Source organism: Citrus sinensis, chromosome 1 (genome assembly GCF_022201045.2).
Source record: "Citrus sinensis cultivar Valencia sweet orange chromosome 1, DVS_A1.0, whole genome shotgun sequence".
Lineage (NCBI taxonomy): Eukaryota > Viridiplantae > Streptophyta > Magnoliopsida > Sapindales > Rutaceae > Citrus > Citrus sinensis.
Window position 1 is genome coordinate 18,270,496 of NC_068556.1, and position 142,916 is coordinate 18,413,411.

The 142,916-nt window shown below is 33.3% G+C and overlaps 14 protein-coding genes, 1 long non-coding RNA gene and 1 pseudogene across 24 annotated transcripts; 8 read left to right on the forward strand and 8 right to left on the reverse strand.

Annotated features, from left to right (window-relative positions):
* Positions 1–8,361: 8,361 nt before the first annotated feature.
* On the forward strand, positions 8,362–12,254 carry LOC102617334 (protein unc-13 homolog). Its single transcript, XM_006489694.4, has 5 exons — positions 8,362–9,148; positions 9,469–10,353; positions 10,457–10,915; positions 11,008–11,194; positions 11,278–12,254. Exons 1-5 carry the CDS (start codon positions 8,489–8,491, stop codon positions 12,252–12,254), a joined length of 3,168 nt encoding a protein of 1,055 aa, XP_006489757.2. The 5' UTR covers positions 8,362–8,488.
* Positions 12,255–12,857: 603 nt separating this feature from the next.
* LOC102617912 (protein NRT1/ PTR FAMILY 5.2-like) lies at positions 12,858–28,301 on the reverse strand. 5 transcript variants are annotated; one of them, XM_052440459.1, is made up of 5 exons: positions 27,959–28,301; positions 27,043–27,260; positions 25,936–26,501; positions 25,491–25,790; positions 12,858–13,757 (listed from the first exon to the last, which is right to left on the reverse strand). In XM_052440459.1, the coding sequence occupies exons 1-5, from the start codon at positions 28,074–28,076 to the stop codon at positions 13,172–13,174; spliced, it is 1,788 nt and encodes a 595-aa protein (XP_052296419.1). In that variant the 5' UTR covers positions 28,077–28,301; the 3' UTR covers positions 12,858–13,171. The 5 variants fall into 5 exon arrangements, with proteins under 5 accessions (XP_052296419.1, XP_052296420.1, XP_052296424.1 ...); XM_052440460.1 differs by lacking the exons at positions 25,491–25,790; positions 25,936–26,501; positions 27,043–27,260; positions 27,959–28,301 and adding exons at positions 14,159–14,724; positions 16,872–17,089; positions 17,614–17,914 and having other exon boundaries at positions 12,858–14,057; XM_052440455.1 differs by lacking the exon at positions 12,858–13,757 and having other exon boundaries at positions 24,610–25,790; positions 27,959–28,276.
* Positions 28,302–33,643: 5,342 nt separating this feature from the next.
* LOC102614999 (uncharacterized) lies at positions 33,644–37,997 on the forward strand. The gene is made up of 11 exons (XM_052440515.1): positions 33,644–34,031; positions 34,125–34,197; positions 34,462–34,543; positions 35,604–35,951; positions 36,055–36,268; positions 36,355–36,447; positions 36,525–36,632; positions 36,714–36,986; positions 37,075–37,128; positions 37,261–37,571; positions 37,665–37,997. Exons 6-10 carry the CDS (start codon positions 36,379–36,381, stop codon positions 37,564–37,566), a joined length of 810 nt encoding a protein of 269 aa, XP_052296475.1. The 5' UTR covers positions 33,644–34,031; positions 34,125–34,197; positions 34,462–34,543; positions 35,604–35,951; positions 36,055–36,268; positions 36,355–36,378; the 3' UTR covers positions 37,567–37,571; positions 37,665–37,997.
* A 4,244-nt stretch (positions 37,998–42,241) lies between these two features.
* On the reverse strand, positions 42,242–43,632 carry LOC112495611 (uncharacterized). Its single transcript, XR_003061965.2, has 2 exons — positions 43,128–43,632; positions 42,242–42,553 (listed from the first exon to the last, which is right to left on the reverse strand). It is a non-coding gene; the product is annotated as an uncharacterized LOC112495611 (long non-coding RNA).
* Positions 43,633–53,124: 9,492 nt separating this feature from the next.
* On the forward strand, positions 53,125–55,383 carry LOC102625874 (cyanate hydratase). 2 transcript variants are annotated; one of them, XM_006470785.4, is made up of 4 exons: positions 53,127–53,471; positions 53,567–53,638; positions 54,160–54,268; positions 54,929–55,383. In XM_006470785.4, exons 1-4 carry the CDS (start codon positions 53,194–53,196, stop codon positions 54,965–54,967), a joined length of 498 nt encoding a protein of 165 aa, XP_006470848.2. In that variant the 5' UTR covers positions 53,127–53,193; the 3' UTR covers positions 54,968–55,383. The 2 variants fall into 2 exon arrangements, with proteins under 2 accessions (XP_024952851.2, XP_006470848.2); XM_025097083.2 differs by lacking the exon at positions 54,160–54,268 and having other exon boundaries at positions 53,125–53,471.
* Positions 55,384–63,564: 8,181 nt separating this feature from the next.
* Positions 63,565–65,827, forward strand: LOC102614394 (multiple organellar RNA editing factor 2, chloroplastic). The gene is made up of 4 exons (XM_006489607.4): positions 63,565–64,099; positions 64,243–64,340; positions 64,436–64,501; positions 65,489–65,827. Exons 1-4 carry the CDS (start codon positions 63,669–63,671, stop codon positions 65,629–65,631), a joined length of 738 nt encoding a protein of 245 aa, XP_006489670.2. The 5' UTR covers positions 63,565–63,668; the 3' UTR covers positions 65,632–65,827.
* A 1,925-nt stretch (positions 65,828–67,752) lies between these two features.
* LOC102614681 (splicing factor U2af large subunit B) lies at positions 67,753–77,600 on the forward strand. 2 transcript variants are annotated; one of them, XM_006489609.4, is made up of 10 exons: positions 67,753–68,004; positions 68,908–70,578; positions 70,684–70,815; positions 74,143–74,214; positions 74,757–74,798; positions 74,999–75,088; positions 75,764–75,871; positions 75,995–76,087; positions 76,234–76,313; positions 76,394–77,600. In XM_006489609.4, exons 2-10 carry the CDS (start codon positions 69,061–69,063, stop codon positions 77,154–77,156), a joined length of 2,898 nt encoding a protein of 965 aa, XP_006489672.2. In that variant the 5' UTR covers positions 67,753–68,004; positions 68,908–69,060; the 3' UTR covers positions 77,157–77,600. The 2 variants fall into 2 exon arrangements, with proteins under 2 accessions (XP_006489672.2, XP_006489671.2); XM_006489608.4 differs by having other exon boundaries at positions 67,755–68,004; positions 70,678–70,815.
* A 1,976-nt stretch (positions 77,601–79,576) lies between these two features.
* Positions 79,577–81,353, forward strand: LOC102615186 (50S ribosomal protein L28, chloroplastic). The gene is made up of 2 exons (XM_006489610.4): positions 79,577–79,896; positions 80,813–81,353. The coding sequence occupies exons 1-2, from the start codon at positions 79,665–79,667 to the stop codon at positions 81,043–81,045; spliced, it is 465 nt and encodes a 154-aa protein (XP_006489673.2). The 5' UTR covers positions 79,577–79,664; the 3' UTR covers positions 81,046–81,353.
* A 255-nt stretch (positions 81,354–81,608) lies between these two features.
* On the reverse strand, positions 81,609–86,057 carry LOC102615460 (uncharacterized; annotated as a pseudogene).
* Positions 86,058–87,171: 1,114 nt separating this feature from the next.
* Positions 87,172–92,312, reverse strand: LOC102615763 (protein NPGR2-like). Of its 3 annotated transcripts, none has more exons than XM_006489613.4 (6): positions 92,068–92,312; positions 91,351–91,628; positions 90,580–90,832; positions 88,871–90,087; positions 87,960–88,113; positions 87,172–87,767 (listed from the first exon to the last, which is right to left on the reverse strand). In XM_006489613.4, the coding sequence occupies exons 2-6, from the start codon at positions 91,600–91,602 to the stop codon at positions 87,451–87,453; spliced, it is 2,193 nt and encodes a 730-aa protein (XP_006489676.2). In that variant the 5' UTR covers positions 91,603–91,628; positions 92,068–92,312; the 3' UTR covers positions 87,172–87,450. The 3 variants fall into 3 exon arrangements, with proteins under 3 accessions (XP_006489676.2, XP_006489675.2, XP_024947979.2); XM_006489612.4 differs by lacking the exon at positions 92,068–92,312 and adding an exon at positions 91,778–92,020; XM_025092211.2 differs by lacking the exon at positions 92,068–92,312 and adding an exon at positions 91,129–91,238 and having other exon boundaries at positions 91,351–91,499.
* Positions 92,313–93,549: 1,237 nt separating this feature from the next.
* LOC102616248 (glycine-rich cell wall structural protein) lies at positions 93,550–94,846 on the reverse strand. Its single transcript, XM_006489614.3, has one exon. It carries the CDS (start codon positions 94,783–94,785, stop codon positions 93,754–93,756), a length of 1,032 nt encoding a protein of 343 aa, XP_006489677.2. The 5' UTR covers positions 94,786–94,846; the 3' UTR covers positions 93,550–93,753.
* Positions 94,847–104,677: 9,831 nt separating this feature from the next.
* LOC102616537 (uncharacterized) lies at positions 104,678–105,145 on the forward strand. The gene has a single exon (XM_025092308.2). The coding sequence runs from the start codon at positions 104,678–104,680 to the stop codon at positions 105,143–105,145; it is 468 nt and encodes a 155-aa protein (XP_024948076.2).
* A 6,342-nt stretch (positions 105,146–111,487) lies between these two features.
* On the reverse strand, positions 111,488–115,321 carry LOC102616835 (peroxisomal membrane protein PMP22). The gene is made up of 7 exons (XM_006489616.4): positions 115,013–115,321; positions 114,844–114,942; positions 114,508–114,609; positions 114,340–114,415; positions 112,456–112,526; positions 112,266–112,351; positions 111,488–111,696 (listed from the first exon to the last, which is right to left on the reverse strand). The coding sequence occupies exons 1-7, from the start codon at positions 115,082–115,084 to the stop codon at positions 111,645–111,647; spliced, it is 558 nt and encodes a 185-aa protein (XP_006489679.2). The 5' UTR covers positions 115,085–115,321; the 3' UTR covers positions 111,488–111,644.
* A 346-nt stretch (positions 115,322–115,667) lies between these two features.
* Positions 115,668–117,637, reverse strand: LOC102617138 (peroxisomal membrane protein PMP22-like). The gene is made up of 7 exons (XM_006489617.4): positions 117,294–117,637; positions 117,112–117,210; positions 116,926–117,024; positions 116,730–116,805; positions 116,342–116,412; positions 116,151–116,236; positions 115,668–116,006 (listed from the first exon to the last, which is right to left on the reverse strand). Exons 1-7 carry the CDS (start codon positions 117,363–117,365, stop codon positions 115,955–115,957), a joined length of 555 nt encoding a protein of 184 aa, XP_006489680.2. The 5' UTR covers positions 117,366–117,637; the 3' UTR covers positions 115,668–115,954.
* Positions 117,638–121,542: 3,905 nt separating this feature from the next.
* LOC112495631 (cell number regulator 7-like) lies at positions 121,543–123,090 on the reverse strand. Its single transcript, XM_052442706.1, has 4 exons — positions 122,869–123,090; positions 122,309–122,380; positions 121,963–122,172; positions 121,543–121,826 (listed from the first exon to the last, which is right to left on the reverse strand). Exons 1-4 carry the CDS (start codon positions 122,939–122,941, stop codon positions 121,762–121,764), a joined length of 420 nt encoding a protein of 139 aa, XP_052298666.1. The 5' UTR covers positions 122,942–123,090; the 3' UTR covers positions 121,543–121,761.
* Positions 123,091–131,301: 8,211 nt separating this feature from the next.
* On the forward strand, positions 131,302–133,665 carry LOC102617433 (protein SRG1-like). 2 transcript variants are annotated; one of them, XM_052440461.1, is made up of 5 exons: positions 131,302–131,670; positions 131,916–132,163; positions 132,371–132,695; positions 132,856–133,130; positions 133,170–133,665. In XM_052440461.1, the coding sequence occupies exons 1-4, from the start codon at positions 131,419–131,421 to the stop codon at positions 133,120–133,122; spliced, it is 1,092 nt and encodes a 363-aa protein (XP_052296421.1). In that variant the 5' UTR covers positions 131,302–131,418; the 3' UTR covers positions 133,123–133,130; positions 133,170–133,665. The 2 variants fall into 2 exon arrangements, with proteins under 2 accessions (XP_052296421.1, XP_006489681.2); XM_006489618.4 differs by having other exon boundaries at positions 132,856–133,665.
* Positions 133,666–142,916: the final 9,251 nt, after the last annotated feature.

Sequence of the window (142,916 nt, forward strand, 5' to 3'; positions counted from 1 at the left end):
GTTTTTAGCGTTTTCCCGCATCATAGGCCAATAAAATCCTTGGCAAAGAGCCTTCTGTGCTAATGATTGTGCTCAATAATGATTGCCACAAACTCCATCATGACTCTCCCTCATGAAATATTCAGCCTGCTCACTTTCCAAGTATTTTAAGTAAGGAATGGTGAACCTTCTTATGTATAGGGTATCTTCGATGAGGCAGTACCGTGCAACTCTATACCTCAGCCTTCTCGCTTCATATTTGTCCTAGGGCATATCCCCGTTCTTGAGGTACCTTACGATTAGTTCTATCCAGGGTACCTCAGCAGTCATTGACCCAACTTTTTTTTAGCTCAGACAGATTAATACTAGGAGTGGGTATATACTCAGTAGTGATGGGGCCAGCTGATTAAGTTGCGCTAAAGGAAGCCATTTTGGTAAGATTATCAACTTCATAATTTTTTATTTGTGGTACCTTTTCTACTTTAACCTCGGTAAATTGGGACATCAGTTCTCTATTTCTCCCGAGGTACCCTTTCATATTTTCTTTTTTAGCTTGATACTCCGAGGTGTTCTAACTAACCACCATTTGAGAGTTACTTTTAATATGGACCTTTTTTGCCCCCAAGACTTTCGACATCCTCAGTCCTGCTATTATAGCTTCATATTCGACCTTGAATCCAAATTGCAAGGCATAACATAACTTCATTTTACCTGGATCAAAGATTATTATTCTCGCACCACTTCCATGAGAGTTAGAGGAACTATTCACGTAAATCTCCCTAACATGCTCCTCTTCAGCAGTCGGTGTTTTTTTGCTCGGACATCCCGGGATCCTGTCACCCCCAGAGTCATTGGCGAATTCTGCAATGAAGTCAGCAATGGCTTGGTCTTTAACAGCTGAGCGCGGCTTAGAGATTATATCAAACTCCCTCAATTCGAGAGACCAGCGAAGAAGTCTTTCGGACATGTCCAATTTATAGAGGATTTGTCGAAGTGGAAGATTTATAACAATGACAATGGTATGGGCCTGAAAATATGGCCGAAGCTTCCTTGCAGAGATAATTAAGGACAAAACCAACTTTTCTATGGCAGAGTACCTCTTTTCCGCATCGACCATTACCCTACTAGTGTAATATATAGGTCGTTGTACCCCGTCATCATCCTTTCTTAGTAAAACAGAGCTAGTGGTGTGCTCGGAGACGGCGAGGTACAATAAAAGTATTTTGCCAGGCTTGGGTTTGGTGAGTAAGGGTGAATTGACGAGGTACTCTTTTAACTTTTTAAAAGCCTTTTCGTATTCAACGGTCCATTGAAGTTTCTTCTCCGCTTTCAGAGAATTAAAAAAGGGCTTACAACGATCGGTGGCCTTAGAATAAAGCGACTCAATGTGGCTACCCGGCCGGCCAAACTCTAGACTTCTTTAACGGTACTAGGTGACTTCATATAAAAAACCGCACAGATTTTATCGAGGTTAGCCTCAATTCCGCGTTGTTGCACCATGAAACCAACGAATTTACCCGAAGTTACCCCAAATGCGCATTTTTCAAGATTTAGGTGCATATAATGTTTTCTCAGAACATCGAAGGTGTCGCTGAGGTGCCTTGCGTGATCACCAGCATACACCGATTTTGTAATCATGTCATCAATGTACACTTCCATAGTGAGATCGATCTGCTCCTTAAAGATCTTATTCACCAAACATTGATAGGTGGTGCCAGCGTTCTTCAAATCAAATGGCATAACCTTATAGTAATACCACCCACGGTTGGTGATTAAGGCCGTTTTATATTGGTCGGGCTTATACATTGCAATTTAGTTGTACCCGGAAAAGGTGTCTATGAAATTAAGCATTTCATGTCCCGCTGTGGCGTCAACTAGCTGATCTGCCCCGACGAAGCAGGAAGCTATCCTTCGAACAAGACTTGTTCAAGTCTGTGAAATTCACACACATGCGCCATTTCCCATTCGACTTCGTCACTAGGACAACATTGGACACCCAGTCAGGGTACACCACTTTCCTAATGAATTTGGCTGCTAGTAAGCAGTCCACTTCTTGTTCAATGGTATCATAACGTTCCTCATTAAAAGTTTGACGTTTTGCTTGATGGTTTTATGATGTGGATTGACATTTAGCTTGTGACAGGAAGTAAAAGGTGGGATACCTGACATATCCACGTGAGACCAGGTGAACACATCAAGGTTCTCCTTTAAAAGGTCAATAAGTTGCTTCTGATATTGGTCAAGGAGGTAGGAGCCAATTTTGACCATCTTGGTTGGGTCATTATTGCAGATCGACACGGACACAAGATCCTCAGTTGGTGTTCCTCAGTTTTCTTCCTTCAGCACCCGGGAATCAAGAGGTACTTCCACATCTTCGATTGAGCCTGAAGTAGGGCTATGTGATACCTCAGGTACACCAGGAGCTACTACATCCACCTCCACTGGCTCGACTTTTTGTTGCTGTTGAGAATTGATAGATCGTTAAGTTATCTTGCGTGCAGCCCTTTGTCTTCTAGCAAATGTTCACTTGGAGAGACTAATTGGTGGCTTTATACCAATGGGGTACCCCTTCAAGGGCACATTAGTGGCAATTTGATAACTCAATAGCATCCCCCAGCTAACCGTTGATCCCCTTTAATGGTGATAACTTCCCCAACGGATGGAATCTTCATGGCAAGGTAATGCATGGAGATTGCTTTTTTGGTTGTGTCTAAAAACAGTCTCCCCAAGATGATATTACAGGCACCTCGATGAGATACCAGACCAAGGGTAACAGGCAAAGTGATGATACCCTTAGAGATAACCATGTCGCCCGCAAAACCGATGAATGGCATGTCTTACGGAGTAATCATTGGTGATTCAATCAGCAGATCAAGAGCGCTTTTGAAGATGATGCCCACAGAGCTGCCGGTGTCCACTAGGGTCCTCGCTACTTTGCTGGTTGCAACTTTTAACGTTATGACCAAGGCATCATCATGAGGGTACGAGATACCTTCCGTATCTTTCTCTGTAAAAAGAATAGGGATGAGATGGTTCGGTATCTGAGGTACCCCATAGTGATTTAACTAACAAAGTTAACTTTCTTACCGGGCCGATCCATGATCAGTGACTTATTATAATGCTTGAAGGCCCATTTGGATTCTCCTACAAGGGTAGGACCTCTTCCTATCATTCGAACCTAAACTCATTTCTTGGACCCCCAAGGTACCTTTACATCAGTATTAGGGTCAGCAATTTATTTACCCTTATCTTCCTCCAAAAACTTCCTAGCCTCGCACATATCGACCACAAACTCCTTGAGGTACTCGCTTAAGATTGAGGACTCGATTTTCTCTCGCAAATGAAAACACTTGGCGATGCTATGACCGAATCCTCATGGAACTCGCAATATTTCAAATTACGCTTCAGATTATGGTATTTTCGAATTAGCTTGGGCGGATTAAGTATGCCCGTCTCTCTGATCTGGTAAAAAATCTGCTCTAGAGATTGATTCAAAAGATGAAAAGAATCATATCAGGGTTTCTGTGGTGCTTCCAGTTGTTATGGAAGTGGGGATTTAACATTCTAGGGTACTCGAGGTACACCATAGATATTAAATCCTCTTCCTTGTGAGGTTGGATGGGGTGGGCTATGCACCCGGGGTGTTCGTGAGGGTACCTGCACTGCATCAGACTTCTTTGGTTTCTCCTTGCTTTTTGCAGCTTTTTTTTTTTTTTGCCTTCTTTCTGTTTCAAGTGACACTTGTCATCCATCTCTATGTGTTATAAAGCTCGAGAGCGAGCTGCCCCATAAGAAATGGGGCAATGCTTTTGAAATGATCGTCACAACTTCCCCAAACGTAAATTCTTTTCAAAATGAGTGAGAATGTGTTGGTGGCCAAATGTACCGGTGCGCAACACCTCTTGGTGGAAACGAGTTACGTACTCGGCTAAGGACTCTGATTCTCCTTGCTTGATAAAAGTAAGCTTGGAAGATGTTATATCTTGAGAGGAGGCATAACCAAACTCATGAACAAAATCTTTTAACAATTGGTCCTAGAATGATATACTACCTACCTTGAGTGATCAGAACCACGATTTGGCTAGTCCAGTGAGGGTATGCGAGAACATCCGACATATAGCGGTGTTGCCCACACATTTAATCAGCATCTGATCATGATACAACTCAGCATGTTCTACGAGATCCGAGGTACCCCGAGTATTGCGGTATCTGAGGCACGACGAACGCTTCTGCTAGAACCGTTGTTCAAATTTCCATGGTGAATGACAAGTTATACATTGCTGGTGCCGGAGCACTAATGGGGTTTTGTTTTTCAGAAAAGAGCTTCACTTGAGCTTCAAGGTACTCTATTTTTTCCATAAACTCGCGGGATACCCCATATGCTCTTAAGGATGCTGCAGTCGTTTAGGAAGCTCTTTTGGCGTTCAACTTTTGCTAGAGATCTTCTTAGGCCATTTTTTTACGTTAGGTACCTTGGCTACTACAGGAATAACAAGAGGCGATGGATCGTTCTTTCCAAGAACCGCAGGTTTGAAATTTTGAACGGGTACCTGATGGTCCGTGCTCTGGTCTACTACTCTCACGTATTTCAGATCTAGGTATGATCTGTTTATCACTACGTGGAGGAGGAACATCTTGAATCACCGGAGAAGCGGCTAGCTCAGGTACCCGGGATCATACTACTCTGAGAATCGCGTGGGCTAAATCCTCAAAGTGTTTATGAGTAACAGGCTCTTCGTCGGGGTGAATACCAGTTGATTGCTTAACAAATTTTCCTTTGTCAAGGCGGAGTGCCCTCCTTATCAAGTCGTCCCTCTCATTACTGATGTGGTCCTCCAATCAATCATGACCTAGCAATGTGTTATCAGTGGATACATCAGGTGCCATGGTTGCGCAAGCACACGTACAAACAAGCTTAGCATCGTGTGGAGGCTTTTTGTGCGATCCCAACAGACAGGGCCAATTATTTTTAGTAGATTTTGAACGCGTGTATGACTGCCACAAAACCAAGATAAGAACAATAAATTTATTTTTATCGGGGAGTGGGGTGCCTCGCTTGTCTGGGGTGTATGGGCTATTTCGCCTTTTTGTGGAGTGAATGAGGATTAAGATGGTGGTGGATATGGTGGGAGGTTTAGCTTCAGGTGTGGAGAGCTACCAATAGTCACCTTAAACCTACAAAACAACGAGAAAATGTTCAGAGGTGGAGCCAGGGGTGGCAGGCGACCACACTCCGACGTTCAAGTCAGAGTTGAGTTTTCTCAGGTTAAAGAGCTTGCAAGCTCTCAGTAATGGAGGCTTGAGGTGGAAGAAACCTCAAGTCTTGTGATGTGTTGTTCGATTCTTTGATAAAAATTAAACATAAGTATTTATAAGGTCTACCTAGGCTGTTGTACCACCTGGCATTATTTTATTGGCGTTTCTTGCTGTCATGTCAGGAATATTCTTGTTTTTCATACGTGTGGCAACTTGGACGCTTCAAAAACATGCATAGAGAGCAAGCTTGAAGAGTATATACATGTAAGGCGTAGTGGGGTGGTCCCGTGTACTTCTGTTAAAAATTTTCAGGCATGGCAAAGGAAAGTTGGTGGTCCCAACTGTCATAGCATTGACCCTTTTTGGTTTATTTGCTGGCGTGACAAGCGGTTGTCCCTTCTTTTGTAGTACGGAATTTTGTGTTGATTCTTTATTTTTTGACAAAAATTAACTGATCTTTTTGAGATTTGAGCTTACCTATCTCTTGATATTTTTACGAATATTTTTCTGACCTTTTATACCTCAACAAAGCGTTCCTGAAGTACCCTCTGGAGCACTTAGGGTACCCGGCATAAACCAATTTCTTAATATCGACACGTAGCGTTTTTTCATTGGGCCTTATATTTCCTTCCCAAACACCTTTTAATATAAAATCTTATATACTTCAAACTATAACTGAAAACAATGACAATCAGGAACATGCAAAAATTTTATCAAGAAAAATTTCGCTGTGAATTGTTAGCTCACACTATCATTCCTCAACCTCTCTTCAAATCTGTCTTCGTAGATCTTCCTTGTACTCTTCAACCATTCCGGAAGATCTCACGACAGTCCATTTTATACAACCCCGGTTTCAAGTTTTTTTATTCGTCCCGGCACACACGTCAGATGAGTCTGGAATCATGACTCACTAGAACAACTCCACCAGCAAACTCATCTAGTGTAACAGCCACAGCAACAATACTCTGCGTGTCCAAATGATCTGTGGGCTCATCGGATATTAATATGTGAGGCTTTGACACATGGAGACTAAAGTAAACATGACCCTGACTTTCTGCCCTCCAGATAAATTCGCAATTGGAGTAAGATGATTATGGCCAGGGAGTCCAAATTTCCTAAGTTTCGCATGAACAGCCTCCTTGATGAGCCCGAATGTAGAAAAGATTGACAGTTAGGAGAAATTAAGCTTCTGAATAATGAAAATATTATTGAAAATCTTAATAAACAAAACTAGGTTTCAGTGCCGTTTTATATTTACCGTAAATATTGTAAATTTATTAAATTCAAAATTTTATTTTATAATAAGATTATTCTAATCTAAATATGGAAAACAAAACAAGCTGCTTTCAAATTTGATATTTGAAAATAGATAAAAATCCAGAAAACTATGGCAAAAATAGAAAAATAACTTAAAAGAAAGAAGCAGATTTTTCAGCGCAACCATGAGACAGAATGGTATTAGTGTTCTGGATTTTGTTTGTCTCAATAAAAGCTTCTAAGTTATTACCTCCATAGTTAACAAGTCCTCAAGGTGTCGTGAATGTCTCCCAATCCTCAGTTTCTGTCTCCTTCGCACTTCACCCCCGGTTGGAGCCATGCATCACCGGCTAGAAGATTCGGCAGAGGAGATTTTCCAGTATCGTTGGGTCCAACAATAGCAACACAAGTCCCCATATCGATGCCCATGTCAACATTAGACAATCTGATATCCTGAAGATTAGGATAACTGAAGCTGATGACTTCTATTCGCTGCAGCATTGGTGATGTCAACTCAGTAGGTTCATGAAAATACTTAATGCTACAAAAAAGAAACCATAGTTAAATTTTTGATTAATCGACTTGGTTGAGAACTTGAGATCAAATTTTTATCACAAGTTTCATGCGAAATCATATCTTATTTATTGAGTGAATAACTCTTCGTAAAATTCAAGTGAATTAATTAGATTATCTTCTGAACCAAATTGATGAATGCCACATTATTTATAATAATTTCTTGAGATAAAAAATTTGAGATATATAGCACCCTTTTTATCCTAATTCTATACACAAACAAATATAACGGAAATAGTATTGGTTGAATTAAAACACAAAATAATGAAAGTAAAATCATATGCTGTTATTTGGTAATTTATAGCCTGCCAATATGATTTTGTCACATAGATGAGTAATTTTTACCTTATCGCTCTAACATTTCTTTTATTGCAATCATCCAATAAGACTTGGAAGATACATTAGTTTGTAAAGTTTGGAAAAAAAAAAAAAGTATGTGTCCCTGACTTTAATCTTATAAGATGAAGTGATTATAATTTATTTATAGGAAAATGTTTCTTGTGCCTTTTCTTTGTTTCTTCTTTCATAAAAACACATACAGGTGATTTTCTAGAAACATTCGAAAAATTTTCTAATTGGTTCTACAAATTACATCATTTCAAAAAAATATTCTATTTAACTAGATATAAAAGACAAAATAAAAATATCATTTAAGCTATTTGAGAAGTACAGCCTTCGCGATATGATGTTGAAACAATCAAGCACATCTAACAGCATTTTTAGTTAATTAATTAATTGAGTAGTTCCGTAACACATCTAACAACATTTTGGGTTTTTTTTAAAACAATTTATTTTTTAAAATAGCTTCTCTTTAACAACCAAAAAAGGAAAAATCTCTCTATTCAACAATCAACAATATTTCCAAGTAATCATTACAGGTCAGCAAACAATTAAATTAATACAACATAATTTCTGCTTCTTGACAACAAATTTATACAAATTTTAATCCCGTGAAACACGTACACTATTTGAGGAGTTGCTGCCGAAAAAAAAAAGAAAAAAAAAAGAAAGAAAGAAAGAAAAAGAAATCGCTAAAGAATAATTAAATTCAGTAGCAATAAATTAAGGGAAAAAAAGAGAGAAATACCCGGAATAGAAATTGGCAACATTTGCTGTTAATGTCTTATTAATTAATTTGCCACCTTATCTTCCTCGTTTTCTTCGGTAAGCTACAACAGCGTTGCCGTTGTAATAGCCATCAATCCAATCCAATTCCTTAACTCATTAATGCTGTCATTAACCAACAAAATCCACCACATAATTAACATTAATTCACAAATTAAACTCTCTCAAACCTCTCTCTCTTGTTAGAATAATGCACATCTTCTCTCCTCCGCTGTCTATCCCGCCAGGTATCTAACGAAGAAAGATATTTAACCCCAGCTAGCTAGCTAGCAGCTGCCCTCCCCACTTTCTTCATTTAATGACCCACCAAGCCCGCCGGGATTCTTTTCCCGGCCAGCTCGCCGGCCCTGCCACTGCGGACTCCGACCTCGCCTGGCCCTTTGGCAAGCTTGAAGGGATTGATTCTGATGACATCCGTGAGACCGCTTACGAGGTCTTTTTCACTTCATGCAGGTCTTCTCCAGGGTTTGGTGGACGTAATGCTATAAGCTTTTATTCCTCACATGACAATAATAATAATAACGGCGGTGGTGACGGGGGAGTCGGAGGAGGCGGTGGTACCGGGTCCGGGTCACCGACTGCTAGGGTTAACGGTGGCGGGGTGGTTCAGATGACGCCAACCAGCCGGGTCAAACGGGCCTTGGGACTCAAAATGTTGAAGAGATCGCCATGCAGGAGAATGTCCAGTGTTGGTGCCTCATCCAATAACCCAACTTCGCCAGGCTCCCATGCACCTAATAATCATGTGCACAATAATAGTAACAATAACTTTGGTCACGGGCATGGACACGGTGGGACTAGCCCCGCCGGGAACGCGAATAATTACTCCACCGTGCCACCTCTGTCTAGACCGAGACGGCCGTTGACGTCCGCGGAGATCATGAGGCAACAAATGAAGGTGACAGAGCAGAGTGACAACAGGCTGAGGAAGACTCTCATGAGAACCCTTGTTGGCCAAGTACGTAAACATTTATAATTTGCATATATGCATGTGCATGCATGAGGAGTCAGTCATTTATGTTTCCTTATCTTATTATCTTGCATGCCAGAATTAAATTAATTCTTCTATACCACTATTGTACATACAACCAATCAAGAGAGTTAAGCACAAGAATATCCCGCTGAATTGGAGAATCTCTATATTCTAATAAATCTATTAAATTTCTCCCTATAATTTATAATTTCTGTTCTTGTAAGTCAAAGGTCTTTGTCATCTGTCGCTTTAAATGAAATTTCTAGCTCCCTCCGAACCATTGTCATCTTTTCATGTTTAAACAGATGGGACGGAGAGCGGAGACTATAATTCTTCCACTAGAGCTGCTCCGGCATCTAAAACCATCAGAATTCAATGATGGACACGAGTACCATCTATGGCAGAGGCGCCAACTCAAAATCCTCGAAGCCGGTCTCCTCCAACACCCATCAGTCCCAATAGACAAATCCAACAACTTCGCTATACGTCTTCGAGAAATCGTCCGCGCAAGCGAGACAAAACCTATAGACACCGGCAAGAATTCGGACACAATGCGAGCATTATGCAACAGTGTCGTTTCTTTATCTTGGAGAAGCGCCAATGGCACTCCCACCGATGTTTGCCACTGGGCTGATGGCTTTCCCCTCAATGTCCACCTCTACATAGCTCTGCTTCAATCCATATTCGATTTCAGAGACGAGACATTAGTCCTTGATGAGGTTGATGAGCTTTTGGAGCTGATGAAGAAGACATGGTCGACCCTGGGGATCAATAGGCCAATACACAATGTCTGTTTCACATGGGTTTTGTTTCAACAATACGTTGTGACTTCTCTATCAGAGCCTGATCTTTTATGCGCGGCGCATACTATGTTAGCGGAGTTGGCCAATGATGCTAAGAAGCCAGATAGAGAGGCGATTTATGTGAGAATGTTGTCGTCCGTTCTGGCCTCGATGCAAGGGTGGGCGGAGAAAAGGTTGCTTAGGTATCATGATTATTTTCATAGAGGCACCGTTGGACAAATTGAGAACCTTCTTCCTTTAGCTTTATTGGCATCAAAGATTTTGGGTGAAGATGTAAGCATTACTGAAGGTGGGCTTGAGAGAGGAGATACAAAAGTGGTGATGGATTCAACCGGTGATCGTGTTGATCATTATATTCGTTCCTCAGTGAAAAATGCCTTCACTAATGTAACCTAATGCCAATGAGTTCAAGGGGTTATTATTTTTTCTTTTGATTCTTGTTAGAATATGTTCTTTATGTTTGCATTGTTTGTATGTTTGATTGCAGCAGATTATTGAGAATGGGAACCTGAGGACTGAAGATAGCGATGGGAACGATTTAGGGGAAACAGGAGCTTTACTTCAACTAGCTAAAGAAGCAGAGGATTTGGCATTGAGAGAGAGGGAATGTTTCAGTCCAATACTTAAGAGATGGCACTCGATTGCAGCTGGGGTTGCGGCTGTCACATTGCACCAATGCTATGGGGCAGTGTTGAAGCAGTATCTGGCTGAGACGGGGACACTTAAAAATGATACCGTTGATGTGCTGCAAAGAGCTGGAAAGCTTGAAAAAGTTTTAGTCCAAATGGTGGTTGAAGACTCTGCTGAGTGCGATGATGGAGGGAAAGGCATTGTCAGAGAGATGATTCCATATGAAGTTGATTCGATCATATTAAGACAATTGAGATTGTGGATTCAAGAGAGAATAAATAGAGGGAAAGAATGTTATCTCAGAGCTAAAGAATCAGAAGTATGTGCTTAATTTTACGCATGAAGAAAGATTCAGAATGAAATTTTGTTTGTTTGTGACGATAGTTAGTTCATTACAATTTGTATTTGCAGACATGGAATCCCAAGTCCAAATCTGAGCCGTACGCGCAGTCAGCTGTGGAGCTAATGAGACATGCCAAGGATACTGTGGATGATTTCTTTGAAATTCCAATAGGAATTACGGATGATTTGGTTCATGATCTTGCTGATGGGTTACAACAACTCTTCAGAGAATATACAACCTTTGTTGCGTCCTGTGGTAAGAAGCAATCTCTAAAATCTCAAAGGGGGTTACTTCAGTTCAAACCGTAAGATTTCTTATGTCTTCATGTTATTTTCCAGGAGCAAGACAGAGCTATCTTCCAACACTTCCTCCTCTTACAAGATGCAACCGCGATTCAAAGTTCAGCAAACTCTGGAAAAAGGCCAGCCCTTGTACTGTTGCTGTAGAAGATGTGCAGCAGATTAATGGATCGAACGAAGGTCACCATCCTCGTCCGTCAACAAGCCGTGGAACACAACGCCTCTATATCCGCCTCAACACCTTGCATTATCTTGTCTCCCACATCCATTCCCTTGACAAAACTCTGTCCCTCTCACCAAAGATTGTTCCTTCATCACGCAGCCGTTTTGCCAACCACAGGCGTCATACTAATTCCAATTCCTATTTTGAGCATGCAACAAATGCCATTCAATCTGCCTGCCAACATGTATCAGAAGTTGCTGCCTACCGTCTAATCTTCCTTGATTCAAACTCCGTGTTCTACGAAAGCCTTTATGTCGGTGATGTTGCAAATGCAAGAGTCAGGCCTGCATTGCGAACTCTTAAACAGAACCTCACTCTTTTGAGTGCAATTCTTACAGATAAAGCTCAGGCTTTAGCTATAAAAGAAGTTATGAAGGCATCTTTCGAAGCATTCCTCATGGTTTTGCTTGCTGGGGGAAGTTCCCGGGTCTTTTATCGTTCCGATCATGAGATGATTGAGGAGGATTTTGACAGCTTGAAGAGGGTCTTCTGCACATGTGGTGAAGGATTGATAGTTGAAGATGTGGTGGATCGCGAGGCTGAGACCGTCGACGGGGTGATAGGGTTGATGGGGCAACAAACTGAACAACTAATAGAAGATTTCACAATTCTTTCCTGTGAAACAAGTGGCATAGGAGTTGTAGGCACAGGTCAAAAGCTACCAATGCCACCAACAACAGGAAGGTGGAACAGAGCGGACCCTAACACCATACTTAGGGTATTGTGTCACAGGAACGACCGAGCTGCAAACCAGTTTCTGAAGAAATCTTTCCAGCTAGCAAAGAGGAGATGATGATAAACCTTGTCTTGTACATTTGAAGCAGAGAGAGTAAATTTGTGATTAATAAGAGTATTGATCACTTCTAGCCATGTAACTGAAAATGGAACTTGCAGATACCACAAGGGGTTCTTGTATCTAAATTCTGTTCACTCAAATTGTATATGAAGATGTTGCTGAGGGTTGACAGAGCTTTGTAGTCTTTTTGGACTTCAATTTTTTTCTTTTTTTCCCTAGCACTAGGCATTGTTTGATCTTAGTGTGAATCTTCTTGGAGTATTTTATCATAGAGAGTGTGCATAATATATCTTCACTAATAATTTTTTTCTTTTTATTTTCAATCGTTGTTTATCCTGTCTACAGGATGAATATTATTAGAATCCAAAACTCACATTGAATATTTCAGAATCCAAAACTCACATTGAATATATATAGAATCAAAGACTTGCATTAAATATTTTCTGAAACAAAAACTGACATTGTTGTCTATTGAGCTATTACTTTGTGATTAGAAGAGAACTCACAGTGAAATCCATTTATATTAGTCAATCATTTTTAATGTGCCATTCATAGTTTTGTTCAAAGTAGTGCTGGTTTAATGGTTTTTATTTTTATAGATTTTCAAGATTTTCCCTCAAATTTCAACTCTCCAATAAAGTCACTATTGAAACAAATACTTGAAATCCTTCATACGACTCTATACCAAATCCCATTTCTTTCGAAATTTCATCTGTGTGAACATTACATTTTCTTTACATACTTTTTCTTCTTTTTTGAGCTACAATATTAATGTGACTGGTGTGAAGGAAATTTAACACATAGTGCTGTGTCAAACAATCAACACCAAAGTAAAATTATCAGTTAAATCTCTATATTAGCCTTACCAGAAACCGAGCTTCAGTTCTGATTCTGTGTGAATCAATTCTATCTAATCAGCCAGGCACAGTTGCTTCCTGTGCAGATGCCCTTGATCTCATCACTTTCAACTCTTCAGTGAGCACCTCCATTGAATCCGAAACTTCAGCCTTGTACACATAGAACTTTGCCACAACCAAGAAGAAAACAAAGTTCAAGACATTCAATATAGCGAAAAAGGCATAGTAATAGTCCAAATGAGAAACATTAAGGTTGTTTAGAATCCATCCTTTGTGCCCATGCCTTTTGGTTATGTTAGAAACCGTTGAAAGCAGAAAGGTACTAAAGAAATTTCCAACTCCTAAAGTAGTCATTGAATAAGAAGTTCCAAGACTCTTCATGTTCTCTGGTGCCTGATCATAAAAGAACTCAATCTTCGCTACCTCCAAGAATGCATCAGCTGTTCCCATAAGCACAAATTGAGGAAGCAAAACGAATATCGTTAAAGGAACCTGCTGTCCTTTTTCAACTATACTATGGTCCTTGGCCACACTTAGTCTATATCTCTCTGTAAAAGAAGCAATAACCATAATTATAATATGAATGACTAGGCCAATTCCCATTCTTTGAAGAAGAGTGATCCCTCTAGGATTCTTAGTCCACCTTCGCATAATCTTGACAAAGTATCGATCATATAAGACGACACAAATAAGCATTGATAAGGTTACAAATCCTATTAAACTTGCAGGGGGGATCTTGAAGCTGCTACCAATAGCTCTATCAAGGGTAGTGCCTTGCTTTACAAAAAGGGTGTTGATTTGAGCAAGCATTGTACTGGGAACAAACGTGGCAACCAAGATTGGGATCATTGCTAACATTTGCTTGGTTTCCTCTACTTGAGTCACTGAGCATAACATCCATGGATTTGTTGAACTTGTTTTGACTGCAGCTTTGTTAAAGAACCTGCACGCAAGAATAGACATGAAGATACAATTAAACATGCCTTGAGTCTGCCACATATTCAATGGGCCCAATATATATATATAAGCAACTATGACACTAACCTCAAATTTTGGGTGGAGTCAATCATGTACTTCCATTTTTGTGCATAATCTTCCAAGTCAAGTTCATAAAGTTCTTTAGGGTTAGTAGGGAGAGGCACATTCCATTTTCTTATGGCAGCAACAATGACCTTTGCCATCCTTGTGAATGGGCTTCCTGTGGGCTTCTTGTGCCTGTAGAAGGGTGTGCCAGCGAAGAAAATCGCAATGGATATAGAAAGACCGAGTGTCGGAAGCCCATAACCCAAGGTCCAGCCCATATTGTCTTGTATGTAGACAAGCACTGTATTGGCAAAGAGTGCCCCAAAGAAGATGCTGAACATCCACCAGTTGAAGAAGGAGAGCTTATGGGCCTTCTCCTTGGGCTCAAATTCATCGAATTGGTCCGCGCCAATTGTCGAGATGTTGGGCTTGGTTCCTCCGGTTCCCACAGCCAGCGTGTAGAGTGCAGCAAAGAAGATGCCTAATTGTAATGTCGAAGCCTTCTTACAGTCTTGACTGTTAATATCTTTGCATGCAGGAGGTTTCAACCCAGGTAATGATACTGATAATGTCAGCACAATCATCCCCTGTACTAGAAAAAAGAAAATATAGAATTAAAAAATCATTAAAAAGAATACAAAAAAAATTATATGTCTTTAATATACAATACGCCCACTTGGCTTGATGGTCTGGTTTTTCGATCTTTAACTAGTCAACAAAGAGCTAGCGAAAAGCTGCGAGGAGTAAGAAAGTGCAACAGAGGGGGTTACAGTACATAAGGATGTGGATGTAGGAGTGAGAAATGGGGGGGGGGGGGGGAACACAAAAGTGAGGGAAGAATTAATACAAAAAGAAAAATCAGAAATGGCAATATGCCTTGGTTTAAAAAAAGCGAGAAATTTTGAGCGGGAAAGAATGAAATCAAAGGGGCTTTGGAAGATAGAGAGGACCAACAGAAAACAAGCATGGGCCTAGCCCAAATGGAATCGGAAGTTTAAGACGCAGAAAATGAGCTGAGAATGGATAAACAAAAGCGCAAAAGAAAGAATTGGAAATTCCAAGCCCGAAATATGAAAGGAATCGAAGACAAAATGAAGGGGCCTACAAACTTAGAAATGCCCATTAGCTTAATGAATTGGGAAAGCCCAAGGGCAAAAAAGAGTAAAATAAGTAGCCCATAGAAGTTTGAATTTTCACAACAGGTACAAAGATATAGTGCAACAACTACAAAGCTAATCTTTGATAATGAGAATGGTGAGCTAAGGGAGGAGATTCAGAATGCAGTAAATGAAACATCAGCGGTAGGGGTGGGCGTTCGGTTTGGGTTAACTGGTGAAACCAGAACGGATTAAAGGTTTCAACCCGTTCGGATTAAAATTCTCCACTCATTCGGGTTGAAGCTTTTTTTTTTTTTTAAGATTCAGCAGCTTTCAGCTTTTAAAATTTAAAAATATATATACATTAAACAAAAAAAATCCCTAAACAGCTAATTGTTCCTTAAGGATGTTTGGAATATTTAGAATTGAGAGTTTTAAATTGTTGAAATGTTATTAAGGATGATTTGTAGTTTATATTTGTTATTAAGGATGTTTGGAATTGAGATTTTTGGATTTTAAGTGGTTGTTATAATTTTTGGATTAAATTGTTCCTTAAGGATGTTTGGAATATTTGGAATTGAGAGTTTTAAATTATTGAAATGTTATTAAGGATGATTTGTAGGATGTTTGGAATTGAGATTTTTGGATTTTAAGTGGTTGTTATAATTTTTGGATTAAATTATTCCTTAAGGATGTTTGAAATGTTTGGAACTAAGATTTTTAAATTGTTGAAATGTTATTAAGGATGATTTGTAGTTGATATTTGTTGTTAAGGATGTTTGGAATTGAGATTTTTAGATTTTAAGTGATTGTTGTTAGAATTTTTAGATTAAATTATTCCAACCCATTTTAACCCAAACTAACCCGAATTATTCTAACCCAAACTAACCCGAATTAACCTGAACCGAAATTTTAACCCGAATTATCAACCCAACCCGATCCGAATTGCCAAACCAAACCGAATTGAACCGAATTAAATTCGTTTCGGTTAGGTTCGGGTTGGCGTTTTCAACCTGATTGGGTTCAATTCTCCAATCCGAACGGGTTGAAACCCAAACCGAAACCCGAATAACCCAAACCAAAACCTGATTTGCCCACCATAGCCAAAAAAGCATTAGATGTTGAAAATCATTGTATTTGGCTGGAAAATTTTCCAATTTAAATTATGATGTTGCTGTCAAAGTTTGTTTAATGGAAAGCTTTACTTCCTCATTAAAATTTAAAAAAAAAAACTACTAGTCAACAAAGACCAAGTAAACCATGTGCTCCGATCTTGAAAATTAGGATGATATTTTGTCATGTATCCTGGTTTTATCATTAATTTATATCAGACACCGACAATCCGACATCGTATTGCCTTCTGAAAACAGATTTTAGGTACCTAGTCAAAGTGGTCATTCATGCAGGCACTCGTTTGACCTTACAAAATTATTTAATCTTATCTTTCAATATCAGATATTTTCAATATTTGAAATTTTGATATATGATGTTAAACTTGCAAATCATGTGATTGCATTTGCTTACGGATTAAATATCATGAGATGATCGCATGTTAGAAAAAAAAAAAAAAAAAAAAACCTAAATTATCTTATAAATTAATTAAAAAATCGTTGACCATAATAAATAAACATACATACCATGAGGTAAATACAAGAAGCGATGGCGAAGGTCCAGTAGCGGCCGAGATGGGCATCGGCGACGTAAGCGCCCACAATGGGGGTGACCCAAATGGTGCCAACCCAGTTGGTGACGTTGTTAGCCGACTTCACAGTGCCCTGATGCAGCTTGTTTGTCAAATACAGCACCAAATTTGACGATATCCCATGATAGGCCATACGTTCAAACACCTCGTATGCTGCAAGTAATAACAGCAAGCCAAAAAGTAGCCAACAAAAGATTTAGAAAACAGTCGGGAATTGAACAGTTTTGTTAAATATCTCCTAAAAAGTAACGTGACTACAAGTCGTGATTTGATTTGGAGAGATGGACGGGAAAGGACCGCTTTTTGGTAACCACCCATGGGGTCTTTGACAACTCCAAGTTTTGGAGCTATGTAATGATTAAAGGTTACTTTTACTGTTTAAAGATTCACTAAAATCTCTGGAAGTGGTACAAGAAATCTGAAGTTCGAAGCTTGCTTATGCACACGAGGAGATCATACGAGGATGAGGAAAAAGGAAAAGGGTTCCAAGGAAATATGGAAGAGGGAACAAAGGCATGCATATGCGATTGCAAGGTGAGACAAAAGTGTCATAAGAGAAATGAGCTAGCAAAACGGCTGGCCGAATCCTGAACAAAGGCATGCATATATGGAAGGAAATATAATAACAACTCTTACACTTATATAGGATTAAACTGAGAGAAGTTCAAATATTGTACCAACAACAAAGGAGCAAGCTCTCCATCCCCCACGCTTGGATCTGCGAACAGGGTTGCCTTTGAGGTCCACAGTGCCATCTTGTGTATAATCGTCTATATTTCCTTCCATATTTTTATTTAATTATTTGCTGCTCGTTCTCTTTTCTTCTTGTTCGTCAGTTTAAGTTTAGAGTGTCCATAGATGTATAATATCGTCAAATTTATAGACACTCAATTTCTCTTCGCCGGGAAAGATAATTAGTAGTAAATTTACCCATATGCCATCACCAATCTTCCTCCGATATTTTTTTTGGGTGGGGTGGGTGGGGGGGGGGGGGGTGGGGAGGATAAGAATTCTTCCTTGACTAAAAAATACAACGAACAGTACTTGGATCGGAATTATCTGAAATTCTGAATGGGTGACTGATAGAGTGATGGTTAGTAAATTTCATTCAGCCCCCTTATACTCTATATTATTTATAATTTATTCATAACTACTATAAAACTTTCTACATTGTAAACTTTCATTTAGCCTCTTACACTATGTTTTATTTCATTAAAACCCTTATAGTACCAATTCGTCCCCTGTGATTTTAAATTTCTAAAATACCCTCATTTAATTAAAAAATATAATTATTATTAAATGAATTATAATTATAATAATTATTTTATTATAACTATAAATATAATTATAATGTTTAAATAATATATTATTATTAACAAGAATAAAAAGTATTATAATCAATTAATCTATTAACAATAATTAATAATATTTTTTTGTTAAATTGTTATTAATAATAATTATTATTAATAAATAATTTTTGAATATTAATAATAACAATAATTAAATTACAAAATAATAATTATGATAAAAATTAATTAAGAATTTTATAGTAATTTATTACAATTTAACTCATTCTAATTTTGATTCATGTTTAGTGAACGCACTATAAAATTGTAAATCACTTTATATTCAATTAGACCACTCTATATTATTTATAATTTATTCATAAATATTATGAATTTTATAGTGCATTCACTAATCGGAATAGTTATAATCAAGATGAGGAATTGGAATCAGAATAATTTATTTACTTGAACAGCAAGAATCATAATTAGAATGAGCTCTATTACCATTTATGTGTTTACTTTGTCTTAGAATCATAATCATAATGAGTTAAATCGTAACAAATTATTATAAAATCCTTAATTAATTTTTATCATAAATATTAATTTATATTTTTATTATTATTATTATTCAAAAATTAATTATTAATAGTAATTATCATTAATTATTATTATTAACAATTTAACAAAAAAATTATTATTAATTATTGTTAATAGATTAATTAATTATAATATTTTTTATTCTTGTTAATAATAATAATAATCTAGTTAAAAATTATAATTATATTTATAGTTATAATAAAATAATAATAATAATTTATTTAATAATTATTATATTTTTTAATTAAATGGATGGTATTTTGGAAATTTAAAATTATAAGGGACGAATTGATAGTCTAAGGGTTTCAATGAAATAAAACAGAGTGCAAGAAGCTTAACAAAATTTTACAATACAAAAAATTTTATAATATTTATAGATAAATTATAAATAATATAGAGTATAGGGGGCGGAATGAAATTTTATAAGACAGCAGTGGTTGAATTTTAAATATACTTCAGCATAAATTAGAGGTGAGGAACTGTATATCCAAGACATCATCATTGGTTCATCAATTACTGATATCTCTCATTTGACGCGTGCAGAAACAATTTCCGTAGAGACTTAGAAACCTAGAGTCAAAAAGCATGGGTCAAACTTAATTTAATAATTTTTTTCTGGAGTAGGAACGTATGAGGAGCGTGGCCCAAAAATTCTTTGTGGAATAAATTTTGCAAATTAAATCAACCGAAGACCCCACAACTGGTGAGTATAATTAAGACAAATTAAGACAGCTTCCTCTTGCCAATGTCATCATAAGTCAATGCGTGTTTGACAAACGCTCAACTATCTTATGGATTTCTTAGCTTCCAGTCATTGAACTGTTTTAAATATTCGTCGACTATTCAAAATTATGAGACCAGTTGGTTGGTTTCGATTAGATTATTTCTACACCAATCACCATAAGTACAAAAAATTTGTATAATAGGGTGTGTTTGGAATTGAGGTGCTGTAGATTAAAAGCTACAGTTGTTGTGGAAAAAAAACTGTAACTATGAAATAAAAAATAATAATTTTAATAAAATTATTAAAGATATAATAGATTTTACATTATACAAATAAAAAATTATATCAACGTAATTTTCAAGTTACAACAACTAACATTTATCAAACGTTTTAATGTTGTAACTTTTAATGTACAGTTGTCCAACCTCAATTTCAAACGCACTCGTTATCTATAACTAAAATCACATTTATTTTAATCATCTTATTTGTTATTTAATCTCTACATTGAACCATATGAATGAGGATTATTTTATGTCTTTTTTTTTCTAAATAAACTAATATTAACGCCAAGTATTATGAATGAGGATTAAGTCACGAATTATATTATCTCACTTCGCACATATGATAAAAGAAAAATCCGTGATTATTGGCTGTGAAAATTGGGGGACCACTCCAAGACATTACAAGAATCAAATTGCATTTACACATTTGACCACGCATTTGCACGGTTGCAACTTGTTTTCAACCGACCATCCCTATCATGCCCTTTGCCTTTATTCCATACTGGGATCAGAATTGCCGACTCTTGAATGGTCGTGTGCATTGACTAGTAAAGTCGTCAGAAACAGCAACGGCTTCTAGACTTCTAGTTAAACGAGAATGGTGAAAATGGACCAACGAAGATGCAATTGAAATTGAGATTTTCCATTAAAAATAGAAAAAAAAAAAAAAAGGAAAAAGCGAATACATACATAATTTGCAAAAGTATTCCGAACTCTCGCATCAACTATTTTAAATTGTTGTGAATGGTCGTTAGTTCAAACGATAAAATCTTTTAAATACAAATATAAGAGGTTCGAAGTTTGAATCAATTATTTATAATTTTTACATTTAATTTATGATACCATCATAATCTTATATTACCTTGATGTTAAAAGTGATGTTAATTTAGATTTACTTTTTCAATTATTTTGAGATTTATGGTGATCATATTCTATTTGATTTTACCAACTGGCTTCATTACTTAGTTCTTGAAATTTTTGATTTATAATCTTTCAAGTTGTGGTGACCCATGGTGAAAGCGATTTTAGTTTTTTATGAATACTTTTTCTAGATTTTAGAATAAAAAGAGTACTAATAAAGAAACTTATCTACGATCGCATTGAACATAAAGCATTTTTGTATATCAAAAAATAAAATCAGCCTACATTTTTTTATCTCTAAAAATAGAATCAACTTATATTTATCATGGATTATGAGATGTGGCATTTGTGACGTAAATGATGGTGTAATGTAATTAATCACGTTTAAAAATTTATAAAAATTGATCACATTCACTATTTGAATATTTTATTTTCATATCAAATGTAGATTACATCACATAATAAGCATTTTCATTTTATTTTAAAGGGAAAAAAATAATACTAAACATCCCAAAACTTCCACTAGAATATTCATTTCAAAATAAGGTGTGATACTCGTCAAGCGATGACTAATCTTTCATAGTTTTTAAAGTAATTTATTTTAATATTTAATGATTTACATGATCCGTGCTACGTACCTCTTATATATAGTACGATCGATTTTTTTCTAGATAAGCACTAGTGTTTATTTCAACTTTTGGACCAATTAAATGAATTAAAATCGGACTGATGCCCCTCATTGATTGGGATCGAGTTCAAGTTTCAAAATTCTTCCGAATCAACTACGTTTCTAGAAATATGTTGAAAATCAATCCAACGACTTATTTTTTTAGTCGATAGATCATGAGTGCCAACCAATGATACTTTATTCTACCAAATTGATTACGCTTTTAGAAATACGTTGAAAGATCAAACCAACCATTTTACTTCGAATAAAAGCTTGAGTACCAACATTCGAGTCCAATATTAAATGTCACTTATTTAATTATGAATACAAGATTAGTTATTACTCTATTATATCATTAACAAATAAATGTCACATTAATTCTGATTTAAATCAAGACTTAAATATTAATATTCTTGACATTATTGGTTTATTTATTTAAAGAGAAAAAAAGAATAAGCAATACAAATAATGATACATTTGTAAATAGACACACATATATAAGGATGGATCAGCAACCCCCTAAAAATAGTCTCAATTTTACATTAATTAATATTTATTAGATTTGAATTGAATCAATGGATGAGATTTATTGAAATTAGACATTTAAAATTTTTAATATCTTTTCTCTCTATGTAAACCCCACCTCAAATATTTCTTCTTCTTTCATTTTTTTTCTCTTAATTCATGTGATGTGCTTTCTCTCTCTCTCCCCTCCTCTCTTCTCTTCGCTTGTTCTTTTTAATCTATGACTTTTCATTTGCTTCTTTTTTTTCTCAACCATAAAAATTCTTAACTCCTTCAAACAAAAATTATTTACTCTCTTCAATTGTTAACCTCACAACTCTTTGTGAAGATGCTTGAAGATATAGAAGATTTGGTAGACAAGCAAACACAAAATTTTGTACTAATGTTGTTGTCAATAGACAAGCATAATCACAAGGATTTTTTTTGTTAAACTTGTGTTTGATGAATGTTTGGGTGGGGGACCAGTTCTGGTGGTTAAAATTAATAATTTTGTACTTTCTAATAGTATGTGGAGAGAGAAAATGAATGAAATAAAGAATTGTGAAATTAACAGTTGGAGAGAGTAAAGAATTTGAAAAATGCTAGGTAAAGAGAAAGTTGAGAGAAATAATGAAGAAAATGGTAGAGAGAAAGTGGATGGATAGAGAAAGAGGATTAATTTCTCTCAATTTTCTCTCACCTTTCTCTCTGCTTAGCACCACACCACTTTCAGAATTTTTGTTGGAGAGAGTTAGAATTTTTATGGTTGAGGAAAAAAAAAAAGCAAACGAAAAGTCATAAATTAAAAAGAACAAGAAAAGAGAAGAGAGGAGGAAAGAGAGAGAGAAAGCACATCACGTGAAGGAAAAGTAAAAATAAAAGGAGGAAAAAGATTTGAGGTGGGTATTACATAGAGAGAAAAGACATTAAAAAATCTTGAATATTTAATTTTAATAAATCCCACCCATTGATTCAATTCAAATCTAAAGCATATTAGTTAGTGTAAAATTAAAAGTATTTTTAAGGGATTGTTGATCGATCCCTTATATATAAATAATTCTCTAGTCAAGGCATTCTTACTCTTAGCTAACTAGCTAGCAGTTGCTCTTTATCTCCCCACTTTCTTCATTTAGGTCTTTTTTGGGATTGAAGTATTGTAACTTTTAAATTAAAACTATTGTAGAAAAAAGTTGTAAATATAAATTTTAAATAATAATTATAAATTTTCTATCATACAAGTAAAAAATCAATCAGATCAATATAGCTTCTAAGTTATAATAGTTAGTATCTACCAAACACTTTAGTGTTGTAATTTAAAACTATAGCAATTCAACGTCAATCCCAAACGCACCCTTAATTACCCACCAAGCCTGTCGGAATTCTTTTCTCGGCCAGCTCGCCGGCCCTGTCACTGCCGACTCCGACGTCGCCTGGCCCTTTGGCAAGCTTGAAGGGATTGATTCTGATGACATCCGTGAGACTGCTTACGAGGTCTTTTTCACTTCATGCAGGTCTTCTCCAGGCTTGGTGGACCCAATGCTACAAGCTTTTATTCCTCAAATGACAATAATAATAATAACAGTGGTGGTGACGAGGGAGTAGGAGGAGGCGGTGGTTCCGGATCCGGGTCACCGACCGCTAGGTTTAACGTCTTCATACTAATTCCAATTCTTATTTTGAGCATGCAACAAATGCCATTTAATCTGCCTGCCAACATGTATCAGAAGTTGCTGCCTACCGTCTAATCTTCCTTGATTCAAACTCCGTGTTCTACGAAAGCCTTTATGTCGGTGATGTTGCAAATGCAAGAGTTAGCCCTGCATTGCGAACTCTTAAGCAAAACGTCACTTCTTTGAGTGCCATTCTTACGGATAAAGCTCAAGCTTTAGCCATAAAAGTAAGTTATGAAGACATCTTTCGAAGCATTCCTTATGATTTTGCTTGTTGGGGGAAGCTCTCGGGTCTTCTATCATTCCGATCATCAGATGATTGAGGAGGATTTTGACAGCTTGAAGAGGGTATTCTGCACATGTGGTGAAGGACTGATAGTTGAAGATGTGGTGGATCGCGAGGCTGAGACCGTTGAAGGGGTGATAGGTTTGATAGGGCAACAAATTGAACAACTATTAGAAGATTTCATAATTCTTTTCTGTGAAACAAGTGGTATCAGAGTTGGAAGCACATGTCAAAAGCTACCAATGCCACGAACAACAGGAAGGTGGACCATAGCAGATCCTAACACCATACTGAGGGTGTTGTGTCACATGAACGACCGAGCTCCAAACCAGTTTCTGAAGAAATCTTTCCAGTTAGCAAAGAGGAAATGAAGACAAACCTTGTCTTGTACATTTGAAGCAGAGAGAGTAAATTTGTGTTTCACAATAGTATCGATCACTTCTAGCCATGTAACTGAAAATAGAACTTGGAGATACTATGGGGGGTTCTTATATCTAAATTATGTTCACTCAAATTCTATATGAAGATGTTGCTGAGGGTTGAGAGAGCATTGTAGTCTTTTTGGACTTCAATTTTTTTTTCTTTTTCTTTTTTTCCTAGCACTAGGCACTGTTTGATCTTAGTGTGAATCTTCTTGGAGTATTTTATCATAGAGAGTGTGCATAATATATCTTCGCAGATAGTTTTTTTTCTTTTATTTTTAATCTTTGTTTATCCTGTCTACAGGATGAATATTTTCAGAAACAAAAACTCACATGGTTGTCTATTGAGCTATTACTCTGTGATTAGAAGAGAACTCACAGTGAAATCCATCTAATGGTTTTTGCTTTTGTAGATTTTCAAGATTTTTTTTCCCTAAAATTTCAACTTTCCATAAAGTCACCAGGGAAACAAATACTTTACAACATTTTCTTTACATTCTTTTTCTTCTCTTTCGAGCTAAAACATTCTTGTGACTGATGTGAAGGAAATTTAACACAGACTGTTGTATCAAACAATCAAGCCCAAAGTAAAATTATCTGTTAAATCTCTATATTAGCCTGGCCAGAAACCGAGCTTCAATTCTGATTCTCGTGTGAAACAACAGCCTAATCAACCAGCCATAGTCGCTTTTTGTGCAGATGCCCTTAATCTCATCACCTTCAGTTCTTCAGTGAGCACCTCCATTGAATCTGAAACTTCAGCCTTGTACACATAGAACTTTGCCACAACCAAGAAGAAAACAAAGTTCAAGACATTCAATATAGCGAAAAAGGCATAGTAATAGTCCAAATGAGAAACATTAAGGTTGTTTAGAATCCATCCTTTGTGCCCATGCCTTTTGGTTATGTCAGAAACCGTTGAAAGCAGAAAGGTACTAAGGAAATTTCCAACTCCTAAAGTAGTCATTGAATAAGAAGTTCCAAGACTCTTCATGCTCTCTGGTGCCTGATCATAAAAGAACTCAATCTTCGCTACCTCCAAGAATGCATCAGCTGTTCCCATAAGCACAAATTGAGGAAGCAAAACGAATATCGTTAAAGGAACCTGCTGTCCTTTTTCAACTATACCATGGTCCTTGGCCACACTTAGTCTATATCTCTCGGTAAAAGAAGCAATAACCATAATTATAATATGAATGACTAGGCCAATTCCCATTCTTTGAAGAAGCGTGATCCCTCTAGGATTCTTAGTCCACCTTCGCGTAATCTTGACAAAGTATCGGTCATATAAGACGACACAAATAAGCATTGATAAGGTTACAAATCCTGTTAAACTTGCAGGGGGGATCTTGAAGCTGCTACCAATAGCTCTATCAAGGGTAGTGCCTTGCTTTACAAAAAGGGTGTTGATTTGAGCAAGCATTGTGCTGGGAACAAACGTGGCAACCAAGATTGGGATCATTGCTAACATTTGCTTGGTTTCCTCTACTTGAGTCACTGAGCATAACATCCATGGATTTGTTGAAGTTGTTTTGACTGCAGCTTTGTTAAAGAACCTGCACGCAAGAATAGACATGAAGATACAATTAAACAAAAATGTGCCTTGAGTCTGCCACATATTCAATGGGACCAATATATATATATATATATATATATATGTGTGTGTGTGTGTGTGTGTGTGTGTGCAACTATGACACTAACCTCAAATTTTGGGTGGAGTCGATCCTGTACTTCCCTTTTTGTGCATAATCTTCCAAGTCAAGTTCATAAAGTTCTTTAGGGTCAGTAGGCAGAGGCACATTCCATTTTCTTATGGCAGCAACAATGACCTTTGCCATCCTTGTGAATGGGCTTCCTGTGGGCTTCTTGTGCCTGTAGAAGGGTGTGCCAGCAAAGAAAATCGCAATGGATATCGCAAGACCGAGTGTCGGAAGCCCATAACCCAAGGTCCAGCCCACATTGTCTTGTATGTAGACAAGCACTGTATTGGCAAAGAGTGTCCCAAAGAAGATGCTAAACATCCACCAGTTGAAGAAGGAGAGCTTATGGGCCTTCTCCTTGGGCTCAAATTCATCAAATTGGTCCGCTCCTATCGTCGAGATGTTGGGCTTGGTTCCTCCAGTTCCCACAGCCAGTGTGTAGAGTGCAGCAAAGAAGATCCCTAATTGTAATGTTGAAGCCTTCTTACAGTCTTGACTGTTAATATCTTTGCACGTAGGAGGTTTCAACCCAGGTAATGACACTGATAGCGTTAGTACAATCATCCCCTGTAATTAGAAAAAAGAAAATATAAAATTAAAAAATCATTAAAAAAATACAGACAAAATTTATATATATGTCTTTATATACAATACGCCCACTTGGTCTGATTGTCTGATCTTCCTATCTTTAACAAGTCAACAAAGAGCAAGACATCTAAAACCATGTGCCCCGATCTTGAAAATTGGGATCAAATTTTGTCATTTATCCTGGTGTTATCATTAATTTATATCAGACACCGACAATGCGACATTGTATTGCCTTCTAAAAACAGATATTAGGTACCTAGTCAAGTGGTCATTCATGCAGGCACTTGTTTGACCTTACAAAATTATTTGATCTTATCTTTCAGTATTGGATATTTTCAATATTTGAAATTTTGATATATGATGTTGAACTTGCAAATCATGTGATTGCATTTGCTTACTGATTAAATATCATCAGATGATTGCATATAAGAAAAAGAACCTAAATGATCCAATAAATTAATTAGATAATATAATATCACATGACAGTGTGTCGTTTACCATAATAAATAAGTATACATACCATGAGGTAAATACAAGAAGCGATGGCGAAGGTCCAGTAGCGGCCGAGATGGGCATCGGCAACATAAGCGCCCACAATGGGAGTGACCCAAATGGTGCCAACCCAGTTGGTGACGTTGTTAGCCGACTTCACAGTGCCCTGATGCAGCTTGTTTGTCAAATACAGCACCAAATTTGACGATATCCCATAATAGGCCATACGTTCAAACACCTCATATACTGCAAATAATGACAACAAGCCAACAAGTAGCCAACAAAAGATTCAGAAAACAGTTGGGAACTGAACACTTTTGTTAAATATCTGCTAAAAAGTGAAATCTTTCTTATCAAAAAAAAAATATATATATATCTGCTAAAAAGTAATGTGACTACAAGTCGTGATTTGATTTGGTGGGATGGATGGGAAAGGACCGCTTTTTGGTGACCACTCATGGGGTCTTTGACAACTCCATGTTATGGAGCTATGTACTGATTAAGGCTTACTTTTCCTGTTTAAACATTTACTTTAAAAAAAGTTTAAAGATGATAAATACAAGCGTAGCTATAGATTTAGCAAAGCTGCATCTTGGTGTTTTCTACTTTGTCTTTTAGGCACGTGTTTTGCCCATGTGTCTCTACTTGGCACCGCAATATCGCGAAACTAGTAAAAATCTCTTGAAGTAGTACAAGAAATCTGAAGTTCGAAGCTCGCTCATGTACACCAGGAGATCATACGAGGAGGAGGAAAAAGGAAAAGGGTTCCAAAGAAACATGGAAGATGGAACAAAGGCATATGCTGTTGCAAGGCGAGACAAAACAGTAATAAAAGAAATGATCTAGCAAAACGGCTAGCTGAATCCTGAACGGCCATGAATAGAAATAATAACAACTCATACACATATAGGATTAAACAGAGTGAAGAAATTCAAATATTGTACCAACAACAAAGGAGCAGGCTCTCCATCCACCACGCTGGGATCTGCGAACAGGGTTGCCTTTGAGGTCCACAGTGCCATCTTGTGTATAATCATCTATATTTCCTTCTTCACCACCCATATTTTTGTTTAATTATTTGCTGCTCCTTTTCTTTTCTTCTCATTCGACAGTTTACGTTAGAGGGTCCATAAATGTAGAACACTCATTTATAGACACTCAATTCCTCTTCGCTGGGGAAGATAATTAGTAAATTTACCTATATGCCATCACGATTCTTCCTTTGACTTTTTTTTTTTTTTGGGGATAAGGGTTCTTCCTTTGACTTGTATTCAGAATCCCGCCATTTTTCTAAAGCTAAAAAATGCAACGAACAGTTCTTGGATCGGCATTATCTGCAATTCTGAATGGGTGACTGACAGTTAGTAGATAATAATATGAGTAATGATACAGTCACAAACTCTTGTACAAATTTATTTTGTACAAATTGATGTGGCATTAATTCATTGGTTGAATTAAATATCACTTGGCCCACATAATTTGTTTTTATTAATTTATATTTTAATTCAACCAATGAATTAATGCCACATCAGTTTGTACAAAATAAGTTTCTACAAGAGTTTGTGGTTGTATCATTACTCTAATAATATACATGTAAGAGTGGTTAAATTTTAAATATACTTCAGCATAAATTCAAGAAAAATTTCAGATTAATACGGGATATTGATTCATATTAATCAGATCATTTTACAAAATTAAAAAAAAATGATTATAGGAAAACTTAATTAAAAGAAAGACTAGTTTGACATTGTTTTAATATAATCATTTAATAAAATAAGAATTAATTTCAGATTATTCCCCTCACGAATTGATTATTTTTAATTCATCTTCTTTATTTTTTAAAATCTTAATTTATCTCCTTTATTTTGTTAACAGTACAAAATAAATTCATCCACTGCCTCCATTTTTCTTTATCTATTGAATAAAAATTAGAGTGCTTTAAGTTTTTTCAAAATTTTTTTTGTTATTTTACATAATCATGTAACATAATATATTATTATGTAGCAGCCATTGAATTTCATTCAACGGTTGTAAAAATATAAGATAAAAATTATATTATTTTCACAACCATTGAATTTTCATCCAACAATTATAAAAATAAAAAATAAAAAAATCATATTATTTTCACAACTGTTGAATTTTCATTCATTTAACGGTTGTTACATAATCATATATGTTTCATGATTATATAATATAGCAATCTTTTTTTTGGTAAAATAAAGAGAATAATCATGTCGGTTCATGGTAAGAATAATATAAAGATTACCCGTAAATTATTTCATTTATTTTAAATGTTTTTGCTCATTGTCATTGTCATATCACTGTCATGCTTGGGGAAGAAAACTTATACTGGACTATTCAATAAAATCATGTTATGTGCTTTAACTCATTTATTCCACTATCTATCAGCCAGCTGGGCTTGTGTCCGAATCCCATCTCCCTGTTGAAAGACTTTTAAGAATAAGTTTAAAGCAAACTTTGTTTTCTTTAAATCTATGAAAATGCTCTATTGGAATTTTAAAATTACAAAACATTTCCCAATTCATTTGAAAAGTTTCGAAATTGCCCCTAATCTAAATGCTCAATCCTGATGAGTTTAGTTAGTTTATTTTGGATTTTAGTTTAAGCTTCACTTGCTTTATGCATTAAAAAAAATTATTTATTTGATTGTATTCTAATCGAAACTATCAAGAATATTATGATTGAGCCATTATTATTATTATTATTATTATGGGAAAAATTCACCCCACCATAATTGAAAACATCATCTCACCTTCTCATTTGAGTTTTTTTTTCTTTTAATTTTAACTTTCTAAAGGATTGTAAAAATATTTCTTGAGCATTCATAAACTTACGAATACAAAATTTATATCTTAACTGATGTGGCACCAACAAAGTTAAAATATAAAATTTTATATCTTAATTGATTTGACACCAGCATTCATTTTTTTGAATAAGAAATTATAAGCCTCAGAAGTAATTGTTGCATGATCTTATAAAATCATGCTACTTTATCCACCGCATCAGCTAGGATACAATCAAACTTTATATCCAGGACTATACAAGCTCATTGTCATTAGTTCTTTAATTACCGATATTTCTCATATGACTTGTGCAGAAACAGTTTCCGTAGAGACTTCGACAACAAGACTCACAGTGCATGGGTTAAACTTAATTTTCTTCTGGAGTGGGAACATTTGAGCTTGTGGCCCCAAAATTCTTTGCGGAATAAATTTTGCAAATTAAGTCAATCGAAGACCTCACAACTGGTGATTAGAAGACAAACTAAGCCATTTTCCATTTGCTAATGTCATAAATAACTGCGTGATTGACCAGCTATTAGCTTTCGTACGAATTACTTTAAAGACTGTCACCAACTCCTGATCTAGCTCAAGTCATTGAACTGCTTTAAATATTTGCTGAATTTTCGAAATTATGAAATCAGACGGTTGGTTTCGATTAGGTTATTTCTACACCAACCATCATAAGTGCGAAAATTTTGTATAATGTTATTTATAACTAAAAATCACAATTATTTTCATTATCTTATTTATTATTTAATCTCTACATTGAACCATATGCATGAGGCTTATTTTATGTCTTTTTTTCTAAATAAATTAGAATTAACGCCCAGTAACAAGAAGAAACCTGTCTGGAAGACTGAACTAGTTGAGTGGTATTCTATTATTCCAAAAAAAAAAAAATCAAGTTGTCCACTTGTTTGTAATTTTTTAATTATGCCATCCTTAGTTTAATAAAATTGCCTATGTATCAAATAGTTTAACTCCTCCCTGGTACTTCACATCTAAGACAATATTAAATTATATGCCATTCAAACATGAGATTTGTATTTTAAATTTCTTTTAAATAAAATCAACAAATATTTACAATTAAAAGTTTAAGCCTCCTAAGTGAACTATGTACGTAATAGCACAATCTGAATATCTGGATCTAGAATGGTTCGGATCGATTTATAAATATTTGAAAGAAAATTAACTTTTATAATATTTACGAAAATATTCAAACCCTCAATTGTAACCTCAAAAATAAGGTTAGGAAGTGTTCATCGCTAATGCTTAGAGAATTTTTTATTTCAATTGATGTGGTGTGAATTACAATGACACAATATAACTATTAAGCATGATATTATTTTTTTTTTAATTTTACATATTTTTATCCAAAATTTGATTTTCAACTTTCAACTACAGGAGGGAGTAATACAGTAGGAAATCACGTGAAACAAATTGTATTAAAATTATGGTATGAACCGAATTATCAAAATTCGAAAGGGGACAATTTAGGTATGATGAATAAATTCTCGCCCACATTCATGCACGCCCGTCTGATTCGTATCATTTGTTTGCGGCTGTGCAAAGTGGGGACCACTCCAAGAGTTGACAAGAATCAAATTGCCGCGCTTACACATTTGAGCACGAATTGCACGATTGCAATTTCACACCACCATCCCTATTATACCCTTCGGCTTTATTTCATATTACGATAGCCGGAATCAGAATCTTGGACTCTTGAACGGTTGTCTGTGGGCATCGCCTTGATCTTCCAAGTCTCTTTCACTCCTCTTTTGACTAATAAGTCGTAAGAAACGGCGACGGCTTCTAGACTTCTAGTTAAATAAGAATGGTAAACATGGACCCACAATGATGCAATTGAAATTGAGATTTTCCATTAAAAGAAGAAAAAAAAAGTGAATACATGACTAACAAAGTGTCGGCTCTGTTGGCAATGGAATTCTCTTAAGTGGCTTGACTGAGTTTGCTCCTCAGTTCGAATCGCAGGGAAGTCGCTTTTGTTGGGAGAACCTGTACATCTCGGTTCGAGCGGGGACTTCTAGTCTAGGTTGTGGTACGGACTTAAAGGTGCCTCCCACGGTTGGGGCCCTCCCCAAGATACCTTAAAAAAAGAAAAGAAAAGTGAATACATGCATAATTTGGAAAACTATTAGGAACTCTATCATCAACTATTTAAAATTGTTGTGAATGCTCGTTAGTTCAAATGATAAAATTTTTTAAATAGAGATAAGAGGTTCGAAGTTTGAATCTAATTATTTATAATTTTTCTTATTTAATTTATGATACAATCATAATCTTATATTAGTTAATGTTAAAAATGATGTCAATTTAGATTTATTTTTTAGTTATTTTGAGATTTATGGTGATCATATTCTTTTTAGTTGTACCAACTGGCTGGATTAGTTAGTCCTTGAAAATTTTGATTTAAAATCTTTCAAGTTTTGGTGACTCATGGTGAAAGCGATTTTAGTTTTTTATGAACACTTTTTCTGGATTTTAGATTAAAAAAGTACCTAGTAATGAAACTTATCCGCGATCACATCCATATGTGAATATAAAACACTTTTTTTATATATATATAAAAAAAAAAAAAAAACAGAATCAAACTACACTTTTTTCTTATCTCGAAAAATAGAACCAGTCCACACTTTTTTATCCCTAAAATTAGAATCAACCTATGTTTATCATAGGCTATGAGATGTGGCATTTGTGACGCAAATGATGGTGTAATGTAATTAATCACGTTTAAAAATTTATAAAAATTGATCATATTCACTACATGAATATTTTATTTTCATATCAGATGTAGATTACATCACATAATGAGCATTTTCATTTTATTTTAAAGAGAAAAAAATAATACTAAACATCCCAAAACTTCCACTAAAATATTCATTTCAAAATAAGGTGTGATACTCGTCAAGCGATGACTAATCTTTCATAATTTTTAAAGCAATTTATTTTAATATTTAATGATTTACATGATCAGTGTTACGCACCTCATATATATAATACGATGAATTTTTTTCAGATAAGTATTAGTGTTTATTTCAACTTTCGAGACCAATCAAATGAATTAAAAATCGGAATGATGGATTTGGATGGAATTCATTAACTCAAGTTTCAAAATTCTTCCGAATCAGTTACCTTTCTAGAAATATGTTGAAAATCAAACCAAGCACATATTTGTTTAGGTGTTAGATCATGGGTACTAATCAATGTATTTTGTTCTACCAAATTGATTACGTTTCTAGAAATATGATGAAAGATCAAACCGACCATTTTACTTAAAATAAAGCTTCAGTATCAAAATTCCAGTCCAATACTAAATCTCACTTATTTATTGAATAATGAATATCACATCAATTTGAATTTAAACCAAGAGTTAAATATTAAAATCATTAACATTATTATTTTATTTATTTAATAAAAGAAAAGAATTAAGCAGTACAAATACAAAAAAATACATATTTTAATATATTAATTTTTTTAATTATTAGTTAAAATGAGAATCACTACAAGAAAATAGGGATAAAGCAACATCATTTTAACAACGTGCACGTATGAAATATTGTCAAATTTATAATTTACCAACAATCGCAAATTGCATGTTGGCAAATATATAGTTTTAGCAACACACAATGAGTGACCGTTGAGTTAAACTTTATCACGACAACCAATCATTTGTTGCGATATAGGAATATGTAATGACAACATTCAAACTTTGCATGTTGTAATTAGTTATTTAAGACAACATTGAATTGTCTGTTGCATAAATTATTATTTAAATAACAACATTTAGTTGTGTGTTAAATTTTTTTTAACCCAATTTAATATGAAGTTGGTATAAATTAGACATAAATAGATGCTTATGAAATTTATTCATAAAAATATTATAACAAAAAATTTTTTGAGTATATCATTAACTATATTTCTTAGAACTAAAATAGTAGAAAATAATGTGCAATAAATAAAAAAATTCATTGCGCGCGCATAAGTTATACAGCGCGGGTTAAAGCGCGGCAAAAGGAAGATAAAAAAAAAAGACAAATTGACTAAACCAAAAAAAAATAAAAGAAAAGTAATTGACTTAATGAAACTTGGGTTCACTTTACAATGCCACTTTACTCTTTCTCTGCCACTCAAGCAAATCAAGCTCCTTCATCGTCATTGTAATAACAAGTGCCCAAGGAACCGGGTTTATCAGGTACTTTTCTTTTCAATTTCATTAATAAAGCCCAGTTTCACTTTCCTAATTTCATTTAATTAATAGTTTGCTCTTTCCACTAATTCTTTTCAGGAGATTTCGGGCTTTGTACTAATGTTCCCACTCAAAATCGTTCCAGATGGTCCCATTGCAAATTCATTGCTTGGTAAGTGGGACAATTCTTTATTGTTTGTGGGGTTCATATGTTATGACATAAACCAAACTAATATTAATTTTTTTGTGGTGGGTCATTGAAACCAAAAGATGATTTTCTTCTTTGAAAATATTTACACGGAAAAGCTGATTTTGGAGATTATATTATATTTTTAATTTAAATTAGTAAATATTACTAGTGAGATGGATAATGATTTCTTTTAATTGAGTGGCACAATTTTAATCTATTATTGGTGTTGTTGACATGATGAAACAGGTAACTCCTATTAACGCCATTGAACATAGTCTCCTATATCAGCAGTGACTTTTTACAATTTGACTGTGAAGCAAAACTTGAGGTATTGCTTTCTGCTGTATAATTAAAATTCTAAATGAAATTTCTCTATTTTGATGTTTGCTTTAAAAAATCTATTGCAGTTATATTATTTTGTCTATTTTATGTTTGTTCATAGTCTTATTCTGTTAACTTTTACTAACCTATTGGATACTCTAAATGGATCCTATTTCTTTGTATTTATCTTTATATGGTCCAAACTAATCACCTTTGCACAACCAGGTCTTGCCAACATTAGTAATTCAAAATGGATAAAAGATGGGTCTATTTCTCAAGGTTTCATGTTTATTTAATAAAATAATGAATAGTTTTAGGAACAGTTATAGCTTTAGATTAACCAATAAGTTATTACTCTCATTATTATTTTTTTGTAGACATTCAGATGAATATAGAAATGGAGCACGTGACTTTGTTAATAGTGCTCGTGCAAATTCAGGTAATCTAGATATAATAGTATATGCCTATCAATTGACATAAGTGGGCATGAAACTGAAAATGATAATGAGGACGAACCTCTTAGAAGGGAAGGAGTTGAGAATATAGTGTGTGATGACTAGTTTAGTATATTAATTATTTATGTATTCTAGATATAATAGTATATGCCTATCAATTGACATAAGTGGGCATGAAACTGAAAATGATAATGAGGACGAACCTCTTAGAAGGGAAGGAGTTGAGAATATAGTGTGTGATGACTAGTTTAGTATATTAATTATTTATGTATTCTTGAATTATAGTTTATTGTTATAGTTATTTGTTTTCATGAATCTATTAATTGGTTCCTTAAATTAAACGATTATGTTAATGTGCTTATTTCTCCGTGATTATTTTTATATGTTTATTTCTAAACAAAGCTCTAGCTTTGTCATTGGCATTAATCTCTTGTCATAATAATATAAACATTTTGTTCAGCATTTAACAATTGTGCAGGGGGTAAAAGAGATGGACAATGCTGAAGTAAGTAATTATTATTTTTTTTGGTTCAACATTGAATTATAATTTTTTATCTTCATATACTTATTTTATTTTTGTTTATTCCTACATTAATTATGCTATGTATAAAGTCTTCTAGGCAAGGTGAGAAAAGAAGTCGAGATAAATTTGGAGAAAATGCAACTATTCAAGGGGAGAATGGACCATTAGCAACTAGCAATAGAGAAAATGCGCACATATCTCAATCTGATGACAAAGGCACAAAAAAGAAAAGAGGTCCAACCAAACTTGGAATGATTCAAGATCATTCTCCACCATTGAGCATTGAGTTTAACGAATGTGGCCAGGCAGTAGGTGTAAATTCTGATAAATATGCATCTTTTATTGGAGTTATAACACGAGAACATGTGCCTGTTTGCATGAAAAATTGGCTTTCGGTTGACCACAAGCTAAAAGAAGATCTTTGGTCATTAGTGCAGGTATATGGTATTATGCAATAATTATCTTTATTAACAAATACAGCATTTATCTTGAGATTTATTATATCAGCTATTGTTTGCATTTTTCTTATAATTTATACAGGAAAAATTCGTTGTGGATGAGTCTCGTAAACACTTGGCTTTAAGAATGATGGGTGATTGCTAGAGACGATACAAATCAGAGAACAACTAAGATCAAACAAGCCAACAAAGAGCATAATAAAGCACGTGTACTTTCTCTTATCAAGCCAAAAAATATAACTTCCAAAGAAGATTGGGCTAAATTTGTCAAGGAAAGGTTGTCTCCAGAATTTAAAGTAAGTTAGTCCATTGCATTGCAATAATGGTATTCAAATTAAGTTCATATCTATTAAAACTATACATTTCAATGTTTGATTGATAGGCAATAAGTAAGAAGTTTAAAGAAATGAGAAATAATCAGGAAGTGGTTCATTCAATGGGCCGACTAGGTTATGCTAGGAAGGAGCATACCATGGTATGAATTTATTTAATTCGAATATTTTTTTACACTTATTTGATTTACTTTAAATTACATATTTTTCTTAATTGTAGAAAAAAAAGAGTTCAAATCCATCTGAAATCACTAGAGTTGATGTTTGGATTGAAGGCCATCTTAAAAAGAATGGTCAACCTGTTAATGAAGCAGCTTCTAAAGCATTGGTAAGAGATATCTATACAAAGTATTCTTGTTATAACTATTCATATGTATGTTTTTAATAATGCTATTTTGCCTTCTTCTAGGAAAAAGTTAGAGAGTGTCATCATTCAAAAGATAATGCAAGGTCTAACAACATATGTAATGATGCTATTGCAAAAGTATTTGGACCTGAAAAGCGTGGACAAGTTCGAGGACTGGGGTTCGGAGCCACTCCCACTCAATTAGAAGCACATATTCGATCTACTGGAAAAGTAAAAGAACTTCAAAACCAACTGCAAGCTCAATCTGAAAGAATGTCTGTCCTTGAAAAGAATTATGAGCATTTGACAGCTGCGCTTTTAAAACAATGCCAACAGGTAAATGACTATATGATAATGCATATATACATGTAACTAGTTATTTGAAATCCATTCTAAGACTTAAGAGAATTCTAATCATTTACAGAATCCAAGCAAAGGTTTTGATGATATTATAACTTCTCAAGCTTGTACTCCTCAGGTAATGCTTTTTTTAATCTTTTTTTAGACTTATTAAGAATGTTTCATTGAAAAGAAAAAAAAAAGTACTGGCTAAACCAACTTTTATTTCTCACTCCTATAAGTTGTAAATCCATATTCGTCTTGCTTATAGTCACAACAAGGAAGCGGTACAATGCAAGAAAATGGCCACTATGAAAATGCAAGATGTTATTTATTGAATTGGTATTCAGATGATGTTGATGAAATAGTGGCTAAAGGAACGATTGCCTCAACAAACCCTAAGGCAAAAGTTCACCACATGCCTCTTGGAAGAGATTGTTGGAAAGTTTGGGTGGAATCAATATCTGATGGTATGGATGAAGTGACTTTATATAAAGTGACAGATGAAGCTCATATAATAGTTGAGGCTTTGGGAAGCACTGTTGCTTGGCCAAAAAGTTGCATTAAATTGTTTTAAAGAAGGTATGTAGGCATACAAATATTCTCTTTGGTATGTATATATAATTATTTTTCAAATGCAGCAAATAAAAATTGATTTAGTTAACCTTTTTGTAGGAGTTTATGCCTTGAAGAAGATGTTTTTGTTAGCGTGTATATATGCCTTGAAGAAGATGTTTTTGTTGGCGTGTATGTATGCCTTGAAGAAGTTTTTGCTGGAATTGCAAGCTGAAGGAGCTTTTGTTGGAGATGATTTTTTGAATTTGATATTTATGGAATTGCAACTGCCACTGATGTGTTGTAATTATTATTTTTTTGGTGTTTTGCTAGATGGAAATTATACTGATGTTGGAAATTTCTATGGATTAATTGTATGGATACTAAAATATTTGTGTGACTTTTAGCGGGGATCTGTGGTCATTACTATGTTTATCAAATCTTATTACAATAAGCCGAATATTTGAATTAGTTCATATACATTTTATATATGGTGGCAGCAGTGTAGTAGTAGTTGTAGTAAGTAAGTAAGTAAGTAAGTAATAATAATAATAATAATAATTATTATTATTATTATTATTATTATCATTATCATTATTGTTATTATATATTTATTATTATTATTATTATTATTGGCAACATGCAAGATATGTTGTTTATTGAAAAAAAAATTGAAATTAATGGCGACAATTAGTTGCTTGTAGCTATATAGTTTATGACAACATTCACAAGCTTGTAGTAAAAAAATTGGATGCAGATAACTTTTTTAACCACAATCACTACAAGTTGTCATAAGACATTTAACAACATTCATATATTTTTCAACAACATGAATTGCGCGTAGTTGAAAGTTACCTACTTTTCGCTACAGCAAGAACCGCAACATGCATGTGCTCGTCGTGAAACTCCTTCCACAACAAGCTTTGCTTGTTGTCATATAGTATTTTTCTTGTAGTGAATATCCTCACTAGAGAATTATTATTAGTGTTTATATGTGCACACACATAGAGTGACATGCCTTCATATATCAAAATTAAAGTCAAATTCAATTCAAGAATCGAACATTATAAGACAACAAATAAATAAACTCTCACACTTACAAGAAGACTCAGACGCTCGATTTATAAGAGACAAGAAGGTGTATACGCAATTCCAAATATAAAGATTTTAACAATAAAGAAGCAGTTAAATATGAATTATTTTAAATTATAAGGGTGTTTTCTCTCTCTTTTTTTTCCTAATTTAAACTTTCCTAAACTTTTAAAGATGTTGAAATCCTGCTTCCCCACAGACGCAGGCATGGAGCACGGAGCCCCCACAATTCATACGATAAGGCCCCTGGTTTTATGGCCATATCCTCTTGATCGAAGAAGTGTCTTTCACCATTAATACCCCTTTCCAAATGCACAATAATGACCACGAAGACTTTTATTTTCTAGAAGGACAGCGGGATCATAATTGTATAAATTATTCGCCGTTGTTAATGCATTTCTGGCAAAATAGTATTGGCTCTCCTGGACTAATGAGTGAGCCAATAAAATTTTTCTTGATTTTGAGTTTGTAGTTATCGTCCTATGCTCATAAATATATAGCTATGCATTGTCAATTACTGCCCTATGTCTATAAATATATGGCCAGTGCTGCGTTACGTTAATCGTAACGTACGCCACAGACAGATAACGTAGGGGCTCCCTAAATATATAGCTATGCACGGTCTCCTGTGTGTTAATGAAATGTACTATTTTCAGCAGGTATTAGCTTCGTCATTTCATTCAACAATTTATTGCACGCAACGTAATTTGCAGTATTTTTCCTTTATATATATATACACACACACACAATCTCTCTTGTTAGATTCATGCCATGTGTTAGCATAACTTGCAACGTAATTAGCAAGTCAAGAACATGTACTAAAAGAGAGTTCACTAAAATTTCAATAAATTTTATATTAAAAACAAAAACAATCGATGTTGCAAAAATTTTTATTTTTTATTTTTGAATTTTAATATTAAAAGTTTATCTTAAGTAAGGAATCTCCCTAAATTATTTTGAGGGTAACTTACAACCAACAAAAATAAGGTATTAGTCCCACTTGATTCACTTATTTATTCCTCATTTTTTATTGGTTGTAAATTACAATAAATATAATTTACTAATTTAGGGATTCTCCTAAGATTATCGTATGATCATTTACTGATTATAGGAGTAATCTAATAAAAAAAAAAAGAGATTAATGATACAAGCCTACAACTTGGAAGAGTTGATACAGTCGTGACTATTTTATTGCAATGAGAAAAAGAGTGACGTATCTTAAATGCATGGAGCTTTCCATTTGCATGGCTGGATTTTGGAAGGGCATGAATATTTTTCTATTCCATCTTTAATTTGTAAGTTTAATATAGTTAAAGCTCACTGGGGGCTCGGAAGTGACGAATATGAAAGGGACACCCTAACTTTTGGGGCCAATAATTGAAATTAATAACTAGGATGGAAAGCATGCAAATGGCCGATCGGCGATAGCTGCTTGTTCGGTTCCTATAGTCTGTTTGTCTTTCGAATTATTGGACTATTTGTTTTTTTCTTTTTCTTTTTTTCCAAAGAGAAACGTTTTAAGTTATCACGATCAAGATCCCAAACTGAAGATAACGTGTGATAACTAATTAATTATAATGTAATGCTTATAGCAAGTAATTATTCTATTAACATGGTAATAATGCACTTTGAAAATATTCTTTGCAACAAATATTAATTTATGATAATATAAAACATTGATGTTAGAGATTTTAATACTTGAGTCCTAATACCATGTATTACTCATCTATTAAATGATAGATTTCATAACTTTTAAAATCACTTAACCACTATTCAATTGATAAATGCCACATTAATTATATCTCTCCTAAAGGTTTTAGTGTTTACCACTTAACTTGTAGCTTTTGTAGTGCTTGTTACACTCAAAACTAATGTTAAAAAATTAGCAAATATTCATCGAGAGTGTGATTCAATGCTAAGAAATTTGTGTTATGTCACAATGACATGCCATAATTGTCATGGAAGAAAGCATTGATTAAACTAGAAAGGGCGTGATCCTTTCTGTCCTTTCTTTCTTTTGTATAATTTTTATTCGCTTGACAAGGATTTCCATGGCCACTGCAATGAAAACAGGATTTTTATTGAGAACTAAATATCAAAATATTAAGAAGATAATAAGTAAATAATCATATTTAGATTTGGATTTCGACCCAAATAATTAAAAATTATAATGAATTTGAAATAATTGATTTACTCAAGTCGGTTTTACTTGCTCGACAAGGATTGGCCCCTTAAGTAATTACAAACTGCATCATAAAACGACATGTCGTTTAAGTCACAAAACGGCAGATGGCTAGACAAGCGGGAAGAAAGCCATGAGACGACATGTCACATGCGACAAAAATGACAATTCATAAATAATATGCAACAGCACATACACTGAAGGATATGTCATTTGCTTCTGACCAGGCACAAGACTACGCGTAGAAAGCAGACAGACAACACACTGCATGCCTCAAATACCTAGCTTCATTAAAATTTCATGAATTAAATTCTGTCGTATAAGATAAAAGAAAACTTCGAGATTATTCCAAATTTCATTGGCTGCTTGAAAGGTCATATAATTATTATCAGTTCCAAACTGACAGCTTAACAAAATCAATCAGTTAGTTAAATTAAAACTAAAAGAGGACAATAGATACAAAAGAACCTGAAAGAGTCCTGAAAAAACGTCAACGGATCATCCTAATATTCAAACGGCATCCAAGAATCAAATTTGCATTAATGTGGTCGCATACCATATAGTTTTGAAGACTCTTAACTTAAAATAAAGGAAACTTAAAGACTGTGTATATGGCTCCATATAAAAGGAAGATTTTTATTCAGAATTAAATATCAAAATATCAAGAGGATAATAGTAAATAATCATATTCCAATCCGGATCCAACCCAAATAATTAAATAAATTCACATTGCAGTAAAGTTGAAATTAGTGATTAACTCAAGTCCATTTTAATGGTTCGACAAGGACCCTTTGAGTAATTGCAAACTGCGTCGATAAATGACATGTTATTTATGTCACGGAATGGTAGACGACTGGATGTGCGGGCAGAAACCATGAGACAACATGTCACTTGCAATAAAAATGCAGACGACAATTCATAAACTGTATACGCCGACAAATACTCTATAGGATGTGTCGTTTGCATTCGGACTTGCCGTATGCATAGAAAGCAGTCGGACAATTCGCCACATAGCTCAAATACCTAGCTTCATCAAAATTACATGAATTATATTCTCTCATTTATGATAAAAGAAAACTCTGTGATTATTCGAAATTTCATTGGCCACTTGAATGTCATATAATTATTCTACATTGAGGACTAACAACTAGGGGTGGGCAAATTGGATTTTAGTTCGGTTGTTCGGATTTCGATTTAGGTTACAACCCGATCAGGTTGGAGAATTGAACTCAATCAGGTTGAAAAAGCGAACTTGAATCGAACTGGTTCGGTTCGGGTTCATAATTCAAATCAGATTAGGTTGGTAATTCGGGTTAAAATTTCGATTCGGGTTAATTTGAGTTAGAACGGGCTGGAACAATTTAATCCAAAAAATTCTTGCCAACAGCCACCTAAAATCCCAAAATCTCAAATTGAAACATCCTTAACAACAAATATCAACTACCAAGCATCCTTAACAATATTTCAACAAGTCTTTTTAAAGTTAACAAGACATAAAACATGTAGTCAAGTATAATAAAGCTATTGAAATCACAAATCTAAAAAACAAAATGGCAACCATGATTAATAATTTCATCTCCATTAACACATCTCCACATGACAAACAACATTAATAATCCATCTCTCACACCATCAAGGCATCAACACCAAGACAACACCTCCAAATTAGCAATAATTAACCACCACCAATTGAATCAAGCAACAACGGATAGAAAATGAAGCAAATCTGTCCATTCTACAAAGAGATAAAAAAAAAGAAATTAATTGACATTTAGAAGAATCACTCAATATGTCTTGATATTGTGTATTTTCAATATTACTAGTACTATATTTGCACTATGACTATACCTTAATTGTGTAACTGATTAATGGCGTCGAGTTAAATTAAACAATTAAGTTTATTATTCTTTACATGCAAATTAATTAATGTCAAAATTAACTATTCTGTTCATCATACAAACATATAAATACTAAAACAAATAGCATAGTTATGACTCATTTGTTGCTAATAATAATAATAATAATAATAATAATAATGTTGTAAAATCAACACATGATTAAAAAAAATGGTTTCAATTGAATTGTATTGGCACGCCTGGGTTACTCACATTTAGTAACAGCTACTTATAGTTAATTATACACTTAAATAAAGAAAGCATTTGGAGGAAATTTGCTTAAAAAATAAGCACTATTTACAACTAAATGGTAATTGCTTTGATAATTGATTGATAGCTTAACAAATTGGCAATTGGCAGAATTATAATATGGCATTAGCATGCAAGAGAGCTTAAGATCAAATAATTACTGACCTTGATGTTAATAAGTTGATGGATCGGGTGGATCAAAAGCTAGGCAGAAATGGAAAAGAGTCAAGAGACGAGCTAGTTTGGAAGCGAACGGCATGGGGTGAACGGCTTTACGCTACGAGCATCGGCAGTGTGTGGCACGTACTGGGGATTGTATCTTTTATTTTTATTGGAACCTATGATGTAGAGAATTGAAACTAAGGATTTAAGGTTAATGGAGGAACCTTGACCTCAGCAACTCAAGTGAGTTAAATATCAAATAATTGCATAATCCTTATTCATGTATTACATGGCTTACAAATAATAATCAAATACAAACTGCAACTAACTTATTGATCAAATCCCAAAGAAAAAGGAAAAACTAAGTCTTCCCACAAGACTCGGTCCACCCCAACACCCCTTTACTGCCACTTGCCCAACTTTGACTCATAATTAAAAATAAATAAATAAAACATTGAAATGAATAATAAAAGACCCATAACAGTGTGGTCGTGTGGGAGGGTGGCCTGTTGTGTGGCTGTGTGGGAGTGAATCAGCCACGAGCGAAAGGTGAATGGTTGCGGGCTATGAGCGTGTTAAGGGCGTGTTGAGAGCGAGCGTGGTGCTGAGGTGAACAACGGCGTTGGGTGTCGGCTAGACCTGGGCTGCCACCAACTGTAGTCTTGGAAAAAAATGACAATTCATAAATTGCATTCACAGGCGCATATATTGTAGGATATGTCGTTTGTGTCCAACCAGACACACGAATTGTCGTATGCATAGAAAGCAGCCGAACAACATGCCACACATAACAAATACCTAGATTCATCAAAATTTCACGAATTAAATTCTCTTATATAAGATAAAAGAAAACTTTGAGATTATTCCAAATTTCAGTGTTCGCTTGAATTATCATATTATTATTCTAAATTCAAGACTGACAGCTTAATAAAATCAATTAAATATTTGAATTGAAACTAAAAAGGTAAAATAGGTGAGGGAGAAGCTAAGAGAGTTTTGAACTAATTTCAACGGATCATCCTATGAAAAATATTCAAACGATATCCAAGGATCAAATGAGCATTAATGTGGTCACATACCAAATAGCTTAAAGACCCTTAACTTGAAATAGATGAAAGGCCTCTATATATTGCTCTATGCATATAATAAAAAAAATAAAAAAAAGGCATTTTTAATGAGATATAATATGAAAATATTAAGAAGATAATAAGTAAATAATCTGGACCTTGTCCCAAATAATTAAATATGTTTAAATTGTAATAAAGTTGAAATAACTGATAAACTCAAGTCGATTTTACTTGATTGACAAGGGCCCTTTGGGTGTTTGCAAATTGCATTGACTAACGAATGTCATTTATGTCACAAAATGGCTGATGACCGAACATGCAGGCAGAAACTATGAGATAGCATGGCACCTAAGCCAAAAATACGGATGGCAATTCATAAATAGTATGCACTGGCTCTGTAGAATATGTTCTTTGTGTCCGACCGAACACATGACTTGTCATATATATGGGTCGGATGACATGTCATATGCCTTAAATACCTAGCTTCATCAAAATTTAAGGAATTAAATTCTCTCGTTTAAGATAGAAGATAACTCTTAGATTATTCCAAATTTGATCGACTGCTTGAAATGTAATATAATTATTCTAAAATCAAGACTGATAGCTTAATCAAATTAGTCAGTTATTTGAATTGAAACCAAAAAAAGAAAGTAGGTTCAAGAGAAGCTGAAAGAGTTTTGAACAAATTTCAATGGATCATCCTATAAAAAATATTCAAACGACGTCTAAGGATCAAATGAGCATTAACATGGTTGCATACCAATTAGCTTAAAGATTCTTAACTCAAAATAAAAGAAACTTAAGAACTCGATAGATTGCTCCATATATATATAAAAAAATTATTAATAACTAAATATCAAAATATTAAGAAGATAATAAGTAAATAATCATATTTTGATCTAATTTGGACCTAAGTAATTAAATAAGTTCGAATTGAAATAAAGTTGAAATAACTAATTAACTCAAGTCGGTTTTACTTGTTCAACAAGGATCCCTTGGGTAATTGAAAACTGCGTCGATGAATGACATGTCGTTTATGTCACGAAACGGTAGACGACTAGACGCGTCGGTAGAAAGCCATGAGACGACTTATCACCTAAGATGATAATGCGGTCGACAACTCGTAAATAGCATGCGTTGGTGCACACTCTGTAGGATATGCTGTTTGTGTTTGACCGGACATAAGACTTGTCATACATGTAGAAAGCACCAGACAACAAGTCACACGCCTCAAATAGCTAGCTTCATCAAAATTTCACGATTTAAATTCCCTCATACAAGAAAAAAAAACTCTAAGATTATTCCAAATTTTATCGGTCGCTTGAAATGTCATATAATTATTCTAAATTCAAGGCTGATAACTTAATGAAATCAGTTAGTTATTTGAACTGAAACTAAAAAAAGGAAAATAGGTTCCGAAGAAGCTGAAAGAGTTTTCAACAAGTTTCAATTGATCATCCCATGAAAAAATATTCAAACGACATCTAAGGACCAAATAACCATTAATGTGGTCGTGTGCCAAATAACTTAAAGACTTTTAACTTGAAATGAAGGGAACATAAAGCCACTATATATTGTTCCATATAAAAAATAAGTTTTTATTGAGAACTAAATATCAAAATATTAAGAAGATAATTAGTAAATAATCATATTCCGATTCGGATCCGGACCCAAATATTTAAATAAGTTCAAATTGTAATAAAGTCGAAATAATTGAATAACTTGAGTCAATTTTACTTAGGGTTGGCCAAAAAAACTTTGGCTGGCACGACCCGCATGGATTGAGCCTGGATATGAGCCGAAAAAATACAAAGTTCGCATAAATTGGGTCTGGTTAAGGGCCTAGGAGGCTTTTTAGTTTATAAATAAAAAAATCAATTAAATTAAAAAAAAAACTCAAAATATTATATTAATATGTTTTTATATTAGCATTTGTGATTTATTATGTTGTGTTACTAATATTTTATGCATTGAATTATTATTCTTTTATGTGTTGGATAATTATTTTTAATTTAGATATTTTTACTTTATTAAAAATTTATTTCAAAATTAATGGAAAGCTAAGGCCTAGCCCAAGCCCAAGGCTGGGCTTTTAAATGGTCTGAGCTTGGAAAAGTCTAACCTAAGCCCGTAATTAACCAACCCTTTGTCTGACAATGACCCCTTAGGTAATTGCAAACTGCATCAATGAACGACATGTCAGCCCAAAACAATGGACGACTGGATGCACGGGCAGAAAGCCACAAGGCAAGATGTCACCTGCGACAAAAATGCGAACAACAATTTGTAAATAGAATGCACTGACGCATAACCTATAGGTAATGTCATTTGCGTCTGACTGGACACATGACTTTTCGAACGCGTCGAAAGTAGCTGCACAACACGCCAAACGCTTCAAATACCTGACTACATCAAAATTTCATGAATTAAATAATCTCGTATAAGATAAAAGAAAACTCCGATATTATTCCAAATTTCATTGGCCACTTGAAATGTCATATAATTATTATAAATTTGGGATTGACAGCTTAATAAAATTAGTCAATTATTTCAATTGAAACTAAAAAAGAAAAATAGGTATGGAAGAAGTTGAGAGAGTCTTGAACAAATTTCAACAGATCATCCTGCGAAAAATATTCAAACGACGTCTAAGAATCAAAAGAGCACTAATATGGTTGCACACCAAATGAACATTATTGTCGTTTGGGATGCATTTTGTGCCAGCTACAATCAAATAGATGTTATTATCCACTGAATTAAATGACACCGTGATTATAAGACAAGCATATCTCATTGAATTAACAACCACAAAGGTTGAAGAAAAGTCAATGAAATGAAAACAAAATAATTTATATTGAGCATTGGAAAAATCCAAATTTCCGAGGACTTTAAATAAATTTAGAATTTTAATACATATGTAAGTAAATTGACTAATGAATATAAAAATAGTCAATTAAAGAGTTTAGAGACATATATTTAAAAATTTACAAGATTGAGAATAATCATGCATGAGTTGTAAATCCAACTAGTTGAGGTCCGCGATATTTAAGTTACAACATAACAAAATTGATAGTCTAATTGGCTTAACACTTACCATGGAAAACAAGAGGCCACAAATTCATTCTAAGAAAATACATTTAATTTGTGTTGAAGGGAAGGTAGGGGTGTAATAATGTAAATAACCAGAAAAAAAAAAAAGTTTAGGTCTTCACAATTTTTTTTTTTTTAATTATTATGAAGCTCAATAGCCTAATGTAACCCAAAAAAGAAAAAAATTGAAGTGGCTTCAAATTTGGCCCTCTGGAGTTTTTGGGCTCAATCTAACAACAACCTTAACCTTTGATGTTCATGGTACCCACTACCCACATACAAACAAATGCAACTGTTTATTCTCAGAGGCAATGTATTCAGATTAAATTTGGGGGTATCCATAGTGGAAACCCACTAAAGAAATAGTTTTCTATGACCCGTAGTTGACCCAGGAAACTGCCATTTACGGGTTTGCCCTTATCTACCCTTGTATCACGTGCATCACATGTTTATTGATTATTAATTTATCAATGAGTAATGATACAGCCACAAACTCTTGTACAAACTTATTTTGTACAAACTGATATGGCATGATAAGATTGGTTGAATTAAATATCACTTGGCCCACATGATTTGTTTTTATTAATTTATATTTTCATTCAACTAATGAATTAATGCCACGTCAGTTTGTACAAAATAATTTTGTACAAGAGTTTGTGGTTGTATCATTATTCTTTATCAATTAATTTTTTTAATGCTAAAGGAAGCGGTTATGGATTTGGTTATTACAGTAATGATAATTCACATGATGATGTTATTTATTTACCTTAAAAATATTTCTTTTAATTCTGTTGAATTTTTTTCCTTTGTGTAGGAAGCTAAAATTCACAGCTGTTGCTGCTATGAAATTTTTTTTGTGAAATTATAATTTTGAGTTGATTTTTGGAATCCAAGTTTGCTTCCCCAATTTTAAGCCCAGGAATTAGTGGAAATAAAATGGGAACTGAACGGTTCGAAATTTTGTTTTACTCCATTTGAGTTCTGGAAAACGTTTGTGCACTTGTGTATCGGAAAGTACAGTAAAACAAGGAATTTTACAGTTTAAGTCATTATGCCTCAGCATTGATGATTGATATTTAAAAGGCTTAGCCAACTGAGCTAAAATTGACACTAGATTGTTTTGGCACATAAATTGAATGTATTGGCATTGAAATATAACTGAAATACGATATTCAATTTGCTCATAAATTTATTTATTTTTGTTGGTTATGTATGAATTATTAATCTTAATCGATGGATATGCCATTTCTAGAGCTACCACGGGAGAAAGCCATAAACATTATGTTATTATCAAATCATTATTTTACGGACTGTAAAAGCATTGTCCATACAAATCAGTGTTGGATTATCTTGTGTAGATTAAAACAAACAAGTTTGTTCACAGGTCTGTGCTTCTTCATAAAACCAAGAAGTTTCCAAAACTGTACTTGGCTTTCATCATGTTGAATGTAAAATTCTGTAATGATTATATCTATCTTTCTTAATAAATTCATGAATGTAAGCTCATTGATGGGAAATAATTGTGGTTTGTTTCTGAGAAGTACTTTTCTTTTTTACTGCATTTCTAAATATTACCTTCCTAACCAGTGGCTTCCAGGTAGGGGTGGCGAAATTCGGATTCGGATCATCCCAATCAGATTTTGGGTTCATCAAATTGAAGAAAAACTCATCCGAACCAAATCAGGTCAAGAACAATTTTGAGCTGTTTTTCTTAATTTTGGGATTTTTTTGTAATTATTTAGTTATTATAATATTACTTCTATGTAATTATTTCGTTTTAGTACACTTCCACTAATTTTCATTAAAAAGGAGCTTGGAGGACTTCGTGATGGGGCTGTCAGCCGCAATTCCAGTGGAACAATCGTGGATGACTTCGTGCAGATCAACCGGTGATCGATGGGTCAAGCGACAGCTGGTTTCAACGATAGCTTCGTGGGTTCCATCAGTGATTGTGGGAAGAGCAGATCCAGTCGAAGTGAAGTGGAGCATTCGTCCATGCAACAGCTAGTAGATTCAGTCAAAGTGGTATGCTGCTGCTGGCCCACTGTTGCGCCAACCTGCTGTTGTTGCTTATTAGTTGCTAGTGTGAGCTGTGAGCTGTGAGAAAGAAGAAAAAGAGTGAACTGTGAAGTGTGACTGTGAAACTTCATTTTTGTAATTTTTTTTTTGTTGAGCTATGGTGTTTGTTTGGATCCCAGAGAGTGAGTTGTGTGCTATGGTGTTTGTTTGTAACTTTGTTTTCATTTTTTTTAATGACTAATTAGTGGATTTTTTAATCGTCTTAGGTGTAATTTGAACCAATCACGATCCGATCATATTGATTATATATCATCCGATCGGGTTAGACAAACAATTCGATCTGACCTTAATATGATTTTTTTTAATTGGATCAGATTGGGTTAGGTTATTTGCCTAGAATTAGGGATGGCGAAATTCTCCACGGGTTTGGAATCCTATAAGATCCCACCCAAAATGGGATGAATTTTGAATAATTTTTTAGAAATAAGGTGAGGAATGAGGGAAATATAACACATAAATTCTTACCGAAGTAGGGTTGATTTTGTACTCCCCCCAATCCCCGTTATATATGAATATTTTTTAAATTTTTGTTCAATAATTTTTGTTTTATCAATTATAATGTTGGTTAGTAAATAGGTTATAATTAAAAGAAAACCGTACATTATAATTCTTACTCAACCCTAAAATATTGTTATATTTTTTTCTCTCTTAAGGTGCTGCTCTCTTCAAACACTTTTTAATTTTGATATCATTTTAAGATATTGTTTTAACTTTTTGGAGATGCTTTTTAAATAATTTAAATATTTTATAATATGGTTATGATTTTATTCAATTCTCTAATTTTTAATTTACTAGAATCATTTATCCATATCTATTATAAAATAAGTAAATGGACAATGGAGTTGAGATGAAGAAATCATTACCCATGTATCTTGGCAAGACGTATCTGGTTGGTTGTAGAGATGAATTCTTCAAAAGAACATTTAGTGTCAGTTTGATATGGCTTATTTAATGACCATAAATACTTATTTAATCTCATAAGCTTTTATAATAATTTTTGTTGTTGTTTTGTTGTTTTTTTCTAATAAAACTTTTGAAGCTTAAATAAACAATTTTGTCTCTACTAGTAAAATCTCAAATTTTAAACTTTTAGGAGTAGAAGTTGAAAAGTTTTTTTTAAATATTAAAATATATAAAATCTCTTCTACTTATTTGAAAAGTTTCTTTTTGCTTCCACAGGTTATTGCTAACACTTTCTAGCGGAATAAAGGTTAGCCTGTGAGGGAACTCTACTACATTGGCTTGACAGCTTTGAGGGTTTTATTGCATGTTTATGACTACACAAGAGATCCTGAGCTTGATCACCACAACTATGGTGACTATATTGATCAGAACACAGGCTTGGATTTGTATTCGAAGTTTGGTAACATTGTCGTAGCAGTTATGGTGATTGTACTTGCCATGATATTATACAAACAGCAGAAAAGAAACTGTCGGGAAAAGTTCATCCATGAAGTGAAGGCAGAAGGGCACAAGGATGCTGCTGCTGCCCACAAGCCCGAAGTGTATGAGAGTTTGCTCTCTTAATTATATTCGTGTTTTGTTGGCCCATTATATATGTTGGAAATTTCTTTACTGGTGATAACTGATGCTTCTCTTTTCAGCATTTGTAATCAGGAAATTGTATTGATGATGTGCCGCTCTCATCTCATAATATATATATATATATTCAAGTCCAGAATTTTAAAGTATGGTAAAGTACGGAAAAATTTTAAAACCGCATGGTTTAAAAGACTTAAAATTGTAAGCCTTTAAAACCGTGCGATTTTAAAATTTTTCCGAATTTTCCCGTCCTTTAAAATCCATGTTCAGAAAACTATTATATATATATATATATAATAGTTTAATCTAACAGGGATTAAGTCTAAATAATAATATAATTTAAAAAAGATCAAGTAACAAATACAAAAATAAAAATTTATTAATATATTCAATTCAATATATATATTTATAACTAATCTCGACATGTTTTCATATGTTAAAAACGTTGAAAAATAACATTGTCATCAAGAATATAAAATAAATCTTTTTCTATATATACAACAATAATATCACTCAATTATTGATCTCTCATCTGATTTCACAAACGATTTTTTATAAAATTCATAGCTGAAAATGCCTTCTTCTTTTTTAACTGTAGTTATGACAACTAGTAAAATCAATACTAATGTTATCGATAAATAAATTAATGAATATAATTTATCATTTTTAGTATCAACTATTTTTCTTATTAGCTTATTAATCCTTTTCAATTTTAAAAATTTGTTATTAGAACCCACCTCCATAATGTAAACATCAAGTTGAATTTTTAGTGCCATAAGATTTATTTAAGAAGAATCATTTGGATAAACTCAGTAAAGTGAAGTAATTTCTATTTTTTTTGTGTGAGGAGAGTTAGGACCCGACAAATTTCAAAATAATAATGTTCCTTTGTAGGTTGGAAGTATAAAAATAAATACTTAATATTTTGGTTATTTCTAAAATATTTTAACATGAGCTTTATGATAAATCAAATCTATCTATCTATCTATATATCTATATATATATATATATATATATATATATAAAGTTGGGACTTGAAGAGGTGATGTGGCATCACCATTTCTCATCTTTGTATATTCTCTATTATCTAATAAATAGATAAATTTTCTTTTAGATTTGGCTTTTCATCTTCTCATAATTAATTTGATTGTTATTACACAATAACAATTATGTAAAGATTTTAATGAGCCATATTCTTTGTAATGAACATCCAAAGGGAAGTGTTATGAATTTATTAAAATAAATGTAGATGTTCATAACATATATCTCTTAGTCTCCCCACTATCTCTCATTAGCAACCTTTAGCTTCCCTATAACTCTCACTATCTCACAAGAAATTATGATCCATAATTTTTCATTAATTTCATGGAGTGATTATGTAACTATAAAATGAGAGCTCATCTTTTTGTTTTGTACACACACAATTGGAATGAATAAAATCACTTTATAATATATTCTCTCATTTTATTCTTTATCTTGCGTTGCTTCTTTATTTGTATTGCTGGCTAATAGCTTTTTTTGTTTTTTATAAGGCTGCCTCATCTTAAAAAAAACCAATTAATATTTTTTATCAGTTTCATCAAGTATAAAGTAAGAAAAAATGATAATACTAATTTTTTTTTTCAAAGCCGCGTGAAGCTCGGTTCTATTTTTTAGTTAACAATAAAACAAATATCAAATTAAATTTGTAAATTTTAAAAGTTAAGGGAGGCTTCAGGCCCTCCTAACCCTAATGTGGTGCCGCCACTTAAATATATATACACACACACTCAGGAACTGTTTGAATAACATTTTTCCGTTGAAATATCGTATATTATAATATATTTAAATCATTTTCATCTCATTTTTTTTTGTTGTTATGGAAATATGAGAATCATGAATTAATGGATTTATATTAGGTTATTCATGCAGCTGTCCAAACAGACCTTAAGAATAAACTATATGATGAACTTTAAAGATTACAACCTCTTAATACCTTATGTAAGAGTGTGCTTCTGATCGGGACTTTATTAATTCTGGGATTCTTTTTCTTTGTCAGCGGTTTACTGGTTTATAACGTTTTAAACAGGAAATCGGGAAAATATTCCTTCCTTGAATTGGGTATTCTTAACTATGGTTTACTCAGAATATATTTGGGGTTTCTATAGCAAACCCGCTAGAATAAAAGCCAAGCCCAACATTTACTCGACACGTGCAAGATGCCCTTTTCTGCTTCCTTTCAGCTGAAGCTTATCAGTTATCATTACCGAGCGACCGAGAGTGACTGTTGCTAAGAGTGTTTTGTGATCGAAATGGAAACAGAAACGAGCAGGAAATCGAGCGTGACAAACCTGCTGCAAGCCGTGAGACGAGAATCCGGTAAGTCATTTAATCAGATTGCAGAAGAGACAGGGCTGACAAACGTCTACGTTGCGCAGCTACTCAAACGCCAAGCGCAGCTCAAGCCCGAAACTGCCCCCAAGCTACGGGCAGCCCTGCCCGAGCTGCCCGATGAGCTTATTCACGAGATGATGAGACCGCCAATAAGATCGTATGACCCGAACTTGATCCAGGAACCCACCGTTTATAGGTTTGGTCTAATCTACTTTTATATCACGTGCTTGAAATGTTTTATTAATTATAATTTATTAGTTAATTATCAGCTGTTGATTATTTAAATTTTAGGTTAAACGAAGCGGTTATGCATTTTGGTGAGAGTATTAAGGAAATTATCAATGAGGAGTTTGGTGATGGCATGTAAGTTCTTAACTTCCACATGGTTTTGGTTTTGTTCATTTATTTATTTATTTTTGTGTGGGAACTTGAAATTTATCAGCTCTTGCTTTTATACAATTGTTATGTGAAATATAATTTTGCCCTTAGGATTATCAAAGTTTGCCACAATGAGCTCATTTTCTGTTTGGATTATGAGTTTCACAGGCTCATAATTAGGAATTAGTCAAAAGAAAAAGGGGAGCTTTACAGTTTTAAACTTTGTTCCAATCCATTAGAGATCTGGAAAACTACTTTGTGGACTTGTACATCCAGCAGAAAATAACGTAAAACAAGGAGTTTTATGTTTACGAGATAAAGCGTCCAGTGATCTGAGTACTGTATTAAGTCAATATGCCTCAGCGTTGATGGGTTGATGTTTTGAAAAGTCTTAGTCAACTAAGTTAAATCATGAATATAATGTAATTGCATTGAAACATTATCTTCAAGAAATATGATCATTCATACACTCATTATTGTTTTGTGTTTGTTCTTTGTTGGGTTAGCATGTCGGCTATAGACTTCTACTGCTCTGTTGACAAAGTTAAAGGTGTGGATGGGAAAGATCGTGTGGTCATTACTTTTGATGGAAAATATTTACCTTATAGTGAGCAGGTATGTTGCCTTTTAACTTTTTAAAGTTATAATGGTAACATGAAAGGAAGCTCTCTTGATTGTATTTTGTTTCCATATGAAGTCACTGCATATGGCCTTGAATATTGAATTCTTGATGTTCAGTTTTCTACTTCAATTCCTGATAAGGTTTGTTCCACTGTAAATTGGTACAGCAACACCAATGTAAAGGGAATTTTTGCAAATTAAAATGACCAGCTAAGAAAATAATTGAGCGAATTTTTTGCTTGTGGAGTAAAGAAAAATATTTCAAAGAGTGAGAACCACTGAAACCACCTGACCTTAAACCTTTTTAAGGCGCTTTCATGGTGCCTTGTGCTTACCCAAGCACTCATTTATTGTCATGGAGAGGGAAATTTTGATCCTGTCATGCAATAAGAACCATTTAATCAGCCTCTAGTCTAGTAGAATAGGATTTAAAAAGGCAGGAAGAAAGAAAACAGTCAGTTCTGTACTCAACTGTTGAAAGACTTCCCAATTTTATCTGTTTTTCATTCTACTGAGATTCCCTCAGGCTATAAGATAAGCCGTTTATTGAACTGAACCTAGACAATTTTTTTATACAATCAATTTGCTTGCTTTAAAGTTTTCCACTAGATAAAGTAAGAAAACATACTTAACATTCTGTTTTATATTTTTCAGAAGTCGGAGCACATGGTTTCAAGACTACAACAGCAGTGAAGTTAATCCATTTCCTACCTGGTGCAGATTCTATACACGCATAATACTTATTGTACGAGTGAACTCCCTGGAGCTACCATAGTTGGATGCTTCATGGCCTGTGCTTTGTAATGTAAAGATAATTGTTTGTGCAAGTGCGCGCGCAGGGTCTTGTGTGATATTCCCAGCATTAAATGCCATATTCGGGAAGAGCTACTATTGCCATCCGCATATGGCCTATCTGTGTTATTGTTTTTGACCATTTTCACATCTGAATTTTCCTTCAAATTTTGATCCTCTGCTGGAAAATTCTATTGGATAATATTGTGTTGGTGAAGTTTTGTCTTGTAAATTTTTTTTTTTAATCTTCTTCGATGATGTGTTATTTTTTTATGTACCTGTATTAGTGAAATGCAATCTTCCTTTGTGATCGTAAATCTTTGTCTTGTAGATTTTTTTATCTTCTATAGATGATGTGTTCTTTTTTAGGTACATGTACTAGTGAAATGGCAATCTTCAATTGTGATCAAAATTAATGCCAGAAGGATCAGATGCAAAATTATGTCAATGGGCAAAATCTTTTGTGGTCACAAGTAGGGGTGTTCGCGGATCGGATTTTACGGATTGGACATCAATCAATATCCGATCCATGATTTTGCGGATTATAATTTTTCAATTCAATCCAATCCACGGATTGATAAAATTCAATTCAAATTCAATCCATACATCTGCGGATCGGGTGCGGATTTGACTCAATCCATATTTAATTCACCATTTTGCGCATTAGTTTTCGAATTAAAATTTTTTAGTTCTCTTCAACTAATGAAATAAAAAAAAAATCTAATATAAAAATAATTTTGCCACCAATTAAATTTAAAATTAAATAAAATTTAAATAAATTAATTGTTTAAATAAAGCTAAAATAATACATTTAAAGTTTCAAAATATAACACATCGAGACTAATTATTCAAATAAAGCTACAATAATACGTTCAAAGTTTTAAAATATAACACACCAAGTTTAATTGTTCAAATAAAGTTACAATAATACGTTAATATAACACCGAAATTAATTGTTAAAATAAAGCCACAATAAATTAAAATGGCGAAGTTTCAGAAACCAAACACAGTCTGATCCTTCACCAGGGTTGTTGCGCCTGTCGAAAAGTGGTGATTACGGAGCCGTCCACGTTGGGAACCAGGAGAAGCCGTATAGGTGGCGATCTTGAAGGTTGTGATAGTGAAATTGTTCAGCTGGAACCAGTGAATGTGAAGTGGCTCGATGGACTTGGGAAAGAAGATGGCTTGCTCTTGCCGTAATCGCGCGGCCGATGTCCTTCAAATCCGTGTCGAGAGTGTATCTAACCAGTATGGAATGTTGCTAGTGTGTGTGACGGCAGGCAGGGAAGCTTAGAGTTTTTTGTTTACAAATTGTTTGTGACTTGCCGTCATGTTACTTTGCTTTTGGGTGACTTTGCAAATTATTGGTGACTTGACATTATGTTACTTTGCTTTTACTAGTGTGTGTGACTTTGCTTTTATTTTGTTTTACAATTTTTACAAGTTATATTTGTATATTTGATTATTTGATTATTTTTCATTTTATATCATTATTGGGTAATGGCTAAGATATGTTATAGCGCTTATGTAACTATGTAATGTCATATTTATAATTTTTTAATTAAATTTATAATAATTTTTTAATTATATATATATATATATATATAAAGTAAAGCAGTTTATAGTTCTGTGTTTAAAGACTTGTGTTTTATTTTGAAGTTTTGTCGTGTGGTGAATCCTTACTGGTAGTAAGTCCCGCCATAGGATAAGGTCATCCGTTTAGGGCTGTAAAACCATACCTGTAGCCATTCTGACAAAACCATAGATAGACCATAGGTTTTTACTCATGGACCCTATGCACTGTAGATCATCATCCTTTTCTAGCTCTTCTTCCGGGAAGACTAGTGCTTCAAAGCATGTTGTGAGTTCAGAAGAATTCTTTATTGAGAACTTTGATAAAGCAATTGATTGTTGGGAACTTCCAAAAATTTCTAAAGAAAAGATTTACAAAACAAAAAAGCTTGATTTCTTAAAGAGTGATTATATTATAAAGACTGAAGAACGTGACATAACTCTTTCAAATCCATTTGAAACAATTCACTTGTTTTCTGAGCATTCTTTTAAGAAATTAAAAGAAAAGAATTTCAATTATGTTCACATCGGTCTTATTCAAGTCGGAATAAAACCCTTAACCAAAGAAGGCTTGGATACTTCTATCCTTGCTGTCCTAAGAGATGGGCGATTCATCTCTTTTGATGATTCTTTGCTAAGTAGCATCGAATCCAGTCTTTGTAAAGGTCCAATTTCATTTGATTGTTATCCAAACATAACAATTTCACTTAAAGACAAAAATATTTTGAAAAGCATGATTCTACAAATCAAAACTCATAATTATAATATGATTGAGGGATCCATCCCAGTTGCATTAATTTTTAAAATCTCGTATAAGGCAATGATCACTGCATTCAGTACACAACATAAATTCCAGTCAAAAAGAGATGAGACTCTTCTCTTGCAGACTGATTTGTCTAGAGCCAACACAGTCATCCCAAAGCCTATTCAATGGAAAGATGTCTATCTTCCAGAAGAATGGATTCTTGAAGGAGCCGCTCCACCAGCGATTCCAAAACAACTTGAGCCTAATACAGAGTTGCAAAATGTGACTCAGTATTCCGATGGAAAAGTCAAATTGTCATTCAGAAGATCCACCTCATCCAGATTTTCTGATAGAGCATCGTGCTCAAGCATTCCTTCATTGGAAAGGAAATTTACAAGAGTCCCTTCCGTTATAAATCTTCCTTTTCAAAGTCAACCTAGGTTTTCAACTTCAGATATACCTAACACTTCTATACGATCTGTTGACTATGCCACTAGTGTTCCTCACCCTATTTACACTAGTAGTCAACATGAACAAAGACAGAAAGAGAAGGAACCTTCTCCTCCAACTTCCCCTACATTTTCTGCCGTTACAGAAAATGTAATTAATGTCATTAAAAAAGAATTTAAATTGGATAAAGCTTTTCTGCATAAAGATTTTTATTCTGATTTAAACAAAGAAAAAAGACTTTGGTTTTTCAAACACTTTTTAAATCAAAGGAAAGAAATCCAACAAACTTATTATGAATTTGTGAATCTTCATCAAGTTCATATATTGTTTTTTGATTGGTTCGAGATATATTCTTCTAATAACAACATCTCTTACCCCTTCAAAGAGTCAAACCCTATTACTATTAGGAAAAAGACCACTGAATGGAAACTCTCCGAAAGTAATAGAACTGTCGATTCTGAGCATCCACCCCTCCGAAGTGTAACCGTTGACCACGGCGAACCTCCTATAGAAATTAGGGCTTCGCCTTACAAAATCCTTAAGCCTAATGATACTGATAGTAATTTAAGTAGTATTATTCAACAGAATAATTTCTGTAATACTAACTTAAATACTATAGGAAAACAGTTGACTAGGATAGAAAACCAATTCCAACAGTCAACCATATCTGTTTCTCCTAGTCCAAAGCCTATTCCTTCAAAGTCAGATTTTGATAAAAAGCTTAAGGAACCTATTTTCAAACCCTTTCAGGTTTCGAAAACTAGCCAAAAGCTTGCCAATGAATCAAAATCGGATTTTACCAAAGCCATCAGAGAACAATTAGATAGGATAGAAGCTGCTTCTTCCTCATCTAGCAAAGTTCAGATAGCCCCTGATACTCCTCAATCTAGCAAGATTGGAGTATTAGAGAAAGATGACCAAACTTCTATTGCCTCTTCTGACTTAGAAGCCTTTACCGAAGAACCTGTTTCTAAAGCCAATAAAATCCATTGGGAACTTGCTATCCCTACTTCCAAATCTCCACCTGATTTGACTATAGACAACAGGCCTAGTGCATTAAATCAAGCTCGATATAATGCATCCTCTGTCTATGAGTGGAATATAGATGGAATGTCTGAATACAACATTCTAGGTGTATTGCAGCAAATGACCATGGCAGCCAATGCCTATAAAACACAATCAGGAACTTCTGACAAGGCCATTGCAGAAATCCTAATTGCAGGCTTTACTGGTCAACTTAAAGGATGGTGGGATCATCTTCTCACTAAATTGCAGCAATTAGACATCTTAAATGCCATCCAAACCGATGAGAATGGCGCTCCCATTCTTGATGAATTCAATAACCCAATTCAGGATGCTGTTACCACCCTGATATTGACCATTTCCCTTCATTTCATAGGTGACCCTTCTCACCTTAGGGACAAAAACGCCGAGTTACTACACAACTTAAGGTGTAGAAAACTCAGTGATTTCCAAGAATACAAAACCACTTTCTTTACTAGACTCTTCCTTAGAGATGATGCAAATCATGTAACTTGGAAGGAAAAATTCCTTGCAGGTTTACCCACCCTATTAGGAGAAAAGGTTAGGAATTCCATCAAAGCTCTTTATGACAATCGTATTCCTTATGACGAGCTCACTTATGGTGAACTAGTCAGTTTTGTCAATAAAGAAGGTTTAAAGATCTGTCAAGATTTTAAATTACAGAAACGTCTGAAGCAGGAGCTTAGGAGATCTAAGCAAGAGTTATGCAGTTTCTGTAAGCAATTCAACTATGACCCCTTTAAAGCTTCTACTTCCAAAACTTATAATGGTAAGTGTTCTTCGAAACCGTATAAGAAACATTACAAGTCTAAGAGCCATAGGAAACCCTTTCATGATTTTAGGAAACTTCCTTATAAGAAACCTTCAAGGCCTTATAAGAAACATAGTTTTTCTAAAAAGAAAGAGTTTAAAGCCAAACCTAAAACCCCATTCAATTTCAAAGATGCTACATGTTTTAAATGTGGCATGAAAGGTCTTCCATGTCGGGAGATAGTGACCCCCTCCAAGTAGATGAGTTATTTGGTTCAGACACCTCTGCATCTAGCAGCAGCGATTCTGATTCAGATTCCTATCTAAAGAAAATCAATGTTTTGACTAAAGACCAAGAGATTTTTCTTGAACTTGTAAAGCATATTTCTGATCCAAATCTTCAAAAGGATTATCTTGATAAACTTTTGAAAACTATGGATTCCGACAAAGCCGGAACCTCTGCTGAGATTTCTAAAGTTCCAATTATCAAAAAGAATTCGTATGATCTTACTCAAATTTTGGATAAAAAGAAAACAAAAAAGATGGTTCCTAATATCCAGGATCTCCAGAAAGAGATAAAAGAAATTAAATGTGAAATCAGAGATTTAAAAGAAAAACAAAAAAGTGATTCTGAGACTATCCAACTTCTTTTACAAAAACATTTGCAGGATAATTCAGATAATGAATCTAATCATGATGATGGTGATGAAATTAAAGTGGAAAATATTGAGTCAGTACCTAATGATTTCCTATTTGTTTTAAAACAAATCACCACAAGAAAGTATTTGATTAAAGTCACTTTAATCTTTTCTGATGATTTTGCAATGGACGCCATTGCCCTTTTTGATACTGGCGCCGATTTAAATTGCATCAGAGAAGAGATCGTCCCCAAAAGATTTCATGAAAAAACAAAAAAAAGACTTTCTGCCGCTAACAATTCAAAATTGAATGTTAGTTCCAAAGTTGAAGCCTCGATTTATAATAATAAAATTGAATTTAAAACTTCTTTTGTTCTTACAAATGATATACACCATGCTATCATTTTAGGAACCCCTTTTATAAATCTTATAACCCCATATGCTGTCAATTATGATGGTATATATTTCAAAGCAAAATCCAGAGACCTTGTTTTCTCGTTTATTGAAAAGCCAAAAACTAGGAATCTAAACATTGTCAAAGCTTGTTCTGTTTACCAAAACAAAATCAATGTCATTCTTAAATCCAAACAAGATGATTTATTTTGTTTACAAAAGGATTTAAATTTCCAAAGAGTTGAAAGTCAACTACAAAGTAATTTTATACAAAGAAAAATTCTCGATTTCAAAAGCCTTATTGAAAAAGAAATATGTGCTGATTTACTATCTGCTTTTTGGAACAGGAAACAACATTTGGTAGATTTGCCTTATGAAAATTCTTTTGATGAAAAACAAATACCCACCAAAGCACGTTCAATCCAAATGAACATGGAATTGGAACAACATTGTAAAGATGAGATTAATGATCTTGAAAATAAAGGACTCATTGTAAAATCCAGATCACCATGGTCTTGTGCCGCTTTTTATGTCAACAAAAATTCTGAAATTGAAAGAGGCGTTCCTAGACTTGTGATAAATTACAAACCTTTGAATAAAGCTTTAAAATGGATTAGGTACCCAATACCTAATAAAAAAGATTTGCTCCAAAAACTCTGTTCAGCTCTCATTTTTTCTAAATTTGATATGAAGTCTGGTTTTTGGCAAATACAAATCCATCCTAAAGATCGTTATAAAACAGCTTTTACTGTTCCATTTGGACAATACGAATGGACAGTAATGCCTTTTGGTTTGAAAAATGCACCCTCAGAATTTCAAAGAATCATGAACGATATCTATAATCCATATTCTGAGTTTTGCATTGTTTACATTGATGATGTATTGATTTTTTCTCAAAGTATTGACCAACATTTCAAACATTTAAAGACTTTTCACCTTGTTACTAAAAAGGCTGGGTTAGCCCTTTCTAGTTCAAAAATTTCTTTATTTCAAACAAAAGTCCGGTTCCTAGGTCATCATATTTCCAAAGGAATTATCACCCCAATTGAAAGATCTCTTTTGTTTGCAGATAAATTCCCAGACAAGATTCTGGACAAAACCCAATTACAAAGATTTCTTGGTAGTCTAAATTATGTTCTCGATTTTTACCCTAATATCAATAGGATGTCTAAACCTTTGCATGATAGGTTGAAAAAGAATCATGTTGCATGGTCAGAAGAACATACCAAAGTTGTTAGATTAATAAAGCAATCTGTAAAAAATATTCCATGTTTATTTCTTGCAAATCCTGCATTACCTAAAATTGTTGAAACTGATGCATCTGACATAGGTTATGGAGGTATATTGAAACAAAAAGAAAATGATAAAGAATAGATAGTACAATATGTTTCTGCTCATTGGAATGATTGCCAGAGAAATTATTCTACTATCAAAAAAGAAATTCTTTCTATTGTTTTATGCATATCTAAATTCCAAAGTGATTTACTAAATCAAAAATTTTTATTGATTGCAAAGCTGCAAAACATGTTTTAGAAAAAGATGTTCAAAACATTGCATCAAAATAGATTTTTGCACGATGGCAAGCTATCTTAAGTGTTTTTGATTTTGATATTGAATTTATTAAAGGTGACAAAAATTCTGTTCCTGATTTTCTAACCAGAGAATTTTTTCAAAACAGATAATGCCGCCAAAGAAGAAAGACAAAGGTAAAGCAGTTCTCAAAGTTACTGGTCCTCATGAACCTTCTAAAGAACCCCAGTCTACCCCTTCTGGAAAGATTTGAAAATTTGTAAAAACCCAGAAAGCAAAAATGTATGTTTAAATTCAGTTCTTTAAATTTCAATGTAATTTAAATTTTTGCAATTTACTTTAAAGCATTTACTTTTCTGCAATTTAATTTTATGCACATTTAAATTCCAGCAATTTATTTTAAAGCATTTTTCTTTTCAAAGCATGCTTGCAGATTGATCTGTATCAGATCTGCCATATAAATTCTACATTCCTCTGAGGCAAAGAGACCGGATCTCGATCCTCAGTTGTAAATCTTCTCTTCTTCCTCCATTCCTTCAGAGCACCATTTCCGGGATCCGGATCTGGTACTGTGTATGTACCCAAACCTTTAAAAGAACTTAATCTAAATCTGATAATAGCCCAATAAAAGGAATCAACCACGTTTAAAGTAACTTAACTTTATTTGGTAAAGTAAAACTAAGTTGGTATATCGGCTGGAAACCCGAACGTGCGGACTATTGATCTGTTCTAAGCCAGATCTGGGTCCAAAGGCTTCACTTTGTGTAGCATCGATCTGGTTTAACAACGCCACGTACCAATTAGTTATTAAAATTTTGACTAACCGCGTTCAAATTTGTTTGATCACTGTATGAACCAAAGAACTCCATAATCAAAGCTGGTAATTTATTATTTTAAAATTTGGAAAAGCCGATCCATTAATTGTTTAATTTGAGTTTTTAATATTGTAATCCTACGAAAGCACATCCATCCTTCGATCCTATTACCTTCTTATATATATATATATATATATATATTTTTTTTTTTTTTGCGGATTCACGGATTTCTGCGGATTTACATAAGTAAATTCATATCCAATCCATCGACTGCGAATTTTTAAATTTTCAATCCATATCCAATATACCAATCTATGGATCGGATTGAGCGGATCGAACGGATTGAATTCTGAACACCCCTAGTCACAAGTTCTATTATTCTAGTACATTTTCCCAGTTATTTTTCTAATATTCCGAAAACAAAAACAAAAACAACGAGAGAACGAAAGCCCGAACCCTCATTGCCCCGCCCCGGCCTCTATCGCTAACCCAACCCAGGGCAACAAAATATCAATAAATAAATAAATAAACAATGAAATGAAGATAAATACCCACAATGTCCCTGTAAACCCTTTGCTATCTTCATTTCTTATTTCAAAAACCCTCGTTTCTTTCTTCTATCATCTTCTTCTTCGATCTCCCATAAATCCTCGTCAGAAGAAACAATGGCTCAAACCCTAACACGGGCCATTACGGCTCTCTCCATCCGCAGCTCAAGACTGTCCCTCTTAAGCTCAAAGCGCCTGCTTTCCACAAACACCACTACCGTCACCGCCCCATCTCCGCTCCCCTCTCTGCTCTTCAGCCGTCGGGCCGCAGCCCCGCTCTCCCATGCGGTGGGGTTGATTTCCCCCCTACCATCCACTCGCTTCTGCCAAATACGGTGCCGTGCCAACCGCTCCGGAAACTCAGCCTACTCCCCGCTCAACTCCGGGTCCAACTTCAGCGACCGCCCTCCCACCGAGATGGCCCCGCTGTTCCCCGGCTGTGACTACGAGCACTGGCTTATCGTCATGGACAAGCCCGGCGGCGAGGGCGCCACTAAACAGCAGATGATTGATTGTTATATCAAAACCCTTGCTCAGGTGGTCGGCAGGTGATGATTGTTTATTATTTTAATTGCTCCCTTGTCTTTATAATCTAATTACGGTTTTGAAATTGATGGGTTTTTATTATTTATTATTTATTTTATATATATACACACACACCCACACATTCATATGCATATTTGTGAATTAGTGAGGAAGAGGCAAAGAAGAAAATTTACAATGTTTCGTGTGAGAGGTATTTTGGATTCGGCTGTGAGCTTGATGAGGAGACCTCTAATAAGCTAGAAGGTATATTTTTTATTAATTTAATTGATTTAATTAATTAATTAATATTTTGTTTCGCATTCTAATGGTGTAATATGTTTTTTTTTTCTTGTTAACAGGCTTGCCGGGTGTTTTGTTTGTGCTTCCAGATTCATATGTTGATCCTGAAAACAAAGACTATGGTGGTAAGCCATTGTTGGCTTCAAGCATTTAGATTTTTAATGTGCTATGATAGAGTTGGTGATCATGGGAATAATTGTGTTCATTATTTGTCTGGTAGTGTCATCCCACACACTGTGCTGACTTCTATAGTGAAATATTCTTTTACTGATGAGAGTTTATCATCTGAGTTTTAGCTCAAAAAAATTGGTTAAAGTCCATCTTGGCAAAGCTAAATAGTCTTACGAGACAATGTTTAGCTTTGAATGCAAGTGGACTAAAATTAAATGTGTTTCTCTTAGCAGTTCTGCGCTGTAATTTTTCGTGTAGCTGCAGATCAGTGAAGAAGAAACATTATATATTCACCACGATTGGATTATGCATATTTATATCTTGGTATGGGAATGAACCATGTACGTTCCCACTTGGAGGACTGTATGTAGTGTTATTTTTTCTCTAATAAACAGAGATAAAAAAGCAGCAACATTTTTTGTTATCTTGTATTGTTGATTTAATTGAAGAAGTTTCTTTGCAAGCTGCAGAAGGACAGTCTCTTTCTATTCTTTGCCAATTGCCAGTCCATCTTGGCAAAGCTAATAGCCTCATGTGGGCAATGCATGGCTTTGAATGCTAATGGACATACATGAAAGTTCTCTCACCTGTTCTGTGCCTCTAATTTGTGGAGTTTCAGAATCATTGGAGATGATACATATTTTTTTATAAATATTATTTCTAGTGTACAGCATAACACAGCTGTTAATAAAATTCCTGTTTACATTGAATGAGTGTGCAAGTTTCGTATTGGTTTGTAGTCATGGAGAAGCCCTTGTATGTGTGATTACTGCATTGTTTTCGTCATTTCATCCAGCTTCTAACGTCAAACAATTGCAATAGTCCAAACATTTGTTGAAAGAAGCACTTTTGTTTCAGTTTAATGTCCCTGCTTCCAAATAACACTAGAATATGCTTTGTTCTTATATTTTCATCTTATATGTTGGATGTTTATTTTGCAGCTGAGTTGTTTGTGAATGGAGAGATAGTGCAAAGATCACCTGAAAGACAGAGGAGGGTGGAACCACAGCCCCAGAGAGCTCAAGATAGACCAAGATACAATGACAGGACCCGCTATGTGCGTCGCCGAGAAAACACGCGGTGAAACACCAAATCGTGGAGAGCGGAATGTATAAATCTTTGAACCATGGGGATGAAAGCACGGTTTATGATTTGTAGGAAGTCTTCATACTCGTTACGATATGAACATGCTTAAAAATATTCTATATGAGCTTGTTGAACTGCAAACTGTTCAGAGAGATTTTATGCCATTAGATGCTGCCTGCTTCTCCTTTCTCGAACTCATTAAGAGTTTTATCTGATGATCATAAACTGTGTCATTCTGATGAGCTTCATTGCTTGCTACTTATTTAAATTCTATGACCAGGTATGATATGTGCCCAGAAGAACTACATTGTCATCAGTGGCTTTAATCATATATGATGCCGAAAGAAAAGCATTATCCATGTAATTTGCTTTAGACCTTTGTGTTTCTTCTTCCGCAAAGCTACTGTAAATAATGAGTTTTACATCTGAAGCATTAGAGACTTAAACGAGAAGGAAATTCAGGTGTTATGATAAAAAATTAACATAATTATTACATATTAAACCGTGATCTATGGATAATTTGTTCTGCTTACGCCTCCCTTCATTTGTTGAACTAAAGAAGAGCAAGCATTCACAATTCTCTTCCCCCAGGAAGTTATTCAGTAAAACAACCTTCCATAGCAAAAGTTTCTGGATTAAATTGTTTTGTCTGAAAAGAAAATCCAAAAAAATAAAATCTAATAAATAAAAAACAATCTGACGTGTCAATTAGCAGCACTGTCGGTAGAAATATTAGAGAAATCACCTTTGGGCTCACGTTTAAGTTCGCCTTTAGCATGTCTTTTGTCTGAGTCGGGTCAAAAAATCTAAATTTTTAAAATTTACATTTTTTTAATTTTTTCCATTATGTTTTACAAATTTATAATTTATAAAATTTACTTTTTTAAATTTATAATTTAGAAAATTTAGTTTTTTTTTTTTTGGTTAGATTGGACTTTAAAAGTTAGGCTTAAATGATTTAAAATTTTAAATAAATGTCATAGGTGGGCTAAATATGTGTTAGCTATTGTATTTTGATTAAGATAATATATATTTTAAAAATATTTTTAAATTTTTTTCAAGCTCAAGCTTCACCTAGAAAATCCGGCCCGACCCAAGACACCCAAGTTTAGGCCGATTTTTCTACCATCCCTAGAATCACCGAACGTTAGGAGTGGATTAAATTGTAGGGTCTGGCTACGGTGCAACGGTAATACGGTATCACCGTTGCATCCAGCCGTTGGATCCATTTGGATGAATGGATCCAGTAAGATCCAACGGTTGGGTGTAATGGTGATACCGTATCACCGTTGTACCGTAGCTTTCTCCTAAATTGTATTACTGACGATTTGGTTTTGTGTTACTGACTATTCGGTTTGGTTCAATTCACAAAAGCCTAATATTTTCGAAATCTTGAACCAATTGGTTTTTGAGTGGTTTTAAAATCAAATTGAACCATCAAATCAAACCATTCACAAATAATAATAATAATAATAATAATTATTATTATTATTATAAAAAAATGAAAATTGAAAACTCCTAGCATAAATTAGATTAGTATAGAAGTTCTATAACTCCAAACATGATTGAAGTATTAATATTGATGAATTAATTGCAGCTTTTTTTTTCTTGAATACAACGACAAACTTTAATTAAGTAGTTCAAGAAAATGAGTTTATGGATCGATTTGCATAATTTGATTTGTTTAACTTTTCTTTATGTGATTTAACATGAAGAATATTTAAGTAATGAAGTTGATACTTTTATTTGTTAGTTATTCATACACTCTTTTTATTTTGTTTAGTTGCTTGTGCATGGTTAATGGCTCATTTTGAGAGATAATGTCGGTTTTGTGGATTTAAAAGCTGAAGGATCAAGAGCAATCAGATTTTGAGTTTTTATTTATTTATTTATAGTGGATGTCTACATTTTGTTGAACTTTATTATGTTGGGTTATTTTTTATAAATTTGTGGACTCAAATTTCTTATTATAGTAATAACAATTACTATTATGTCGTTTTAATAAAATATACCAGATAAAATTATTTGTATGAAATAAAATAAAATCAATCAAATTATAGAACCAAATTGAACTGAATCAAGTTAAATTAATTTGGTGTAATTCCGTTGATTCTAGTGTTTGGTTGGTTCACACTTGGTTTAAGTTTGGATCGGTTCACAAAACCATACAGTGCCCACCCCTGCGCGAGCGTGTTAAAAAAAAAAAAAAAAAAATTCGACGAGCGCCTCCATTTTTCTCCAAGCAGATAACTTGGCTTGTATTATGTTCTAAAAAGTTCTAGGTTTTCTATTCTACTCGTGTGTGTGCGCGCCCGAATTGCAGAGTACAACCCTTCTCTTGCATTTCTTCTGGTCGCAACTCCGTTCCAAGGTCCCCCTAACTTGCACTTTTCTTTTATTTATTTACTTATTCAACTTCATATTCTTGAAGTATATGCGTGATTCAAAGTATACTGAGGTGAATTATTTGTGTGTAATCATTTGGGATTTTGCTGGTAGGGTTTTGTATTGAAGCTTCTTTTTTTTTCTTTTGTTACCCTTCCTGGACGACTTATCTTTTAATGGAGAATAAGTAAAGAAAAGAGAAATGAAAAGATTTGGGACATTTGGGACATTTAAGATAAGTGAAAATTGAGTCTTGCTTAATATTTAGATATGTAGTTGGCTCTGGGCGAGTTACGTGGTTAGCTTATATTGAAATATCGGGATATGTATATTATTGATAATAGATTTCATTGGTGTTGTTACCACATGGCAATGTTGGAAGTGGCATGTAGTTGAAATATGATATCATGAGGATGATTCTTGATTTAATAACTATTCAGAATTTGTTAACTTGTCTGCACCTATAGAAACAGTAGTGTGCTACTTTTTTCTTTTAAGTTTGATTGAGACAAACTGCGTTGGTCCTTGTTGCGTTGTGGAAAATGTTACGGTTGTGATTGTCATCTAAGAGTGTAAAGTGCTCGTGATAACTAAGACCCAGAAGTAGACTTTGGGTAATTATGTTACGAGATTATGATATAGTACGGTATCTAAGTCCTTTGAAGATAGTATCACCTGGTGTTGTAAATACATCAATTAACATGTGGATATTATTATCATGGTATTGTAGCTTATTATCTCTTTGCTTCTGTTTTTCTCCTGGTTTTATGATTGGTTAATTGAATTTATTGTCTTGACTATCGTAACCACTTGTATTCGGAGTGGATGCAATTTGTTTGTCATTGGGGATTTGATTGCTAAATTACTTGATGCTTATGATGAAATGCAGATCTTTCTCACTTGGGTCCTGTAATAGTCGGGCAGGGGCAGTCTGAATACATTCAAGGCTTTATTAGCCAATCTGTGTATACAACTACCTGTCTCCACTATGACCTTTGATGCTTTTCGTAGGCTGGTATAGATTGTTTGTGCACTAGGCAAGATGGGCAGATCTGGTCGGAAAAAGGAAAAGCATGGGAAAAGAGGTGAGCCTTCCTTGGCTGACAGCAATGAAGGAAGTGCTGCTCGGACAAGGCCTTTCAGCTTTGATGAGATAATGATTAGAAGGAAAGCTAAGAACTTGTCTGAAAATATTAAAGAGGACGCTATGGACATTAGTAATATACCAGGGGATTGTACCATTGAGAATGTATCTGATGATCATAAATCTGGAAGGCATCATGGACACAAAAAATATCCTGGTGTTGACGTGCATACGTCTGAGGAATATGTGAAGGTTGGTTCTGGGAAGAAGGAAGATAATGCCCTTACCAAGAATGTTGATTCATCCAGACAGAGAGATGGAGAAAATCGTGACTTGGAAACCAAATTAAAGGAAGACTATGTAGCTAAATCTAATCATAGAAGAACTCTTAAATCGGAAATCAGATTAAAAGATAGGAGTCCAGGTAACGAAAAAGACAGAGGAAATCGTGGATCAGACACCAAGTTGAAAGCTGACGTTACGAAAGAAACATCCTCTAAACCTAACGTGAAATCTGAGAAACTAATTCCTAGCCAGGGAAGAAGTCATGATCAGTCAATTGTTGATTCAAGGGATGAAGCCACAAAGAAGCATTCAAGAGATTTAACTCGAAAGGACAGACATGCAGACAAAAGTGGAGAGAAATCTGAAAGAGAAAGCAAAAGAAAACATCGAAATCGAGATGATGAGAAAAACAGAGATAAGAGTGCTGCAAAGAAAGTTGATCTAGGTAAAGGGCATGATTTAAAAGTTTCAGAGAGAAAGGAAAAAAAGGAATCTCCAAAATCTCGACATGGGAATTCGAGGCTGAAAAGAAGGAGGTCAAGGAGTCGAGAGCGCGAGGACAGAAATAGAAGGTCTTTGTCCTTATCACCTAGAGCGCAGAAACGTACATCATATTATGACCGAGAGCACGAAGGACTGCCCTCACATTCTACTAAAATCAGTTCTGGAAGGCAGCATTCTGATATTGACAGTAGTAGGGTAACTAGTAATGGTTTGAGTGGTCATTATAGACGGCATGATGGATCGACAAGTGGCCTTGGTGGCTATTCACCAAGGAAGAGAAGAACTGAGGCTGCTGCTAAGACTCCTTCCCCTATCAATCGCTCACCTGAGAAGAAAAGTGCTAAGTGGGATGTTGCACCAGTGGAAACATATTCAGTTCCTTCTAATGTCCACACATCAAACCAAGCTGCATCATCAAATGCACATGAGATGGTCAGCTCCGATCCTGTTACTTCGACTACACAGAAGCCTCTTGCCGGGATATCAGTCAGTGCTTCTTTGGCGAAGCTAAATGTTTCCATGGACTCAGTTCAGCTAACTCAATCAAATCGGCCTATGAGAAGACTTTGTGTAGAAAATTTACCTCTCTCAGCCTCGGAGAAAGCTTTGATGGAGTTTCTTAATAATTTTTTGCTCTCTTCGGGTGTTCAACATGTTCATGGATCTCTCCCATGTATTGGATGTGTTGTAAGTCTCCGTTATATTATTAGGTTTTCCATTTTCATCTTTGTCATGCATATTAGTACAAACTGCAGTTTTGGCTTGCTTACTATGTCCTTACTGCAGATACAGAGAGAGAAAGGCCAAGCCTTTGTGGAATTTCTTACAGCTGAGGATGCCTCAGCAGCTCTTTTTTGTGATGGCCGTTCCTTCTCAGGCTCTATTCTCAAAATCAAGCGCCCCAAAGAATTTGTTGAAGTGGCTGTAAGAATGAAAATCTTATTATTTTTTATTAGTTCTTTTTTACTATTTTCCATTGGTTCCATTCTGATAATTCACTCTTATGGGTTTATGGCTCTTTTATGTGTAATTATTTGTATTATATGGGATTTGATTATATTCTTAAAAAGATTTTTAGAAATGGATCTAAGCTTTTTAATATTTGTTTCACTGGTCATTTGCTTATCACTTGTATATGTCACTCGCATATACCTGTTATCTCTTTGCTTTGGAGAGTAATTGTTGATTCTATTTTTATTTATATATCCTTTTAATGAAACAAAATTTGAACAGCTTCTGCTTATTTTAAGATGTTGATCTATATAAAGTTAGTTCTCTGTGTCATGCATAATATCTCTTTGATAATTCACATTATTGCGATCTGGGTACCCTGCTGATGCTTTATCAGAGTGAGCTAGATGCAAGCTTTATTTTCTCCCAAAAAATAAAACATAAAAATAACCTTGGGCCAAGCTAAATGGACTTGTCTGCAGCAGCAAGCCAATAGCATTGCAGTTCAAGTCAAAGCACTTCGGTTCTAGTAAAGTTTGGGTCTGTGCTATTGTGTATTTCAATGGTTCTTGCATTTCGTGCTTCCTAACAATACTACAAGATGATTTTTCTTTTTTATTTTAAAATTTCTTTTTATTTATATAGACATGGATGTAAAAGATTGGCAGCTCAGTCTTACTGCAAGTCAAACTGGGCTAATTACCAAATGGATTTAGTCCTATGACTTCTTCTGAATTCAAGTAGCAGTTGTCTATGCTATGGTTTCGATTGAATCGGTAAATTTCTGAGTTATGAGCTTCAAATGGACTGTTCATAGAACTTTACTAGGAAGCATGTCTAGAAGTCATTTATAATTGATAGAACAAATAAAATTTGTTTCCGCTAAGTTGATTGATGCAATTTTAGAAATAGATATGATATCATAATTGTTGATTGTCTATATCTCATGTGTTCTCTTCTTGTTCAAGTTTTTAAGCTCCAAAATAAATTGCATGTGTGATTTTCATGAGATGCGAACTATTCAGTGCCTAATTTTTAATATGCCATGGAAACTTTGGGATTTGAAAGGTGAAAAAGATTATAGATGCATACATTGGTGTGTTTTTGCTTATTTTGTTTATAGGGATTTAAGGTTTCTATCTTCACTTTGTTTTAGAACACTTTTGTTCCTTGCATAATGTAAGTAAATGCCAGGCTTCCAAGTCTCTGTGCTGCTATCTCTCTCTCTCTTTTTTTTTGGGGGGGTTTGGTTGGGGGGGGGGGGGGGGGGGGGGGGGGGGCGCGGGGGGCAAATAACCCAGCTTTCTTTGAAATTTTGAAAATGGTTTTGCTTATGGATCCACATGTACAGGGGAAGCATGGGTAACTCTTTAGTCTAGCGCGAACATCTAATTTAAAGCTTTTTTTTTTTTTTTATAAGTTGGGTATAAAGCTTAACAAGCTCTTTACTGCACTTAGAATGATCTGTTTGTCATGTTACATGAGATGTTTTCTGACTGGCATGTTGGAATCTCTTAAATAGGGTGTCTATGTTGGGTGTGTCCTAATTCACATTCAGGATGATGATGGAGCTCTCTACTAACTGAGAAGATTCCCAGGTGTAGTGACAAGTTTTGATGCACTTCAACCTTATTTTGTATCATCGGTATTGGGTCATTGATGTAGGCATTAAGCAGTAACTTCTTAATTAATATGGATATAGTATCTGCTTTATTTGATGTTAAGCTTTTGAATTGCTCTAAGATGTTGTTTTAGGATTTCTGGCACTGCTTATCTGTAGTCTTAATTTTGTCAGCAATGTTGATTTGACTGTCCGATTGTTACTGAACTAATATACCAATGACCATTTTGCACCCGATGGTTTATCTTGATTAGTAACTTGTCCTTGCCCCCACTTCTATCAAAATATGCATCCTTGCTTAACTCTTTATTTTCTTATTTCTTAGGATGTCCTCTCTGTGAGTGGGTAGAATTCTTTTCATGGGGCAGAACAAATGAAAGGATTCCAGTGTACTGGAGTTCTGCTCCTTGGTAGCATTTATGTAAATTTCTTACCTTATACAAATAAATATAAAGATCAAGGGGAAAATTAGTAATTGAAGGGATTACTAATATCCAGAGGTAGTTTTCTTTTGATTATATTATTGTTGAGAATAATAATTTTTACAAACCAAATTCAAAATAGTTGCTTTTCATTAATGGGCTTAAGATAGATGAACAGAACCTTCCAGAACATGAAATGAAAAAACACTTACCCTAGTCATTGGGCTGGGTAGTGTATGTTTCTGGCATTCAACTCTATATTGGGATGCTTTTTTCTTGTATTTTATAACGGTATTATTATTAGATCTTTTTGGCATTACCATCAGGTCAATCTATTAATCTACTTAAAAACGAACTCGTTTACTCAGTGGTGCTGAATTTCAGTGTTTGGGAATAATATAACAAGAATCACATGCATGCTAAGTCGATTGGAGAAGTTCTATAAGGAGTTACTAGGTTTTGGAAAATTCTTGTAAAGGAAATATGGTGTATGCATGAATTACTTTCTAAAACTGGTACTTGTGTTGTGAGCTTAGGTCAGATAATGCTTTTATAATAACTTAATTTGATGGTTATTGAGATAGAGGTGTTAGATACAATATCAATTTTCATTTGATGGCAGCTATTCGTGCATTTTTGTTCTAATATTTGATAATGCTTGGCAATGAAAAATGCTTGTAGTGTATAATTTGATGAATTCTTGCAGAACTAGGGAGTGATCCAGAAAGTGATTCTTTGATTTTTTTTTTTTATCTTTTATTTTTTTATAGGAATTGATTGTTGATTTATTCTAGTGAAAGTATGTATTTTCTAATAAGCCTAATGACATTTTGGGTTTTCTGCATCTGGTGGACACACAAATATAACTAGGAAGAGCATTAACTATTTGTTTGTAATAAGGGTAAGGGTTCAGAGTACACAGCTAAGATATTAGCTACCACACAAGTTCAAAATTATTTGTGGCATTGTTATTGTTGAACAATACAGTTCTACTACTTGTGGAATCTGTACTGTCAGATCAACAGATCACATGTTTGATGTTTCTGAACCTCAGTGTAGGATATGCATACTATGCTAACTCCTTCTCCCGTTTTCTTTCTACCTTCACTTAGATCCTCATGATCTTAAATTCTATTTTTATTTTTGAGTTTTCTCATAATAAAAGCATTTCCTTCTGATGCTGCTTTGCAGTTTCTGAGGTATATTGTGGTTACTATCCATGTAGCAGGTTTTCAGACAGTTGCTCTTTTCATGCAGAGTGGTGAAGCAGAGAAATCAGTGGCGTCAGTTGATTCAGTAAGTGGTATTGTGAAGGATTCACCTCACAAGGTATGCTGTGAACAGCATTAGTGAAACCATCTTTATTTTAAACCTCTCTACAATGTGGGGCGGCCATATCTACTATTTTATATTGTTAAAATTCCTAAATTTCATCTTATCACTTATTTGGTTTATCTACTTTTCTCGAATTATGCTTAGATTGTCTGTCTTTGTTGGTAAGATTGTATCTTCTTATCTTCTTTTGTGCATCAAGGATAAGCTAAGATTCATTTTACTGTACTGTACTTTTACTCTTTATTTTCGTCTTTATGTTGTTGGGGGTTGTTACTGTTGTGAGTTCTATGTTTGCATATTTCACTATGGATTTGTTTCAATTAGTTTCTGATTGAATGAAACTTATTAGTTACATTGTTTTGCCCTGTCATTTCTAGAAAGACAATGGATCCAGTGAAATGGTTCTGAGAGCTAACAGTTCATCATTCATACGAGTCTGTACTGTTTGTTAAATATGCTTGACATGATACCTGCTCTTAACTTATTTTTGGAATTTATTTATTGATCCTTTTGTTACATATGAATTGTTGGTGCAGATCTTCATCGGTGGAATTTCAAGGACTTTATCGTCTAAAATGGTAATATGATTTCAAAATTTAATTTTCTTTCTAGGCAATACCACCTTCAAGTGCCATCTTGGATCCTTATATTCCCACCCTTCTCTCAGCCCTCATTTCTCTTCAAACCTCTTGCTCTCTCCTTTTCTGCCTCCCTTCCTTCTACATGTGCCACTTATCAATAACTTGCTATAATTAGAGCTCCTATGCTACTTATCCAGGTTATGGAAATTGTTTGTGCCTTTGGACCACTGAAAGCATACCACTTTGAGGTTAACGAGGATCATGAGGAACCATGTGCTTTCATAGAGGTAATAAAGTATTTTTTGCTTCAGTGTTCCATTTTCTTGGAGAATGTCTTCTGATGAGTAAAATCTTGCATTTTTTTTTTTTTCAATTGGGTTGCTCTTTTTGCTTTGGATGGTAAACCATTGTGATGTTTTTGCAAATGTGTTTGTGCATCTTCATTTTATATTTCATTCCATTCAACAAGCAAGTGAAAACTTGTTTTATAAACTCCAAGCACATTATTAGATAATTTGTGCACCTTCATTTATATCAAAAATATTTTAATCATAAATTTAGTAGCATTAGTGAAAAAAATTCCAATGGTTAATGCATTTGTTTTTATTAATTTAATTGCGAGGCAAATACCTTTTCAGTGATGTTAATGTATTTAATTTTGTGAAAAATTCAAAGCTTGGGTATTATGAAAATGAAATGGAATATACTTTGAGTGGGAACATGGCTTATATCTTTACTGTTGAGTCTGCATCTTGTTTGTTGCTTTCATGATACAATCTTGAATTGACAGGCCTATCCCTTGTGTGCCATTCAATCTCTACTATGTGAAATTGCATACATCATATTTTCTTCTTTATATATGTATATTTTTCGTTATTCTTCAACATAATTCAATGTTTGCAATTAATTCCTTTTCTTCTTCTGACCTTGAGCATTTGGCAACTTGATGTTGTGTAACTCAGTATGTAGACCAGTTAGTTACACCCAAAGCTATTGCGGGTCTGAATGGCCTGAAGGTGGGAGGGCGAGTACTAACTGCAGTTCAAGCTGTTCTAGATGGATCAATTATGGTACTTCATTAAAATTATTTCTTGTAAATTTTGAGTGTTAACTGCCACGAAACATTTTCATCACATCACATGTTTTATCATGTGTGAAATATGTACTAATAAAAAGAAACAAAACCATGTTAGGACAATAGTGGAAACCCACCATTTCATGGGATCCCTAAGCATGCTCTTCCACTTCTCAAGAAGCCAACTGAGGTCCTAAAGCTTAAAAATGTGGTATGTTATTGGATATATATGTGATGATTTTGGTAGTTATCTTCTGTTCGTCTCCTCAGTATAGATTTTTTTTTTTTTAAACTGGTCAATTTGATTAACAATTTCTTGTTGGCATAAATGTGCTCTCCTTTTTCTATGTTAATTAGTTTAATCCAGAAGGCTTTTCATCTTTGTCTGAACTGGAGGTGGAGGAAGTATTAGAAGATGTACGTTTAGAGTGTGCGAGGTCTGCGAAAGAAACTTTCCTCCATGACTTTATCAACCCTTTGCTTGATATAGAAGTTAAATTTGCTATCCATTCTGCAGGTTTGGCAGTGTTAAATCTGTTAATGTTGTCAAGTATGGAGACAGTAATATCTCTACCATTCAAGCATGTGAAGGGAATGAGAATACAGCGTCCGCTGGAGTTGGGCAAAACTTGACCAATGACGAAACAAATGAAAAAGGAGAGAGGTTAGAAGAAGTCACTGATCACAAGTCCATAAAAAATAATGAATTAGAGATTCTTAACGACTCCAAAGAAGTTATGGAAGCAGGAGAAGTCAACAATGTTAAAGACAACAGGCCTGCAAGTGGCACAATGGGGGATGAGCCAAGTCAACTATGTGAGCTTGACACTGACATGGCTGTTGAATACCAAGCCCGTGATAGTACATCAGAAATAGTTTCTCAAGGAGTCCCCACACAGGTGAACACCTTGAAGGACTCACCATGCGCTCATGATGACAAAGTTACTTGTAACATTCAATTGGAGCACATGAGTGAGGAAAACAAATCATCAGCTAAAGAAGATTTGAATCTTGAGGAAGTCAATGGAAATTCAGAAGCTTTTACGGGAGCATCCAATGAGATGGGGATGCAATCCAGTGCTGTTGAGAATGGTGACAACGAGAACCAGGATCCTAATCAGGGACACATTTTTGAACCAGGCTGTGTCTTTGTAGAGTACATGAGAGCAGAAGCCTCTTGCATGGCAGCACATAGTTTGCACAGACGGTTATTTGATGACCGAATTGTGGCAGTGGAATACATTCCTCTTAATCTTTACCGGGCAAGGTTCTCAAAATGAACCAATTTGGATTATTGAAACTGGAGCTAGGATTGATTGGCACAACCTCATATGAGTCTTGCAGATGCCTCTGTAGTGAATTGTTGAAATTCTGCCTAATTTTGACTCTTTCCCAGATGACCTTCTTAAACACAAGCCACTCCCACTTGATTAGCTTGGATTTGAAATATTGTTCTAAAGGAAGATGGGCTTCAGCTATCTGACTTATTTTGCTTTGGAGTTTCTTTTATGAGGAAATGGGTGTGGGAGCTCTGTGAAACTGCTAGTGAGACTGGTTAATGCAAATTTAGTTTTATATGGTAAGCAGTTCACTGGACGTTCCATGTATTTTCTATGCGGACTGCGAAGCCAATATGATGAATATGATTATCTTAATTCGTTTGTACTTTGATACAATTAAAAAGATGCTGTATTAACTAATCTTGGTCAGATTTCATTTCACAAGGTCAGCTAGTTTTATAGTCGTTATCACTGTAGTTTAGGCATCATACTAATTAAAAATCATTCCCCGAATTATACCTCAAATGTCCTTAAAGGTAAAAATATGGACTGTAATATAATAAACTTAGCTCATATTTGGTATTAAAGTGTTATAATTTAAAAAACTACAGTTGTTAAAAAAATTGTAATAATGAAATAAAAATTAATAATAGTTAATAAATATAATTTTTAAATAATAATTTTGACAAAAATAATAAGGACATTATATATTTTTCATCGTATAAATAGTAGATCAAATTAACTTAATTTCTAATTCACAATAGTTATTGTGACCAAATACTTTAGCATTGTTGTTCGACCTTAATACCAATTTGGACCTTGATCTATGATTGTCCCAATAAATTTTTCTAACTATAACACACGTATTAGTATATTAAAAAAATGATATTTTATTTATCAAGAAATTGAAATGGGCTTAGGGATGGCAATTGACACCATCCTCTGTGGGTTTGCCAATACTAAACCCGCACCCACTTAAATTTTAATTTATCAAATCCACCCACAACATATTATAGGTTTTGACGATTATCAAAGCAGGAATGGAACCTGATAGATTTTTTTATAGGTTTCCAATTTTAAAATCATAAATGTTCAATATGTAAATTTATAACAATAACCTAAAATAGTAAAATTGCACAAAAAATACTTAATTCTAAATTTAATCAATGTAAATGAAAAAATTAAAATTTCAACATCAATCCAACAATTACTCAAATTTAAGTATGAAATACTCAAAGTCCATCAAAACTCAAAAGTGTTTTCAATTAATTAAAAGAAAAACCAAAAACTAGTATCCAAAAGTAACAACGGCAGAGGCTGCAACGGCTATAGAATCAATGACAGCAGTGGCTATAGAATCAACGGTGGAAGTAGCAACAACAACAATAGTTGTAGAATCAATGGCGGTGGCGACTGCAGAATTAGCGGCCCTTGCGGCAGTTGTAACAACACGACGCAATTGCCAACAGAGAAGGGAGCTGGGCACTAGTTGTTTGGATTGAGAAGGGAGTTGGGCAATAGGGTGGGTGTGCAACTCATGATCACAACTGAAGGTAGACGAAATATTGATCCTCTTTAGTTTACTTTAGATGAGAGATCGGATGAAGAAGTAGATGGACTTTATGGCTTACGCGCTGCAACTACACGCACATTTATACATTTATATATTTATAGGTCGACATATTTTTTTTTAATTAAAAATTTAAAAATATTTGCAAAAAAAGTGTATGCTTGGCGGATACTCATATGGGTATCCATCGGAAATTTAACAAATATCAACTCCACCCGTTCACAATCCGTAAAATTATCCGCAACTGGTGGATTTTGACGGGCAGATTTGGACGAATTTATGGGTATTATTGCCATCCTTAAATGGGCTACTAGCCCTTACCTGCTTGTTGGAGTTGACAAAAAGAGGTGAACCATTGGCTAAACCTTATAAAACTTGGTTTCTATTACAATTACATGAAAGGATAATATAAATCTAATTAAATCCACATATTTCTCTCTCTAACTCTTACAGTCACACAACAACACCAAAAGTCTTTTACATTTTTTATTTCCTCACAAATACTTTGCATTCTAAATTTTTTATTTAAAAAAAATTACATACTAACTATTTGAATCCCTTTTAAATTCTACTCAGTTTACATATATATAAATTTAATCATCCAAAAGTTTAGAAAAATATATATATTTATAATTGGAGTTTTGTGGAAGGAACTGATCAAAACCACACCCACACACTCGCCCCCCCCCCCAACCCAAAATCAAAAGGAAACTGAAAATTTTAGAAAAGTATATTTTGGGAAATAAAATAGGTTTTTGTTAAAACAAAGGGAGGGTTGAAGAGAAAATTACAGGAGTGCTAATAGTCCCGCTGACAAAAAATGAAAGAGCCCAACTTGCTTAATTGCTATTGGTACGAAAAACACAAACAAGAGGCAGTGAAGTCTGTGTCTATCCATAAAGAAAACAGATAACAAAATACACAGGGAATCGAAAAGAATGGCAACAATGGCGACACCGGGAGGAGTTTTATTGGGAAACACTTCCAATCTACCCTTTCGCCGCCCACGTCTGTCTCCGAAGTCCATGGTTAAGGCAGTCTCCTCCTCGGAAGAACTGGGTTTCGTTACTTCACAACTCAGTGGCATCAAAATTTCGTACAGCCTACCTGACGTGGCCACACCCATTTCCTCTCGTCCTTTCGCCCCGGGTCTTCAACCTATTGTTGCGCGTAATTCTCTTGTTCTTTTTCTCATTTTATTTTACAATAATTATGCTTTTATATTTTAATTTATTAGTTTTCTTGTGTATGCAACAATGGCATGGTCCTTAGAATGTGTACAAAACATGAATGAAGAACTAATAATTAAAAAAAAAAGATTTTGCAATCTGGGGATTAAAATTAACCCTGTGTTAGAGCATTTTACTTTGTCATATTAGTACTTTACAATTTATATTAATGAAACAGCTGTTGAGATTAACCCAAGTGTTTGGACTTGGGTTTGGTTGAAATGATGTTCGTGTTAGGGGAGATAAGTTTGTCATTTATCAGTTTCTGCTAATCAAACAATGTAGGGAACCTATAGAACCCAATAGCTGAGGTATTGTTCACATGGGTTTCTTGATTACTCAAGGTTGTCGATTCCAACAACAGCCCCCTGTTTAAGACCCAATAGGGATTTTTGGATCCAAAAAAAGTGGGCTCGTCGAATGTGCGTGTATGGGTAAATTAGAGGCTAAGGGGTTATCGTGAAGCTCAGAATGAGCTCTGGTCTACATGATGGTTAACTGGTGCAGTGTAATGTAAGATTGATATTAACACGCTGAGTGATGATGTGCGTTTACTGGGTGTCTTAACATTTGCTTTCACTGTTCTTTCATTGTACTTTTTTGCTGAAAATTTGATTTGTGTAAAAGAATTCTTTTGTATTTGTCATTTAGAAATGGGCTTTCGTTATCGTCCTTGGGTAAAAATAATTTTTAAGAAATTTTCATGGTGCCTACCGAAAATGATATTTATAAGATAAGCATGAGTTCATTTAGATCTCTTAATAACCATTCACATCCATTTTACTTGAATTTATCAGACCAAAACCGAAATATGGCTATCTACATATTTTCACTCATAATTTAATATATTTTTTCAGGTAGAGTGTGCCCCTTCACTGGAAAGAAATCAAACAAGGCAAACAAAGTTTCCTTCTCTAACCACAAGACAACTAAGCGGCAGTTTGTTAACCTACAGTATAAGAAGGTTTGGTGGGAGGCCGGCAAGCGTTATGTGAAGCTGCGTTTGTCAACAAAGGCATTAAAGACGATAGAGAAAAATGGATTGGATGCTGTTGCTAAGAAGGCTGGAATAGATCTTCGCAAGGAATGATATAGATGGTCTAACTATTTTTACCTATAGCTGTTGGTAAAGCTTGTATGCTTACTGTTTCTCTCGAAATTTAATTTCATGTTGCACTGTATCTTCTTTTTGCTTGTTCTGTTGAATTCTTTGTTCTGTTGAATTCTTCCCAATTAAATGAGAATACTGATCATTAAAGCCTCAAGGTTTTTGTTAGTTCATTTTTGCATGTCGTCATGAGGCTTTGCGTTGATGGCTCTATGAGCATTCAGCGCGTGTTGTATGATCTTCTATCGGAAGAAGAGAAATTGTAAAATACAGAACAGCATTTTTGCTGATGTTTGTTGTCTTTGTTGTTATTTTGAATGTAGTAGCATTTTGAAAGAAAATTTTCAGTGACCAGTCGTGCAAGGGAAACAGTTTATAAAATTAGAAAATTCATGTGAGTCTGATTTTATCGAATGCTTTCAAGGAAAAATGGATAAAGAACCACCATAACAGAGTTTCAAAATGTGAAATTTCCGTTAAGGAATTTAATGGATGTATAATGCCCCAATTCAGGGAAATGAATCTTTAAAGGGCACACATCATCAAAACTAGAAGCCCACTGAGTTAACACTGCAGAGAGTTGAGTATTATTTACCATTCAACTCCACGTTTAGGCAAAAGAAATTGAAGTATATATTGATATACTACTAGCTCATCAGTATACAAGATAAAAAATTGATGAACTCTGATCTGGGTAAAAAGGAAAAAAAAAATGTTCTAAAGCCAAAGGTTAATTTCTCTTCAAATATTAGTACTGTGTATTTGGTCAGCAAAGACAGAACTTCAAAGTAAGCAGTTTTGCTGTTAACCGGGGCACAAGGTAACCTATGGTCATGATCCTGTTAGCTTAAGCACAAATTTTTTGATGTTTTATACTATCTGCGCCTGCAAAGACAAAGATGGAGGTAAAGAAAAATGAATGTCAAGTAGCACCACCATATACATATAACTTTTTAGTCATTCATCCTGGTTCCTTTTTGCCTTAACATTGATTTATTGTCACTTACAAAGCTATTCATGTGACAAGAATGTGACAAAGAGTACTTCGTACAAGTATTATGTTAATGCCATGGTTTAATGTCAGACGATTATGAGAATTGATATGCATGTTAAGCCTAGAAGGAGCGTACCAATGCTGACCTTCAGAAAGGTTGTTTAAATTCAACTTTTCAACAAAATTCGGTATATTCTAATTAAGTATAGATTGCAGGTTTTAACAACTGTTCCTAGGAAATCTAGACAAAATTATTACAGGTAGCAGTGGACTCCTAAATTAATTTTACACTAAAACTTCTTTTCATTTCAGCACTAGGAAGAGAGCCCAGAACTAAATCAAGGAGAAAGTAGGACGGAGAAAGAATTCAAGCTGCTAAAGTTCCAAGCCAAATAGGGCGAAATTTCCATCTCAAGTAAGAATTACAAAGACATGTTCAAAGCCAGCAAACACCAAAAAAGACGATGTGGTATTTTCAATTCATATAATAAGTAAATTAATCCAAGATAAATCATGGTTGAGTAAGAAAACTCACTTTTAGGAAGCAGGCTTCTGTTGTGGAGGCAGATCTTCCGAAGAGTAATAATCAGCAATTAGTCGGTAAATATAGGAGGGGCTATATCCTCCTCTGGCAGAAAAATAAAGGAACTTCAGAACATTTTCCCACCATTATAACACACAATTATATTCAAAGCCAGTTTGCCTCTATAGAAAGAATAGAGAGACTTACATATCAGTAACAAAAAGACGGATTAGCTCCGGAGGAACATAATCAAATGCGGGATTGACTACATGAAGTAGAGAAGAACTGCTTGCAATTCCATAATCTATACAGTCTGAGAATTCTTCAAAATTCAGCAGTTCAGAAGGGCACCTCATTTCATTTAGTAAGACCTCCAGATTATGTGGATACAGTGAACACAACTACCAGAAGTAACACAGCAGTAACAAAAATAAACATTCATTTGGTAGAATCATTAGCATCCACAAAGTTTAAAAACAAAATATGCTTATATATCTATATCATACATGAAAAATTACATGGATCTTCATTACCATCAATTTAAAGGGAAAAAATATAGAAGACGAATGCAATGAACTCAAGCATATTCAAACAGGAAATACACCAGACTGGTGATCTTATGGTATATTTCTACCATGAGAACATTTTTATTGCTAATGTCCATAAGACAGTGAACTAATTGCAAACAAAGGATCCACAAAGACGAGCTATTGTAATGAAGTGTTGAATAGTGTTTTTTTTTTTTTTTAATGCCAACATACCTCATGTGTACTAGCGACCACAACAAATGGAACAGCATGCTTTTTTGCAGCAAGGGCAAGCACATGCAACCCCACAGGCGCAATTACACCACCATTTGCCATCACGGCATGAACGCCAACTATAACCTTTAGAACAAATTTCAAGTTTAAGCAGCTAATTTTATTCATTATATAAAACAATTGAACAGTTTCGTTGACGAAGTTTGAAATTACCATGTTCACTCAAGAAATCATGGCAAAAACTGCTGAATCAGTGATCACAATAGCTTTTAAACCTTTTTTATCCAATTCCTTTGCAAGAATATGTCCCTCAAATCTAGTCCATGACAAAGGAGCAATGAATTATTAAAAACAAATGGAGAAAGCTTTTACCCGGGCTATAAAATGGGATACTTTGGCTAGCATCAATGACATACTTTGGAGCACCATCAGCAATAAAGACTTGGAAAGAACACTTTTTCTCCTTGGCCGCACACAAGAATTCCTTCACGAACTTTGAATGACCTAAAGTTAATATCACCTCACTGCAAAACAGAGAACAGTGTCAAAGTTACTGAAATGAAAAGCATTATCTAGACTTACTATATGTTTAGGGGACAGGGAATCATGAATGAAAGGCAAAGGAAAGTATAGTTATAGAAGAAACAGTTAGTGTGCTTCCTTTAATTTAAGAATTTACAATTGACCTATTAATTTTACTCTAGTAACAAAGTTTCGGGTGGCATATCTGTAGGATGTATATGAAAGTACCAAACCAGTTCACATTGTGTGGCAGTTGATTAAGATTGCATTGATATAAAGAAAATCCAATAAATCTGTTTGCACGTGCAGCGAGCATGTGTCTAGTAGTAATCCAACCTACATACTATTCTCTATGAGTCAGCCACTTGATAAAGTATATAGCTATGGTATATAAACCTTATAAGCAGAATATAATACTGAGTGTTAGTAGAAAAATACTTCTGATGAATAAGCTCCATTGCCTGTTCTGCAATCCCTTCACGGCAAGTATTGATATCTTCAATAAGCTCATTAACTGCCTTTATTAACTCAGACTTTAATTTCTTTGCACTTTTATCAGCTGCAGAGGATAACATTTCAATAGTGAAACAAAAATGGAGAAAAAAAAAAAGAAAAAAGAACCATTATAGTATTATATCAAAATAAAACAACTGTGATAGCTTACTTTACCTTTTCCTGCAAAGATATTCTCTGAAGAAAAAGTCTGGCAGGCTGGTGCTGAGTCAGGTAAGTGTTCAAAAACAGCAAGCAACAAAGGGGGCTTCAACAAGCATCCATCAGTGGTAGCAGATGATTTTTGGCTATTTTCATCCTCTGCGATATCTTCAACGTCATCTTCAGCTGATAATTTCAACTCTCCTACAATATCTGTCAATGGTGACAAATCTTCCTCTCTAATGATATGCAAGACATGCCTCACAATGTTCCCGACCGCGAGCTCTGCAATCCCATCCATTCAACATTTCATTAGAATATAAGGTACAAACTGATTCTTGGTCTTCAAACAAACACAATCAAATATCTCCTAAGTATCCTAATCTATATTCTTAGGTTGACAGGTGTTGTGCTCTCCCCATCAATGGAATATCCAATTCAAAGCTTCAACACAACACCAATCCCTAATCTAACACTTGAAAGTGAAACCAAGTTCCTTGCGCGACAAGTTACTGTAAGTCCAAGTGCTCTAATTACTTATATTCACCATTCAGCATCCTACTCCAAATACTTGGATGAATTGTATCGCGACAAAAGCAATACCAAAGCAAACTGCACCTAAAAGAAGCACTTACCAACGGGATTAGCAGCAATGAGCTGCTCACCAACTCTCCTCACTGCCTCAATGAGAGATGCCGCGCCACTTGCAGTCGGCTCCTTGTGTTGTAAGATCACTGCACGTAGTAACTCCGCCGTGAGCCTAGCTGTTTCATATGAACCTTGAACTCTTCTGCCAGAGTGAATTAAATTCGAATAAGAGCCAGAGTGACTTTTTCTCATCTTATATACTAAAATGTAATTAAATTCCATAAACAACACACAGAAATAAATTTCCATGAAAAGTTATTACTCACAATGCTCATATAACACAGAAAAAATTGAACTCCCGTTGGTGTTATGTAAAAACTAAAACGCGCTTCAAACTATCAAAATAAGTTTTTTAAGAAGCACTTTCACAAAAGAACTTCCAAAAAGCAATAATGTATACAGAAGATACTAAAAACTGACCGTTTTCGAAGCTTGGAGGGTAAGTCACTCACGAGAGCTTGAATGTCTGGCATTTTTTAACCTATTAATATCCCCTAAAAAAAAAAAAAAAAACTGACCACAATAATCAATGAGACAATGAGATCGTAAAAAACTGTTAAAAAAATAACGAGAAAATAAATTGAAAAAGAAACAAGAACACGAATAAGAATTTATTTAAATAAATAAATAAAAAGCTTTAGAGCTTACCTTAACAAAGCTATACTTGTACAGATTGCACTAACAAAGTTGAGGGGCGAAAAGAATTTCAATATCAGATATAAATACTGCACAGAGAGATTTTTTTTTTTTTTTGGAACGAGAAAGGTGTAAAATTAATTAAAATTGGAAATAGAGGCAGTGATTTTAGGGTTTAACGTTTAAGATCCAAGCACTCTTAATTTCTTAATCTCGTTAATTATTTTAATTCCGAATATCTATCTTATCTTAATTTCATTCTAAGGTTTATTTTGTTAATATATATATATATATCTTGCGTTATACGGAATTGAATTTGAACTTGACTAATTGAATTAATTTAGAAGAAAATTAAATATATTAATAATAATTTATTAATATTAGATATTTAAAAAAATTATCTAAATTAGATTAGAATTAAGTACTGCGTAGAGTTGTTGTTGGGCACCTAATCAATGGTCATGATTTGTTTTTTATTTTTATCTGTTTCATTCAAAATTTCAAATTGTCAAACAACTATTAATAAGGAAACAACTCAGTTAAACATTGAATTAACTAAATAAAATTTATATTATCAGTTGTATATTCATACTATTAACCGATTGAGTTATTCAAATCAATTGATTGAACTTTAATTTTTGACCTTTTTTTTATACATTATTTATCACGATCAGTTTGTTCCCTCATTGAATCGCGTTGCCTTAGGCGCCAAATCCCACTCTCTTGGCCCTAAGTCAGCCAACCTTACACACTCAAAACGTTGCTGGATTTGAAAGTAAGAAAGAGTACTTACTCAAACTCTCTCAAGATGAGAGGAAAAAACTTTAATTGCTCAAAGGAAAACTTACAATATTTTATGTAATGTATCATGTAGGTGCAAGATTTCTTGTGTGTTTCTTGTGCGTGTCGGCCAAATTAGGCTCTCCTATTTGTAGAGTATAAAGGTGGCTTAGAACCATCACCACTACCACGTAACTCATTAATTACATGGAATTATTTACAGGCTATCACATGCACTACATGAGTGCAGAGAGCCTCCATGATTTTAGATCCGTCATGGGTGGCGGCACACATCAAGGCTTGATGAAATGCTTGGAGCGTTACACATGGCAGTAACAGATTTACTGCAGAGTAAACATTAAATGACATCTTTAGAATCTGAACACAAGATGCAATTTATTATCTGCTTGAGAGTAGTGTTAAAATTAGGAATTAAGTGCAATATCACATGCCAATATCGCTCACTATGTAAGTCACTCACCGGACCATCATCGGAAACAATGGAAAATGACAAACTAAAATACAATTTTTCTTTTCAATTTCAATAATGCTCGGCATCCTATGAATTTACCTCCAACTTGACTCCCAACTGATATATAACTTTCAACTATTAGATGTTTGAATATTAATTTTACAGATTTATAATCCACCAGGTGCTTGACACATAATAGTTAAGACTCAAATTGAGACTCAACTATTGAAATTTCTTGCGGCTTCAAATTTTTTCTATCAACAACCCAAAAAAAAAAAAAAAAACACTACTAGGTTACATGATAAAGTTACATGCACTTACTCTAAATCCCCGAAAATGATAATAAGACAATAAATAATTTACATTCGCACAAACATCGACAAAGTTATGCAGTAATTCATCTAAAGGGTTCAACTGGTGCAGATTCTTCAAGAAGAGCAGCAGCTTCAAAGCATTCGACAGCTTCCAGTGCGGATGCACCAGCATAAGTCTTGTAGAGCAGCCCGAGGTTGTACCAAGCTGTGGTGTTAGTTCTGTCAAGTCGAAGTGCATCAGTGAGAAAGCATCTTATTGTCGCCATTGATTCACCACCAATCTGTCTGAGGACACGGGCAATGGATACCAAGCTTGGGACATGGTTTGGTTCAGCATCTAATGCTTTCCTGAATGATACCAAAGCTTCCTGCTGAAGGCCTTTTGCTTCATATAGTAAACCTAACAAGTTTGAATAAATTAAGTAATTTGCTTAAAATTCTATTTATGTGTGAGCATTGTAATAAATAACAGAAGCATAAATTTTCAGGAACTATCATAGTACGATAAAAATGTAAGCTTCCAGATAAACATTAAAGAAAACCATCAGGGATGCGAAGGGCAAAACTGGTAAATGGAACATATTTACTATACCTGTGGAGTGCCATCCCGAAGCAGAATAAGGATTGATAGCCTTCGATTTGGAAAGACAGACTTCAGCATCCCGCCACTGAGACAAGCTGGTATAAACATTAGCTAGATCATGCCACGTTTCCATTTCCAAACTTCTATCATGGTTTTGCCTATTCTGTGAGAGGACAAGGAATCATCGAAGTTATCAGTCAAACAATTGTTTGTCTTGTAAGCTTACAAGAATTAACTGGTATGCAGGATTCAAGTTAAGCCTTACAAAGTCCATCCTCCTGAATAAGAAACTTTCATATCACCCTAAATATTTGTAAATGTAGAAAATAATGAAGGAAATAGAATTTTATATCTCTCCATTTGTTGAAAATTAGTTGAGTCCATTGCTTAAAATTAACTACTGAATTTTCACGATGTGTTATATGGTGCAAAGTGACCAGTAAAGAAATGGAATACACAACACAATCCCTTCCTATATCAGTGTTAATTGCATATACTTGATGATGATACTGTGTTAAATAAAATCAAATGTATGCTCAATGATATATTCTGCCTCAATGGCTAGTGTCAAACTTTCATCCATACGGCCTGATTTTTATCGAGGCTATAATATGAAGGACCAGCAAGCTGTTGGCACAACTAAATTTTGGCAAGTGAAAAGAATAAAAAAAACATCTTTACAGTAACAGTAACGCTCAGCATTTCACAGATGATTTAACAAATCATTTCTAAAACTATTAGCACTTTTCCATTTAGTTCGTAAATTATGGATGTTTTTAAACAACTCAGAAAAGGAAAAGTCCCAAATATAAGAGTTGTCAACTACATGGAATCAGCAATATGAAAGATACTGATATGATGCATTCCATCCAATGATCAGATACCATCATAAAAACCAAAACAGATCATAAATTCCATACCTTCACGAGGTTCTTCCCTGCACTAAAGCTTTTTTTCCGAAATTGGAGAACAGCGAGAAGATTTACATATGTTTCTATGGCATTTTTTAGACGGCCCTGTGCTATCTGGAGTTTAGCTTTAGTTCGCAAAAGTTCTCCTTGGTCCCACTTCCCAGTCTGGTCTAAAGAATCATTAATCACAGACTCTGCATCAGCAAACTGTTTCCGAGCTGACAACACTCTAGCCAAAAGGAGATATCCCTTAACATTAGACCGAGCCTCAAGATTCAGCAGCTGCTTTGCATAATACAGTGCAACATCCAACTTCCTCTGCTCAGCATTTTCCAGGCAAAGATGGTATATAATATATGGATCTCTTTCTCTCATTGTTTTCTCAGCAGTCTCCAGTGCTACAAGTGCCTGAGACTGTTTCAAAATCCTCTTAGAATCAGAAACAACAGATCTGGATTGAGATGACAGTAAAACACCCAGTAAGCAGTTTGCAATGCTAGCCATCTGCCTACACTTCCCCTGCAACATGGAAAGCGCTTTGCGAGCATAAGTTATCCCTTCTTCAATGCATACCTTGTTCTCAGCACAAATCTTTGAGGCCACCAATAATTCCAGATTGCAGTCTGAATTTTCTCCAGGATCCAACAAGTTTCTCAAAAGATTCAAAGCAACCATGTGCTCACCTTCTCCCAAGTAACAAAGAGCTAGAGTGCAATATCTTTTTTTGTTTCCCATGACCCCTGGGAGCAACTCTTCAACCTGATGGGCCAAAGTCCATAATTCCCCTGAAACAGACAGGGCAAACGAGAGGTGATCTATAATTGATGGGTCCCATTCAATTTTTCCCAGAACAATTTTTTTCAGTAAAATCAGTAGCAAGAGAACAGCCTCTTCAATATTGTTTCTTGGCACAAAAGACAACTCCATCTGTAAACGTAGATTTGGAGGGCTTGCATCAGTACCGCTGTATAAAAGAAAAACTGCAAATTTCTTTTCTATCCTTGCCGTGGTTTCGATGTCAAGATTCCAATAATAGAGGAGGGCCCGCCGATATGACAAAATAGTTTCGTCTGGATCCCCAGCAAGTTTATATAATTCCGGAAGCAATTCAACAGCTTTGTTTAGAGTCCCTTGTAATTTACAATCTATAGACTGGTTTCCAGGTAGGCCTTCAGGTAACGCGTGTTCAACAGTGTCCAAAATAACTTTGCATGATTGACAAGCCTCTAGAAAGCAGGCCACGAAGAAATGTTAGGCATGCAGTGTTATAAGTGATATTTTGTGTTATAAGTGATATTTTCCATCTAAAGTCTTATAAATTTTGTTCCACTGCAGGTGTCTCCATTTACTGAAGAGAGACAAATGAAAAACAAATGAAAGTCTGTTTCTGAATTCTTGAAATCTAACTCTTGCTTCTTGATGGTTATAAAATATGTATAAATACCCAACTTGGTAAAAGAAAATAGTAAGCAGATTCAGACTCGTCGCATTAATTATACAATTCCAGAAGAATAAAACATTGTTGTCACATGCATGACAATTCTGTTGACACATAAAGAACTGTTTCTCACCAAACTTATCCCCTGACTTGAAAACTTATATGACAAGGTGAATGAAAGATAAAAGAACTGAAAAAATAATGAAGGATAAACTATGAACTAAAAAAAAAATGAAGGATAAACTATGATAGGAAGGGAGATAACAGATGAATGACGTACCTTCAAACCTTCCAAGACCCTGCAATGACTTTGTTTTGAGAAAAATTGCTTCAAGAAGTAAACTCACAGCATGCATAGACATGGGTGGTGCAGCATCACTTTGTGAACGGCGCCGATTTTGATCACATCTTCTAGAAAGGGAAACTTTCATCCGGGAAGTCACAGCTGTTACATCTATCCCTTCAAATACATGAAGTGCAGCTTCTATGCTTCCTTTTTGAAATTCAAGCCTTCCTAGTAACGCTCTAGCTTCCTAAAATTAAGAGGACTGCTTAGTTTCATGACATATTGTGAAAATATCACACTAAATTTAAGCAAATCAAAGGCCACGGTGAAACATTGAACATCACGCCAACCACCCAAATAACAAAGAAATGCAGTCATTTTCAAATTTTCATAGATGCACTATTACATATGACTGCAATACTATGGACAATCAAGCACTCCCATTGTATTTGCTACTAGCATTTTAAAGCAAAATTACAGCAAAACCGTTGTAACACGTTAAGCAAAAAGATGACTTCATCATACAACACTTATTTTCACTACCTGTTGAATTTTAGCCACTATAAAGCAAAAGACATTGCTGTCACTGTCACCAATATAGAAGCATTCATTCAAAAAATGTCCATACCATAGAGGGATGCCACCCACCATGTCTGGTATCAGGATGTCATGCATAAGTTCTAACTCGCCATCTAACTGTTATTTACTGGTAAAAAAAAATTCAATCAAACAACGTAAGCAAATGCTTAGATGCAGGCAACCAACCTCATAGTTCAGATAGCCACTCTCACGAAGTGATGACTCTGCTTCTTCAATGTTACTATTGTCAACTTTTGCGTCCATTTCCCCAGCTCGAGACGAAAATCCACTTGCAGAATAGTCTCGAGTTGCCAGGGACTCAGATGAAGAAATTAACTCATCTACTCTTAGTTGCTCTCGAGAACAAATGCATTTTATCATCTTCCTAATCTTTGGTCGGATGCCAAATCTCTTACTGATCCAACTCTTGATTCTCATTATGTAGTGTCACACTTGAAATTCTCCTAAAGTAGCATCAACAACAAAACATAACAAACTTTTCAATCAATGTACAAACGTAATATAAATGGCTTAAGCAGCGAAGAACAAAAATTGAAAAATGCAATCTTTGTCAATAAGACTTTAAGAACCAAAAGAAAAATAAAAATCCCACCTGAAGAAAGTTCGGAATCAGTGAAACACAAAACTTACACACTAGAATAGTTCACTCTAAGAAAGAGAAGACAAAAGATGAGCAAAAACCTCAAGAGGCAAAAAGAACAGCAATACCCAGATAAATTCAGTGAATTTCACACCAGAAAACAGCAAAAACACAATCATTGGAGGCTAAAAAGGTGACAGTAAAATGAACTCATTAGAAGCATTATGAAGAAAAAGACTAATGACTCAACAAGATCAAAAATTTGCTCTAAGAAAAACAAAAAAAAAAAAGGAAAAAAGCACCTTTTCATGGTTAAAATGCATTGACTGAGCCCACAATACATTCACTGAACTGTCCATTTTTCTAACTTTTACAACAATTTTACCAAGTAAAAAAACTCTTGATTTTCTCTCTTCTTAAGCAAGAATCCAAAGCCCCATCATCATCATCATCATCGACTTGTTCTGTCTCCCCTTCTTGTAGACTTTGTGTTGGTTTTTGTTTTTATTTTTACTTTGTTATGTTGTATATTATTTTATTTATTTATGTATTTTAAAGAATTTTTCAAGTGTGAAACTGTTGAAGCTCAGTGAGAGAATGAATGCGCATTAAATTATGAAAGCTAACTCTGGTGAGTTCTGTCTGAAAAGTGTGGACACAGACAAGATTTCGTCATAAATAATTTTTTTTTTGTTTTTTGTTTTATATTTTCCTTTTCTTAAAATTTTAATTTCATTTAATTATTAAAAAAATTATCCGAGTATGTGCTGGACCCACTTTGAAGCTAACTCGGTTTTCAGTCAACGGTCGGGCCCGTTACAATTGGAAAGTGCTTTCTCTCGTCGTAAAGACGCGTTTGGCTAATGATGCAATCATGCAAAAGTGTATTTTTTTTTTTTGGTGCAACTATTGAAAGAAACAATAGGAAACAAAAACTTGTTTAGGTCATTTTCATTTGTTAATGTCCTAAAAAGTGTTCTATTTATAAATTATAAATTATGCTACATATAAAAGCTTTTACAAAAGAAAAGGCCAAAACTGAAAATATTTAAGAGTTCAAAAACGTTTCTTAAAAACATTATTCATGTTTTCCGAAATGTGGGGTTGATTTTAAGTCGTGCGCGCATGTTTTTAACCTTTTATTTTATTTTATTTTATTTTGTTTTACTTTTTGAAATTGTCCTTTTTACCTCTGTTTCATCTAAAATATTAAAAATCTATTATTTAAGGTAAATTAAAGAGGCCCAGTTGTTATATAGCTGGCTATGGAGCGCGAGAAGTCGGTGGAGGCGTGGAGCTCTTAACATAGATTTCAAAACAATGGGCCAGTTTTTAGCCCATCAATAGTGGCCACTGGCCCGTAATTCGCAATATTTAGTGCAAAAATAACAACTATTATTCCATTGCTTATTTTAGCATCAAACTCGTAATATATATATATATATATATATATATATATATATATATATAATAGTAGTAAATGTAAATCAAACAATTTTTAGTATAATATATTATTTATTTTAGAATTAATTTTTGTACAATTAGTTTATAGCAACTTATATGAATTTAGATTTCTAATGTATATGTGATCACAATAGATTTTGATGGTCAAAATACTCGGTTTTTTTTTTCTTTTTCTTTTTCCTTCAAGTAATCTATACGTATTCGTAGCGAAACTAAATTTATCAAGAACCGACGTTCCCACAAAATGATATCAATTATTTTCTGTTATTCTCCTTCCAAAAAAGAGCATCTAGCATTCAAGTGGAAAAATATGACCAAGATTTTACTTGCAATAAATATGACTTTGTATTGCAATAAGTTAGAAAGAAAGAGCGTACATTTTGTTATTTGTAAGGGCATTATTACTAACATGAAATCTTTAATAAAGTCCAAATCTTTTTGAACTAGTAAATAAGAACTCAAAACACTAATATCGCTTAACAAGTTGTGCTTGTATGCATGCATGCATGCAAGGTACGTGAAGCTCAATGGCGTCCAATACCACCTCCTCCGCCGCCACCGAACCCACCACCACCTCCTCCTCCACCTCCACCTCCAAAGCCACCACCAAACCCTCCTCCAGAACCACCGCCAATGCCTCCTCCAACTCCACCACCTTTGCCAAATCCACCTCCAATGCCTCCACCTTTTCCAAAGCCGCCACCACCACCGATGCCTCCTCCACCGCCAGTACCACCTCCAAATCCACCACCTTTTCCAATTCCACCTCCAATTCCACCTCCCTTGCCGATACCACCACCAAGTCCACCGCCTTTGCCAATGCCGCCACCAACACCGCCTCCCTTGCCAATTCCTCCACCAAGTCCACCTCCTTTCCCAATCCCACCGCCAAGCCCACCACCTTTGCCAATACCGCCTCCAAGTCCACCGCCCTTTCCAATCCCACCACCAAGCCCGCCGCCTTTGCCAATCCCACCTCCAAGTCCACCTCCTTTGCCAATACCGCCTCCTAGTCCACCTCCTTTGCCAATTCCTCCACCAAATCCACCGCCTTTTCCAATCCCACCACCGAGCCCGCCACCTTTGCCAATACCTCCTCCCTTACCTATTCCTCCACCAAATCCACCACCTTTGCCAATGCCGCCACCAAGTCCCCCGCCTTTGCCAATGCCTCCACCAAGCCCACCACCTTTACCAATGCCCCCACCAACACCACCACCCTTGCCAAAACCACCTCCAGCACCCCCACCAACACCATGCCCACCTCCTAATCCACCACCACCGCCACCTCCAAGCCCGCCACCGCCACCAACTCCACCCCCAGCTCCTACACCACCACCAAATCCACTTCCAAAACCACCTCCTCCACCAACACCTCCACCGCCACCTCCGCCCCCGCCTCCTCCAAACCCACCACCGAATCCACCTTCCTTCCCAACACCTACGAATGTTTTCTCGTCATTCTTATTACTTACATCCCTGCCAACAACACTCGCTACGAGAATATGAAAGCAAAACAAAGATAACAAAGTAACTCTTCTAATGCCACGAACCATTTTTCGCTTGTACTTCAAGAGAGTGAGCTCTCGTTGATGAGAACATCAAGGCCACAATGGTTTTTATAAGCCATTTTATTTGCATTAAATTGTCACAACCACTAACTGCTCTTATTGGTAATATCATAAATGCTCCTACGATAATAGGCTAGCTAATGGCCCCTCTCTACTTCTTTTTTTTTTTTTTTCCCTTGGATTCACGTAAAACAGTAAAAGACTCCAATAATTCGCAACTAGTTTGTACACGGCAAGGCCAGTCTGACACATGCAATTGCTTATTGCATGTCTTCGTAAAAGCGACTTCTTTGTACTCAAACATTTATTTGAAAGCACAGTTATTTGTTTCTGTATTTGTGTAAGGTACTAAACTAGATGGGCTCTGATTAATAATTGACTCAAAAACTTGATTCCTATTCGCAATCTTATTTGCTTTAAAAACCAAAACCGGGGCAGCCGTAAATAAGGACCTAAAACTGATAAATAGAATTATAGAAGCGTTACCTAAATATTCAAATAATTTATAGGATTTTGAATCCAAAGTAGGTTCTCTTGCTTATCCATGCATGGATGAACGCATGTGCTTGGTAGATGAAGAAGTTATTGCATTTTAAATAAAAATCCTCCATTTTCAAACACATTATTAATGGCTCTTATCAAACAAACAGAAAACGAGTTAGTAGCTGAGCCCCTTCATTTTGTCTATAAATACCAACATGTCACGTTCCTAGATTTGAGTTGATGTTAAAATTGATCATTTTAATTTATCGTTTTAAAATAAATAAATTTTGGTGTCCAATTACAGTTGCTAGCAAATAAATTTTGTGTCCACGTACAGTTACCAGAGCTCAATGATGATATATACGATGCCTGGTCTTAATCTAAACCTAAATGCTGAGTCTATAGAAGCCAACCCAAGGAGAGAATTAAATATAGAAAAAAAAAATTCAGTAAAGACTCCTTTGAAGAACTCATCGAGAAGCAATGGGAATGCGGAATCCATGAATAACAAATTGAAGAACTAAAATTGTCATTTAGAGCTTAGTCGAATGATTTTCAAGCCGCTTATTGAGCTGGCCGCCTAAGTTTGAATTCTCACAAGGTAAGAGATTACAAATTAGTTTAGTCTTGCCCACTCTTCTACCTTTTCTCTTTAAAAAAAAAAAAAAAATCTAAGAACCAAACTAGTCTTTTATTCAAGGAGGTATCATACTTAAAAGTATGTTCATGAGTTGCAGGTTGTTTATGTTTTATTTACATAATGTGTGTGACCCACTTATGGATAATTTGACTTTTATTACCGTATAAGAGCTTAACTCATGATCAAAAGCTAGTTCATAAAATTTATAGTTGCTCAAAGTTTATACTCTTGTCTCAACATTCTTTCTCTCCAATGTGAAAAGAGTCTCCCTAGCATACCAAAACTCTCTGTCAACTCATTAGTAAATGAATTGATGAACCTTGTATTATCGAAAATTCTATATTGAGCATAAGTTTTAACAGTTCCTCTCACATGAAACATAGATCCGGATGAGAAGTCAAAGTTAAACAGCTCAAGAAATTGAAATAAAACTTTCACATGAAAATCGAACACAATATATATACAGTGTCTTCGATAAATGTTGCAAATCAAAAGCGTTCATTTCTGAACTTGCATTACGAGAGCCTAACTACAGCGATGAGAATAATCGCGTATAATGGAACTTGTTCAAAACCTGACCAGGCACTTGATCGAAGATTGCATATTAACTGATTATTTGGTTGTGGCAAATTAACAAACCAATTTGTAACGAAACCTGCAAAGTTAGTAATGCGAATTGAAAGATCTTCCGGGTTTTAATACAGCTGAAGTGAGGAGAAGAAGCAACTTCTTTTCTTTCTTTCTTTTTTTTTCTTTTTTTTTTGTGTCAAAATAATAGGATTCATTTCAATTATTCCTTAAATGGACTGATATATCATATTCATTTTGAATATATAGCTTTTAACATCTCTCTAAAATTCCTTCCTTTTGAATGTTACTTCTTAAAATTTTCTCAGTTTAATTGATAAAATAATTTTACCCAAACAAATATTTTTTAAAATTGTATACAAATTTTAAACTCTTATAATTTTCTTAGTTCTAAACTCTTATAATTTTCTTAAATAAATTTATTTTTCAATTCAAATTTAAAATAAATTTAAAATATAAATATAAATTATGATATGGGGTGTAAAAATGTTATTAAAAAATATTTATTTTAGTATTTAATTGAATTTTGATTAAAAAAAATGAATTAATTCTTGTTAAATTATTTAAGTAATTTCAATTAAAAATAAATTTTAAATTTCTAACTCATATCGGCTTGAATGACGGGCGGAAGGCCCAAGGCCTTAAGTCTAGGGCTCAGAATAAATGCGCCTCAGGCCGAAATGTTCCTTTTTAAAGCCTTTTTGCAAGAATCTATAACATTTTCGCTTTTCATTTTTTTTTTTTTTGGAATTTATAGCTTTTCATAAATTTTATACAGAAATACAATGGATGACCAAAAAAAAAAAAAAAAAAATTATTTTCTCGTTAATTCTCTCTCTCTCGCTCTCTTTCTCCAAAGAGTATCTTTTGCATGCTGAACTTTGCATCCAACTTGCTTCCTCCTTAAAATACTTTTAGAATATTTTATTTTAAAAAGGAAAAAAGAAAGAAAAAAAAGGGTACAAAGTGGGCAATAAAACAGGTAGCAACGTAATAGAAAGTGCAAAAGAATAATTGTTTAATTAATTACTTCACATCCAATAATCCAAGAATCATGACCAAATTGGTAATGATATCTGAAACTTCAAAGAGCTTTAATATATTATAATAAGATTAAGCTTCCATAACGGGAATGGCTCTTATTGAATATTATTAATTTTTGCTTATTATAATATTCATTCTTATCTTAGGCAAATAGTTACAATATATATAATTTCTAATTTCATTTTATCAAACGTATGTAGCTAAAGCTAAGCTAAGCTAGCGAGCAAGCACAACACAATTGACAAAGTCAAATATTCATATCGATTGCGGGGGGAGACCAAATATTTCCCAATCCTGGGACCTGATGTGGACCGGCTAACCATTTATATGTGCACCGTATGTGTATATATTTCTAATGTTTAATCTTCGAGGGAAAGCACTCGAATGAGACAATATAATTTCACATCAACCCAACCCATCAATGCTTGTTTAAGTAAATTTTAATTTAATTTTCTTCCGAATAAATGTAGTCTTTTTTTATTTCTTTATGACTTCGATAATGATGGATATAACACAAAAATAAAAATAAAAATAAAAACTCGGAAAGCTATATATGGATTGCTTGTTAAATTTAAAACCCTATTCTTTTGGTGTCTCCTAATTAAAATTTATTTTTCTTAAACTATATATTGGAATTTTAAGTTATGTATAGATTAAGTATGTTATGCATAATTGTTTCAAGCAGAGCTGTAAATTATTAGTGAAGGGGAAAAAAAATTAGAATGCTCAAGTTTATTGAAGTCATGATAAATAAAAGAATAGTTCATAGTCCGATCGCAATTTTCAAATTTTACATGTATATATATGTTAATGATCATTTTTCTTTTTCTTTTTTTTCTTTTTGGATGAATAATGCAAATTTTATAAATTAAAAAAAGAAAGAAAAGGAGGAAAAGAATAATAATGTTGAATTACGAAACGACTAAGTAAACTAATAACCAGGTAATCCCTAAGATAATCTTCCAGCAAAAACTTTTGAGTAGGGGCAAATGGAATATCTCACCAGATATATAATGACCAAAGCAACTCTTATTTTTGCCAAACAATCTGCAACTAAATTATTCTCTCTGGAAATATGGCTGCAGTGAAAATTGGTACCACTAACTTTCTTCGTACAATTGAATCATTGGATACGAAGCTACCATGGCTTAAAATGAGAATTCTCTGTAAACGTTCAAGTGGAGAAGTTGAATCACTCTCCTACTAAATTGAATGCCACTTCATGAAAAAAGCAACCTCAATGGTTGTAATTACAGCATTCTGCTAACGATATTATTTCATGTAGAAAATTCGTATTTTATTTCATGCATTTGCTAAATGGTTTTGGGATTGAATCTTGTTCATATGAGTGGAAAAAGAAATTAATTGTCACTAATAGTACTTAAAATAAAAAAAAAAGTTATGGGATCATATTCTCTTATTATTTTATTCCTTACTTGATTGTACATTTTGAACCATAAAACATTAATAATAACTACTTACTAAACGAAAATGTAATTAATGGTGCGTTTACTAAACTGGAATTGAAATGAACTAGAATGGGAACTGGCTGGAATGGAAATGTGAAATGAAATCAGAATAAATTGTTTACTTGAACTGTAAGAATCGAAATGAGTTAGATCGTAAGTTCGTAACAAATTACTAAAATATACTTAATGAACTATTGTCATAATTATTATTTTATGTTTTAATTATTGTGATAATTTATTAAAAAATGTTATTATTAATAATTATTATCAATATATTAATTATTTGTAAAAATTTGTATCGTTAATAGTAGCAAGAACTAACATTAATATATTAATGAATTAGAATAATTATATTAATTAATTAGTTATAATAATTTTTTAATTAAGGACAAAATGGGTATTTTTGATTTTGGGGGGGGGGGGGGGAATGGTCAATCATGGGAATAGAAGATTGATTCCCACTATTCTCATTGGGAATCAATCTCCCATTCCATGTTCCTAATTTTAGTGGGTCCCATGATTCCGATTCCGATTCCAATTCCAATTCTTGTCTCCATCTTGCGAAGTAAACGGTGTCAATAATTCCAATTTCTCAATCTAGGAAGTAAATGCACTATAAATCTTTAGAAGTTAATATTTGTAAGGTCTCGTTTGGGATTAAGGTGTTGTAGCTTTTAAAATATAACTGATGTGAAAAAAAAACTATAATTATTAAACAAAAATTAATAATATGTAGTAAATATAAATTTTAAATAATAATTTTGACAAAATTATTAAAAATATAATATATTTTTCATTATATAAGTGAAAAATCATATCAACATATCTTACAAATTACAGCAGCTAGTGTTTACCAAACACTTTAATACTGTAGTTTTTAAGTTACAGCTGCCCAACATTAATCACAAACGCACCCTAAGTCCTAATCTGTTATTTTTAGTTTTGTTTTGATTTCTTATAATAGTCAGATAAAAATAAGTTAACTTATGTATGTTAGCTTTATCAAAATCTACCAGAAAAATAAAAAAAAAAAGTATTACTTGATGCAGAGAGTTCAGTTGTTTGATTGTGCTTGCATTATGCTTGTTTTGGTAGTGTTAAAGATATAAACGTATCTTAAATGATTCTCCTTTTGCGAATAATAAAAAAGACTTTGTTTTTATTTCGTCTCAAATAATCACGATTTGATCCATGTGAAATAAAAGAAATTGGGTTTCAAATTGACATTTTAGAGGACTGATATTATGTGTTAACGTGCGTACCGGCATGTATCTAATCTAAATCTTGCAAATTATACCATGAATAAGAATATAAAACTTAAAATACTTTTGAAATAAATAATTCGCCATCCAATAAATCATGTCACATGTTTAACATCGTAATCATATATCGTAATTATCGTCATAACTAGTAAATTATCAAATAAATAATGCACACGCGTTTTGATTTAGATAGATTGTGGGCGGATGATGTGTTATGAATAAGTCTTATGTTGGTTGAGATAACACATGATAATTAATTGTAAAATCATAGCACGGTTCTTATGTATCAAAAGTTTATATCTACTGGCGAGCCTTCTCAAAATTAGATCTTTAATTAAAAAAAAATTAATATTATTATTTTTAATTATTGCATGAATGAAAATCAATTCATTTCGTGCTTTCTCATCTGTACAAATGAGATTGAACATCAATGTTTTTTTTTTACAATTAATTAAAATATTTTGTTTTAAAATTAATTAGTTAATAAAATAAAATATATGTTATTTTATAAGTTAATGGGTCTAATTGTGCTCCGGATTAAAAATTACGAAATACAAAACAGCAAAAGACAACAGTGCCAATGCAACTGAGAAGATGGAGGGTTGAGATTTTGCCACTTGTCAGATTATGGAGTAGACAGCATATTGAGAAAATGACTGGTCACCGTCCCAGGATTCCCTCGTTTCCTCTCCACACACGCACTCATCCGACCTTTACTATTAAATGACTTGATTACCCTTCATATTTTTCTAATTGACAAATATAGCCTTATGATTTTACAATTTGTTTGAAAGGTCAAAAAACCCTCTAGTCAAAGTAGATTTAAGATGTTAGTGTTTTTTTTTTCAAAAAAACAAAATAAGAAAAAAAGATGTATTCAAAATTTTTGATTAGTTAGATATTCATTGGAATAACAGAACGAATAGATTTCAAATTACTTAATTTGACTGATCTACTGAGTTTGAATCCTAAGAGAGTATAAAATTATAAAATTAATGAGTTTTTTCCACTCCTCAACCTTTTGAAAAATATAATATTTATGAAAAACTTGTGGTAACATTATTTTACTATAAATAAATAAATTTGTATTTTTAACAAAGGAGTTAGAATGTTGTTACCTATTTATTAAAATCCCGTAGACCTAAGATCGGTATATATTCATATACTTGACTTGATAAGAATTTTCATTGATGTCCAATTTCATGATTATTAATTGGATGATGTTATTAATTAACGAGTCTCAATGTGGCGTCTTAATTAAGATTATTTTTAGTATAAAGTTATAATTTCGTTGCATGCCTGGATGATTATCATTTCGTGGACATTTTATGTTTAAGGGCCAGTTTGGACTTTGGATATGTTGTGGCTTATAACATAATTTGCTCTTGTTGTATAAAATAAATTAAAACCTTTTTTAGTATTGAAGCGTTTTAATTTTTAAACTATTGTTATTGTGAAAAAAATATTATAACTATAAAATAAAAATTAATAGTGTGTAGTGTTTAAATTATAATTTTGACAAAAATAATAAAGATATCATATGTTTTTCATCATATAATTGTGAAATCAAATCAACTCAACTTCAAGTTATAATTGTTAGTGTTTATAAAACATTTTAGTACTGTAGTTTTTAAGATTCAGCTGCCCAACCTCCATCCCAAATAAAGCCTAAGATCTACTGCAAAATAAGTTAAAAAAAAAGTTTATAATTTATCAATTTTAATTAGTAAAGTATTGTGAAATTGTACAATAATAATGTTAGGGATCCTAACATTTGAGTTCCAATACTATGTATCATTAATTTATTAGATGATGGATTTTATAACTTGTAAAACAACATAACCACTATTCAATAAATAAATCCCATATTAGTTGGAACTTAAGTTAAGATTTAAATATTAAAATTCTTAAAATTGCTCATTGTATGATGATTATAATAGAGAATTAAGTTTTTTTTAATCTTCCTTTAAGTTCATTCATATGAATAATATCCGATATGAAAATTTTAATTACTTTTGACAAAGAAGTAAAAAAAAAAAGAAGAAATTCCTAATCGTATTGAGTGATGTAATGTCTATTTGATTTTAATAATTCATCAAGTAACTCACGACCAGCTAGCCCTTTACTTTCATGAAATAAATCATTAGACATGCCCCCTTTCAACAAAATGATAACATGATTTTTTTTCCCTCTTCAAATAACATTTATTACAGCATTCTACACCATTTGAACGATTGAATCTTGATCTCGATTTAAAATTTGAAATCGCGTAATTGAAAAACTTAGAATCAAATCTCATTTGCATGAGACGATTTATATTCATCTCCCATCCATGAGTAATTTCGCACCTTATATTTATTGCACCACTTCAAACTTCAGACGGTTTGACACGCGAAACTCATATGAGTTACATATGTTAATTTTTATTTGAAAACTAAATTTTTTGACATTTATAATTTTTTTTGAAAGGATTATAAATTTTTTTATTTAGTTACATATATATGGTAATACAACTAAAAAGTATAATTTAAAATAATGTGTCATGTTACATGGTATTTATTGAATGGATAATCTATTGACAATTCAACAATCATATTAGATTTACTTTTAGAATCGCTATCCTAATATTATTTATTAACATAATCTGAAAAAAAAGATTATTTTATCCCATTACTAGATTTATATTATTTTAACACCATCCCCTTTAAAGTTAAGAAAACTCAAAACATGGGAAGGAATAAAGATCAAAGTAGATTACGTACATAAAAGGTGTAAAGTAATAATTTATTTTATTCATCAATTAAGGAGAATTTCTCGATCATATAGTGAACGAATTTTAATTAAAATCAAACACAAATCACATATGAATCGTAATAATCATTGCCACATGGACAAAATTTTAGGAGAGACAAGCTAATTGTTTCATCATCAATATAACCCATTCAACAAATTTTGTTATGTACATATTATTATTATTTTTTTCTGACTCAATTTTGTTATGTACGTAATATGATTTCATTGAATGAACGTGATGAAACTCTTGTACGCAAGATCTTAAGAGTACAAATTAGTGGTCCTAAACATAAAATTACCTAAAATCGTTTTGGATCCTTTAACTTATTCATACCAACAATTTCCAATTTCAAATTAATCATGTAACGAATAAATTGAAAGCAAATTTGTCTCTTTATATTGCTATTTATCCAATAGCCTTAGTTTCCACAAACAATGGTCCATCCTAAGGACAATGAAGCATTATGGACCCCAATAAAATTTATCTCTTTTGAATGCGACTAAGGTGCAATGCTGTATTATATATTTATTGTATTTTTTTGTTATTAGTAACAAGTTTTGTATTATTAATAATAAATTTTTTATTATATGTACATGTATTTACCGTATTTTTTTGCAATTAAATTTTTATGCAATTTATGTTACGAAAACTTGTTAAATGTAATGGTAATGTTATTATCATAAAGTAGAAAAATTTGTTACGGATAACAAAAAAAAACTAGTGAAGGATGGACGGTGTAGCCGACGCACAGTAGCAATACCCCTCTCTTTTTTAACGTCTAATTTGAGCTGCTGAGGGCAGGAACGTAAATTCATACCAAAACCCTATCTGAAAGTTTAGAAACGACAGATGGAACGGAAACAAAAGCGCTGCAACTGACAAGTTACAAAATGAAGGACATTTACGTCATTTTATGATAAAGTAATGGCATCCTCGTTATTTCTTGCAAAAGATGGGGACATTTAACAATCGCGAAACCATATAAATTAACTGGACCATTCCTCTTGCTCATTCTCTCCTCTACCTCTCCCCTCTTCTATAAAAATCCATTTCTCTCTTTCTCTCTATTTTGTTTTCTCTCGCTTTAGTCCCTCGAATTCTTCCTCGGCCGTTAATCACCGCCGGCGCCGTATTCCTCACCGACGTCCGTACAATAGATCCCGCCGGATTTCTGTTTTCCGGTCACCTGTCGCCGGGATCCTGATTTTTCCATAACCGCCTCTCTCTTGTTCTCTCTTTCTGTCTGTCTCTGTCGTTTTTTTCCTTTATTTGAAGTTTTGAACTTTTTAGAATATTTTCAATTTTTTTCCACATTTTTCGCTTACGATTTTTTTAAAATACTTTAAATGTCCACCCCTTCTAATTTCCTATTTTACCCTGCAACTTGACGGTGTTAACTTCACCAGTTACTTTAACGGCTTGGACACGTGTAGAAGTTTTAGTTAACCTCTCGCTAAAAGTCCAAAAGCATGATTTGACGGTTTTACCCTCAGAAAATCATTGGACGATTTTGCCCGTCTTTCGAATCGCAATTTGACTTTTGTCTCCCTGGGAAATAGAAAAATATTAGTGGAATTTTTTGCTGACGTGGCATGTGATGAGTAACCACCCGCGAAGGATTTTGACGCCTGGGCCGTCGAGAAAGCGAAAAGAGAGAGAAGCCCATTATCCATTCAAGCTATCGGCTCCGGATCCGGCTCAGGCTCAAGCCGCGGCTAATGCAACAGCAAAGTCAATCAGTTCTAAAGCCGTTTCCAGTGAGCCAGTTTGTCCGAATCGGCTGCTAGCCGGGTACATGGCGTACGAGTTCTTATCGAAGGGGACGTTGTTTGGTCAGAAGTATGATCCGGCTCGAGCCGAGGCGGTGGCTTTGGCCGGCTGGACGAAGCCGGAAGGACGTCAGCAACAACAACAAAAACAGCAGGAGCCGAGCCTGCAGCAGAAGAAGGAGCACGAGCAGACGAAGAGCTACGCTGAGGTGGCGAGCTTATTGAAGACCGAGGGGGCCCACATACCGGGGATAGTTAATCCTACTCAACTGGCGAGGTGGATCCAGATGGGATGACGTGGAACAACACGATTGGTCAAGGAAAAACTTCGAGTCCACGTAAGGGTCGACGCACATAATTTTTTTTTTTTTGTTTTTTTTTGTTTTTGGGGGGTAATTTTGGGGACAAATTCCCGTCTTTGTGTGAAGCTAAAAAGGGTGGCAGCATTACATTAAGCATCGAGCAAAGCATGCATGAGGGTTTCTCACTCTCTCTAGATACTTTGATTCTTCTTGGCTTCTTCTTCGGTGACGGGAAATGATTTGAAAACTTTTATCTCTTTTAAATATTTGCTGCTTTGAATTTTATTTTGATGTCGTAGGACTTTCGATCGTAGCTAGTGAAATTAATGTAATATTGGCTTTTCTGAATATCTTATTTTATTTTCATATATTGCTACCTTTGAAAAAAAAAAAAAAACCTTACAACTTTGTCAATAGATCCCGATTTTATAAAATACGGGATGGAACGTGTTTATGCTTGCATGCATGTGCTTATAACGCTGCTCATTAAAGTTGATGTGTGCATATGAAAGTAAGAGTATGTATTATCGTGGCTTTACATATAGAACTATTCGTGTTGTATTATTATTATTCGTGAAGAATAAGAATGCCTAAGCGGCTATGCCATGGTATGAGTAATTAATGACTGAGTCTCTTTGCTTTTGCGGGCTGCATGCAAGCACCCGCTAACTCGGAACTTCGAAGTTGAGAAAACCATGTAAAAAATTTTAAAAAAATAAGAAAGAAAGAAAACAAACGAAAATTATAACCAACGAAGAGTTAGTGCTTGATCTTGTGTGGATAGTGATTCGATCCTTCTACAAGGTTCCCGATGTCAAGAGTTTGTTGAATGAACTTTTGTGTGTGTGAGATTTTGATATGGCGTATGTATATGATGTGTGGAAGTAGATCTCTATGTGCTGGGGTGCCGTTGCCTGTTCAGTTGATAAAGGGTGCGTTTGAGATTGAAGTTCGACAATTATAGCTTAAAAGCTACAGCATTAAAGTGTTTAGTAAACACTATCTGCTGTAATTTAGAAGTTATGTTGATATGATTTTTTACTTGTATAATGAAAAATCTATTATATCATTAATAGTTTTATCAAAATTATTATTTAAAATTTACATTTACTATATATTATTAATTTTTGTTTTATAATTACCGTTTTTTTTTCCACAACAGCTGTAGCTTAAAAGTTATAGTACCTCAATTCTAAACGCATCCAAAATCTCTTTAGTGAGAAATAAAACTTATGGGATCGGAACCTTGATAGGAAATAAATTAAAGAGAAATTATCATTCATATACCCTATAAATGCTTTGTTATCGAAAATACTACAACACTTTGAGGGTGTATCAATCGTCCACCCTAAGTTAACAAAATGTATTTGTCATCCACCAAAATGTTACTTACCGTTTAAATAGGATAACGCCAGATGGGTAATTTGGTATTTTAATATGATACAAGTGATAATTTAAGAGTATACAAGTGATAATAAAAGAATTTAAGGGTATACAAGTGATACTTTTCAAGGGTAAAATCGTCAATTTGCTATAATTCCGTTAACTTTCAAACGGCAGCTAGCGGTTTAGTGGTTGGCAGATACTTTTGTCAATTTAAGGTGGACGATTGATACGCCCTCAAAATGTTGTAGTATTTTTTATAACAGAGTATCTAGAGGGTATACGAATGATAATATCCCTAAATTAAATTACATTATAATATAAGGAAATGATCAATTGTATACCCTTAGTTTACTCTGTTATCAAATTTACTATAACACTTTCAGGGTATATCAGTCATCCACCCTAAGTTGACAAAATATATCTGTCGTCTACCAAACTGTTAGTTGCCATTTAGAAATGATGATGTCAGAGAGGTAATCTAGTTTTTTCATGTGATACAAGTGATAATTTAAGGGTATATGAGTGATAATAAGAGATTTTAAGGGTATACAGTGATAATTTTTAAGGGTAAATTCGTCAATTTGTTACTATTCCGTTAACTTTCAAACGGCAGCTAACGGTTTAGTGGACGACGGATAACTTTTGTCAATTTAGGGTGGACGATTGATACACCCTTAAAGTATTGTAGTATTTTTTATAAAAATACAAATTTAGGATATACGAATGATAATTTCCCTATAATCTATTAAAAAAAAAAGTAGAAGTCAAGCGGTGTGTCGTTTTTTCTTTCTCCTTAACCCCTTGGAGAAGGCATTACCGAGTAAACGTACATGGTTTTTTCGGCTTTTTAGGTTGAGTGGTGTGTTGCATTTGCGCCTTTTCAATTCTCAGCTTTATTTGTGTATAATTGATTGAACATGTAACAACGCATGTGATGAATTAAGGAATTAAGTGTCTATAAGGGAAACCCCAGTAAATTAATATAGGAATCCCCACAAAATTTACGCAAAAACCCCTTTCCCTCAATTGCAAATTACTTTTTGTCAAGTTTATAACGCATACTGTATATTATTTGTTATGCTTCCTCTCTTTTGAAAAAGAACAAACGCATGGAATTATTGTAATTTTTTTTTGAAAAAAATTAATTTTCATTAAATCTTTTAGGGGTCTTCGAATTTTATTTCGTACATGGTGGTACGTTATTGTTTCTTTTCTCATCTGCTCCTTCCCTCTCATTTCCAATGTCGTTTTGATTTGTTTTCGCCACCTCAGACATTGGCTTTGTTGTCTTCTTCTTCTTCTTCTTCTTATTATTATTATTATTGTTATGGCATTTTCTTTGAATTAGCTGAAACGACTTTCCAAGTCGAGGTCAAGCACCTTCTCAAGAAGTCCGTAAACATAAATTAGGAGTAGTAATTAAATATGAAGCAAGCTCATTCTATTTCTTTAAATTAAATAATTTTGGAACGTACTCTCTAATCCTTCTCTTATGATGATAATCAACTTCACCCCCCATTCATTATGTTAATTAACCTAATAACCATCAATCACAGTCCAAACTAAAGCAAATTCAACACCTACCTACTCCAAGGAAAATAAATAAATAAATAAAAGAGATTATGACAGCTGAATAAACACCACACATATATATTTTATCACAGAGTTATGGATCCATTTTCTTTAGCTGTAAAATTTTCAGCAACGTGTGCCTGCACATGATATGTATGAGTGACCAAGATAGCCGTTTCATTAGCAACAAAATTGAATTCTAATTTAAAATGTATGTACTCCTTTTTTCTTTTTCTTTTTTGGCCATTTGAGAATATTTGATGGCATGTAAAGCGTGAACCACCCTCCATTATTTCAGAAAAAGTCGGATTTTCTCAGTGACCAAATTATTGATAGTTACAATTTTGTGTTTTGTAGTACAGCGAAATTAATATTTTTCTCGTGTTTTTAAAATTACCCAGAAGTCCCACTCTTTGGACTTTGGAGGGTAATTCAATTCTTTTATAATGGATAAATTTGACAGTTGAAAAATGAATAATATTAAAACATTCCATTAGTATCTGTATTTTTAAATATTACTCAAAAACAGTTTTGTTGTACGGCCATATTTATTAAAATCTTATTAATTACTCTCCATCTGTTGCGAGGACTAATTCCTTCAGTAATTGACTGAAACCATTGACGTAAAAGGGAATTTGCCCCCGAGTCAACGTCTTGCCAAGAAAAATAATTAAAACCAGTGCCCATGCTCCTACCGCAACAATGTTAACAGTAGATCAGAACCTTTAATATGGCTTTATTTGAATAAGTAAACATAATTATGTATTGGAATGTGATCCCCTTAACCAAATGTTTGCCAATTTACAGACAAGAATTAAAACTAAGCCATGGGCTGTTTTGTTTTCAGGTCCTTGCATAAATAATGCAAGCATGCAATCAACAGGCTTAGGAGCAGTTTGATAATGCTGTAGGTGTTAAAATAATTAGTAAAAATTGTATTGTAGAAACAGTCAGTTATAAAGAGAATTAATTAGATATTTGGTCAAATTTATTTTTAAAAGTACTATAAATTTTAAAAGTAGTCGTATGTATTTATAAACATGTTAAGCTGTTACTAAATCTTATTGATAAGCTGTTGTAAGAACGTAAATGACCGAATTAGATATAACGTTAAATGAAATATATTTATACATTTATAAACATGTTTAAAAATATTTTTTTATTGTGTATTTATAATAATTGATAATTAAAATAAACATTTAATTATTATTAATTTTATTTTTTATCTCAATATAATTGGTAATAATTATAAACTCTTTAAATTAATGATTTTATTTCCTAATTAAGAAGGATAATTTTTGGATGGGAAAAGGACAAACACACCCCCAACGTTTAGGTAAAGGGACAAAAATCCTCCTAATGTTTTAAAAAAGACATTTACACCCTAATTTATTTTAATTTTACTATTATACCCTTCTAACATATAAAAAATTATTAGATTATCCAATTTGTCTATATATTGTTAATAAAATTATAAATAGACAAGTTGGATATTATAAAAAAAAATTATAAATATACCCTCATTGCCCAATTCCTCTATTTAAATTTTTATCAATAACCAATTTTTTAAAAAAGACATCTATACACCTAAAAAAATTGTAAATAAATTATAATTTTAAAAATAAAATTGGTTATCAATAACCAATTTTATTTAAACTTTAAACTTGTATATTTAACAGTTCTCAACATGTCAATCATTTATACTTGTACATTTATAACCAATGTTGTATGTTATTTATTATGGTATTCATAACCAATTTTTTTAAAATTATAATTTATTTACAATTTTTTTTAAGTGTGTAGATGTCTTTTTTGAAAATTGGTTATTGATAAAGATTTAAATAGAGGAATGAGGCAATAAGGGTATATTTATAATTTTATTAACAATATATAGACAAATTGGATAATCTAATTTTTTTTATATGCTAGAAGGGTATAATGGTAAAATTATAATAAATTGGGGTGTAAATGTCTTTTTTAAAACATTAAGGAGATTTTTGTCCATTTAGCTAAACGTTGGAGGTGTGTTTGTCCTTTTCTCTTTTTGGATATCTATAATGTATATGAAAATATGTATGAAATTATATTAAGTATAAAACTGATTCTCAAAATCATATTTTGAAAAACTACTCTTTCTCTACCTTTCAAAATCTATTTTAAGATTAAGTGATTTTGTCAAAAAGTAATTTCTAAAAAAAATTTATTAAATACTAAAATTAATTTTTAATCTTTTAAAATCAAACTTGAGCCTCCAAAAACAATTCCAAGCAGATCCTTAAACGTAAAATTACTATCAGTAAACATTTTTTTTTTCCTCACATTTTTTTTTTCCTCCTTTGGGACAGTTGATGAAGGTGGAAATGCTGGATGATTTGTTTCAAATTCAATGTTAATAATTACCTCGCAATGAAATTTGTTACACGGCATTAGCTTGATTTTCCCGCAAAGAGAGGATAAAATGTTATCAATTTAGTGTTGCGTGACTGGTTTGTTCTTAATTAATCATGGCAGATTTATAGGCGTGAGATATCGACGTTTGATTACGACTTTTACCAGTTCATCATGTTTTGGGGAGGTAAACTAATGGAGGACAAGATGATAATTATTATACAAAATAAAAAATTAGGTTTAATGTACTAGAAAAAGAAAAATATTCATGAACGGACGGTTGAGATAGATTATTAAGTCACATCACTTGATCTTTTTCATGGTTTATTTTTCCCTTTTCATTACCATGATTGATCAATCTGAAACTAAGATATTATCAAACGGTCAATTGTCATGGATTTTAAAAAATGGCTTATAATTAAAAATTTACCTGTTAAATAAAATATCATTGTAGCTTGAAATAAAATAAAAGATATTTTAATTCTTTCATGTTTTTTCTCAAAATTTTATAACACTTTTGTCAAATTCATTTTCTGTCTCTTCTGAGAAAAAAAATGTCTTCCATTAAAGGACTAATGCATCACCTCACAAGAGTACAAATACAAGGTCACATCAGGCTAAGTATGATACAAGAGGACCACATCTAATAACAAGACACAATTTATACAACTACAAGTATGACAAATTTCTAATAGGAGAATGAAGGATTTAACACATTAATACAAATAAAACCCCTCTCTAATCGGAGAAAGAAAAATCCTAGTGTATACAATGCACCACAACACAATACGAACAACAAAATTAAATAAATAAATAAATAAATAAGAAAAAAAACATAAGAGCTCAACAACAAAAGAAAGATTATAAAGGGAGATTCACAGCACACTTCCTTTTTGCTTTGCAAAATTTTTGCAGGATGCCTGTTCTTTACTTTTGCCAAGAATATTATTACGCTTCCATCACATTGCTTTAGCAGTTGGCATGTTAATATCAAGGCAAATTATGAAATTTTATTATAATGCCAAATAATAGAGCAAAGCCAATTATACAATGCGAGGATAATTTTAAACAGGGTTTTTCACTTATAAAAGTCTTACATAAAAATCTAAGAAATTAAATTGGACAGATATTAAAAAGGTTCCTACGTCTAGTCCTTCTTGATTGCAACGGATCTTGCTTTCAAATTGAGGAAGATAGCCCTGAGATTAACGCACACGCATAAATGCATTAGAACCAAAGAATTCATGCATTCTCTATATCACACTTTCAGCTGCCAGCACAAAATTTTGAGAAAATAGATTCTCTACTTTTGCAAAGCATATTAAAAGTATCAAATAACTTTAAGATGTAATTTATCTAGAAAAAAATCTTCTGTATATGTATCCAGCTACACAGACACTCCAGATTCATGATGCTAAGATTTCAATTAATATATGATGATATGTCAGTGTCATTCAGGTAACCGTATAATTTTTATACTCTGAAAGAATATGCTAAAGCAGAGTTGTAGAGATAAATTCTTTAACAAAAAAGGACACGGGGCAATTTGGTAGTTACATAAAAATTCAAACTTTCAAATTGTGTACATTGGTAAGTAGGCTGCTTCATCAGTAATTATGGTTCATTATTAATGTGATCTAGAATATGATTTATAGATTCCAGTGTATCAATATGCGCATGCAAGCAAGATAAATTAGCACGGATTGATGGGGGAGGAGAATTTATTAGGTGAAGCAAGAATGCTAAGCTGAAGAATGTATGAACACACCAGCATGAGGCAACAAAGCTATGAAACACAACGCGAAATTGCAGAGGGATGTACTGGTAGTTCACCCAGCCAACTATAGGCCAAAACTGCAAGTCAAAAGCATAATAACTTAATGTTAGTACATTTGCATACCAGTTGGACTTGCTTTGAGAGTGATAATACAAAAGAAAGATGGTTTGTTATTTCATACCCTCCATGCAGTCAACTGAACAGAAGGATAGTCCTTCCGAACTTTATTCTTGACTAAACTCCATGATCTTCCTGCAATATCCAAAAATAATATTTAAAACCAAATTGTTGATCGTAAAAACAAGGTGCTCTTTGAAAGGACTAAGTCGTGTGCATTCAACATTGCATAGATATTTTTCTAAGATAATGTAATTAGCAATGCTTCTATTAATGGGTGCAAACATTTGTGTGAAGGCGAAAAGAGAAATTTTTGAGCCCAAATGTTTGCAGGATAACAGAATCTAACATTGCAAACTAACAGTGATATATTTACTTCATACACCAACAACTAAGAATAGAACATGAGCATATCAAAGTTTCAATAAACTTTTGAGATGATTTAAAAATTTCACTTTATTTAGCTACGGAAAATATATCCAGTAATCATTTGGACTAGTCAGAGTTCGAGAACATTATCTGATTCTCTATCATAGAATAATACACTGCACTAGGAAAAGCAAGTACAATAGAAATGTTTTACAAGCTTTTCACCACAACTTAGTAACAGTTTCTCCAACAACAACTAGATCTAATCTTGAACACATAGCTTATAGCAAATAAAGCAGCAATATGTTTTGGACCTTAGCTATTAGTCAGGGTTCGGAAAGCTGAAAAGATTATGGTTTTTGGAACTTAAACCTATTCGGAAAGCTGAAAGGATTATGGTTTTTGGAACTTGAAACTATATCATCCCTACACCGTTAGGTTATTTTTGTTCAAAACATTCTTGGTAACACCTTCTTTTTCTTCCAAAATATGGTAAGGTTTCTAGCTGTTTCCATTATTTGAAGGGATTTGAACCAACAAGACCTATTTAAAAACTGGGCCACATTCCTGTTCCTATCTCCAGCTTTCCAAGAAAACCGGAAACTTCTGTCTGAACAAAGGCTTATCCAGCAACTCATTACCTTCTTATCTTTCAATAGCAAAACAAAACCACCTCAGAATATCTGCTTAATTGTTATAGCTTGCTTTTAAACTCTGCAATTCTTTTCTTGATTTTACTTACAGGAATACCACTAATACGCACTTTTTCTTGTTCCTAATTAGTAACAGCTAGAATTTCAGGTTTGATGTTAACCAAAAAAATGACTGCTATTTTGATTAACCAAAAATGAGGTGAAAATACCAACCATGGATAGTCAGCAATCTTATGATTACCATCAGTTCCCTAAATTGAACTACAACTAAGGCTGGCCAATAAATAACTAGGAAAATTTTTCCATTCACAGGGAAGAGGCAGAACCAGAAGCCTTGTTGAAGGGTTATTTTAACTTTTGTGAATGATTTGTAAATATGGGAGCACTCAATCCACAACCAGGAAGAAGTCAAATAGCTGCCCACATATTTGTCGTGTTTACCTATATTGAACATGCTAAAAAAAGCCGGTTTTCACTTAACTCCTTTTAGATGGCTGAGCTCAGATTTAGAAACAATAGATGCATGGAGCTATTTAAAACTTGAAATTAAGTTAAAAAGGTTGCACTTAGTGCCAATCTGAAATTGTGACAAATTACTTTGAAAGATGGGTAAGTAGAATTGAAAAAGTCAGGTGCTTTCAGATATTGGAATTCTCCAGAACTGACCCTGTTCATTTGATCACAGACCATGCTCTGGAAATCAAACGCCATAATTTATTTTGAAAAACCGATGAATGCCAAGACAAGAATGACAAAGATACTACAATTTGAATTGCTGACATGTGACGAAATAAGAAGGGCCACCCCCTACATTCCTACTGAAAGCAAAGCTAATTCAGTTAAGAGATGGAAAAACTGAAATGATAGCATAAATGTACATAAAGATGAGGCGAATAACCCAACGAAATTAAATCTAACGGCCACACCTTCAACCACCAAGCCATAGTACATCATGAAAAGGAAATTGTTCCAAGGTGAAGAAGTTAGTTGCTCCAACAACACCTAATTAATCAAAATCACAATTTTCAATCATTGACCAAAAGTATTGCAGAGAGGTAAACAACAGAGGGTTGCAAGTTAAGCCAATGGGGTACCTTCTTCGCAACAGTTTTCTTGTCCTTCTTTCCCTTGAAAATAATATCCATCAATTTGTGAAGAAAATGCCCAAATGGTCCTCCATATGCAAAACCATAAAACTGCAAAACACAATTTCTATATTCAACATTTAATAAGAAAACATCAAACTCTCAAAACTGCAACAACTTAGACGTATCACTTATCTTTATGTCAGATACTATTACATGATCATTCAATTAACTGAGCTAGTTAGTTTAACAACTTGATCAATCAAATGAATTTATCAAATCAAAACCCTTTTCTCCGACTTCCTTGACAACCAAATAACGGAGAGCAATGAAAAGTCAACGTACCATAAGAAGCAACAATCTTTTAAGTTGAAGCTTTTTGACCCCAGAAATCTTCTGGGCAATGGCATCACTACACCCAGCTAATATACCAGCGGTGATTGCCTATAATCAAAACAAAACAAATTTAAAGAAAAAAAAATGGATAATGAAGAAGAAAGAGAAAAGAACAAACCTTGGTTCTCAAAGGGTGAACTTGGAGTTGTATGAGATATTTTCTCCAAGCTTCTTTGGCTACATCAGACATGGCTGGCTGGCGACCGTAAGCCTGTGAAGAGCCTGGTGATGAGCGAATGACGATTCAACAACTGCTCTTCAAAAACTCACTCTCAATTCTTACGCAGACAAATAAACAAGTAAATAACAACGCAATGATACATGAAATGACGAGTTGGTACTGGTAGGTGGAGATCGGGGTCGGTGTTCTGATATTTATTTGTTGCTGTGATGAATCTGAAATGTCCATTTTTTGGTCAAACACTTTAAAAGTCTTTGTATGAACAGCGCCACCCTTGTTTCACGTGTAGATTTGTTTAATCTCACCTGTCACTTCCATTTCATAATAACGAAAAGGCTGGGAAATTAGGAATGCTTTACGTGCGCCACGTGTATGAAGAAATGGTAGGTCAATTTAACCCGGTTTGACCCGCATTGATCCATTAATTGGTTGTTCTGCAAATTATTCATTTATCAACAATCCAGTTTTTGGAATGTGTCATATAATCTCTGTTTTTTTTTTTTTCAATTAATAAAAACAAGTTTCTTTTTGCAGCTTAATCCTGTTGTTCTGGAAAAACATCTCAGAAGTAGATTTATCAGTACTCCGATCCTAATGAAATTCGGATCAATAACTCTAAACCGAGAGTTGAATGTAATAACACTTTTGTACAAATAATTGTCGAATAAAATGCAGACATCCAATCATTGAATAGTAGTCCCAAAGACAAATTTAAAAAACAATTCCTCCATCTAGTCCTACTTGTTATATTTAGCTAATTTTAAAAAGGCAAAAGGTTGGCCAAAACTGAAACCAATTTTTTAAATCCCTCCTTTCCTCAGGATTTAGACTCGGCTACTTGAAAATCACTCGACCGGTTAGACCCCTTGGAGCCTCCATCTAGTCCTTCTTGATTGCAGCGGATTCAGCTTTCAAATTGATGAAGATAGCCCTGAGAGATTAATTTGCAGGGGAAAAAAAAACTCTTAGAATTTACCAAAAGAATTCATGCGTAATTACTTGAATCTGCATCATACTAAAAAAATTTATGCAGATACGTTGTTGAGGGAAGCAAGAAAGGTTAAGAGGAGCACACCAGCAGGAGGCAACCAAGCTGAAAAAGAGTTCTCGGAATTGCTGAGGGGCGTACTGGAAATTCACCCAAGTAACAGTTGGCCAAACCTGGAAGCAAATTACGCATCATGAGTGCTTAAAATGTTGCTGATAATTCCGCATCCTTCTCATGAATTTTGCTGTGTGCAGAAAAGATGTTCTGTTATTTCATACCTTCCATGAAGTAAACTGAACAGCAGGATAGTCCTTTCGAACTTTCTTCATGACTGAACCCCATGGTTTTCCTACGATACCAGAATAATTTAATCAACTAGATATACAGCAACAGAAAGATTACAGCTTGAAATGCTGTAAGATCACAAATTAAGATTACATCCATGATCAATATTTCGAAAACAGAGAAGCTTGATGACAATATATCAAAGCTCGGGACATATAAAATTGAATAAACTTTCTTAGGTAGGAACGTCCGCATTTTATAAAATATGAATTTCAACTAATAAATCAAGAACTTGAGTTGTACAATATGCAGATGTTTGTAGCTGAGAAAGACTCTGATGTTATAAATCAAAAGAAATTAATAATTCAAACGCTTATGCACCTTCAACCACCAAGCCAAAGTAAGTCATGAACAGAAAGTTGATCCAAGGGGAAAATATTAGTTGCTCCAATAATACCTGGTTCATCAATCAAAATTATAAACTTTCAATTCTCAATCAAAATATCTGAATTCTGAGAGCTTCATGAACTAGGCATGAGAAGAAATTTGATTTGAATGTAATAAGCAGAGAGGGTACCTTCTTTGCAACAGATTTGTTGTCCCTTCCCTTGAAAATGGCATCCAAGAACTTGTTAAGAAAATGCCCAAATGGTACTCCATATCCGAAGTCAAAAAGCTGCAAAATAGAAATTTCTATACTCAAAACATAATCACTACAAGAACACCATCAAAACATTACATCATTCAGTGAAATTCAAGGTACCATAAGAAGCAGCAATCTTTTCAGTTGAAGCTTTTTGACCCCAGAAATCTTCTGGGCAATTGCATCACTACACCCAGCTAGTACCCCAGCTGTGATTGCCTATAATCAAAACAAAATTTAATAAACAAAATTATGTTAAAATAAAAACATGGGTATTGAAGATGAAGAAGAACAGAACAGACCTTGGTTCTCAAAGGGTGAACTTGGAGTTGTATAAGATATTTTCTCCAAGCTTCTTTGACTATATTAGACATGGCTGGCGGTTGTGAAGCCTGTGATGATCAACAATAACTTCTCTCCAAAAGCTCAATGTCAAGAGAGGAGTCACCACAATGCGATGATAAAGAAATTTAGTTAAGGAAATGACAAGCTGGTTTCACTTGGTTTGATCTGCAACTGCAAAGACAGAGATCCGAATTTCTTAGTTTATTATTATTAGTCATGGCTGCTTCTATGAAACTTCTTGGCTATTTGTTTGGTCAAGCTGTAGTCCGCTTTGTAGCACCGATGGAGGAGGAATGTCTTTCACTTGCCTATTTGTTTAGTCTTTCATGGTTTAAAAATGATAAATAGCCGTAACAGCGACACAACGATTAATAAAAATAATTATAAAATTGTGGGAATTATATTATTCTTTAATAAAAATGTTAATTTTTTATTTAGTACTATTACCTAATATAATTTTACAATTGTTTTGTCCCCATTGTGTTAAATTCTTCAATATAAATATAAATACTCCTTATAATTTGATATTTTTACTATAAATTTACCATTTTCATTTTATCCTATGTTTTCACATTACTATGATGTTCTGTTCTGAATAGACTCCACAGCTAAATCTTTTCAAATCATTTCAAGTCTATTTGTTTGAAGTTTGAACTGCATTTATTTGTTTATTTATTTAACACACTCTAGTTTATTTATTTATTTGTTATTTAACACACCAGTGTTAAAATTCCATTACTTACTTGAATTTCAGGGGGGGAGAAAAAAGGCACACCAGTATTGAAATGCTTGAAAATGAGCTTATGTGATATAAGGTACCTGTCTAAGCGGATTTATTAGGACGGCGTGACCAATTACTATTTTTTTTTTCTTTTGAATGTGACTTGACCAATTATTGATTGTTAGTTTAATTATTGAATAAAAAAGCTTTTATAATTGTAATATTGTCAAAATATTTAACGTTAACTTTAAGTTTTTAGTTTGAAAGGGATAAACACTACACCATGGGGCCAGGCGGGCGGCGATCTTATTTGACTCGGCCATGAGTGCTGCAGCTTTGACTACACAACACAACAACTCTTCTAGTCATACAAGGGTGAAAAATGCGTTGTAATTACGCATATAATACTCGTGGCTTGGACGCCATTGTATGGAAATTCGATCGGATGCATGCACATGCCTATCTTGTTGTGCGTGACTACGCACATGATGAGTTTTCATTAATGGGATTCCGTTGCGAAATCCATAGATCTATCAATAAAATAAGAGTGATGATATAGCCACAAACTGTTAGTACAAACTTATCTTCTATAAATTGATGTGTTATTAATTAATTGGTTGAATAAAAATATAAAATAATATAAATAAATCATGTGGGTCAAGAGATATTTAATTCAACCAATTTTATCATGTCACATCAATTTGTACAAAAATTTGTGACTATATCATTACTCATAGAATAATGTGCGACTATACGCACTAAATCAAATCTCTAATCAAATAATTATATTTTATTGATTTCTGTTTGATTTTTTAGAACTCAAATTAAACACGAGCCGGTCAGACCTTGCATATGGAATTTTTTTTTTTTAACATACACCTCCCCTCTTCAATGAAATGCGATTAGGCTTGAGATCATTAAAGCAAGGGCCAAAATCCTCTCCCTTACTGTTATCTCCCTTCTATATAATGTCACTGACTTTGAAACCGGATGGCTGATTAAAAGAAAAAAATGAAAAAAATTTGGAAAGTCTCGTGTACTTTGATTGGTATCGAGATTCCACTTCGACCATTTGACTATGTGAGTATTAGTCGATAAATTCTATAATATATCAGATGTAATAGAATTAATTGATGCATGTATAACATATATAGTTGAATTTAATATAATCACTACTTACATAATAATCTTTCATAATAAATGCACATATGTCATAATATTATTTATTTATTATATGAAGGATATGGTGCATTTAGGGCTCGTTTGGTATGACGGATTGGATTTGATTGGATTGGATCGAATTGGATAAAATATGATTGGATTAGATAATACTGGATTATATATAATATTATGTTGTGTTTGGTGCAATATTGGATTGGACTATAAATAATCATGTCTTGTGTGGTATGCCATGAGATTAGCTAGTAACTAATAATATGTCTTATATATATTAATTTATCAAAATCATCTTAGATTTAATTTAAAATGACATGTAATATAATCTAACTTAAATCAATAATTATTGGCAAATTTATTAAAAAAATGTAAAATCTTCCCTTAATTTATTTTTTATATTGAACATGTTATAGTTTTTAAACGCATGAATGATTGAGGACAAAGTTTTAGTTTAGAAAATGTAATCCCAAGGGTCCCCTTGGGATGGAATTTTTCCACTGTTGGGGATTAAGTGACGGGCTCATTATTGTTATCCTACCTTTACTTTTTTTTTTTTACACCAAACACGATATAAGTATTATTTTACACTAAAATTATCCGGTCCCATGATATATAAATAAAACCAAACGGGCCCTTAATGTATTATAGAATTTTTCCTATTGGTGATATAATATTCTTTTCCTATTTTGTCAAAGAGAGTTTAGGTTATTAATAAAAGACTTCTAACCATATTGAAATTAGGTATAAATTAAAAAATAAAAAAAGTATAAATTTTAATACACCAAAAGATAAAATACACTAAATTAATATTTTTTTTAAATTTTTTAGTTTGTCCCTAACTGTAACATGGTCATAAATATCTAATTGAAATATACATACACACATATTTATACTCCAATGGATTATGGGCTCATTTGGGTTTGATTTCTAATAAGGTGTTTTGTAAAACCCATTGGGTTGCGGCTCCACAGCCCAACGAGTAGTTTTTTATTTCATACTTTTTTCTAATAATTATTACATATAAAAGTTATGACAAAAGATATTTTTTAAAAAAAAATTATGGACTTTTCTTTAATAAATTTAAGTTTTATCCAATAATATATATAATTCAAAATCACAACATCTCACTACCAAACAAGTTCTATGCATTATGATCCCTAAATAAAAATAACAAGATTTGGATAATTATATGATATCATGTTTGAAATGGCTTTAAATCGTTAACTCGGATAATCTAACAACTAAAAATGTTCAATACTTGTTAAAATAAATTATTTGAAAATCTGATTCAAATATATATATATATATATATATATATATACACATTTGCTAAACATCCAATGCTATTAAAAATCATAATATCAGATATCTGATATTATAATCTGCAATACCAATTTTCTCCTCATCTTAACAACATATTTCTAATATACACCATTCAACGAAACAATATAATTAATAAATTTTTGGAAATTTATTTATTAAAAAATAACTAAAATAGCGAAGCCATCACCGGTGTTGGCAATGTCTCTGGCGCCGTCGTCGGCGTCCGGTGTTGCATAATCGTCGGCAGATGAGAAAAGATATACGGTGTCTCATGCGCTCCCCAAATAAATCGACTACCATAATGCCGTCGTCATACAGAAGATAAAGGAGTGTCACCGCCAATTTAGTTAGCTAAATCGGAAACAACAAACACATTTTTCAGGTTGTTTCAAATCGTGGATCATCATCGTTGAACAGTTGCATAAAAGTTCCTCGAAATATTGGGCGGCGCGCACTCTTCGATGAAATCTCTTATGCCGATGTAAGAATCACCATTGAGTAGATAAAAAAAAAAAAAAATTCGATCAGATGGTATTTACTCTGGGTGATTGATGACTATCTAGTAAACAATGGGAAGGAACTGATACGATGCAATGCTAAAGAACTTACACTTGAAAGTGTGATGATTAATGCTAGTGATCATCAGAGTAAAGTTTATTTATTCAATTCTGATTTGATCAACTTAGCATGGCGTGGGGGTTAATTTCTTCACTAGTTAGCTTGTGTTGTGAATCGCATGCAGATTGTCTAACTGGTGAGAAGCTGCATGCCCAGTAGGATGACACAATGATTAGGTGCTCTGTTTCGTTGGTCGCATCATCATTCGATTTTCTGCCATGGTTGTGCTTTATTTTAAAGATTTCGTAGTGTTTTAATTGGCCTGTCGCAATACAGTTCTTTCTTGCATTGTCCAACACATTGTTTTAAAACAGTAAAAAAATTACAGTTCATTTGATGAGTGCTTAAAGTGCAAATTAGATATTTTTTGCAACATTGTAAAAGAATCTTTTAACATGATAAAAGTCTTTTACAATATTGTAAGACATCAAATTCATATTTTAGAAAGTGCGTACACCACATACACGCGATAAGATCTTGCCCTTTCCTTTTATTACGTACACTCCCATATTTCTAATTCTTTCATTTCATTTATTAAGCTCCCACAAAACGAAAGAAGATATTGAATCATCTACCCTAGGTAGACATCATTTTTTAAACATGGAGGGAATCATCCGCGCCGGAGCTGCAGTTATCGGTTGACCATCCCAACCTATATACATAATACATCAACACACAAAATCATTGATTACTATTAATTAATGTGATATGGTAATAATTGAGAGAAATATAACGTTGTGAATTATGTATTTCAACTATATATGTAAGTGTAAGAATAGTAGCACAACCTCTAGATGGGTCGAGTCCCCTACTTCTGAGCTCGGCGTGTTCTTGGCAAAGAGCGCAGGTTTCGCAGAAGCAATGAACACAGCAATCACAGAAAGAATTTCCCTGCAAGCCGTATTTCTTTCGTAGTTTGCCTCTATACACGCATGAGAGGAGGCAGTTGCATGCAAATAGAGATAGAATTACGTATACAAAACCTTGAGTGCAGCAAGCTACAACACAAAAATTAGCCGCAGGAAGAAATAAGATGCTTCATTTTTATTTTTTTTTGGTTTTTTAATTAATTATTAATCGTCAATGCTCAAACGTTTTTGTAATTTGATACTGTGTCTGAGAAATTATACTTACAGCTTTGTCCTTCATCCAATATTTCTGCGATTTGACCGAAGGTGACACATGGGAGCCAACATGTTATGCAACCTGCGGTGACTCATCAGTTAAATAAATTCAACCGGCTACATTTAACTTAATTACGAACAAAAAAATCATGCACATAAAATATGAGTAAGTAGATGGATTTGTGGCCAGAATCAACAAGAATTTGGATTTCACGTTGATATGACCTCAATTGGAGTGCGATAACATTAAAAGCTCCGCTCAACTTAGATTAATATGAGATTTAAATTTGATTTCTAAGAGTAATATCAAAGTTCTATAATATAAAAATCAAGACCATTATGATAAAAAAAATTAAATATATGAAAAAAAAAGAATATGAAATCATAGAATTCAATTATTTTCGCTAGTCCTAACCTTAAATTCGCATTTTGAAATGTGTCACCGTAATAAAAAATGAATGGCAATAAACAACAATCAACTAATGAGTGAAATTGGTAAATGTTATTAGCTCACATATTAACATTCGGATAGATGATATAATTGGATCATATGAGATGGAGTGAACTTACATGTAGCACAGTCATTTCCACAGCCACAAAACTGTGCTTTCCATTGGGCAGGCTGGCCAATACCAAATTTCATCCTTCGATTCCTTGAAGCAACAGAAAAAAAAAAAAAAAAAAAAAGTTCTGACCTGTAGGCTGGAGCTTCTAAATTGCACCAATTTATATAACTGTCAAATAAAATAAAATAAACATATCTCTTTAACTGGCAAGAGCTGTCCTCGTCGTTATCTGGGTGCCCTTATTTTCACAATTTTTTTTTCAGATTCTTCTAAATGGTCGGCAATTAATTCTAATAGAGATCATATACATTTTAAATCAAAATTTCGTCGCAAATGCCGTCCTTGAACTTTGTAAGATCCTAAATAAGAATAATATCTAGCTTTTGTTGTGGTCTGTGACAACGTTTTATTCGATTCTAACAACAATTTCTGTCCGTACAAGGGACTTTGGTCAGCTATCAATCCTTTTATTTGAATAATGAGTAACTTCTTCTTTAATCATTTAAATGAAATTTCATGGTAACTTCCTGTGCGGTAGAATGCATTATCTCAATTTTTTTAATATAAATATTATTGTTGGCACCAAGATTTTTGTATAGAGGAGAGATCTGATTTAACGCCTTGGCAGTTTGGGGAAGTTCCGGTCTTTTGTTACGATGCTCTTCATTTACAAAACAAAAGAGATCGTAAGGGCGCCAGTGTTGTTACCGCGAGAACCCTCTGATATTTAAGTTAAAGATTTGAAGTTGCCAACACTACTACAATAAATTCAATAGATGACATTCGATAGATGACTCGCGTCTAAACAACTGTTATCTTTTCTTTTAGATGACTTCTTTCGTAGGTACAAAGTGATCTATGATAATTTTAATTTCATAAGAAGTTAAAAGATGATTCATTATCCAAAAACATATTATATTTTACAAGGTAAAAGTATGACTCGTAGTTTAAAAAACGTCATTTTTATACATATGTATAAATAAAAAAATTACCCTAACTTCACTCAAATCCCTAATTTTTTTGAGTTGTACCTCGATCTCCCTCTCTCCCTCTCTCCCTCTCTCGTCTTTACTCTTCCCAAAATTTCTCACTAAAATACCACCCTTTTGCAACTGTCCCCAAATAAGCAACCCTAATTTCATCTCTTCTACAGTTACTATTTTAAATTTTTAGCCATCGCTCTTGAGGAGTGAAGAAACGCAAAGTGGGATTGAAGAGAGAGAAAATATTTAAGTAAATCCCAGTCTCAAACCACGAAGAGCAAGTGAAAAATTGAAGATTTGAAAGTTTGGGTTCACATCTTCCAGAAACATAATAAAGCATTTGACACTTTTGATTTTAAAAGGCTTCTTACAGTGTAGTGTTTTTTTTTATTGAGTAAAACCCGTTTAGTCTCTGTATTTTTAAAAACACTTGGAAACATCTTTATCGTTACTTTTTTTTTTTGGCTTACTTTTACAATATCACCATTTTATAATAATTTTTTCTTTAGACATTAATAAAAAGAAAATAACTAAATTACCAATTTAACCCTAAAAAATAAAAATAAAAATTATATTAATTTTTAATTATCAAAAATTAAATTGTCAAAATTGTATGCAAACTACCAAGTATGCAAATGGTGCTTGCAAAAAAATTAACATAATTTTGTTTAATTTTCTAAGGCTAAATTGGTAATTTAATTATTTTCTTTTTATTAATGTCCTAAAAAAATTATTGTAAAAGAGTAATATTGTAAAAGTAAGTCAAAAGAAATAAAAATTAATAGTAGGAGTATCAATACTTTAACTGCAGAGATGTTTCAAGATATTTTTAAAAATACATGAACTAAATATACACTAATATTAAAATATAGAGACTAAATTGACTTTTATCCTTTTTTATTTCTTTAATTTGTTTAATTCATTGAAAACAATGATGGTTCATTTATTTGGGGGTAGTTTACGTGAATGAGATCTTTTTTTTTCCCATTTCTTTTCATGATTCATGTTTGAATGTTATATATGGAATCGGTGCATTTAAAGAAAAAATAGTGGATTTGGAAAATTTGAGTAAATGTCGGGTATCTTAAGAATGGGATTTATTTATTTATTATTATTGTTGCTGCTGCTGCTATTATTATTATTATTTAGATTGTTTGAAATTTGGATATATATTTAGTTAAAGAGAGAGGAGAGTTGTGAGCTTTTGGTGACTGTTTTCAGGACCAAGGTACCTTACCTCGTGATCAAAAGTACATGTTTATAGAAAGACTTCTTCAAACCCATGTCGTACTCAAAGTATCCCTAAAAGATGACACATATATAAATTAGTCCTGGTTGGATAATAATATTGTAATTGTAAAAGTACTTAGGATTTCTTACTCGACCTAAGTGATCAGTTAAGTGAAGTACAACAATTATCATAATGAAATTCGTTTAAAATGAACTGACATGTGTGTGTGATGTGACATTCATACAATGAATAATGGAATTTTATAAATTTTTAAGTAAATTACATTACTTTGTGCTTTCGCAATCCACACCATGAATGTTAATGTCACATTCTTAAATTTTTTTTTCTAAAATAGATAGACGGTATGTATCTATTTACTCAATCACATCTATTACTCATGTTCAATTCCTCTAGTGATTGGAGTTAAGTTTTTCCAAAATTTTGCCTAGCATAATTCATTGTAAACTTGCATTGCTCTATATCTAGTCTAAGATTGGTGCTAGTGCTACCTCAATAAGTCCCTATTTTTGAATTTACAATTTAACTAAAAATAAGATTAAAAAATCACGAAGATTGTGCATCGAAGAAGCCTTTAATTGAAGCAATAAGAAAACGAATGGGATAACAAATATAAGAAGGGAAGGTTGATTATCTATAAGAAGGCGACGGTTGTCAAAGCCAGCAAAAATAAATACTTACTTTAAATAAATTGCATTTAGTAATTGAGTAGAGTCGTGTTCACAGAGATCGGTAATTATTTAAATCCTTTTAAAAATATAAAATGCAAAATGGTGGAATTGTTGACAATAATAAAAATCAAATTAAAATAAAAAGAACGCAAATTAAAATTGTAATTCAAATTGGGGAAACTCTGGTTGAAGGAATTAACTCAGCTTGATTCGAATACTGATAATTGATTCAAATATAAATTATTACTACTTATGAATAGACCGGTTATACCTACTGAGACCCTCTAATAGCCAATCTCTCGTTAACTAGTCGATAACCAAGGTACGACTACGACTATTGGTTATTTTTCTAATCAATAGACAACCCTAGATACGATCATAGGATTTAATCAATTGACAGCCTGAAAAACCAAAGAGACTCAAATCCTAATCAACAAACGCATACGATGGTTCATTTAAATTAGATTATTTATTCTCATAACACAACGCACTGCTATGCTATTTGTCACAAACATTAAAATCTTCAAAAGATGAATCTTTTAATTGACAATAGATTAAGTTGATAATTAAATAGTGGCGAATTATCTAATTAACAAATATAATCATGACAATAATTCAGAGAATAAACAAATACCCAAAAAGTAATAAAACAATTAAAGTATAAGAAAGATCTCACAGTAGTGATGAATCAAAGCTTCATTAACCTTTAACCAGAATAATAGGTTTAGTTCTTCATAGAGAGAAGAGAAAAATTTAGATCTAGGGTTTCTTTCTTTTCAAAAAGTCTCTCTTTTCACAATAGATTTCTCCCTTAAATATTGTTCTCTCTCTTTTCCTCTAGAGTTCTTTTTAAAATAAAATACTAATATTTGAAATATTAAATTCATAATTATAAAAATAACCAAAAATACAAAACACATTAAACTAAAAACTGTAGGTCCGTAGTTGACAGCACACGTCCACGCCTTATCAATAAAGTTCTTTTGATGCTCATAATTTCTCCAGTAAAATAATTATTCTCAAACATAATCTTGTAGCTCAATTTTAGCACCAATCAATAGAATTGCACTTACAAAAATAAAACACAAGTAAATTATTATTATTAAGTGCAAAATATCGATATTAAAGGAAGTAAGTAATGTAAAACTAGTGCATAAATTGCACTCTAACAGAAGGCATCACTTGAGTTTATGATTTTGATAAGCCTTTGAGGCAGATCAAGCGGGGTGGGCATTTTTGGGAGTTTCCAAAATATAGAAGCTTATAAGCCATGTTCATATACTCAAACGTTAGTTGCGGTTGGTCTGCTCGTAGGTGAGTTTGATTTTAATGCTCTATGAAACTAGCACAACATATAAACGTGAGTCCACTTAATTAATTAGCACTACAAAAAATGAAAAAACTATTTTAAAAGTCAAAATTAACCTCAAATTTATGTACTTCACATAAGATTTGCTCTTGAGTCGATTTGAACCTCGAAGAGCAATTGTGTTGTTGAGTCAACATCATGCTTTGACCTCCCAACTGCTACCGGGTATCATTATTGTCTGCTGTCAAGTGGCTGAGTGAAAAGACCGTATTAATGGGCTTCCTTCTGGGTCTTTCCATCTTTCATTGCACGTCGGTGATATTCTTTCAAAAAATTTAAAGACAGTATTAGGCAGACCGGTGATATTTTATCCCGGGCATATCTTAATTCTTACAATTAGATTACAAAAGCTTGATAATCTCATATCATATCTACCATCTAGAGTTAGCTAGAGTTGATTCAGATAATTGATTATAGTCTATTTACGTTGCTATATTTACGACGTCAAGCAATCAAAATTGTGGATCTAATTTGTTGCAGGTCGGATACCAAATCAATTATAAGAATATAATTAGTTTCAGCATAAAATCGATCACATATCCTTGAAAAACAAGAATTAAAAAATAAAAATTGACTGTTCTTACACGATGAAAATTGCACACCGACTTTTGACCTTTGTTATTGACCAAATGGGGGCGATAACAAAAGAATTTTCATCGCCCAAATTTTTATTCCAATCACATACATCAAGTGATGTGGACGTCGAGCAGATATTTTTAGGATATGAATGTCTATCCTCAATTATTATGGTGTCCCCACGATTAAATTTGCGTTGATTGCAGTAAGGAGAGAGAGAGCGAAAAGAAAATTCAAAGTAGAAGATCAAACTTTCCAGACATCACGCAGGTCAATGTTTTTAGGTAAGGAAAATGCTAAGTAGCGAGAGGGATGAGAGAAGGACGATAGAAACGGCAATCTTTCCTGTCGTTTCTCCTCTCATTTCCTCTCACTCTTTAAACATAAAAAAAAAAATATATATCAAATGAATAAATAAATGGCGTTGGAATGCTTTGCTCCCTATTTCACTTTTTCACTTCCCCACGATTTCACTTTCCTCTCTCCTTGACTTTTTTGTTTTTCCCCAAAACTTTCCTCTCTCTTTCACTTTCATTTTCCTCCATTTTCGTCAGTTCTCACGCAGCTTCACGACCTCCTCCGTCTTCCCCTCTCTCGGCTCTCTCGGCAAAGATTAAGTGAGCAGTGGGCTTTTTCAGCTTGTTCTTTTTATTTTAATTTTTTGTTATGTGAAAGATCTGGCGTATAATTTAAGTGTATTGTGGAAGTTAAGTTCTTTTTGTTTTAATTTTTTGTTATGTGAAAGATCTGGCGTGGAATTTAAGTGTATTGTGGAAGTTAAGTTTTTTTTTTTCTTTTAGTGTTGTTGCTGGATCTTGTTGTAATTTAAGCTTCTGGAATTTAGTAAATTGTTGCGGGTTATGTTATGAATTTTGTTTTATTTTAACTTTGGTGTTTATGTTGTAAATTTTGTTGCGGGATATGTTACGATATGCAAAATTTATTTCAATATTATTTATTTTTAACAATTGTTATATCAATAATGCAATGAAGACAACAATCGCTGTAATTGATGTTTGATTTATATTTGTTTCGATTATTTCCATTATTATTTCAGTTAGATTTATCTTTGAACTGTCAAAATTGAAATTTAAGTTAGAAAAAGTGGCAAATTAAAAAATCAAACAAAATGTTCGGTTATTGTGTTGTTTTTGTTTAATGGAATTAAGATTTTGGTAAATATTACAATTATATAAATGATACATGTGTCCAAATATTCCTCAAACTATTCTCGCCACTCAACAATAACCATGAATGTTCTTTTTTTTTTTTTAATTATATTAGTTAAGGATACAATTAAAACTTACACCAAGATAATCATTTGGTATGCCATCCCAAGTATATTCACCACAAATCCTCAAAAAAATAGGTCCATCCGGAGATCGAAAGTGGTCAAGTAATTCATAATATCGCTGCTCAAACCAATGGTGATCCTGCAATTAACAATGCTAACTAAGTATGACTAAGCCAAATTCACATTAATTTTACATTTCTACTCGAAAATTAAAAAAAATGCTTCATTTAATAATTTATCAGGTGGATTTTAAAAAATCTACTGCTGAAAAAAAAGAAGGAAAAATTAAACTATCGAGTAATTCAGCATATTCAGAGATACATACATAGAAAAAAAAATGGGGAAGAAAAGAGAAAAATAGAATTTAGGAAATATGAATAACTTTAGAGGAATAGGGAGAGAGAGGAGCCGGTTACATAAGGTGAGAAATGATCGAGAGAATGTCTTTGCTAGTGCAAAGCCGAGAAAAAAAACTACTAGTGCAAAGCCTTCCCCTTCGTTAAAGAACTTTAGCCAAGAAAAAAAAAATTACTAGTGCAAAGCCTTCCCTTTTTGTACGAAGCAAAGGTAATCAAGAACTTTAGCCGATAACTTTAGCCGTGAGGGATTTGGAAGCGTGAGGCACGCCGGAAGGAAGCCGTGAGGGATCTGGAAGCGTGAGGCACGCCGGAATCCGTGACGGAGCTTCTGGAAGCGTGAGGGAGAGAGGAAGAGTGAGGGCTGGAGACAAAATGCTAAAATTTCTCTCTGCACAAAATGATAAAAGCAGTCTTTCTTTATTATTTTTTATTCATTCTTTAGCGAGAGGAACGAGAAGCGAAACGACAGAAGAGGATGCCGTTTCTCTCATCATTCTCTCGTTCCTCTCGCTACCTAGCAGCACTCTTTAGGCAAATAATTTGTGGCTATAATTTGTTGAGTGTCAAATCGAAATTGGGTGGAGGGATTCATTTCTTCTGCTGAAAATTTAAAGTGAAGCAAATATTAGGGAGATAGAAATTTGAATTGTAATTTAAATATGAATGAGAATAGAACTTTAGATCGTACTACATAAACTTGATTTTAAAATTCCAACAGATATTTAATTATAAATATCAATAATCTTTTAATTGTAACAATATATGTTAAATTTTTTTTAGATGTTTCTAGAACATTTCTTTATTTTCATTTACTTACAATGTGTATGTTTCAACCAATCATAATAATATGGATACGTGGTAAATAATGAGGATACGTTTTAAATAATGAATGGATAAAAAACTGAGTTTTCCATTAAAAAATTATATTTTTAAAATAATTGACTACTTACACACCCCTAACATTTAGGTAAAGGGACAAAAATTTCTCTAACATTTCAAAAAAGATATTTACACCCCAATTTATTATAATTTTATCATTATGCCCTTCTAGCATATAAATTTTTTTTATTAAATTATCCAATTTATTTATATATTGTTAATAAAATTGTAAATAGACAAATTGGATATTATAAAAAAAATTAAATATACCCTCATTGCCCAATACCTCTATTTAAATTTTTATCAATAACCAATTTTCAAAAAAAAAAAAATCTATACACCCAAAAAAATTATAAATAAATTATAATTTTAAAAATAAAATTGGTTATTAATAATCAATTTTATTTAAACTTTAAACTTATATATTTAACAATTTTCCACATGTCAATTATTTAAACTTGTACATTTATAACCAATTTTCTATGTTATTTATTATGGTATTAATAACCAATTTTATTTATAAAATTATAATTTATTTACATTTTTTTTAAGTGTGCAGATGTCTTTTTTGAAAATTGGTTATTGATAAAACTTGTACATTTATAACCAATTTTCTATGTTATTTATTATGATATTAATAACCAATTTTATTTACAATTTTTTTTAAGTGTGTAGATGTCTTTTTTGAAAATTGATTATTTATAAAATTTAAATAGAGGAATGAAGCAATGAGGGTATATTTATAATTTTATTAACAATATATAGATGAATTTGATAATCTAATAATTTTTTTATATGCTAGAATGATATAATAGTAAAATTATAATAAATTAGGGTGTAAATATCTTTTTTAAAATGTTAGAGAGATTTTTGTCCCTTTACCTAAACGTTGGAGGTGTGTTTATCCTTTTTCCTAATAATATGGATACGTGGTAAATAATGAGGATACGTGTTAAATAATGAATGGACAAAAAGCTGAGCTTTCCATTAAAAAATTATATTTTTAAATTGACTATTGATCGTTTTGTTAAAGTGTAATCACATTAACACCCATGAGCACATTAAGAGGACTCGTGTATACATAGATCCCATTTTCGTAACAAATATGAACCACACGAGCAAGGAGTAGAAAAGAAAAAATCATTAGCTAGAAGAAAAAGATCAGCTGGATGCAATGGAGGCAAAATCAACGACGTCGATGGGGAGTTCTCTGGCGGTGCCTTTGATTCAGGAGCTGGCAAAGAATACACCCACTACAGTTCCATCACGTTTTATTGTCAATGATGAGGACCATGTTCCGCTCATCAGCTCTTCAGAACAAGTACTCATTCCAGTCATTGACATGCAGAAGTTGCTCTCTGGAGATTTCATGGATTCAGAGCTTGGGAAGCTTGACCATGCCTGTCGAGAGTGGGGCTTCTTCCAGGTACATATCTCTGTCGTTTCGGTTCTTATTAGCTTTTAAATTTTCTTAGAATGAGGAATGATAGTTTCTATTCCTTTAGAGTTCATTTTTCACCGCTTGAGATCCTGATAAATTCTGTAATTGTTTTTTTATTTATAGTGTTAAAAAAAACGAAAAATAATACGGTGAATAAGCATTATAATTACTAGCCGTGATATGCTTAAACAATAAAAGAAAGACTCTACGGTGCTTTAATTTGCATGTAGTTGGTGAATCATGGAGTGAGCAGTTCATTGGTGGAGAAAGTGAAGGTCGAGATACAAGAGTTCTTTAATCTTCCAATGAAGGAGAAAGAGAAGTTTTGGATGCGACCGGGAGAAACCGAGGGATTTGGCCAGAACTTTGTTGTGTCTGAGGAGCAGAGGCTTGATTGGGCATACGGCTTCACTATGTTCACTCTGCCAGCATATTTGAGGAAACCCCATCTTTTCCCCAAGTTGCCTTTTCCACTCAGGTCCAATTCTTTAATTTAATTTCAAATTATTGGGTCCGACTATGGTACCGTCCTCCAAAAGTTTAGGCACCATCAGATTTTCTGACCATTTGACAGTGTCTAAGATTGAGATTAATTTTTTAATTAATTAATTAATTATCTACCTCAAGGTTCAAATACTTTTGCCATCCATGTAATAATAACTGAATTATTTTTATGTACATGCAGAGATACCTTGGAAGCTTGGTCAGCAGAACTTGGAAATCTTTCTCAAAAATTACTTCGCCAAATGGCAAAAGCACTTGGAATAGATGCCAATGATGTAAAAGCGTTGTTTGAAGAAGCAATGCAAACAATGAGGATGAATTACTATCCTCCATGTCCAAAACCTGAGCAAGTTATCGGCTTTAATTCTCATTCCGATGCCTCTTCAATTACCATTCTCCTCCAACTCAATGAGACGGCTGGCCTTCAAATAAAAAAAGATGGAATGTGGGTTCCTGTGATACCCCTCCCTGATGCTTTTATCATTAATGTTGGTGACATTTTGGAGGTAATTCTTTGTTATTTTCTATAGCCTATAATTGCCTGCTTTGACTTTCTTTTTTACGAAATGATTTAAAGTATAAATTTTTATACAAATTGATATGACATAAATACGACATAAATACGATTGGTTGAATAAAAATACTATGACTCACTTAATATTACAGGTTTTCACTAATGGAATTTACCGTAGTATTGAGCATCGTGCAACCGTAAATTCAACTAAAGAAAGGTTATCTATCGCGACATTCCGCACTGCAAAACTGGATGCAGAATTGGGCCCAGCACCAAGCCTTATTACACCAACGACTCCAGCGATGTTTAGGAGAATTAGTATGTCAGATTACATCAAAGGCTTTTTGTCTAGCAAGCTGCATGGAAAATCAAACGTTGATCACTTGAGAGTTCAAAACGAAGACAATAAAGGCTACTGATAGCTTGTGGAAATTAATCCTAGAGTACATTACGATAAGAGAATAAGGGAAATAAGTTGAGTTGTATTCAGCTAATCATGACCACGTGACGTGGTCAATTTGTATTCATTCACTTTTGTGCTGCTATTGGCGGAAATTAAGGACTAAGGAGCATCCGAAGTTAGTTGTACTAGTGCGTAAAATCCTAATTCCTCAAATAAAAACCATAATAAAATACACAATAAATTATCCACATAATTTTTTTTTCCAAAAAGATTTTCTAAACTTTTTTGTTTCGCTATGATATTTATAAGATGAGCTATGGAAACAACTCACTCCATACTTTAAGAGCTGAGTCTTCTTATTAAGATCACTATAAATAAAATTTGTTAGTAAAAATCTTATCATTGGGGGTACCCGTATTTATAGAAGCTTTCATTTTCATGCTTATCCTAATTGTTGGTTTAGTTTATGCGTGGCGAAAAGGAGCATTAGAGTGGTCTTAGTTTCTGAATATTCAGACAATAACAAAAAAGTAAAAAAAAAAAAAAAAACAAAAAATAACATTGAGAGAATTATGAATTCTATTGAATTTTCCTTACTTGATCGAACAACCCCAAATTCATTTATTTCAACTACATTAAACGATCTTTCAAATTGGTTAAAATTCTCTACCTTATGACCACTTTTTTATGGTACCAATTGTTGTTTCATTAATCGGCTCATAGTTCGATTTTGACCGAAAACTGGACAAAGTTGGTAGGGAATATTTTCTAAAAAATATTTAATTAATTATTGGCTAGTTTTTTGTTTTTGAGAACATGTACTTTTTCATAAGACAAATCACTCGCCGCCAAGTTTGATTGAGTAACTTGAGTTGTGGTTCTAAGATGCTTTTTGAAAATATTATTCAAAATATGTTCAAAGATAATGGTGGGCTGGGCTAAAATATTGTTCACTAGAGCTTGGTGCCCCATCATAAAACTGAAGCCCATTATCTCCCACATAACTAGTGCTACCATTTGATTTTTTTTTTAATTAAAAAAAGACCATGATTATATTTATGAACCAAAAACAGTTTGGTCCTTTAAACAGAGGTTTATGACTAAGGAAAACCCATGGTGAACGATAAGATCCTTTAGTTTGTGTTTTAATTGCACAAAAGACGGGTAAGAGTTTGAATTGTTTTTTCGAATGAGCTTGTCGTCCAAATAATTAATCAAGTCTTTGTCATCACTTCACTGGGAAAAATATAAATGTATAAACGTATTGATTTGAAGGTCAGTGAAGTAGAAGATTACACACTTTGTTATATTGCCGAAAGCAAGCACAAGTTCTTCCATTAACTAAATGTCATTTCGTTCTCACTATTTTTGCCCATATATGACGTACAACCAGATCCAGTTTCCCTTGCTTGGCTCTCTAGTTTAGGATAAGATATAGTTGACTTAATTTCACATCAAGAATCTGTTGAATAAATCATGACACAACACCAAGTCCTATAACAATGGAATAGAATGGAATCTTATTATAATTATTATGTTTGATCTGCTATTCAATTCCGAACGCTTAGCTAGTGATGACAACAAAGTTATATAGTCTATTGATTTGTGGTCCTAATTTTGTAGATGACATATAACCTGATATTGAGTTCCACATACAAACATGCTTCAACATGCATAAACACTTGAATTTAACTAGCTTTTCTTTGGGCTAATAATTAAGTGAACTTTTCTTTTTATGTGTAACAATAAATAAATTTAGCACTATATGCCTTTCATATGTAAGATCATTTAGATTTGTCATGTGAATTTAATATAAAAATCTCGCTTTTTTGTGTGTTAATTATAATTTTATTTTGCGTTGAGAGATTAAAATTTAAGAGTAAATGTTCGTTTAATTCTTATATTTTGATTTAAGTGTCGTTTATATTTACGTGTCCTTGTATTTAAAAAAATAACTCAAGACACCTTATCGTCAATACTCCTACCCTTACTTTTTCTTTCCTTTTATCATAACATCCTTGCAATGATATTCTTGAGGATGTTAACAAAATAATAATAATAATAATAATAATTTATTAAATTAGCCTTAGAAGTAACATACAAATTTATCTAAATTTATGTATTATTATTTTACTTTTAGAATTTATGTGATAAAGTAATTTTTTATAAAATAATTGTTAGTAAGATTGTTGCAACGATATAAACATTGCTTTAAGTTGAATGATATTAGTTTTTTTTATAAGTAATTATTAACTAGATTGTTACATGGGTGAAAAAAATACTAGTTCTTCGATACTGATTTTATTGCTTAATTTTCTAATAAATAATTATTGGTTAATTTGTTAAAATTAACATTTTAAAAGATAAATTAATTAATGTCAAGAATATTGTTGTAAGAATATTATTATAAAAAAGTAACATATTTAACCAAAGGTTGTTTTGAGGTATTTTTTAAACTATAGGGATTAAACGGATACTTAAATCAAAATATAGGGATTAAATGAGTATTTATCCAAAAGTTAAATCAAAACTTTAAAAATATTAAGTTATAACTAAATATGCACAGCATGAGAAGATTCAGAACAGCTTGACCTTAAGAAAGATTAAACTAACTTTTAGCCAAGCGTCAACTCAAATATACTCCTTCTATCACTTTTGTAATCCTGAAGAAATTGTTTCTCTTTGCTTAGTTATGGGCGCTCATTTCTGTTCCAGAGAATTCACGGTCCTTCATTAGCAATAATGCAAAATCTCTTTTCTCATCACCATATATATAAATGACCTTTGGAATTTATCAGCAGACTATTTTATGTTTTGTGGCTCCAAAGATGCCAATGATCATAGAACAAATTAAATCGGAGCTGTAGTGACATTTCTCCACTCCTTCAAATTATTTCAAAAAGGCTAATGGAACACTGAACAACTTAATGATGTTTTCCATTAGCGCCCTAACATACATGCATCATTGTATCAAGTTAATGATGATCAATTGATCATGATTATATCATGGCCGCGTATCGCTTACATCGATGATTGTTACAATATTTTGAAATCCCATACACAATGACAGTACATGCCACTTACTCATTATCCAAGCTTATATTATTTGGATGCCCTAACCCTATGTCCCAAGTCTACATTCCGCTGACTACGCACCTAGCAAAAACTAGTGTGTAATTATATTTATTTATCTATTTTTTTTGAAGAAAAATCAATTTTTTGGCTTTTTTACCTTTAATTATGTAATATGATCCCATATTTGTATTTCGTAGTGGTTGCACTGTGAAGTAACGTGAAGTCATAGATGGGATTTTAGTGTATTACGCATTTCAATCATGTTGTTACTGAAAAATGACTTGTTATAAAAAAATTTCTTCTGACGTCAGTACACTAATTCTCACATCAAATCATTGGCTGAACATTTCATATTAATCATGATACCAATATCAAAAGTTTAGCCTTACAATATATATTTTTTGTTCCATTTCATCAAATCTCAATAGAGCATAGCTATAGTGTTCGATCGTGCTTAGTTAAAAGTTAATATTATTAGGTCTAGAAAAGTTAGTATCTATATATATGCATATATATGTGTGTACACACACACACATATATATATATGTATATGTATGTATGTATATATGTGTGTGTGTGTCATTTTCAGTTGCAGGCATCCTTATTATTATTATTTTTTAATACGAACATGTTGTTAAACTGTATAATTTAATAGTCATTTTTCAGTGCATTATAAAATCGTGTAGTTTAATAGTGTGCTATACTAATTTTGTTAAACTGCACAGTTTAACAACATGTTTACGTGAAAAAAAAAATGAGGGTACCCACACTATAGAATTATTACACACACACACACATAATAATAATAATAATAATAATAATAATAATAATAATAATAATAATAATAATAATAATAATAATAATAATAATAATAATAATAATAATAATAATAATAATAATAATAATAAAAAGAAGGGATCAAAACAATGTGTTACATCCACTATTGCTATTAATTTTTTCTATCTAAATTCGAATGGTTGTGTCTCCATCAAAATTGTTTTAAAAAGCCTCCACTAATACATATTGTGTGGTTTGGGCTTTTCCTTATTAGTCATAATACATTATTTATTATTTATTTCCTTATAATGCATTTTGCTAGGTTTTCCACTCAAAGGTGAGGCAACTTATAATTATTTATATCCTTCATCCTCATTGGTTACAGCTTGTGAAGTTGATGAATTTTCTTAATCCCTAATGATATCAACAAGAAGAAGATATAGTCCTCTACTTCTTGTTAACGAATGACCACCTCAAACGATCAACAAGATTATTTATTTACAGAATAATTCAGTTGATCTACTTAATCCCAATATTTGTTGGCCCACTTATCGAATAGTCATCATTTTAGCAGTTATTATCTGTGCATCGATCAATTATTCTAGCCATTGAATGTGTTGTGATTTAATTTGAAAGTTGAAAATAGCGATCGCGATAAAACTCCTCTTCTGCTTTATATATATAGAGAGAGAGAGAGTAGTGAATGCACCTTATAAAGTAGTGAATGCAGTAGGAACAAGTGTAGATTATAGAAACGAAAAGAGCAAGTAACGAAGGGAACATGAAAATCAGCAAGTGCATGCCACACAGTTAGTGGGCAAGAATTTTGGTTGGATTGAATTTGTCTCCATGATGCTTGGACACAGTTGACTGATCGGTGTACGAAATGATGGTTGTCAAAATACAGGAATGAATGCATGCTTGAGGGACGCCAAAGGGGACTGGCTACTTCAAATATTTCAATGGGTGAATTAATATCAAAGGTCATTATCAATTGAAAAGAGGATAAAATGTGACCCTTTTTGTCAATTGATTTGATCACTTTAAAATGGGAAGCATGTACAACTGCTTCTACTTTAAAAGAGTTATATTCAAACTATGCTTATCTATGGTAATCAAGTTCTTGGACTCTTTTCCAATATATTGAGCTCTTTGTCTTCTTTTTTTTGGGTCCCGATTTATGCTTTATTAATTATTAGGTGTTTTTTTTTGGGTGAAAATTTATTGCTTTGCTGCTAAATTCATTACAAATTATAATGGTTAATGAATAACTTTTAAAAGTGATTACTTTCTTTAATGCCGACATTTTGTTAGCTATCTTTGCCCTAACGGTTAGTATTTATTTGCAAAAGTGAATATATATGGAGAATAATATGTCTAATCCATATTATGATTTCTTAATGTGATAAACAATTTTTTAGTTACACCATTGTATAATCATGGCACAATCATTAAAATCTAAACTTTATAAATAACAAAAAAATCAACAAAACCTAAAGCTCTTTTATTGTATAGAAGTGTTATATATATTTATTTCTCTTTTTGGTATAACTTTGTTGTTTTTGTGAAGATGGATACAATATAAAATTATTTGTTGACTATTTAAGGAAGGCATTGCGTCCGTCTTATACTGAATTTGGAGAGAAAAATTTTTTATTTCTGTTTTTTAGTTGGAGTGTGCCCTAAAAAAGTCTTATTGTAACTAAATGAAAATTAAATAAGTAATCAGCCACAGGGGCGAGTCCAGGATAAAACATTCCGTGGCCAAAAGTCATTAAAGTAAACTTGTAGGGGTCATAATTAAAAAAAGAGTATGTAAATAAGGGGGTAAATTGTCAAGCTGACATAGTTATGGGGGATACATTCATTAAAAAATAAATTTTTGGAAAAAAATCAGAAATATAAATATATATTTATTTAAAAGGTAGGTGATGGGCTAATATTTGAGTGGGATTATTTGCACTCTAAAAAGTATTTTGATCACTCATTTATTTTAAAAATATTTTTTTTTGCATAAATATCTTTTAATGAAATTACTAGAAAGGACACAATTACTTAAAATCAAAATTACTTTACATATCCATTTATTATAATCCCTAAATCATTAAATTCTTCGTCAATTTCTCATTTGCAGCTCGTTGAAGATACAAAACTAAAATAGTAAATTCTTCATTACTGCACGGATCAACACCCAAATGCTTTCAGCAATGAGTTTTTATACAGATCATATTAATAAAAAGAAATAGATTCCATAAGTTATGGCCTAAAATTGCAGGCAACATTGAAAGTTCACTTAGCAAGAACAATGATTCATTAAAGTATTAAACAATTTCTGCAACTCTTACCCATTGTGTAAGGAACTCAGACTTTTTCAGTGAGATCAGTCATCAATTAATAGGACGCCAAGAGCCATAAATCTATTCTTGAAATATTTTAATATATTTTGAAAAAATTGTGATCCCTTTCTTCAGATCTTATCTTCTATGTTTGTTTAAAGAAAGCAAAACCAAGAAATAAAACACAAATAAAACGTAGAAGAAGAGAAGAATAAGAATGATGTGGCTGTTGTAAAATAATTAAGGTTATTTTTGAGTTTTAATAAAGTATACATGGTAAAAGTTTAATTTTTAACTTTTACATGTGGGTGTCTGAAAAATGAAGTATATAAAGTAGATTTTGTAGTGTAAATAGCTTCATGGATTATACTTTTAACCCCCAGCTCCAGAAATCAAATTCGGTTGGCTAACTGAAGTAAACTGCTTGAAAATCATTTTATCAAAATAAGAAACCATAATAAATTCTCTCCAATTTAGAGCACATGATAGATAAAGTAGATAAATAAAAAAATACTACTCCTTCATTGTTCAGATTGGTCATTATCTATTTTACAAATACAAAAATACATGCACAAAATAAATATATTTGTGTCATTTTAGATTAGCTTGAAACCACATATTTTTTATAGTATTTTTTTTAAAATTGACAAGCAATGTCACAGTTTACCACCCCTAACTGTTTGACATCAATTAGATGTTCATATAAAAATAAGAAATCCAAAAAGATAAGAATTTATTGCTGAACAGTGAGATAAATTATAATTGTTAATTCAGTGCACAAACAACATCAGCTCAGCTTTTTAATCCAACCAAAAACAAATTCTTTCGTCCATTTAAGGCACGTGATTGTTCAAGAAATCAAACATTTATCTCTTTTACAAACACCGAAGTGCATGCCCCAGCAACTCAACTAGGGTTCGGTCTCAAAGAAATAGCTGCCCTCGTTTTGCATGTTTACATCATTTTTGCTGTGCTTTAATTTGTTACTTTCCCTATTAGAAAAAAATCCCATAAATTTCATAATTTATTTGATTCTTTTTTTATACTCTGCGGTTTTACTTTTTTGATTCTTCCTTCATCTTTACGTTGTAACTATTTATATTTTATACTTTGTCCTTTTGTTTTTCCGCACTGGTAATCGTCATAATCAACGAATCTTTCTCCCTTTATTTTCAAAAGTAGAGAATTAAGAGATCCAAAAAAGTTAAAAAAATGGGATCGTAAAAGATCTTTGGCACTAATTAGGGTTGAACTACGTAGAGGCCTGAAAGACCCTGGCCACCTCAGGGTTAAAAAGTTAAAAGTTACACACACACATATATATATAGAAATGTTTAAGTCCTAAATTTTAAAGTGCGAAAAACTTTTAAAATCGCATGGTTTTAAAGTCTTAAACTGTAAGCCTTTAAAGCCATGCGGTTTTAAAGTTTTTCCGCACTTTCCCACACTTTAAAATCTCTTACCAGAAAATTAATATATATATATATGTGTGTGTGTGTGTGTGTGTCTATATATATATATAGGATTTCCCTTTTTATATATTTTACAAAATGTCCCCTAATATTTTATATTTATTGTTGTGTCCCCCAAGGTTTATGATTTCCCTATTATGATCCCCATAGATGACCTCTTAGTTTAACGAATTTTATGTTAAGAGTCCACTTAAACTATACTTTACTTAAACTATAACATTTCTTTTTATCCGCATCCAAACAAAAAGCCTTATTCCACCACTGCAATTAATTGATTGGTAGTTCATGTTTTGCATTTTTCTATCACTTCCATTATAGAGCCTCATCCTATCACTAGGCTAAAGATTTCCCACCAAATAATATAACGACGCCCGTTATCGGTGCAGCAAAAATGGGAGAAAAAAAAAACAATTTACTTTACCTTTGATTCAAATAAATTTGATCCCAAATTAACCAATTTTTTTTTCCAAGCATTAGTTAATTCTATTATATTTTTCATGGAATATTTTATAGGCGACGATACACAACGTGGTGACGGGCAACTCGCAAGCTTGAATATAACGTAATTGTGATTGGAAGAGCAAGCAAATGCGCATGGTTAAATAGATGTGATTCTGTACCATACTATATAGCTAGTCTGAATTAAATATTTAAAACTCTAAAGGGGTGAAGCAGAATGGAAACGAAGTTGCGATCCGATGCAGCATTTAGGTCAACTAGTATTATTTTGTATAAAAAATCATATGTACAATAGATAAAAGATTTACTTTTTCAGTACATTCTGTTGTGAACCTTGACCTAATTGTGCAGAAAGAATTTGGGATGTGCACATCCATTTATATGTCACACTACTAGTTCAAGAAAAGAAAAAGAAACAAAAGAATAAAAGAGAATGTTTATCTTTATTTATTTATTGTTTAAAAAGGTAGTGATGGGTAAATTTTCATTATACTTTTCTGAGGATTTGAACCACTATCTAAATAAATTTACTTAAAAATTAAACAGTCAGTCTTTTCGCAGAATGTGTTTTTCAATAAAAGATTTTAAAATACAGAAAAATTTGAAAAAATTTTTTTTTAAATTGTGGGATTTAATAGTATTATGAAATTAAACTTTAAAATTGTATAGTTTTTAAAGTTTTCTTAAGCTTTCCCACCTTTTAAAAGTACGGAATAAAAACATACACACACACACCATGCTATATATATATATTTTATAAAAGTCAAAAGACTTCAGTAGCGTAACGCCCACAAAAATGTTTTTGGGGGGGGGGGGGGTTGGGTCTGATAAGATGGACGCTTGTCTTTCATCAATAATTAATTAATTAATTGAGGAAACCTTTTTAATTTTGATATAGTTTTTCTTGTCTGGTGTGATTAATGAGCTTATAAGCAAGCTAATTAAGTAATAAACAATTTGACTTTCATTAGTTGTTGGTTTTGATTAAGGGGCCATATTTTGACTTTAGATATACTCCATATTATCAATTGTTAATTAAGTGGAATCTTAATCTCATCGATCATGTAGTTTCCAATTTCGAATTTCTACTCTTTCTAATTTTTTTATTATATTTCGATGAATTGGATTAACATGCAAGAACGAAAAGGCGTATAAAAGAATATTTTCAATGTATTCGATCAAGTCATCATATACTATCATGAATATGTACCAAAACTTAGTTGATTTCACAATATTATAAGAGATATGTTGCAGGTTAATTGTATATGATAATGAAATGCTAATGGATCCAACCCACTTCCAAACCTGAGTTCAAACCTAAATATAAAATCAACCGCATACTCTTGATACATGATATTGTGGGTATTGTTAGCAGTCTGAAAGAAATTTCAATAGAGGCAATTTGATATCCACTAGCCAATATTGTTCATGCAGACTTTTGTCATATGTATAAAGCAATGATGGATTACATTGCACACCATTAACTTAAAAGTATATATTTTTGTGAACCAACACTCATTTTATTACATTAAAGTAAGCATAAAAGGGGAAGATGGAGTAAGAAACTAGAATAAGGCACCATACCATGATTTGGAGAAAAAGAAAAAGGAAATTAAAAAGGCAGATATGATGCATTAGTGGGATGTGCATTAATTTACTACAATATTTTTTTGGTTAGAAAAAAAAAAAGT

Coding starts and splice junctions, on each gene's coding strand:
- LOC102625874 (XM_006470785.4), top strand. CDS start 53,194: ATGGAAACAGAAACGAGCAGGAAATCGAGCGTGACAAACCTGCTGCAA. Junction 53,639..54,159: donor GAGGAGTTTGGTGATGGCAT/GTAAGTTCTTAA, acceptor TTGTTGGGTTAG/CATGTCGGCTATAGACTTCT. Junction 54,269..54,928: donor ATTTACCTTATAGTGAGCAG/GTATGTTGCCTT, acceptor TATATTTTTCAG/AAGTCGGAGCACATGGTTTC.
- LOC102616835 (XM_006489616.4), bottom strand. CDS start 115,084: ATGTCTGATGTAGCCAAAGAAGCTTGGAGAAAATATCTCATACAACTC. Junction 114,943..115,012: donor TTCACCCTTTGAGAACCAAG/GTTTGTTCTTTT, acceptor TTTTGATTATAG/GCAATCACCGCTGGTATATT. Junction 111,697..112,265: donor AGCTTTGTTGCCTCATGCTG/GTGTGTTCATAC, acceptor CGTTAATCTCAG/GGCTATCTTCCTCAATTTGA.
- LOC102617334 (XM_006489694.4), top strand. CDS start 8,489: ATGACCCACCAAGCCCGCCGGGATTCTTTTCCCGGCCAGCTCGCCGGC. Junction 10,354..10,456: donor TGAAAAATGCCTTCACTAAT/GTAACCTAATGC, acceptor TGATTGCAGCAG/ATTATTGAGAATGGGAACCT. Junction 10,916..11,007: donor TCAGAGCTAAAGAATCAGAA/GTATGTGCTTAA, acceptor TTGTATTTGCAG/ACATGGAATCCCAAGTCCAA.
- LOC102614394 (XM_006489607.4), top strand. CDS start 63,669: ATGGCTCAAACCCTAACACGGGCCATTACGGCTCTCTCCATCCGCAGC. Junction 64,100..64,242: donor CTTGCTCAGGTGGTCGGCAG/GTGATGATTGTT, acceptor TTTGTGAATTAG/TGAGGAAGAGGCAAAGAAGA. Junction 64,341..64,435: donor GACCTCTAATAAGCTAGAAG/GTATATTTTTTA, acceptor TCTTGTTAACAG/GCTTGCCGGGTGTTTTGTTT.
- LOC102616537 (XM_025092308.2), top strand. CDS start 104,678: ATGAGTAACCACCCGCGAAGGATTTTGACGCCTGGGCCGTCGAGAAAG.
- LOC102615763 (XM_006489613.4), bottom strand. CDS start 91,602: ATGAGAATCAAGAGTTGGATCAGTAAGAGATTTGGCATCCGACCAAAG. Junction 88,114..88,870: donor CAGGGAAGAACCTCGTGAAG/GTATGGAATTTA, acceptor GTCCTCTCACAG/AATAGGCAAAACCATGATAG. Junction 87,768..87,959: donor TTCGGGATGGCACTCCACAG/GTATAGTAAATA, acceptor CAAACTTGTTAG/GTTTACTATATGAAGCAAAA.
- LOC112495631 (XM_052442706.1), bottom strand. CDS start 122,941: ATGAAATTTGGTATTGGCCAGCCTGCCCAATGGAAAGCACAGTTTTGT. Junction 122,381..122,868: donor TGGAAATGACTGTGCTACAT/GTAAGTTCACTC, acceptor GAGTCACCGCAG/GTTGCATAACATGTTGGCTC. Junction 122,173..122,308: donor ATTGGATGAAGGACAAAGCT/GTAAGTATAATT, acceptor TTTGTGTTGTAG/CTTGCTGCACTCAAGGTTTT.
- LOC102617138 (XM_006489617.4), bottom strand. CDS start 117,365: ATGTCTAATATAGTCAAAGAAGCTTGGAGAAAATATCTTATACAACTC. Junction 117,211..117,293: donor TTCACCCTTTGAGAACCAAG/GTCTGTTCTGTT, acceptor TTTTGATTATAG/GCAATCACAGCTGGGGTACT. Junction 116,007..116,150: donor AGCTTGGTTGCCTCCTGCTG/GTGTGCTCCTCT, acceptor TTAATCTCTCAG/GGCTATCTTCATCAATTTGA.
- LOC102616248 (XM_006489614.3), bottom strand. CDS start 94,785: ATGGTTCGTGGCATTAGAAGAGTTACTTTGTTATCTTTGTTTTGCTTT.
- LOC102615186 (XM_006489610.4), top strand. CDS start 79,665: ATGGCAACAATGGCGACACCGGGAGGAGTTTTATTGGGAAACACTTCC. Junction 79,897..80,812: donor TCTTCAACCTATTGTTGCGC/GTAATTCTCTTG, acceptor ATATTTTTTCAG/GTAGAGTGTGCCCCTTCACT.
- LOC102614681 (XM_006489608.4), top strand. CDS start 69,061: ATGGGCAGATCTGGTCGGAAAAAGGAAAAGCATGGGAAAAGAGGTGAG. Junction 74,215..74,756: donor TGAAGGATTCACCTCACAAG/GTATGCTGTGAA, acceptor TTGTTGGTGCAG/ATCTTCATCGGTGGAATTTC. Junction 74,799..74,998: donor GGACTTTATCGTCTAAAATG/GTAATATGATTT, acceptor CTACTTATCCAG/GTTATGGAAATTGTTTGTGC.
- LOC102617912 (XM_052440459.1), bottom strand. CDS start 28,076: ATGGGTGGTGAAGAAGGAAATATAGATGATTATACACAAGATGGCACT. Junction 26,502..27,042: donor CTTCTTGTATTTACCTCATG/GTATGTATACTT, acceptor TTCTAATTACAG/GGGATGATTGTACTAACGCT. Junction 13,758..25,490: donor TTTGTCAAGATTACGCGAAG/GTGGACTAAGAA, acceptor GATTATGCGAAG/GTGGACTAAGAATCCTAGAG.
- LOC102617433 (XM_006489618.4), top strand. CDS start 131,419: ATGGAGGCAAAATCAACGACGTCGATGGGGAGTTCTCTGGCGGTGCCT. Junction 131,671..131,915: donor GAGAGTGGGGCTTCTTCCAG/GTACATATCTCT, acceptor ATTTGCATGTAG/TTGGTGAATCATGGAGTGAG. Junction 132,696..132,855: donor ATGTTGGTGACATTTTGGAG/GTAATTCTTTGT, acceptor TTAATATTACAG/GTTTTCACTAATGGAATTTA.
- LOC102614999 (XM_052440515.1), top strand. CDS start 36,379: ATGAGAAATAATCAGGAAGTGGTTCATTCAATGGGCCGACTAGGTTAT. Junction 36,448..36,524: donor CTAGGAAGGAGCATACCATG/GTATGAATTTAT, acceptor TCTTAATTGTAG/AAAAAAAAGAGTTCAAATCC. Junction 36,633..36,713: donor AAGCAGCTTCTAAAGCATTG/GTAAGAGATATC, acceptor GCCTTCTTCTAG/GAAAAAGTTAGAGAGTGTCA.